The 144,179-nt window shown below is 38.7% G+C and overlaps 3 protein-coding genes, 1 long non-coding RNA gene and 1 pseudogene across 15 annotated transcripts; 2 read left to right on the plus strand and 3 right to left on the minus strand.

Moving 5' to 3' along the window:
- The first annotated feature begins 225 nt into the window (after positions 1-225).
- Positions 226-14,971, plus strand: TRMT61B (tRNA methyltransferase 61B). 2 transcript variants are annotated; one of them, XM_045054747.1, is made up of 8 exons: positions 237-1,300; positions 2,437-2,539; positions 5,424-5,614; positions 10,553-10,644; positions 11,313-11,539; positions 12,245-12,322; positions 12,409-12,490; positions 14,705-14,971. In XM_045054747.1, the coding sequence occupies exons 1-7, from the start codon at positions 302-304 to the stop codon at positions 12,450-12,452; spliced, it is 1,734 nt and encodes a 577-aa protein (XP_044910682.1). In that variant the 5' UTR covers positions 237-301; the 3' UTR covers positions 12,453-12,490; positions 14,705-14,971. The 2 variants fall into 2 exon arrangements, with proteins under 2 accessions (XP_019683284.3, XP_044910682.1); XM_019827725.3 differs by lacking the exon at positions 5,424-5,614 and adding an exon at positions 9,477-9,580 and having other exon boundaries at positions 226-1,300; positions 12,409-14,971.
- SPDYA (speedy/RINGO cell cycle regulator family member A) lies at positions 12,153-50,050 on the minus strand. Of its 9 annotated transcripts, none has more exons than XM_045054751.1 (9): positions 49,921-50,044; positions 48,919-49,181; positions 45,889-45,970; positions 44,555-44,807; positions 41,413-41,471; positions 39,207-39,292; positions 33,465-33,636; positions 19,721-20,009; positions 12,153-12,797 (listed from the first exon to the last, which is right to left on the minus strand). In XM_045054751.1, the coding sequence occupies exons 3-9, from the start codon at positions 45,904-45,906 to the stop codon at positions 12,709-12,711; spliced, it is 966 nt and encodes a 321-aa protein (XP_044910686.1). In that variant the 5' UTR covers positions 45,907-45,970; positions 48,919-49,181; positions 49,921-50,044; the 3' UTR covers positions 12,153-12,708. The 9 variants fall into 9 exon arrangements, with proteins under 9 accessions (XP_044910686.1, XP_044910684.1, XP_023107758.1 ...); XM_045054749.1 differs by lacking the exons at positions 48,919-49,181; positions 49,921-50,044 and adding exons at positions 16,888-16,952; positions 46,683-48,210; XM_023251990.2 differs by lacking the exon at positions 45,889-45,970 and having other exon boundaries at positions 49,075-49,181.
- An 8,943-nt stretch (positions 50,051-58,993) lies between these two features.
- PPP1CB (protein phosphatase 1 catalytic subunit beta) lies at positions 58,994-102,741 on the minus strand. Of its 2 annotated transcripts, XM_006930392.5 has the most exons (9): positions 102,590-102,741; positions 102,235-102,374; positions 78,752-78,883; positions 76,641-76,871; positions 74,425-74,529; positions 72,009-72,080; positions 66,625-66,776; positions 63,635-63,769; positions 58,994-60,855 (listed from the first exon to the last, which is right to left on the minus strand). In XM_006930392.5, the coding sequence occupies exons 2-9, from the start codon at positions 102,284-102,286 to the stop codon at positions 60,751-60,753; spliced, it is 984 nt and encodes a 327-aa protein (XP_006930454.1). In that variant the 5' UTR covers positions 102,287-102,374; positions 102,590-102,741; the 3' UTR covers positions 58,994-60,750. The 2 variants fall into 2 exon arrangements, with proteins under 2 accessions (XP_006930454.1, XP_019683287.1); XM_019827728.3 differs by lacking the exon at positions 102,590-102,741 and having other exon boundaries at positions 102,235-102,433.
- Positions 65,886-78,811, plus strand: LOC109498318. Of its 2 annotated transcripts, XR_002155081.3 has the most exons (3): positions 65,886-66,157; positions 77,867-77,959; positions 78,677-78,811. It is a non-coding gene; the product is annotated as an uncharacterized LOC109498318 (long non-coding RNA). The 2 variants fall into 2 exon arrangements; XR_006595860.1 differs by lacking the exon at positions 78,677-78,811 and having other exon boundaries at positions 77,867-78,588.
- On the minus strand, positions 81,922-86,485 carry LOC102901474 (annotated as a pseudogene).
- Positions 102,742-144,179: the final 41,438 nt, after the last annotated feature.

Below are 144,179 nucleotides of genomic sequence, written 5' to 3' on the forward strand. Positions count from 1 at the left end.
GCCTGGGGCAGGCATGAAGAGGGTCAGAGCCCGGTCCAAGGGACTTGCTAGGGTTGGGGGTGAGGGGGTGGGGAAGGACTTCGCGGTCAGGGAAAGAACGCGGGTCAGCGGATGGCCCGTCCAAACGCCGCCAGCCAAACGCATCTCTGGGCTTTTTCCTCCGACATCTTGGGGGTGACCAGGTGACGTTAGTGTTCCTGAAGGCTAGTGAGCCTACGCTGGTGCAGGACTTCAGTTTACGCAGCGCTTTGACAGCTTTTGTCTCTCGTAAGCCTCCTGTCCCCGGGGTGAGGCTGGCGGAATGGGTCAGCGGTCAACTGTTTACTCGGCCCACATTCCGAGGAGGAAAATGGGCCCCCGCGCGGGAGTGCGACTCGCTCCAGAGACAGTTAACTCAGCGACACCCGGGGGCCCCGACACCCCCAGTTCGGCCTCCTCGGGCCCCTCTGCACGCACGCGCAGTCGCAGAGCTCTTCCTGCGAAGAAGCTGCGGATACTCAGCGGCGGCTGCGTCAGCGCGTGTGGCCGCGAGAGGGCCTCGAACGGCCTCACGTCACTGTGTGCGACGGCGCCTGCGCCGGAGAGCATGCTGCCAGCCGCGCGGCGAGGTCTGGGCCTCGTACGGCCGCGGCTCCTTCGGGGGTGGCCTGGGCTCACGACCTTCTCCTTCCTGCGCGGCCTTGGGCCAGAGCCGTTGGAGACAGCCCGGTCACTGTGTTGCGAATCCTCCCCTAGAGACGCACGGGATGGAGAGGGACGGCGCGAAGCGGCACGGAGGAACGCCCCCGGCACAGAGTCGCCCCCGTCTCTCCCTCCGCGCGTCCGAGGCACTGGGACCAGACGTCTTTCGTCGCTGGAAAGCCTCAGACTGCCGACGCCACGAGAGGAGTCACCCCCTCAAGAGCGCGAGGACTCGAGCGGAGACCAGGGCCAGCCCGGTCCCGCCCACCGGGGAGCCGGGGGTCCCTTGCCGCCCTCCCTGGCCCAGTCCGGGACCGAGGTAGAAGAGCTTCATGGCTCCTCTTCCCGGTCGACTTACAGAGAGGGGCCCTTTCGCGCTGGGGAGCTGATCTTAGCCGAGACGGGGAAGAGAGAGACACAATTTAAAAAATTATTTAGGTTGAGTAACGCCGGACACTTAAATAGTAGCTGGGGGACAGTCCCGTTCAGCGAGATCGTGGGGAAGTTTCCCGGCCAGATACTGAGGAGTTCCTCTGGGAAGCACTTCATGCTGAGGAGGCCGGCGTTGGAAGACTATGTATTACTGATGAAAAGAGGGCCTGCCATAACATATCCGAAGGTAATGCGGTGGGAATTAAGTGTGTACTGGGTCCAGAAAGAACAAAACGGATGCGGAACTGCAGTCCTGATTCATGTACTTAAAGCACATCTCAGGGGCGCCTGGGTGGCCCAGTCGGTTGAAGCCTCCGACTTTGGCTCAGGTCGTGATCTTAGGGGTAGTGGGTTTGAGCCCCGCGTGGGGCTCTGTGCTCATAGCTCAGAGCCTGGAGCCAGCTTTGGATTCTGTGTCTCCCTCTCTTTGCCCCTTCCCTGCTCATGCTCTCTCTCTCTCTCAAAAATAAACATTAAAAAAAAAAAAAAAAAAGCACATCTCAGAACATTTAAATTGTTCTCAGACTTAAAAAAATAATAATAAAATAAAACAATGCATATGAACTTTGCATATCTTATGATTGCTAATTTTAGGAGGAAACCGTCACCTTTAATTTTAATTTCGGAGTGTCAGTTCTCTCATCTGCAAAGTGAAAAGAATATTGACTTACTATACAGAGTAATGTGGACTAACGAGGCACTAATAAGTACTTATATTTGTTTCCCATAACCATTAAGTTTGCAAATTCAGGACTCGAGAATGTTCAACTCTTTTAGTACCATATGGAGATATTTTAATCATCATTTAATAAGCCATGTTACTAGGGGTAATGCTTTTTCTCTTTAGAGAAAAAAATTTTGTATTAAAACATTTGACACTGAACACTAAACATAAAAGATATTCTTTATAAATAAATGAACTTCCTAGGGTTCCTTGTTACAGTTTTATCATAATCGTCCATTGCTAGTGGTTTATTTCAGTTTTTAATCATGGTCATACCGGTTCTACTTCATGATTGTTTCCTTAAATTCTCGACGCCTTTTAAGTGAGGGCCTTCTGCTGATTTCTCTGTTCTTTGAATTCCTATTGTTACTTAATGTCTGTAATTTTGGTATTATGCTAAAGTGCTGCTTTATTTACTAACCAATTCTTGAATCTCTTATTTCATCAAGTAAAATATAAGCTCTTGGTAGACTGGACCAGAGTTTAATCCTTTTTTTTCACACCTTTCTTCTCTGAGTCCAACACAGTGTTTGGTAAGAGTGTGTACTTAGTACATATTTATTGGTCACTGAGTCACCTATACTGTGTTTCAATCATAGGATATGAATATGATACTGTCGATGATGGATATCCACCCAGGTGATACTGTTTTGGAAGCTGGCTCAGGCTCTGGTGGAATGAGCTTATTTTTATCCAAGGCAGGTAAGAGATTGGGATAAATGAGCAGGGTTTAGACGGGCAAAGAAAATGTTCGATTTTTCCTAATAACAGAAAGTAAAGTGAAGATTTTTAGAAAATATTCACATAACTTTGTGATCGAGAGCATTCTCCTTGAAACTAAATGCAGGCAACTATTTTTCTTTCCATATTGTACGTTCATTCTAGTCATTCTCTTTGTAACCCTCTCTCCATTTTCTGTGTTTTCTCTTCCTCCATGTATTTCAGGGCTTCTTCCTTTTTTTTTTTTAAACTAAACTTTTTATTGGGATGTAACGTAGCCATAGTGCACTGATCATAAGTGTGTAGACTTCAAAGAATTTTTAATGTAGTAACCATATCAAGTACTCATCACCCAGATCGAGACAAGGAATGTTGCTGCATCACAGAAACCTCCTCATGTCTCTTGCTCATAATAAACTTTGTTATAGCTGTTGAAGGTGTATATGGGTAGATTTTATAAAGAGTACAGATAGAAATACACTGAATTAAACCTTTTGTTCTTTGACCTAATGCCATCACATACAAACATAATCCAGTTTATACAAGGTCAGGAAATTCATTCTGGCCTCCTCAAATCTTTTGTTTGATTCTTTTCTGTACATAGTTAAAGGTAGTAATTTCTTCACAGTGACTGATTCCTAAAGGCATTTGATAGAGTGAATTTATAAAAAATTTGTGAGAGGAGTGCCCATATTTCTAACATCTATAGTATCAGAGGAGTGTCATGACATGAATAATCCCAAACTATGAGTGATCAAATTATTGCTATTTACTTTTGGGATGGATTTTTTTCTCCATAATTTTCTTTTCTAATTGTTTAGCTTATGCTATTGTTATCACTCACTTTTATCTTTTGAGAACATGATGCATTGCAGCTGGAGTTACATTTCAAAAGACATCCTTGAATTTAAACTTTTCATTAGAGAGGTCCCCCGGGTGGCTCAGTCTGTTGAACATACAGCTTCAGCTCAGGTCATGATCTCACAGTTTGTGGGTTCAAGCCCCACATCAGGCTCTGTGCTGACAGCTCAGAGCCTGGAGCCTGCTTAGGATTCTGTGTCTGCCTCTCTCTCTCTCTGCCCCTCCCCCACTCGCTCACGCGTGCATATGCGCGCGCGCTCTCTCTCTCTCTCTCTCTCTCTCTCTCTCTGTCTCTCACATTCTCTCAAAAATAAATAAACATTAAAAAATTTTTCTTTTTTAAATTTAAAGTTTTCATGGCACCTGGGTGGCTCAGTTGGTTAAGCGTCCAACTTCAGCTCAGGTCATGATCTCACAGCTTGTGAGTTTGAGCCCCACATTGTCTCTGTGCTGACGCTCAGAGCCTGGAGCCTGCCTCGGATTCTGTGTCTCCCTTTCTCGCTGCACCTCCCCCACTCATGCTCTGTCTCTCTCTCAAAAATAAATAAACATTACAAATAAATAAATAAATAAATTTAAACTTTCCATTAGTAAACTACAGACTGATGTGGGACAGCTTCCAAATGATATTCAAATCACCTCAAACAGAGGTGGGTGGAAAATTTTTGCTGTAAATTAAAATACATATTAGTCTTTTGCAGAAACTCCACTATTACCATGGTAAACAGTTTAAAAGTTTTTCAGACACACACAAAAATACAAATCTCTTTTAAATGTATGAACGGCTGGGGTACCTGGGTGGCTCAGTGGGTTAAGCATCCAACTCTTAGTTTTGGTTCAGGGCTTGATCTCAAAGTTTGAGTTCGAGCCCTGTGTTGGGCTCTGTGCTGACAACGTGGTTCCTGCTTGGGATTCTGTCTTGCTCTCTCTTTGCCCCTCCCCTGCTTGCTCTTTAACTCTCGCTCTCTAAAAAATAAACGTTAAAAAAAAAAAAAGCTTGTACTAAAACAAAAATAAAAGGCCTAACTTCATCCATAACTAAAGAAATATAAATTATAACTTCAGTGATAAGTTATTCAGTTTTTACTTATATTTTCTTGTTTTCCTTTTTTAAAATTTTGTCAATGTTTATTTTGAGAGAAAGAGACAGAGCATGAGCAGGGAAGGGGCAGAGAGAGAGGGAGACCAGAATCCAAAGCAGCTTCCAGGCTCTGACCTGTCAGAACAGAGCCCCGTGCAGGACTTGACCTTACAGACTGCGAGATCATGACCTGAGCCAAAGTCAGACACTTAATGCACTGAGCCATCCAGACACCCCTATATTCAGTTCTTAGATTGACACAGATAAAAAGTTTGAAAACTCTTTCTTGAAGAAAGTATGGAGAAATAAGCACTCTACTACATTGTTGGTAGAGTGTAAATTGGTATCATTTTTCTGGAGGATAATTTTGTAATGATTTTCAAAATAAAAAATTCACATACCTCTTGAGCTAGCAATTTCATTTTTAGGACTGTCATTTCATGAATACAAAGATTTAGGGAAAATAATTTTCATTGCAGTATTGTTTGTTATAGCGTAAGACTAGAAACAAGCTAAATGTTCATCAGTAGGTGATTGGTTAAATAAACTATGGAATAGCCATACGATGGAACATAATAGCTCTTAAAAAGAATGTAGTAGATCATTAATCACTGAAATATCACTGGTAAGTAAGAAGGTAAGCATGGGACAGTATATATAATACATGTATGTTTTAATGTGTGTTAAAAACAGGGAGAGACACTTTACATGGTAAAGTAGGTAACCAAAGTAACATGGTTGCCTCTGAAGAAGATTGATTAAGGCTCTGCGATGCGATAGAGAGTTTTGTATTATTTGTATTACACCATGCACTATTTGTATTATTTTTTCACATCCATGTACTACCTTTGCAAAATAATTTTTTATAATCTTTTATGAACTAATAAATACAATGAAATATCATAAGTTGTTTTTTTAATTAAGTGGGATCACAAGGACAAGTCCTCAGTTTTGAAATACGAAAAGACCACCTTGAATTGGCTAAGAAGAATTATAAAAACTGGTGTGATTCATGGAAAATAAGTCATGTAGAAGAGTGGCCAGACAATGTGAATTTTATTCATAAGGATATTTCAGGAGCAACTGAAGATATAAAATCTTTAACATTTGATGCGGTAAGTTTTCTAAAGTGGGTGCTATGATATTATCTAATACTGACTACAAAGAAAACAGGCATCATACTTTATATGGAAGGCTCTTCCTTCATTATTTGCACCATTTCTATCTGTAGGAGGAATATTTTCCTTTAATATCATGATAGGATTTAGAGTAGAAAGACATACTGAATCAGATGTCAAAGTTGTTAATAAATGTGGAGTAATAACCAAACCAAATACGAAGAGGAGTGACTAACTTCAGCATTTCCAGGATAAAGGAATAATAATTTGGAAGCAGCATTGGAAGCATATTGATCCTAGTGCCTGACTTCACGTTGTGAGATTTGGGGGAATAAATAGCCTCCATTTGTGAGAGAATAGCCAAGAGGAATCTTTGAACAGTTAATGTCAGGATGTAGACGAGCGCTCATTAAAGATGTTGAGGACAGAGGCATTTGTTATGAACACAGCTCCAGAAAGTGGAGTGAATGGATTTGTAAGGAGGAGGAGCACTGGGAGGTTCAGTTAGGGGAGAAGGGTAGTTGATGACAGGATGATATTTTAGGCTGTGACCAGTGATGGTGGAGATGTGGGACGTGGAGGTATTAGGTGGCCTCAGAGTTTCAGAATTCTTTATTTATTAAAAAAAATTTTTTTTAATGTTTATTTTTGTGAGAGAGAAAGCTCTGGGGGGAGTAGAGAGAGAGAGGGACACAGAATCCAAAGCAGGCTCCAGGCTCTGAACTGTCAGCAAAGAGCCCGACATGGGGCTCAAACTCATGAACTGTGAGATCATGACCTGAGCCAAAGTCAGATGCTCAACTAGCTGAGCCACCCAGGTGCCCCTTAGAATTTGAATAAGTTACCTTATCCTTGATGATTCCATTATCATTTCATAGCTTGACACTACAGACTGAGGTCTAGGTAAGGAGTCTTCTTTGCTTTTCTTAATTGGCTTTTGGAAAGTTGGATTACTTTAGGACATTTATGAGGGAAACTGGTTGAAAAATGAGATTTTTATCAAGACTGGTTCCTATCTCTAGTGTTCTTAAAGTCTATAGTTTTGGTGACACAGATCCTGGACACAAGGACCACAATTCCGTTTTTTTTTTCTTCCCCTTAATGTTTTTGAGAGAGACAGAGTGCAAATGGGGGAGGGGCAAAGAGAGAAGGAGACAGAATCTGCAGCAGGCTCTAGGCCCTGAGCTATCAGCACAGAGCCCAACGCGGGGCTTGAACTCTGAACTATGAGATCACGACCTGAGTCGTAGTCAGACACTTAATCGACTGAGCCACCCAGGTGTCCCATACAGTTTTTTTCTTTATCCTTGTTTGTTTTGCATATTACAGCTCAGTAAGGGTCCTCCCCCCCCCCCCCAAATTTTTTTTTTTCTCTACCTAGGCTATCCATAAGAATGTCATAGATACCTGGGAGGTTAATTGGTCATCAGAAGTTTGTTTGATGATCATGACACACAAGGATTTTAATGATGTCATTGAAGCTTTTTAGAAACCTGCCGAACCATCCTTGATCTAAAAGAAAGAATATTCCTTACTAGATTTATTCAGCGGACTCTTGAGCATAGTACCAGATGTTTATCAGTATGAGAAATATAGGAGGAGTCATACTCCTGCCATCCGAAATGATGCTCAACTGAACAAAAAAGGTGGAAAACCACAAAGAGAACAAAAGGAGAAAAAATGGCTAATAAAATATTTTTGACAAATTTTAAAAAGCCTAACCACCAGAAGGGGAATGCACACAATGGGATACTGAAAATAGTATTATTTAACATAGTGAAATAGTGTATTATATCTACATCAGTAAATCTCAAAGACATGATGTTTAGTGAAAAAAGCATTATAAAAAATGTGTGTATATGTAAAATTTAAAACTACGTAAAACGGTACCATGTATCGTTTGTAGCAATATACATATGTTGTAAAAGTAGAAAATTATTTGGGAACATTACCAACTTCAGGACAATGATTATCTCTGAGGAGAGAAAGGGAACGGGGAAGAGGGAAATAAGTTTCAGAGTCCACTCAGCCTGGTTCACTCTTGGGCTCCCATAATAGCCAAGATGACGTTGGGTAAGTTACTTCAATCTTTCTGTACCTCAGTCCCTTCACATATTAACAGGAATGATAACAATATTTCCTATTTCATAGAGTTGTTGAGGATTAGATAAGATACTTCATATAAAGTGCATAGAACAGTGCCTCATGTATAGTAAGCATTAAAGAAATATTAGCTATGATTTTCATCTTATTATTTCTCTCCTTTTCCTCACCTGTTTAAATTCTACTTTTCCTTCAAAGTTTAGATCAAAGGTCACCTTCTTCACTGGAATATACCTTACTCATCTAACTGGGGGATTATCATCATTCTCTGAATTATTGAACCACTGTTTCTTGATACAATAAGCATTTATTAAAGATCTGTTTTGTACTGCAATGTACTATGCTAAGACAGAAATGAAGTATACATTTAAAGGAGCTTTCATTCTAGAAAATAGACATACACTTACTGGAAAGACTCACAAGTGTGGAATACCACGACTGTAGAAATTAGGTGTCATGAGATGAAACTGCAAATGTAGTCATCAGGGGCTAGATAATGAAGAACACTTATGTATATTTCAAGCTAGGGCATATGGACATTATCTTATAGGTAATGGGAACAACTGATGAGCTCTTTTCTTTTTTAAATTTACTTATTTTGGAGAGGGTGGGGGAAGCGCCAGAAAGAGAGGGAAAAGGAGAGAGAATCTCAAGCAGGCTCTGAGGTGTCAGCACAGAGCCTGATGCGGGTCTCAAACTCACGAGCCACGAGATCATGACCTGAACCGAAATCAAATCAGACACTTAATCACCTGAGCCACCCAGGCGCCCCACTACTGATGAGTTCCTAATAGAGAAGCAGAATGTCCAAATTCCCATTTTAGAGTAATACTTTTTTTTGTTTGTTTGTTTGATTCCAGTGTAGTTAACATACAGTGATCTGTTTCAGGTGTACAATATAGTGGTTCAGCAGGTCCATGTATTAGTACTCATCAAGATAAGTGTACTCTTCTATTTTAGAGTAATTGTGGTGCAATGACGGAAGCTGTGAGTCTATGTAGAAAGCTATTGTAATGTTTCAACAAGATACAATGAGGTCCTGATCTAAGGCATTAGCAGTAGGATGACTTTGAACAATACTTCAGAGGTATATTTGTGGGGCTGGATAATTTTAATCCAAACAGAAGTGTCAAACTCCACAGATCCTCGAAAGAGAGTTCAAGGTAAAGAAAATGATGACTCCAACAAGTTTCTGGTTTGAGTGACTAGATGGAAATGTTCACTGAGAAGAAAGTATCCAACAGGATTGGCAGTTTTCTTGGTTGTCTGATTTTTGGTCCCGTCAATAACATAGACAAACTACACCCAAAGAAACCCATTAATGTTCATCGTCTTGACCCTTTGATTCAGTCACTGGGATCTTTCCTTGGAATCTAATAGGCATTTTAAACTCATGTCCAAACCTGAATTCTTGATTATTTCTGCCAAGCCTGCTCCTCCCATAGTCTTCATCATTTTCCTCGTTGGAAAAGGACATCTCTCTTCTTTCTGTGGCTTAGGCTGAAAACACTGGATTCATCCTGATTCCTCTTTGTCTCACATCCCACAACCAATCCTAATTGCAACTGGCTCTACCTTTTCAAAATGTATACCGCTCATGGCATACAATGCTGTTTGCTTGTTGCAAGTCCTCATCCTTCCTTTCCCTCTCTCAATCTTCTCTATGTATGGATTTAATAAGTCTGAATGTACTTCATGCCACTGAATTGTGAGTGAATTCATCTCTTACCATTTCCCCCTTTTGTCTCCACTGCAGTGACAGTGGCCTTCTCAGATTCACCAAGTATCCTACAGCCTCAGAACATTTGTATTTGCTGTTCTTTCCATCTGGAGCATACTTACCCCCTAAATTTCCACAGGGTAAGCTTAATGATTTTCTTCAGGTCTCTTTACTGACCAACCTATATATAAAATGGCATTTCCTTTCCTTGTTACTCTGTATCCTTCTTACTTTGCTTTATAATTCTATAGTTCTTCTTGTCACTTATCCTCCTCTGATTTACATATCTATTGGATTTTTGTTTAATGTCTATCCCTTTATTAGGATATATGTTCTCTTGAAACAGAGTTTCTTATTACTACTTAGCAAAATGCTTGGCACATGGAAGGTGCTCAGTAAATATTTGGTGAATGAATAATGATTGATGAACCATTAATGCCATTTAAAAAAGACAAATAATGGAATAATTTCTAATTTAATAAATATGTTGTTGTACCAACTACCCTTAGCTTTCAGAGTTATCCATCAATGAAAGCCACTGTATTTTCTATTTTGACCCTATTTTATTTTAAGTGATTTTTAAAAATTTTGTTTATTCATTGAATTCATTTAACAGCTTTTGTGAGTTATAGCCTTATAGTCTGCAGTTGAATAAAGAATAAACAAGGGACATGATTCTTACATTTTAGAATCTCTGAAATTAATATTCATAACTTTCCTGTTGAGCATAAAAATACATATTTGAGATCATGTGAATTCCTATTGCCAAAAGCTGAATTAAAGTATTGAGTGAAACTTTATAAAGTATGTATTTGTATACATATGTGTATATGAAATACAGCTAAATAAAGATTCCTGTATTATCAGTATTGCCAAGCGTAAGACATCCCATTATGATTTTCATATAGTCAAGTACTATGACAAATTGTGTAACAGTAAATATGCTTTTTGGGGGGGAGCAGCAAAATGATAGTTAATAGTATTATATTTTAAAAAATGAAAACTGTAACTGGGTAATCGCTTTCTAAAGTGTATCATTATACCACAGTAAGGAAAGAAAACTTGTGCTTTGTTTAAAAAAAACTCAGTCTGATTTGCTTTCCTCTCAACAGGTTGCTTTGGATATGTTGAATCCTCAAGTTGCTTTGCCTGTTTTATACCCAAATCTTAAACAGGGTGGTATATGTGCTGTATATCTAGCAAAGTGAGTAGTGTGGCTATTCTTCTTTGTAATGTGATTTTAAAAAATTTTTTTTCATGTTTGAGAGAGAGAGACAGAGCCTGAGTAGGGGAGGGCAGAGAGAGGGAGACACAGAATCTGAAGCAGGCTGCAGACTCCATGCTGTCAGCACAGAGCCCAACATGGGGGTCAAACTTGAGAACCACGAGATCATGACCTGAGCTGAAGTCGGACACTTAACCGACTGAGCCACCCAGGTGCCCCTGTAATGTGATTTTAAATACACTTTTATTTTGTCTTAAGTATTTGGTTAAAGTGTTCATTTTGTAACTGAATTAGAATTAGGTATATAGGTCATCTCATAAAACTTATGAAATGACATATGTCCCAATTAATTTATATTGCTGTTTAAATCATCCTTTACCTAAATGGTAATATAAGATGTGTATTTCTTCTGACAATTTAGAAGAAAATTTTTAAAAGTGTATTGTGAACAATAATGTTAAATTATGGTCTCTGTATTTTTTTACTTTCTATGAAAGTGCTTATTGTGTGCTCTAATTTGCATATTTGTTTTTCCCCCTTCATTTAACTATAGCCTTTGAATTTGGGTCAAGAGATATAGTGAACTTAAGTATAAAGTTACTATTTTTGTAGAAATTTAAAGTACATTTTTTCCACTTTTCTAAAAGCATCACACAGGTTATTGAACTTTTAGATGGAATTCGCATCTGTGAACTTGCTCTCACATGTGAAAAGATAAGTGAAGTTATTGTCAGAGATTGGTTGGTTTGCCTTGCAAAACAGAAAAATGGAACTTTACCTCAAAAAGTAGAACCTAAAATCAATACAGATTTACAATTACATTCTCAAAAGAAAGTTAGCATTGAAGATGAGATGTTTCAAGAGGATGACCATGGTAAGCTTCAATTTTATTTCATATGTGTTTGCAATAATAAATCGAGAATAGGCTCCTGAGTGTATTGACCAGTAATCAGAGCTGTTTCTCAGGGATTTGGGTTTTTTTTCCCCTAGAGAAGATGAAATGTACTATTTCTTTGTTAAATTAAACTCTCTTAAGGGACAGAGTAATGTTTTTTTGCCTTTTATGTAAAACTCTGATACCTTTGAAGAATTGAACTTCTTATAATATTTGTATTTTACTTGTATCAAGGAGGTTGGCTTATGAAATACTTTAAATATACTAAAGGATGTTTTTAATTTAGATCAGTGATTATTACTGAAGGCAAAGAATAGGACCTAATATGCAAATGGCTAATATTCCAAAAAGCAACTTCTGGACACTGCTAGAATTTGTCAAAGAACTAAATTTAGGTCCTTGTTGTATGCACACATTATTTAGGTCTTGAACAAGTTTTCAAATATCCATTGATTTATGATGTATAAGCTTACCCATTTGGTTATAAAACCATATACAAGTTTATCATTTAATCCTTTTCAAATTGTTTTGTAAGATAACTGGCAGAGTAGCTCCAAAACAAATGCTGAAAAAAATGTCTGAGAGAAAAAACTTAAAGAAACAGTAATTTGTATTTTAACAGTTTTGTGAGCAAATTATAACATATTTTATGTAGCTTATAATATATATTTTGTTCTACAACAGAAGAATCACATTCGGATTTTCCATATGGATCATTTCCCTATATTGCTAGACCTATACACTGGCAAACTGGTCATACAGGTGAGTGATGTTTTCAGGTCATATTAAATGGTGTTTTCTTCTAATTATTGTAATGACCTTACTTTTTTTCTCTCTCCTTAAATTAGCATTTCTTGTCAAGCTGAGGAAGTTTAAACCACAACTTAACTGAGTACCTCAGAGGGTAGCAACTGATGTGAAGAAGGAAAGGTATCAAAATAGAACTTTATATTGCAAAACACTACTTTCATAGATTGAAATTTTTTGCTATAGGATTTGTATAACTTTTACATATAATTTCAAAAAATAACAAAAGCTGAAGGAAGATGTGTAACATTTCAAAACAATTTAAATGTCCCATTTTGACACTTGTCTTGTAGTTTGACATTTTGTAGTTAATGATTCCAAGTTGGTTTAGTTGAGCCATTTCATTCTTCACTTCCTGTAAACCACTCCATAGATTTGTCTTTCTTCATAAAATTAGTTTTCTTTTCTTTGTCTGATTGATGGTCGTTGGCTACCAAAATAAAATATGCATTTTAAGATAAATTTTAATGTATTTGTGTATTTTAAGTACATATTTTAATGGCTTGTCTGTATCTTAGAAAGTAGTGAAATCTGGGTTATAGTAAATAATAGGAAAACTGATAAGAATCATATAACCATCTTAAAAACTGTAATAGAAGATGTAACAATTGACTCTTTTATCAGAATCATTTTAACTTGTTTGAAAGAACATCAGAATTAATTAGGGGTTTATTATTCATAGGCATCAGTTAGCATTTACCAGGTACCCTACATTGTTTTAAACTTTATATAATGTTTTTTCATTTAATAGAGGTAGCTTATCTTTAAGGTTATCTATATTCTACAGATAAACAAAAACGTAGAGTGGCTAGGTTATTGTTTAGATATGGGTTTTTATAGTTTTTATGTTTGTTTATTTTTTGAGAGAGCATGAGTTGGGGAGGGGCAGAGAGAGAAGGAGACACAGAATCCGAAGCGGATTCCAGGCTCTGAGCTGTCAGCACAGAGCCTGATGCGGGCTCAAACTCACAAACTGTGAGATCACGACCTGAGCCGAAGTTGGACGCTTAACCAATTGAGCTACCCAGGCGCCCCAATGTTTTATAGTTTTTAAAGGGTAGTACCTGGGAGGATAAATGCTGCTATTCCTAGATTTATCCCTTAGGCTATTTAAAATAATAAATATTCTAAATAACATTTTACATATTTTTCATTTTTTGGAAAATTTTAGCATCTCTGCTTTTTTAGACCATAAAGTTTAACTAGGCATTAAATAATCACACAAATAGAAAATTGCTATATGCTCCAAAGAAGTACAGAGTACTATAATAGAGGTTTTGCTCTGGCCAAGTAATTACCTATGCAAGTGACAAGTGAGCTGAGACCTGAATGGTAAGTACAAGTTAACTATAGCAGGGAAAATGAGAACAAAAAAGGCCAGTGATGCTGGGGTTGAGTGAAAGAGACCCAAAAAATAAGTAGGGGTCAGGTCATGAAGGATCTTCTAGACCTCTTAAGCTTGTCTATCAAATAGGGTCTCATTGAAGGATTTAGTGAAGTGAGGGGTAACATGCTTAGATCTGTGTTTTGGAAAAAAATCACTCTCGTTGTATTTGGGGAACAGACTGAATCATATAAGCAGATTAGTCTTCTGATGTCATATTTCTTTATGGTAACTATCTAAACACTCATACAGTAATAATGGCTTTATAGTTTTCATAACACTTCAGATACATAGAAGCTCTGAAGTATTTTTTTTTTTTTTGGAAGTTTATTTATTACTGAGAGACAGAGAGAGACACAGTGTGAGCAGGGGAGGGGCAGAGAGAGAGGGAGACATAGAATCTGAAGCAGGTCCCAGGCTCTGAGCTGGCAGCACAGAGCCCAACATGGGGCTTGAACTCACAAACCGCGAGATCATGACCTGAGCCGAAGTCACTTAACTGACTGAACCACCCAGGCACCCCTGAAGTACAGTTTTAAGTTCTATCATGGAACATGCCTTTTTCTTCTGTCCTGTGTTTAACCAGTAGTGAAATTCTTCATGTATTATTTTAAATGCAAGTTCTAATTGTACTACATGGAGAAGGGGCTGGCTTAAGAGCAAAGAAAAGTTGTGCCTCTACTCCTATTTCACGTAGAATAATTAGTTTCTGTTCAGTACACTGCGCTCATTTCAACTATTGACGTTGAATTGAACAAGATGTCTTTAACGGTGTCCATTCTAATAAATATTAAGATGAACTGAAAACCAAACTACATAAGCAAATAAGCATTTATTTATATGGTTAAAGTCCAGCTTAAGCCCTTTCTCCATGTCTCCATTGAACATTAAGCATGTTAACAATCTTGCTTATGGGACAGATGTGTTCTTTTTTATTTTTTTTATATTTAAAGTAAACTCTTTACCCATTGTGGGGCTTGAACTCACAACTCCGAGATCAAGAGTCGCATGTTCCACTGACTGACCCAGCCACACGCACTGCCTACAGATGTGTTCTTTTAAAGTTAACCTTTCTTAAATTCGTGTCTGGCTGTCATCTCTCATACTGTAAACTCCTACAGATTTGTGACTGATTCCGTTGTCTTCCTAGTACCTTCCAGAGATCCCACCTTTTCCACCCACTAATGGTCAATAAAAATGTGCTGATGGCTGTAAACCTACATTTGATCATGTATTGTTTTTATCTGTTGACTTGGTTGTTCTGGGGGGAAATTTAGGCATACAGCTCTTGGACTGTGGGGGACTTGGGAGTTTGAACTCTACTTCCTGAGGGTTCTCTGGTCATGTAAAAGGAGATTTTTCTGTTTTAAGTTAGTCTGTTAGTAGTGTCTATGAGTATTTGAAGGAAGGAAAAAACAATTGAATCAGCAATTTCACAGTACCACGTGGTATACATTATGAGGTGATTGGTTGTAGTATATAACCATGAGGTAAGGAAAAGGGGTAGATTTAAAAAATATTGTGAAGGAATAACTAGATAAGCTATTCATTGGCTATAGAGACAGTGAGAGTATATGCTTTAAACTTTTATCTGCTATTCAGAAGCCCTTCCCCTTACTTTGCTGGGCAAAACAGGACTTAGTCGGTGTTCAGTTCACATATTACTTCCTCTAAAAAGCCTTCAACAGCCTCTGAAAAGTCTCTCACCCTAGAGTCTTCTGTACTCTTAAATGTTATATAATTAGCATTGCCCTATTACATCATTAATTTACAAACACTGATTATGCCTTTATTAGGTATTAGGATTTTAAACCAGTATGACTAGAACAGTTGTAGTGACTCAACTAAATAAGGATTTGTTTTTTGAGGAAAAATTACTCGATTTTAGATTATATAACAGTTGTACTGTCCCATGCGTGCCTCTGTGATCCAGGAATAAGGTTTGATATATTGCTTTTTTCCTCTGGCTTCACTCTAAAATCTGAGGAGTCCTCTGCATATTCATGTTTCAGAGGGATTAACTTAGGTGTCACAAGGCTTAAAAATGCCTAAGGTAAACAGTGTCATTTAGTATTAAAATAGGCCATATTCAGATAGAATTGGGTCCCATCTTGCTGCTTTTGTTGTTTTACCTTACAATTGTGACTTTTCTGAGTTTGTTTTTTCATCACTAAAAATCAGCTGCTGAGGCAGTAAGACACTGACCACTGCTCCTGATAACATTGTGTTACCCTTGAATGCCCCCACACCCCTACTGAGCTCACTCCCAGTTAAGCCTATTGAGGGAAAATGAATGTATATGTTTCCTGGTCAAGTGTATGATTAATAATTTTTCTTTACATCGAAAATTTACATTGAAAATGCCATCCTGAAACAAAAGCTTTTACATTTAACTTTAATATTCTGAATAAAACAGTAATGAGTAAATACTTGTTCTTTCCTATATAGGATCTGTATATATCCTAAACCAGGGCTTCAGGACTTTCCTCCAGGGACAGAATGAAAGCACAGTTCCACTTACAACTCCCTTAAGTCAAGTGCTCCACTTTTCACCCACCATCTGTCAAAGTTGTGCTTTTGCTTCAAAGCAAGCCAACTGGCAGAGCCCCTTCCTCCCTGGGTGCACTGTGGTTTCTACTCTTTTTTGTTTAATGTTTATTTATTTTTGAGAGAGACAGACTGCGAGCAGGCGAGGGGCAGAGAGAGGGAGACACAGAATCCAAAGCAGGCTCCGGGCTCTCAGCTATCAACACAGAGCCTAACATGTGGCATGGACCCACAAACTGCGAGATCATGACCTGAGCTGAAGTTGGACGCCCAACCAACTGAGCCACCCAGGCGCCCCAGAGAGTGTTACTACTCTTTGATATCTACAGGGATTAGCTTGAGTAAACCATAACTGCTTGTGTTCTGCTTTCTATAAATATTTGTTCAAATTGTGGTTGGAATTCTCTCCCAATTCACTCCATACAACCTTTCATTAGGGCTGGTTCTTAACGCTTTCACCACTTCCTTAGTCCTTAGTTTGCTAAAAGACTTCTGTGGCAGCTTATTTTCATCACCAAAGGTAAGATTTCATCAAAGGGGGCAGCAGAGCATAATAGTTACAAATTCAGGCTGTAGTCTAGAGTCAGACCTGGGTTCAAATGTCGCTCCACTTTGGGCAAATGATTTAACCTCTCTAAGTCTCAGTTTCCTTATCTGCAAAGTAGAGATAATAGTATTTATCATAGGGTTGGCTGTGAACATTGCAATTATCAATGTACAATGTTTAACATATTGCCTGGAACATTTTAAACATCTAGTAACTCTTACCTATTATAAGAACCAAAAAGTGTAGGTAAAAGTTGCTGGTATAGAAGGGAAAGACGTTAAAAGGCAATTTTTATTTTATACTTTAGCCTATGGTAGATCCAACTTACCTTAAGATACAAGTGAACAAATGAAAATTATGCTTGGAGGTGTTGCAAGGGAAGAGACTATACTGTCAAATTTGTTTAGTGATTTACTATGGCCAGGGAATGAAACAATGATTGAGGTGTGATCCCTACCCTGAAGAGTCTTAAGAGTTTGGTTTCTCTTTTACTAAAACTTCAGTAGCCACTATTAATCTCATAAGGATATAGCAAAAATAAATACGTGATATTCTGAAATAATGGAGGTTCATTATAGAATTTAAGCAGAACTATAAGAAATCTGTCAGTCCTATCTTGGATGAAAATCTAGAAAAAGGCTTTATAAGAAGTAAAAAGGATCACTGCTGGTAGAATATTATTCTGGCTCGGTTTCAAATGTCAGAAATACTCTATAAACATAATTTGAATGAAAATTATGGTGTGGTCGACTAAAAGTATTTCCAGCTCATATGATTATTTTCTAATTAATATATCATTGTGCAAAGCCATTTAAATACCAACAAAAATGAAATGTGCAAATAAATTATGATACTTATACCATGTCATGATTAAAAATCAGGTTTTCAAAGACTAATGACATGGGGAAATGCTTTATGGTAAGTGAAAAAAGCAGGCCTAGATATAGTATGTTTCTAATTTTTTTTTAAATAGTAGAAAAGTGTATGGGGCGCCTGGGTGGCGCAGTCGGTTAAGCATCTGACTTCAGCCAGGTCACGATCTCACGGTCCGTGAGTTCGAGCCCCGCGTCAGGCTCTGGGCTGATGGCTCAGAGGCTGGAGCCTGTTTCCGATTCTGTGTCTCCCTCTCTCTCTGCCCCTCCCCCATTCATGCTCTGTCTCTCTCTGTCCCAAAAATAAATAAACGTTGAAAAAAAAATTAAAAAAAAATAGTAGAAAAGTGTATAATATTACACTATAGTAATCAAAACTATGATTTTCACATAAAACTGACAAATAGAGAAATGGAATGGCATAGAGAGCCCAGAAATAAACCCACACATATATGGTCAATTAATTTATGACAAGACGTGCCAAGAAGTGTAAACAGTCTCTCCAATAAATGGTGTTGGAAAAACTGGACAGTCACATGCAAAAGAAATGAAGACCACTATCTTATGCCATGCACAAAAATCAACTCAAAATAGGTTAAAGACTTGAATGTAAGACCTGAAACCATAAAACTGGAACAAAATGGAAGGATACTCATCTTGCCAATGGTTTTTGGATTTGACACCAAAAGCAAAGGTAACAAAGCAAAAATAAACAGTGGGATTACATCAAATTAAAAAGTTTCTGTGCAGCAAAGAAAGCCAAGAAAATGAAAAGGCAACCTTATGGAATGGGAGAAAATATCTGTAAAATATCTGCAAACCATTCTGTTCTGATAAAGGGTTCATATCCAAAAAAATATAAAGAACTCTTACAACTCAACAGAAAAGTATCCAAATAAAATGGACAGAGGAAATGAATAGACATTTTTCCAAAGAAGTCATACAAATAGCCAACAGGTACGTAAGAAGGTGTTCAGCATCACCAACTGTCAGGGAAATGCAAATCAAAACCACAATGAGATTTGTGATTATTAATAAAGCATTTATGCTGTATGTAAAAAAAATCACAAGGATACACACACTCACATGCACATATACGCAATGGAATATCATTCAGCCATAAAAAGTAAGGAAATCCTACCATCTGTGACAACATGGATGACTTTGAGGGCATTATGCTAAGTGAAATACTTCAGAAAAAGAAAACATGTGATCTCACATGTGAAATCTAAAAACAAAACTAAACCAAAAAATGAACTAGATACAGAGAACAGATTGGTGTTTGCCAGAAGCAGGGATGCAGGGTGGGCAAAATTGGTGAAGGTGGTCAAAAGATACAAACTTCCAGTTATAAGATAAATAAATCCTGGAATGCAATGAACAACAGGGTGACTATAGTTCACAATATGTGTTGTGTATTTGAAAGTTGCTAAGAGAGTATATCTTAAAAGTTCCCATCACACACACACACACACAAAACTATATGTGGTGATGAATGTTAACCTATTGTAATCATTTTGCAATATATCAAATCATTATATTGTACACCTAAAGTTAATACAATATTTTGTGTCAATTATATCTCAATTTTAAAAAGTATATAAAAGAAAACCAGTAGTTAATCACTGATAAAGCTGGTGAGATTTCAAGTAAATTTATTTTCTTCTTGAAACTTCTTTTGAATAAAACATTTCATAGAAAATGCTTCAGGCTCTTCAAATACTTAATACTTTAAAATACTTGAGACCCATGGTGTGTTAGGTTTCAGTGTAACATAAGTCACATTAAAAATCTTTTAGCTTAGGTACACTACCACAAAAACAGATACTGACACAAGACAAATAGTAACTGAAAAGGAGAAAACTTTCAATACTAATTCACTCATAATGTTGTGATATATAAATTACTATGTACCCCTGCCTGTAAGAACTGACTACAGGTCAATAAATGAGGTTTGTTAATAACTTGCATAAATCTAATTCTGACATATTACTAAATCATACCTTGAGAATAGCTATAAGCTTGAAAAGGATTGACTACTATGTCCATTGACTTGTGTGATTCCTGAGAATGTTTCTCCATCACCTCTACTGTATCACTGGATGAAGATGATGAAGACAATCCCAGTCTAACATATCTTCCTTTTTTACCACAGAGTGAACAATCTACTGGGGTGGCACTAGGTCCTCGGGGCAGTTGAACTTCATCTCTGTTGTAGTTTCTAACAGCTCCACTGTGATGCACAGAGCGTTCCCGCTGCCATATATAATGGGTTGGGGCAATAGCCATAACCTACGGTGGAAAACTTCCTTTTAGAATTTTAATAAGATTTGAAAATTTGGTAAAATTAAATACAAAAATTAAAACTCACAGCTAGCTCTATAACTAGATCTAAAAATCTAAGTTACTGATGTTAAGAAAAAAAAAAAAAGGCATCTCCAGATAAGACAGCACTACCTATAAAGTGATTCACTGCTTAGATCCTAAAGACAATAACTGACAAAGTACTTATTTCAAATATGAAATAAGACTGAAGCAACCTTCCAGGTTTTTCAATTCTGAGTATTCTAAGTTTGGGATAGATAATACAGTTAGTCCAAAATGACACATAATTTTTAACTGGAATATACTGGGTCAAAAATAACATTGTTGAGGTTTCTAACTATACCTTAGGCTAATCTTAACATGTTTGCAATTGTGGCAAGGGAAGTGTAAATAACACAGGTAATTTACATAACCTCTCTGTTCCTCAGTTTCCTTATCCATAATATGGAGAGAATAATATTGTCTACGTTAGAGGATTGTTGCAAGGATTAGATGAACAATTAATTATAAAACTCTTATAATTCTTCACTACATGTTGGGCATTGTTCTCTAAGGTTAAATAAAATCCTGCCTTTGGAGTCTGGATAGACCTATTTCCTTATCCTGACTCTGCCAATTGCTAGCTGTATGATACTGAGCAAGTTACTTAAACTTTCTGAGGCTCAGTTTCTATATATTTAAAATGAGGATACTATCTGCCTCATAGGACTTTTCGGCGGGTTAGATATGTGTAAAATCCTTATCACATAGTAAGAAGCTGGCAAATGATAGTCATATATAGGTACTTTCCCAACATATGAAGGGAATTGTGGGGACTCTTGAAAATTTTGCTTGGAAAGAAAGAAAGGCTTCTGCTGATAAAAATGAAAACCTTAGGTTTTGTTTTAGTGGGTCAGTTGGTTAAGTGTTCAACTCTTGACCTTGGCTTGGGTCATGATCTTGTAGTTTGTGAGACTGAGCTCCACGTCAGGCTCTGCACTGATAATTTTGCACTTGGAATTCTTTTTCCCTCTCTCTCTGCCTCTGCCCCACTTGCGCACTCTCTCTCTCTCTCTCTCAAAATAAATAAACTTAGAAATGAAAAGAAAACCTTAAAACCCCCTGATTAAAACCAGTCTGCTTATTAAACAGGGTACCGGTGGCCTCCTCCAAAATAATTGCTAAAGAATGCTAGCTAGGCTAATTTCTTTAGTGAATTATTTTATAATCTACTTAAATCCTTCAAAGAAGTTTTCAACAAACATGTAACAGTTACATATCTTTTATTTTTAAAAATGTTTACCAAGTTCAAAAATTTTTTAAGTTTATTTTGAGAGAAAGAGAGAAAGAGAGAGAGAGAGAGTGAGAGAAGGGGAGAGGCAGAGAGAGAGGGAAAGAGAGAGAATCCCAAGGAGGCTCTGCATCATCAGCATAGAGCCCAATGTGGGGCTCGAACCCATGAACCATGAGATCATGACCTGAGCCAAAGTCAGAAGCTTAACTGACTGAGCCACCCAGGTTCCCCCCCACTCAAGTTTTTATTTAAATTCTAGTTGGCTAACATATAGTGTAATATTGGTATCAGGAGTAGAATTTAGTGATTCATCACTTACATATAACACCCAGTGCTCATCACAAGTGCCCTCCTTAATATCCATCACCCATTTAGCCCATGCCCTACCTACTTCCCCTACATCAACCCTCAATTTGTTCTCTATAAAGAGTCTCTTATGGTTTGCCTTCCTCTCTTTTTTTTTCCCATCCCCTATGTTACATTTGTTTTGTTTCTTATATTCCACATATAAGTGAAATAATATGGTATTTGTCTTTTCCTGACTGACTTATTTCACTTAGCATAATACACTGTAGCTCCATCCATATCATTGCAAATGGTAAGATTTCATTCTTTTTAATAGCTGAATAATATTCCACTGTATATCTTTATCCATTCATCACTTGATGGACTGATTTGGGCTCTTTCCATAATTTGGCTATTGTTGATAATGTTGCTATTAACATTGGGGTGCATGTGCCCCTTCAAATCAATATTTTTGTATCCTCTGGGTAAATACCTCGTAGTGCAACTGCTAGATCTTAAGGTAGTTCTATTTCTAGCTTTTTTAAGCACCTCCATACTGTTTTCCAGAGTGGCTGCCCCAATTTGCATTCCTACAAACAGTGTAATAGGGTTCCTTTTTCTCTGCATCCTCGCCAACATCTCTTGTTTCCTGTGTTGTTGATTTTAGCCATTCTGACAGGTGTGAGGTGGTATCTCATTGTGTGTGTGTGTGCGCACATGCGCACTTTACTTCCCTTATGAGTGACGTTGAACATCTTTTCATGTGTCTATTAGCCATCTGGATGTCTTCTTTGGAAAAATGTCTATTCATGTCTTCTGCCCATTTCTTAACTGGATTATTTGTTTTTGGGGCATTGGGTTTGATAAGTATAGATTTTGGATGCCAACCCTTTATCTGCTACGTCATTTGCAAATATCTTCTCCCATTCCATAGGTTGCCTTTTAGTTTTGATGATTGTTTCCTTTGCTTTGTAGAAGATCTTTATCTTATGAAGTCCAAACAGTTCATTTTTGTTTTTGTTTTCCTAGCCTCCAGAGACATGTCTAGTAAGAAGTGGCTACAACTGATGTCAGAGGTCGCTGCCCGTGTTCTCTTCTAGGATTTTGATAGTTTCCTGTCTCACATCCATTTCGTATTTTTATGTATGGTGAAAGAAAGTGGTCCAGTTTCATTCTTCTGCATGTCACCATCCAGTTTTTCCAACACCATTTGTTGAAGAGACTTTTTTCAATGGATATTCTTTTCTACTTTGTCTAAGATCAGTTGACTATATAGTTGTGGGTCCATTTCTGAGTTTTCTATTCTGTTCCACTGATCTATATCTATTTTTGTGCCAGTACCATATTGTCTTAATGACTAAAGCTTTGTAACATAACTTGAAGTTGGGAATCATGATGCTTCCAGTTTTGCTTTTCAAGATTGCTTTGGCTATTCATGGTCTTTTGTGGTTCCATACAAATTTTAGGATCGTTTGTTCTAGCTCTGTGAAACATACTCATAGTATTTTTTTTTTTTTTTGAGAGAGAGAGAGAGAGAGATAGGGGGAGAGATAAAATGAGCCAGGGAGAGGCAGAGAGAGCAGGACACAGGATCTGAAGCAGGCTCTATGCTAACAGCAGAGAGTGTAATGTGGGGCTCAAACTCATGAACTGCAAAATCATGACCTGAGCTTAAGTCAAACATTTAACCGATTGAGCCACCCAGGTGCTCCTGTTGGCAGTATTTTGATAAGAATTGCATTAAATGTGTAGACTGCTTTGGGTAGTATAGACATTTTAACAATATCTGTTCTTCCAATCCATGAGCATGGAATGTTTTTCCATTTTGTTGTGTTATCTTCAATTTCTTTCATCAGTGTTGTATAGTTTTCAAAGTACAGATATTTTACCTCTATGGTTAGGTTTATTCCTAGGTATCTTATGGTTTTTGGTGCAATTGTAAATGGGATTGACTCCTTGATTTCTCTTTCTGCTGCTTCATTATTAGCATATAGAAATGCAACAGATTTCTGTACATTGATTTTTGTATCTTGCAATTTTGCTGAATTTGTGTATCAGCTCTAACAATTTTTTTTGGTGGAGTCTTTCAGGTTTTCTATATAGAGTATCATGTTGTTTGCAAATAGTGAAAGTTTGACTTCTGCCAATTTGGATGCCTTTTATTTCTTTTTGTTGTCTGATTGCTTAGGCTAAGATTTCTAGTACTATGTTAAATAACAATGGTGAGAGTGGACATCCCATCTTGTTCCTGACCGTATAGGAAAAGCTCTCGTTTTCCCCATTGAGGATATTAGCTGTGGGTCTTTCATATTTGGCCTTTATGATGTTGAGGTATGATCCTTCTATCCCTAATTTGTTGAGGGTTTTCATCAAGAATGGATGCTATACTTTATCAAATGCTTTTCTGCATCTATTGAGAAGATCAAATGGTTTTTATCTTTTCTTCTATAAATGTGGTGTATCACATTGACTGCTTTATGAATATTGAACCACCCTTGCAGCCCAAGAATAAATCCCACTTGATCACAGTGAATAATTCTTTTAATATACTGTTGGATTCAACTCGCTAGAATCTTAAGAACTTTTGCATTATGTTCATCAGGGATATTGGCCTGTAATTCTCCTTTTTGGTGGGGTCTTTGTCTGGTTTTGTCTGGTTTTGGAATCAAAGTAATGCTGGCCTTATAGAATGGGAAGTATTCCTTTTCTTTCTTTCTTTCTTTCTTTCTTTCTTTCTTTCTTTCTTTCAATACTTTGAGAAGAATAGGAATTAACTCTTTTTAAATGTTTGGTAGAATTCCCCTGGGAAGCCATCTGGTCCTGGACTTTTATTAGAAGATTTTGCTTACTGACTCAATTTCTTTGCTGGTTATAGGTCTGCTCAAATTTCTTCCTGTTGAAGTTTTGGTAGTTTATATGTTTCTAGGAATTTATCCATTTCTTCCAAATTGCCCAATTTATTGGCATATAATTTTTCATAATATTCTTTCATAATTGTATTTCTGTGGTGTTGGTGGTGATCTCTCCTCTTTCATTCATGATTTTATCTATTTGGGTCCTTTCTTTTTTCTTTTTGATAAGTCTGGCTAGGAAGTTAGCCAGCTCCTAGTTTTATTGATCTGTTCTGGGTTTTTGTTTCTATATCATTTATTTCTGCTCTAATGTTTATTATTTACCTCCTCCTGATGGCTTTAGGCTTTATTTGCAGTTCCTTTTCTAGTTCCTTTAGGTGTAGGTTAGGTTGTGTATTTGAGACTTTTCTTGCTTCTTGAGGTAGACCTGTATTTCTACATACCTCCCTCTTATCACTGTTTTTGCTGCATCTCAAAGGTTTTGGACTGTCATGTTTTCATTTTCATTACATTAGCTTTTAAAAAGTAGAGGTAAATAGGGCTGCCTGGGTGGCTTAGTCGCTTAAGCATCTGACTTCAGCATAGATCGTGACCTCATGGTTCATGGGGTCAAGCCCTACCTCTGAGCTGTCAGCACAGAGCCTGGAGGCTGCTTTGGATTCTCTGTCTCCCTCTTTTTATGCCCCTACCCTGCTCTGTCTCTCTGTCTCTCTGTCTCTCTGTCTCAAATAACCATTAAAAAAGTTTTTTAAAGTAGAAGTAAATAAAGATGTTGATTCTAATTATAAACGTTTCCATAACAATGTAAAATTAGGTTCAGAGCTACCTAAAGCAAGGAAGTAGAATATCAGAATTTCTTATTCCTTCCATATTTAGTATTTCTTCCTTAACACTTGTACATCTTTATTTCCTATTTCTGGAATGTCCTCTCCCTTTATTTGTCTTAGTATCGCTTTTCCTTCAATGCTGAGCATAAGTCCCACATTTTAAATACTCCAGCTTTTAGATTGTATTGTTTCATTGTTAATCTGACATTAGGACTTTTAATGTGTCTAGTACTCAGATATCTATCTGTCTGTCTATCTATCTATCTATCTATCTATCTTTTTATGAATGTAACCAATCTACGGAAGAACTCTGGGCAGGAAGAGTCTCTCATACGCCTATCAAAGGCCCTCCACACAATATTATTTAGTCATATATTTTTTATTGATAGATGAAAATAGGAATTAGAGGCCACTGACATTATAAACTTTCAACAGCATGATTTTTATAAGAATTCTGTCACAAACTCTAGTGAGAAGAGCAGAGAAACATAGGAAGCAAAGGGCACACAGTAAGTTTGGTAAACCATTCTTTCTACAACAAGCTAGGCATCAGTCTCTCCACATGCTAAACCAGCTAGAAAAATGCATGCACACATATTTGTGTGCTTTTCTAAATACATTTTTTTTTAATTTTTTTTTAATGTTTATTTATTTCTGAGACAGAGAGAGACAGAGCACGAGTGGCGGAGGGGCAGAGAGAGAGGGAGACACAGAATCAGAAGCAGGCTCCAGGCTCTGAGCCGTCAGCACAGAGCCTGACACGGGGCTTGAACTCACAAACCATGAGATCATGACCTGAGCCAAAATCGGTCACTCAACTGACCGAGCCACCCAGGTGCCCCACATTTTTTAATATCTATTTTATTTTTGAGAGAGAGAGAGAGAGAGAGAGAGAGAGGCAGAGAGAGAGAGAGGAAGACATAGAATCTGAAGCAGGCTCCAGGCTCTGAGCTGTCCACACGGAGCTCGACACGGGGCTCAAACTCACCAACCATGGGATCGTGACCTGAGCCGAAGTCAGTTGCTTAACTGAGCACCCAGGTGCCCCATTTGTGTGCTTTTAAATATGTTTGCACATATTTTATACACACAAATATAATTAGAATATTATTGTGATAACAGTTAATTAAAAAGAAAATTGTAAGAGGGTCAGGAAAGCAGGATTTAGTTCTATGACCTTAGGCAAATTACATAATTTTCTGGGCTACAGGGTGACTTTTGTATATGAGCAAACAGGTCACTTACAGGCCTCAAATTCTATGATTTATGAAAGTAACTTCTTTAAAGCATTGGTAGCACTTGATCTACTGGGAATGTTATCCTAGTTTTTACTTTATCTTACTCTTCTGTCATTTTTAGTGATTTTGTTGTTGTTGTTCCTTTGGTGGGTGTTACAAAATTTAATACCTGGATTAAATCTCTGGATCTCTGTTTTTCTCTATATATTTTACTGGTTATGATATCAAGAGATAGTATAGGATAGGTGTTAAAAAAAAAACAACAACCCAACTCTGCGTGTGCCTGGGTGGCTCAATAGGTCAAGTGTCTGGCTCTCGATTTCAGCGCAGGTCATGATCTCATGGTTTGTGGGATCAAGCCCCGCCTTGGGCTCCATGCTGACAGCACAGAGCCTACATGGGATTCTCTCTCTCTCTCTCTCTCTCTCTCTCTCTCCTCCTCTTTTTCTGCCTCTCCTCTGCTCTTTCTCAAAATAAACAAACAAACACCAACTCTGGAATCAGACTGCCTAGGTTTGAATACTGGTATGCTGCTTGACTAACTGTGTGACCTTAGAGAAATCATTTATTCTCTCTGTGCCTCAATTTCCTCTTCTGGGATTATCTAGCTAGCTGTAAGAACAGTTATGAGAGTTAACACATATGCAGTACTTAGAACAGTGCCTGACAAGTACCCAAAAAGTACTAACATCACTTTCACCATGGATCTCTTATCTACTCTACCAAGCTTTCAACATCACTTATATGTGTTGACTCATACCTTATTCATACCTGTTGACCATGCACTTAATTATCCAAGTATCACCTTAAATTCATATGTGTGATATAAAATTCCTTATTTTCTCAATAAACCAGTTTGTTTCTTTAGCATTCCCTATTTTCATTATGGAACCCATTACTCCTTCTGTTCTACAGATTTGAAACCCTGAAAGTGGACTTTCCCATATAATCTATATCCAACTGGTCAGCAAGTTATGACAATTATAATTTCATAACATTGATTTTTCTTTGGCATCATTATATTCAGCACTAGGTTGATACCTTCCTTTCTGACCTATACCAAGTTTAGCAGTTTTCAGTACCCTCCCTATATTGGGTCTCTGCTGCATATGGTCATTGGATCATTTTGTTTAAAACTCTGTTTATATCACATCTCTGATTTTTAAATTCTAATCTGGAATCAAGTAGTAGCTGATAGACAAATCAGCTATGATGATACTGTGCCATCTAGGCCAGAGTACATAACAAGATCAGAGAAAAGATTCCTTTAGATAAAATTGCTACCCTCCATGATGCATAAAGGGACTGGAATTGGAGTCTAACTCTCATCAGATCGGCATATTCCATAATTTGTGAGCCAATCTAGAAATCAAGCTATCATCAACCTAAATAAGTTCCACCTCAGAGGAGCTGCTATCCAAAAAAGTAAACTAACTGTAACTAAGAAGATAATAATATCAGAATGAGTAGGGAAATAGTCTTTACTCTTTTCTGGAAAGGCCTACATATATTTTTCAATTAAATCATACCTCATCTCTTTCCAAAAAAGGATTATTGGCAGCTGACAAAAACAGCAAATAAATTTTTCATTAAACTAGCACCCAAAAGGGAAAAATTTGGTTACAGGAAGAAAATAGAGGGGCGCCTGGGTGACTTAGTCGGTTAGGCATCTGGCTTCAGCTCAGGTCACAATCTCGTGGTCTGTGAGTTCGAGCCCTGCGTCGGGCTCTGGGCTGATGGCTCAGAGCCTGGAGCCTGCTTCCGATTCTGTGTCTCCCTCTCTCCCTGCCCCTCCCCCGCTCACGCTCTCTCTGTCTCAAAAATAAATAAACGTTAAAAAAAATTAAAAAAAAAAGAAGAAGAAAATAGATTTGCCAGTAGTAATAAGTAATAGAATTGAGGTAGGTAGAGAGAAAACTTGGCTCTTAGCTTCTTTGCAGCAACTAAGGTTAAAAAAAGAGACAAATTACAAAATTCATATAACCTGGAAGGAGAGAATTAAGTTGACAGTGGTATATATATATATAAAGAGTGCCAAGTTTAAGTACTAGCTGGCCCTACCACTTATTAAATAAATGACCATGGACAAGTTACAAACTTTCTAAGCCCCAGTTTCTTCATCAGAAAAATGGACAGAATATACTATTTAGTTCCTGAGATAAAATAACATAATATATATGTGTGTGCCTTTCAAATTAACCAGTATGAGCAGTAGAAGCTAGATGTCAGAGAAAACAGAGCACTAAGAAGTCATTAGATATGAAATCACATCCTGAGTTTACCATTTAATTGATGTATGATCTTGAGTAAACCTCAAACTCCTTGGTCCTCAATTTCATCAGATGTAAAATAAGAATGCTGCAACTCTCACAGGCATTTTTGTGAGGATAAGAAGATAATCTACATATGAAAATATTTATGAATTTATGAAGCACAATGCAAATGTAAAGTATTATCATTGTAAGCCAGTTTATAAGTAGTATCATAACTTGGGTTTACTTTAGGGTGAGACTCAAGAAATGAGTTGGCAGTATGTCAATACCAGGCTCTCAATAACAAATGTATAGAATACTTAGCTAAATTTCTAACACCATGTTTTGCACTTTAATGCATCAAACTTCAGGGCAAAGATGATGTAACACTTTTTTACAACAAACCCCCATAATACTGAACTTAAGTGTCTTACTCATTAGGTAGCTATTGAATGAATAGTTAAGAGAACAGGATAAAGTCTACGTAATTTCTTTTCCTATGTACTACAATGATTCAAATGTACGTGGTCGGAACAGCCATAAAAAAGCTTATCTATGTGCCCCTGTTGTAAGAGGCAGTGTTAAGTCAGCAAGTTTTATAGTTTATTGTTTTTCTACTACATGGATAAGAAGGTATGAAAAAGAATCAGAAGCTTTAAATCCCATTCACTCTGTCAGCCAGCACTATTTACTGAGTACCTACTATATGACATGCACTGTTCTAGGCACTGGAGGTACAATAAGAAAATAAAGACCATACCCTCTTGGAATTTATATTCTAGTAGGGGGAAATCGTATTTGTAAGATAATTAAAACAGAGTATGTTATATGATGGTTAAGTGCTATGGAGGAAACTATGAAAAGAAATACAGAGGGACAGTGGGAAGTAGTACTTGTTATTTCAGCAGCTTTATTGAGCTATATCTCAAAATACCATACAATTTGCCCACTTGAAGTGTAGAATGGCTTTCAGTATGTTCAGAGTTGCACAACCATTATTATAGTCAATTTTAGAACATTTTCATCACTCCATAAAAAAAGTAATCACACCCCATTTCTCCTTCCCCTTGGCCTCTGGCAACGACTAAGCTACTTTCTATCTCTTTGGATTTGTCTATTTTGGACAGTTCACTTAATGGAATCATACAATATGTGGTCCTTTGTGACTGGCTTCTTTCGCTTAGCATAATGTTTTCAGGGTTCATCCATGTTGCAGCCTGTATCAGTACTTGATTCCTCTTAATTGCCAAGTAATATATCACTGTATAAATATACTATATGGTTTATCCATCCATTCACTGAAGGACATTTGCGTTTTCATTTTATGCCTATTACAAATAATGCTGCTATGAATACTCATGTACAAGTTATTGTGTGGACATACCTTTCCTTTCTTTTGTATATACAACTAGAACTGGAACTGCTGGGTTGTATGGTAACCCTGTTTAGTCCTTTGAGGAACCGCTACAGTTTTCCAAAACAACTACACTATTTTACATTCCCAACCAAAGTGTATGAGGGTTCCATTTTCTCCATATCTTTATCAACACTTGTTATATTTGTCTTTTTCACAATAGCTATCCTCGTGGGTGTGAAGTAATATCTACTTGTGGTTTTGATTTTTCATGTCTCTGATGGCTAATGATGTCGAGCATCTTTCCATGTGGTTTTTGCCCATTTGTAGATCTTCTTTGGAAAAGCCTTTTCAGATCTTTGCCCTTTTAAAAGTTGTCTTTTTATTGTTGAGTTGTAAGAATTCTTTATATATTCTAGACACAACTCCCTTATTGGACAGAAAATTGGCCAAAATTTTCATCCACTTTGTGGGCTTCTCACTTTCTTCATGGTGTCTTTTGAAGGACAAAAGTTTTCAATGTCAATGATAATCTCTATTTTCTTTTGTTGCTTGTGCTTTTGAGTTCAAGCTTGTGCTCGTATGATATCTGAGAATCCTAATCCAAGGTAATGAAGATTTACACCTGTGTTTCCTTTTAAGAATTTTGTAGTTCTTAGCTCTTACATTTCAGTCTTTGATCCATTTTGAATTAGTTTTTATATCTGATATGAAAATTGGGGTCCAAATGCATTCATTTGCATGTAGATATCCACTTGTCCCAGCATCATTTGTTGAAAAGACTATTCTTTCCCCATTGAATTTTCTTGGTACTTTTGTCAAAATTCAATTGAACATAAATATGAAGGTTTATTTCTGGACTCTTCAATTTTATTCCATTCAGGGAGATACTACTTGATGCAGTGCTAAGGAAAGGTTTCTCTGAGGTGCTATTTAAGTAGAATCCTAAATGAAGTGAGGAAGTGAAGCACACGGATATCTGGGGGAAAAACATTCCAGGCCAAAAAAAAAAAAAATCCTGAGGTGGGAATGTCCTTGGTGTGTTTGAAGACGAGCAAGGAGGCCAGTGTAGTTGGAGGGAAGAGAGATGAAGAGATGAGAAGAGAGTTGGCAGACCAGGTAGAGCCATGATAAGGGTTTTGCCTTTTACTCTATGTAAAATGGGAAGCCTCTGGAGGCTTTTGAGTAGAGGACCAATGATTTGACTTACTTTCTAAAAGATTTACTCTGGCTGGTGTATGAAAATATACTACAGGAGAGAAAGATTATAAGAGAGACTACTTGGAAGATTAGGGCAATGACTGAGACATGAGGAGACAATCACAGTACGATTTAGTGGTAGAGGTCATGAGAAACGGTAGAATGCTGGACATTTTTTTAAGGTATGGATGTGAGAAAAGTGTAGGGCAACAGTTTTTTGGTCTGAACAACTAGAATGATGAAGTTACCATTTATTAAGATGTGGAAGACTATATATAGAAGGAGAAGTTTTGGAGGTCTGTGTAGGGGAATCAGAAACTGGATTGTCAGCATGTTAAGTATGAGGTATTTACTAGATAATGAAATATGAATAGGAAATTTAATATGCACATCTAGAATTAGGGGAGAGATCTATTGTCAATGTCGAAGCCTTGAGATACTAAACTTTTCTGTAAATCCCATTACACAACTGAGTTTACAGTTATCTAAAATTTTTTAGTCTTTTACACATACACCATTAAGGTACATCATACTCTGGCTCTTTAATAGTCTTATGCCAGCAACTGAAGTAATTCCATCTCCAATTGTGTAAATTAAGTTGTTGCAGTTATAATGCTAGCTGTTCTATCTTAGGAGTGGGTGGGCAATCTGCCATGAGGTGAGCATTGCCTATCCCAGCCTCTTGCCTCTGGTGCCCATTCCATGCTCTTAGCTGAGTGTACCATGGGCCTTAAAGTGTTTACTTTGAAAAAAATCAGAGTGTTCAAGTAAGATCTACTATCATGTCCAAGGATGGCACAGGGGCACCAATTATCCACTCCTGACCTGGGGACATAGAGATAAAACATAGCAATACATGACTCTTTCAATGTCCTCTAATTGGAATGAGTTGTTTAAATCCTTTAATGAGGATCTATTAATTTGGGGGAGGGGAGATATACACTCAATTTTCCATATTTTTCTGTTGAATTTCATCTTTTTTTTTTTTTTTTGAGAAAGCGTGAGCGAGTGAGCAAGAGGCAGAGAGAGAGGAGAGAGAGAGAGAATCCCATGAAATGCAGAGAAAGAGGGAGAGAGAGTGTGGAGCCCAGAGTAGGGCTCGAGTTCACAAACTGTGAGATCATCACCTGAGCTGAAGTTGGATGCTTAACCAACTGAGCCACCCAGGCACCCCCACTGAATTTAACCTTGAAAAAACTTGGCCTTGCTATTTCAATCTTCTAAGTTATTTCTGAATCCTTTAATTTCCCTCAACATTCAACAATCCTCTTAATTTAATACACAATTATCCATACTTGCTAATACTTTCATCTCATTCATAAATATAATTAACAAGGTTAATTCCAGGCAGAGTTCTGTGACACACCTCCAAAGTCTTGCCTGAAGTTTGACACTAATCCATTAATTGGTTCTTTTGCCTATCATCATTTAACTGGATATAACTTCATTTCGTTACAGCATTAACTAATTCACATTTACCAAACTTTACTAGTACTGGCCTACAATGATCACTGCCCTCCATTAATTTTCTATTTTAGAATATTTCTTTAGTTTGAAACATTAACTTTTTTCTTTATTGAAAACCTAGAACATTAGGTAAAATAACCCATTTTCTAATTTTTAGTGTTTTTCTGTTTGACTTAATAGAATCTGGCATCAAGGAAACTTACTTTATGTATTATTCTATGTGAAAAGAGGTATGATTTTTAACATATTTAAATTTATTTAAATTTTACACCATATAGTTTGCATTTTAATCTTGGGAACTTGAAATTTCACATACTTTATTTGATGGAAATTATCATTCACCTCCAAATGTTACTAACATATTTTGCAATCTGCACACTGTCCTTTCCCAATATACTGGTCATCTTTTAGACTAAAGAAACACACTAAAACAAAAATACTTACTACAGAAGTAGGCTGTTCTGAAAAACAGAAATGACAATTTTTAATTATTGTGGTAAAAAATTAAAATATCAACATTGTAATATACAAGATGTATTCATGGTAACCATCAAGGTTAATAGCCTACCCTTACATATACAAAAAATGTATTAGAAGCACATTTAAAAACAAGACAAGGGAAATTACATAAAGAGAAAACAGATTACATATATAAAGTTTTTTAAAAACCTTACCTCCTCACAGCATCGCCTGCTTACAATAGCCCTATAGTCAATTCTATCCCAGAGTTGATCCCTTAATTTTAAGAAATTAGGGAACAATTTTCTCCAGTTTTTCCCTAAAGCCCATGGAAAAATTTCATATTTGGATTCTTCTTCATCTTCTTCAACTGTATTAGCCAGATACCTAACAAAAAAGACCAACAACTCAAAAAAGAAATGGGAAAAGGACAAGAACAGGCAGTTCACAAAAAAATATATAAATTACTTACAAACACATAAAGATGTTCAACCTCACTCATAATTAAAAAATGTAGACCAAAAATAGAAATACAGTGAATTTTACCTTGTTGAGTTCTGTATATTTTGTTTGTTTTTTAATGTTTATTTATTTTGAGAGACGGAAGGGGCAGAGAGAGAGGGAGAGAGAGAATCCCAATCAGGCTCAACACTTAGCATGGAGCCCAACATGGGGCTTGATTCCACAACCATGAGATCATGACCTGAGCTGAAATAAGAGTCAGAGCTTAACCAACTGAACCACTCAGGCGACCCAAGTTCTGGATATTTTTGTATTCCTATAAAATTTGAACTTTGTTCCAGGATGCAGTTAAGTTACTTAGAAACAGTCTGATCCTTTCAGGCCTTGATTTAATGATTTGTTAGGTGGATCTAGAGCAATGTTCAGTCTGGGGTAATTGTTCCCCAATACTGAAGCAAGACATTCTTGAGTACTCTACTCAATATTCTGTTAATTATGAGTTTTTTCAGTCTGGCTGGTGGGAACAGGCAAAATTCCCAGCTCTGGGTAAATGTTAGGCACTGTTCCCTCTAATCTTTCCCCACACCCAAGTAGTTTCCTTATATACATATGGAAATCAGTATCCTCCTAAATACATGAGGGGGATCAGGCATGCACAGAAACAGGTACACATGACTCATAATAAAAAGAATCATCAACCAAAATTGACACGTTAGAAGTAACAGACATTAAACAGACAAGGACATTAAAACTGTTATATTTACTCCAGATGTTCAAAAAGAACAGGAGACACAAAGTGTACTTCTAGAGATGAAAACTATCTGTACAATGAAAAATACATGGAGTAGGATTAATAGACTAAATACTGCAGAAGAAAAGGTTTGTGCACTGAAGACAGCAATATAAACTATCTAAACTGAAACATATAGAAAAAAAGAAACAAAAATAATAGAGCCATCAATGAGCTGTGAGACAACTTCAAGTGGTCTAATGAAGGCGAAACTGGAGTCCCTAACAAGAGTTGGGTGGACAGAAAAAATATTTGAAGAAATAATCGCTGAAAGTTTTTGAAATTTTATGAAAACTATAAACATACAAAGAAGCTGGATGAACTCCAAAGCACAAAATATGAAGAAAATTACATCAACACACAACATAATCAAATTATTCAGAACAGGTGATAAAGAGAAAATCGTAAAGGCAGTCCAGACAAAAAACGAGACGTTAGATAACACAGAAACAGAGGTAATGACAGAGATTTCCCACTGGAAACAATGAAAGCACCATAGATGATTTTCTAAGAAAAACAAGCAACTTCCAATAAAAAAAGTGTAAAACATGTAAGGGAGCAGTGTACCATAAACATAAACAGACCCTGAGGTCTGAAGATACTGAAATTAATAGTCCAACACGAAATAAATAAATCCTAAAAGCAATAAGAAAGGAAGGCAAATGATCCCAAGTGGAAGGTTTGAGATGCAAGAAGGAATAGTAAGCAAAGATATAAATATGTGAGTAAGTCCTTAAACAAATGTTCAGTGTAAAAACAACAATAATAATGTCTCAAAGTTTTTGGAGGGCTTCATGTAGAACCACAGAATTGCAAAACAAGAGAATATAAGTTGAGAAAGGGGTGACTGGAGTTAAAATGTTTACGGCTCTTGATTAAAAATAACTGGGATAGAGCTTCCTGGTTGGTGAACATGCAGAGATTAAGGGGTGCTGAGGGGTTATGGAAGCTCCATGCCTTTTCCTCATACCTTGCCCTATGCAAATCTTCCATCTGGCTGTTCCTGAGTTATATCCTTTTATAAGAAACCAGTAATCTAGTAAGTTAAAAAAATAGGTAACTAGGATAACTGCTGAAAGGATATAGACTGCATAATTTCCTAAAAAGCAGAGGAATAAAAGGTATCAAAAAATAAAAATTAAAAAGATCTCACAGAAAAAGTGGGATGCAAAGACAAGATAGTAAAAAATTCAAATATATAAGCAATAATATAGAATATTATTATTCTGCAGTGAAAATGAATGAACTAGAGCTACACATATCAATATAAATGAATCTCAAATCATATTATAAAGAAACAGAAGGAAGTTACAGAAGAACAGTGCACATTATTCTTTTACATATAGCTTAAAAACAGGAAAAACCAAACGATATATTATTTAGAGGGTTACATACAGAATAAATAAAATCAAGAAAATTACTATCTGTGGAAGGGAGGGGGCTCTAACTGGGAAATTGTGCACTGTGAGCCTCTAAGATTCTGGCAATGTTCTATTCTAAAGTTGAGTCATGGGTATATGAGTATTTGTTTTGCTTTTTCTTTAACATAAACATATACACATTCCATATACTCCTTTTATAGATACGTCACATTAGAAAAATTCAAAAGGCACAGAAATGTATAGTATACTTCTATGCATATAATATATACACTGGTTCATGTATAGAAAATTATTTCTAGACAGATACACATGAAATGGTCATTGTTCTTGAGGAAGGATGCCAACGTCTTGAGACACGAATACTTACTTTTAATTGTATACCTACTTATGTCCTTTTAAAAAACTACATGCATATTCAATTTAGTTACATTAATATAAAAATAGCACCTACCTATTACTTTACCTTCCCTTAAAATAACTGTACATATTTTTAAATTGCCATAATATAAAAGCACCTTATTATGAAACCCATTCAGTTATATGAATCCAATCATGTCCTCTGTGAAATTACATAATTTCTTACTTTAGTATCCTTGATAGTTCTTAGTAAAGGGTAGACAGAAGCCAGAGGTTGGCTCCTTTCACGCTTGTTAACCAAATAAAACAAAATCTATAACATACTGTGGTACTATGCTATCAGAACTACATTGTAATTCTACTCTAGATTAACAATTTTTCAGGCTCAATGTTATAAAAATATTGTATGCATGTAAGTTGTCTTCTAATTTGAAATAGATTTTCTTGGAGCAGAGTTCATTTCTTTTGTATAATAGCTAATTATGCTTATCCAAATAAAGAATTAAGAACAACCACACATTAAAGGATGCAAAAAAAAAACAATTTAGATACATGTTCCTTCCCTTTAAGCAGCCTATAGTCAAGAAGAAGAAGTAACTAAGTATGAAACAAATAACTGTACAAGAGAATATGGAATAATGACAATAAAAGTCCTGAGTGTTGTAAGAACATATAGGAAGGAAAAGAACTTGAGTTAGAACTGTGGCTAATTGGGACATTTGGGTGACTCAGTCAGTTACACATCTGACTCTTGATTTCAGCTCAGGTCAAGATCTCAGGAACTGTGAGACCGAGCCCTGCGTCAGGCCCTGTGCTGCACTTCATGCTGTAAGTGTGGAGCCTGCTTGGGATTCTCCCTCTACCTCTCAAAATAAATAAATAAACTTAAAAAAAAAAAAAAGAACTGTCGCTAAGAAAATACTGAGAATTATTGAGTCAGGATATATAAAAAAGTATGATTAGATATAAAATGGAAATTATAATCCATGTTATACAGACTACTACACGGTAAACTCGTGCTGCTTTACTTTACTGGTAATAACATTACCAAAATGTCAAACAAATCCAATTTCAGGCATTTGTAAGAATTAAAAAGAAAGCTCTTTTGGTTTGTTTTTAATTTGCAGGTAGAAAAAACTACAAAATAGATATTGTATCAACATAGAGGTATAATATAATACTAAGGAGACATGTTAACAGCAATGTAGCTTAGTGGTTAATCACTAAATTTGGCCACGGGCAAGTCACACCTGACTGTGCACCCCAGCCCTGCCACTTACTAACTTTTGTGAGACTTGGAAGTACTTCCCTTCCTAAGTCTCAATTTCCCCATATGTAGAATGAAGAGAATTTAATAATGTATCTCACAGAGAAGATTCAAGGAGCTTATAAAAAAACAATTTTTGTGGTGTCCTGCACATAACACTCAGTATTAGTTAGTACTATTATATTCCCACAGTTTATCAATCATCACTAAATTTTATAAGGTTCATTATCCCTTATGCATGGGGAAATATGTCTTCTAAATACAAGAAGAGATCAGTTTCTTCTAGTCCTATTTCTTGAATCACACTTTGAGTCTGAATTAAATAGACTTTGAGTAAAAACTCACTCATCAGTGCAAACAGTTGTTGAGGTATTCAACTTAAGTATTTTTTATATGTAGTTCCCTAGTTAAGTACTTAAAATTATATTCATACATTCCCAACTGCAGTATTATATCCAGGTACTGGGTATAAAAAGTTTCCAGATTGAGATACATTTTCTTAAACATTGCTTCTAGTATAATTCTGACCTGTAGGCTGGAAAGCCATGTTATTAAAACCATTTAACAGAAATGGTTAGTATCAAAGCTAGTATGAATGATCCAATATAAAGTCAATAGAAGAATAGAAGAATTGGAAAAAACAGCTATATTCCTTGGTCAAAGTTCAGTGTGTTAAGGAAAAGAGTCAGTGGTTACTAAAGAAAGGTGTCAGATATGAATAACTTCTTTTTTTTAAATGTTTTTTGATGTTTACTTTTGAAAGAGAGAGAGAGGCAGACAGAGCACCAGTGGGGGAGGGGCAGAGAGAAAGGGAGACAAAGAATCCGAAGCAGGCTTCAGGCTCCAAGCTGTCAACACAGAGGCACCCAGGCACCCCAGATATGAATAACTTCTAGGTTACAGACAAAAATCTATAATTAGTATGTCTGTAGCATTTTCCACAAGTTGTTTCATGTAAAAGGAAAATGATGATGACTTTAAGTTTATTTTGAGAGAGAGAGCATGTGCATGTGCATGAGTGGGGTAGCGGCAGAGAGAGAGAGGAAGAGAGAATCCCAAGCAGGCTCCACACTGTGTGGTGGAGCCCAACAGGGCGCTCGATCCCACAAACCATAAGATCATCTGCAAGATCATGATCTGAACCGAAAACAAGAGTCAGACGCTTAACTGACTGAACCACACAGGTGCCCCAATGATGATGATTTTGCTATAAATTTACTGGAAATTTCAAACCGAATATTCTGGATTTTAAAACATATCTGAGTCCAAAAGAGGAGAATTTGGGATAATTTATATGGAGCACTCTGAAATATGTAAAAGATACAATACAAACCCAAGTGGAATACTGAAAAATAAATCTTACGCATATGGCAGGATAAGATCAGTGAAAAGAACATAAAAATATTCTATTAAAGTAAAAAAATATATAGCTTCTATATATAAAGCCTATTCAAGGATATACATCAGGTTTTTAAAAGCTTCTGTTTTATTTTTTTATGGGTTGCAATGTTAACTTCATTTACTTATTTTTTTAAGTAAGCTCATACCCAATGTGAGGCCAGAACTTACAACACAGAGATCAAGAGTCGCAAGTTCTACCTAATGAGCCAGCCAAGTGTCCCAAAACAGACTGTTTTAAATAAGTTATCATATATATTATAAATAAGGACAAAAATCACTTAGTAGAAAGCATACTTACAGAGCAATAAAGAAATTTATCCTGGTATGCTCATTTATGGTAAATTTAGCTCTCTTGAAATAAACAAAGGTCATAGCCAAAAGATACTATAGGGAAAAAAGTAAAAGTTAATATTAATGTTTTACGTTCATACGTAAAACTGCTTTAAGATAGTTATCTTTAAGATGAATAATAAGCTAAAAACAATAAAGCATTACCTATCTTTATTACAGAATTACCTATTTGTTTGGGTCCTTATTTTCTGGCTTCCTGTAATCCATGTGAATGGTAAGAAATAGTTCTGAACCATTTATCATGATTAAGATTAGGAAGAACTACTAAATTTTATTATTGCCAATATTTTTTGAACCAAAACCCTAATTTTTTTCTATCTTAAATTTCAAATACATAGAGAAGTTGAAATAATAATAAAACAAATAACCATACATCCTTCACCTAGATTCATCAATTGTTAGTGTGTTGCCACATTGGCTTGACATATGTATCTATACAAAAATTTTTTCCTGACTCCTTCCACTTAATTGCAGACACCTATACTCATTTTTCATTCATTCATTCATTCATTCATTCATTCATTCATTCATTGTGGGGGGGATTTTTAAATTGAGGTATAATTGATACAGATGTATATATTTAAAGTTTACAATGTGATAATTTGTTATATACATTGTGAAGTGAATAGCAAAAACAGGTTAATCAACATATCCTTCACCTCACATAATTATCTTTTTTCCCTTTTTGTTAAGAACACCTAGGGTCTACTCTCTTAGCAATTTCACATACTCACTTTTAAAAATAACTTCAAATCAGAAATTAGAATAATTTATTCTAATGGCTCTATTTTCTTCAGAAAAAAAGTGTTTTAAATGTGTTATTAGAAAGACATATCTTTCCTGGTATTAGGGCACTGTCCAGGTTCTATATGTTAAAACTAAAAACAATTAAAGTACTGATGTATTAGATTCTCTCTCATAAAATGCCTTTTTATCCTACCTTCACAGGATTCACTACAAAGGTGACTCCAAGTTTTCAAGATAACTTTCAGTAGAGAACTCTTAAATACGGTATGCATGGTTAGTTACTTTAAAAGCACTGCCCCCTGCTGTCCAGCAACTTTAATTACTGTAATGCATTTAAAACTGTAAAGTAGGAAATTTACAACTCCACATGCACATTATTACACAGCTATTTTATATGAAGGCATTCATATTAATTTTTAGAAGTGTTAGAAAAATTGTTATGTTTAAAAAGATCTCATATTTTAGAAATACATCTTGAAATATTCATGGATAAAATAGTCTAGTTTTGGGAAGAAGGATTAGAAGAAACAAGCAGAGCCATGAGCTGATGATTACTGTAGCTCCATGATAGGCACATAGAGGTTTTTTAATTCTATTTTCTCTACCTCAAGGTATACATGTTTGAAATTTTCCAAAATTAAATTTCCAAAATTAGAGATTAAAAAGACCAAACTTCGATTTTATCTGTGTTATCTTAAGCTTGAAATAAAAAAGTTCACATCAATATTAACTTAATGTATATTTAATCATAAGCCAGGCTTCCATTCATACCTTTCCCACATTAAATGGGACATTAAATTTAAGTGTGAAATGAAGTCATGCCGAATTTTCTGATATGACTACCTGGTCTAAGATACCATTTATAAAGCTGAGATCATAACTGTTCTGCTAAATCTAAAAAGTACAGAAATATGGTCCCTAGTATGTAAGTCAGCATCATGACGATCTTTTAGAAACACAGATTCTGAAATAAAAAACACAAGTACCTAATTTTATCTATAAAATTATTAGGATTTGTTTTACCTATAAAATATTAACTGTATCACAGACCGCCTTAGTGAAATTAATCTCAGAATATTCAGTAATTCAGAATTACTCCATAGCCTGATAAGAGGTGATAATTCTGATCAAAACATGTTAAGTCTATACTGATTCTTGTTTTCAATCAGATAACAGACTTAAGGTCACTTAAATATAATTAATAATATTCTGCAATTCCTCAAGTATAAAATGAGTCTATGATGTATGCTAATTTCAAAAATTAATGCATAAGGATTACCCTTAGAAGGAGCAATGTAGGCTAGTCCTTTTCCTAACAATAATTAATAGGATAGAAAATTCTTATAAGGTTTTGTTAAAGTTCTGACGGTTTAGTAACATAATAATTACATCTTTACCAAATTTACCTTGTCTGCAATTTTACAGCAGCAGTCCATCCACAAGAAATCTTGAATTAAATCGTCATCTAGAACAAAAGATAGCTATGACTTGTCTTTTAAAAACAGAATGTTTCCTTTTGAAGAATTAATTTCAAGATAGGGGATTATAAATGATGCTTAGAAATCAAACAAAAATGCCTGGACAAGTACTGTCTAAAATGTAATTTTCACTTCTTTGGTGCATTTACCATTGCAAGCACTGTACAAAAAGTTACGGCTTTTACTCTTGGGTTTCCCATCTGATTTGCTCGGGCCAGAGAGGGTATGGTAGAACTGTTTGGTTTCCTGACTATCCCAATAGCTCTTTGAGAAAGATGTCTTGGGTAACTGTAGATTAGCTCTTTATTACTTTCAAAAATCAATCTTTACTGGTAGAAATGGAGTCTGATAAAAGATAACTCAGTCTTTAAGAAATAATGACTAAATGAATATTACTGATTTTCAAACTGTTTTTACTCTTTCTACTACTTTCCCCTGTTAGGTCTCAGGGTATTTTCAGTTTTGAATTCTTCTTTTCACCTATTTATCTCTGTCCAATTATCTATTATCCAAATAATAATGAAAATGTCTATATAAAGATTCATAATTTATTAGCTATTTACAATTAATACTTTAATACTTAATTCTGGAAAAACTGAGTATTATGACAAAAGATTAACAAAAATACTTTTAAAATATGCAAAAAGTAGGTCAAAAGTACTTACTTCAATTTTAAAAGGTCAAAATATATAATCCCCAAATATATGAGTAGTTGTCTGAATACAATCTGAGAAAATCTGCTTTTTCCATTCCCCCCTTCATTTTAAGTTAAATAACAAACAAAACATACTTCTTTATACTAATTTTTACATCCTAGAAATATCAATATGGTCAAATACATGGAAAATTCCAAGAATAAGTACACATTTTCTTAGAATTAATTTCTGCCTTATTAATTCCATTTTTTAAAAAGTAAACTCTACACCCAACATGGGGTTCTAACACACAACCCCAAGATCAAGAGTCTCATGCTCTACTGAGCCATCCAGGCATCCAGCTATTTCTTAAATTACTTATGGTAGAACCAGGTATTTTCTATTTCTCAGGATCAGCTATGAATAATAGAAAAGTTTGTTGGTAATAGTTTTGCACTAGTCTTAATAAAGAGAAGGGGGAACTTATATTAAGAGTATTATACTTACACTACTTACATTTTTTCTTTTTAGCTCATCTTCTGATTTTACTTTACTTTAAATCTTAACCAGCTTGCCCTTTCTTTTTTTTCTTTCTTCTTTCTTTCTTTCTTTCTTTCTTTCTTTCTTTCTTTCTTTCTTTCTTTCTTTCTTTCTTTCTTTCTTTCGGTTTATTTATTTTGAGAGAGAGAGAAAGTGCGAGTGGGAGAGGAGCAGAGAGAGGGAGAGAGAATCCTAAGCAGGCTCTACACTGTCAGTGCAGAACCTGATATGGGGCTCAAACTCAAAAACCATGAGATCTTGACCTGAGCTGAAGTTGGACCCTTACCAACTTAGCCACCCAGGCACCTGCCTGCCTCTCTTTCTCTTCCTTCCTTCCTTTTCTCCTCCTTCTCCTCCTCCCTTCCTTCCTTTCCTCCTCTTCCGCCTCCTTCTTCTCTTTCTCCTCCTCCTTCTTCTCTTTCTCCTCCTCCTTCTTCTCATTCTCCTCCTCCTTCTTCTTCTCCTTCTCCTCCTCCTCCTTTTTTCATATATATTTTTTAAGATTTTTGTCTTCTGAGCAGGGCGAACACTCTTGTCCCCAACTGACTTCTGCGTGTTACCTGGATCTAAGAGACTGTGGTACCTACATGACTTGATTCACTCCTACAGATATTTACCAGAATCCATCTATCCTACCCTTTAGTCTAATCTGTCTACCTTACTACCTTACCTTAAAAAAAAATCCCTCCCTTCCTTGGCTACTAGAATATAAAAAAGTTTCTTGTTTTAAGAAATTTGTCAGCAAAGTAGCATTGTCTCATGATCTGAACAGATAAATTTAAACTCATTTCATGAGCATGATGATAAAGCATAATTTTTAAAAATATTCCCCTGGGACCCCTGGGTGGCTCAGTTGGTTAAGTGTCCAACTCAATTTTGGCTCAGGTCATGATCTCATGGTTCCTGAGTTTGAGCCCTGCATCAGGCTCTGTGCTGACAGTGCAGAACCTGCTTGGGATTCTCTCTCTCCCTCTCTCTGCCCCTTCCCCACTCACACTGTCTCTCTCTTTCTCAAAATAAATAAATAAGCTTTAAAAAACAAACAAGCAAACAAACAAAAAACCCCACAATATTCCCCATATGTGGGGCATCTGGCTGGCTCAGTAGGAAGAGCCTGGGACTCTTGATCTGGGGGTCATGAGATGGAGCCCCACACTGGGTGTAGAGATTACTTAAATAAAAATAAAATATTAAAAAATAATTCCTGGGGCACCTGGGTAGCTCAGTCAGTTAAGCATCCAACTCTTGATTTTGCCTCAGGTCATGATCTCAGAGTCATGGAATCAAGCTCCACTAAGCAAGGAGCACGGAGCCTGCTTAAGATTCTCTCTCTCCCTCTCCCTCTGCCACTTCCCCATGTGCACATATGCACATGTGCTCTTTCTCTCTCTCTCTCTCTCTCTCTCTCTCTCTCTCTCTCAAAGAAAAAAAAATCCCTACATATAATACTGAAACTTCTCAAGGTTGGCCAACCTTCCCAGTTTGCTCAGTTTCAGCACTGAAAATCCTGGGAAACACCTCAGGCCCAGTCAAACTGGGCTGGTTGGCTCACCTGAGACTTTATGTAGTATTTTACTTAGGTCACACAAAACTCATGCTATGAACGTGAATTGCTCAGAATTCACATTTGACACTTGGATTTAAGTAGTCTAGAAGCAAGATGAATCTGAACTTCAAATCCAAAAGCAATCCAAAACAACAAAAATCCAACATAAAAAAAAAAAAAGAGAGACAAACCCTAAGTAAAACAAAAACAAATTGATTGGAGACAGAAAATCTGACATAGAAAATAACAAAATCTTCTTTGATTATTATGAAAATAATAAGGTAGATCTTTAGATTCTCTCATTTTTAAGTACCTTACAATTACTGCTATTACAACATTTTAAACGTACCAAATAATTTAAAGAAAGCAGTCATTTCCTGTCGCTGTATAACTAGACAGGGTCCTTTGGGGCGTTTAGACTTGTTGCTATTATGTGCATTTTTTTCAGATGCTGGCCAACTATCTTTAAAAATAGGACGCTTCAGATTAATGGGTTTTTTAGGCTGATGTGATCTATTTGACCCTGATTTTACATGAACAGTGACAGTAGGCGGTGTCTCACAACACAGCTGATTATGTCTCATTTTGGTTTCCCAAGATTCCTGTAAAAATAAAACATAATAATTTACCACACTCTTGTTCATTTCTATATAAAAACAACTAATCAGATGACATTACCAGATGCAGTCATATAAAATGTTATTGAACTTGCTACTAAAATATTATTTGTGATAGTAATTCACATAAGGAATTGTTTTTATCATTCATTGCTAAGAAATGCTGTTTCCTTTGGGTAACTGATAACACCTTCTCTTCTCAGTAAGATCCTGTATACCATTTTGCTTTGACTACTAGGGAACCCAAAACCAAATTTGAAAGTTAATTAGAGAAACTATGTTGCACTTATAATCTATTTGTGGTATTCTTTTTTCCTAAAGTTTTAAATTTTGCTTCTACTGACATGCTTTTATCATATAGTTGTTATATGACACTTCAAACTTTTTATAGAACAAGGCAAGCTATTTCCAGAAATAAATTATTATCATATCAAATCTTACATTGAAAGTAATCCACCTCCCCACACAAAATATTTTCTTACTGGTAATTCTTTGATATGCTACAAAAATCACTTATTCAACAAGCATTTACTGGTATTTATTGAAAAGTTAAAAACAATTCTAGCAAAGAAATGTAGGGTATACATGAGGGATTCTCATAAATTGATAACTCTAATTTTTAAATTTGTGAGTGTATGACTTAGTGGTTAAATGAGCCATTGCTTTAGGGAAGAAAGATGGGCTTACCACTGTTTCGCTAAAATAAAATAACTCTTAAAAAACAGTATCCTTACTGAAATGACTACAGCATTTTTCTCTATCATAACCACAAACTGTTAACTTGAGTGATTGATTTTAAGTGTATATGAATGTACAGTGTTATAATAAAATTAGAAACAAAGTTAATTCATCAATATTTAACAATATGCATAATCACTACCATGTTTGGTGGTAATTAGTTCACATAATTATTACTACAGTTTGTATTACTTTTGTAATACCTTTTTTATACGGTGGTAGGAAATGGACATATGCATAGGCAAAGCAGGAAACTACTCTGAGATCCTAATGAGAACTTCTGAACCCATAACTCACAGTGACCCAAGCATGGCAATCCATAACTCACAGTGACCCAGGCAGCCATGCCTCCCTTGGTGTTCAAGGAGTTAGGTACAGATTCTCCTTCCTGACCCTCAGAAACTTCCCTGCTGAAGGAAGGAATGGAAAATAAGATTGGATATAGTAGGGCTAGATCAGCAATGTCCACTGTAATGTGAGCCACATTTGTAATTTCATATTTTTAAAGCCACATTAAAGAAGTACTAACAAGCAAATGAATCTTCGTAATATGTTTTATGTAATCTGGTATACCCAAAATATCATTTTAGTGTATAATCAACATAAAAATTAATGAGATATTTTACATACTTTATTTTTCATACTGAGTCTTTGAAATCTGGTGTGTATTTTACACTTATAGTAGGTCTCAATTCAGATGCTAAATTTCCAATAGTGAGAGTGAAAAGTAGTCCTACCAATACAGTAAAGTAGTGTGTAAGGGACAAATATTTTACACTCCTTCAGTACTTAATTTTAAATTAAAATAAAAAATTTTCAGTTGCACCATCCACATTTCAGGTGCCCAACAGCCACATGTAGCTAGCAGCTATCATATTAGACAGCAGAGGGCTAGATTATGAAAAACTAAGCAGAGGAAATTATATTCAATTGATTCTATAATTGCTCTCCTCCCTCTGTTTCACTTCCCTCCCATCCGCTCATCTTTCTTCTTATATCTAAGGTCCAACCAAATTAAGGCAATTATGGAGTTGGGGATGGGTGCTACAAACTCCATAGAAAAAGGAATGGGTGATAAATTGAACCTTGAGACTTCAGAACTTTCTGCTCTTTCCTACCCACCTCGTCTGGGAGACAGCTGGAGGTCTCATCTGCATCTTTTTTTTTTTTTCCCCCCCGAAGTAAGAGCAGCCTTACAATCTAGATGGAAAAAATTAAAGTCAGGCTTCCCAAACTGGGAGCTAGGCTTGGGGGTGGAATGTGCCAGAATATAGAATAACTATGGCATATCTCCCAGAAGGTAAGTTTTACTCAATGTTAGGTAACTTTAAAAGTGTTGTTATACTAAGATAACCACGGACATATCATGAACCCAGAAGGCAAATTTTGTCAATCAAATAGATAAATATGTTCATAGTATAGCTTTACACTATTCCGTTAAATTCTATATATGTGTTGGCATACTTCATATGAAATTTGAGGAAATAGAGAAAGAACTGTGAAATTCCCCAAACAGAGATTCATTGAAGTTAATCAGCAAACACTGGCAGAAAAGTTATGGAGACACTAAGGAGAGAAGCGATCAATGCTACATTCTTACTCGTATTCCACCTTGAGGTAGTTTTAAATTATGCTCTTCATTTAGATGTACTGAAAATAGAGTTCTCATGGAAGCAAGAGGAAAAGAATGCAAGGCAACTAAAAATATGAGAAAGGGTAAGAGACAGGGAAGAAGGAAGGAACCAGAAGAAACTACACTCAAATGGCAAAACCCTGTAGTGGGTTTTTATGTGGACTCCACCAATCTGAAAAAAAATTGTACCAGAATTCACACTTGAATAGGATGTCTGGGGTTTCCCCCCCCCTCTTTGGTAAATATATCACAGCTAATTTATAGGTATCTAAAATAAGTTGTTTTCTCTGGGGGTAACATAAAGAGTGTTAGGGTGTGGTGCACAGAATCATACGACAGAATCAGTATTGGGAGACTCAGCTGCCTGTATGAAAAATCTAATAGCAACATCTGATGGCGATTCAGGGCAAGCAGGGAAACCTTAACTTCCTCATAATTGCAGCCTTACACTGAACACTTAATATGTGCCAGGCACTGTGCGAAAAGTTTCACATGCATTATCTCATTTAATCCTCAGAACATTTCTACAAAATGGGTATTATTTTATCCTTATTTTCTAGAGGAGAAATTTGAGGCTTGGGGAAGAAGAAATTTGCCCATGGTCACATAATTAACGAGTGATAAACCTAGGATTTAAATCCAGGAATGTCTGACACCAAAGGCCCATATCCTTTAACCACCAAAGAAGTGTTTTCAAAATTAAATGAAATCATGTGTAAAACATCATGGTATGCAGCCCGATATTACTTACTGTCACCCTGCCAGGAAAACAAACCCAGCTTATAAGCTTACACTTTATAAAAATTTAAGTCTAAACGTTGAAAAAAGAATTAAAAAAAAAATTTAAGTCACGCATTTGCATTGTCAATACGCAAAATAAATTGTGACTTAGTGGTTAAATATTAGCCATTGCTTTAGGGAAGAAAGATGGGCTTACCACCGTTTTGCTAAAATAAAATAATTCTTGGGGCGCCTGGGTGGCGCAGTCGGTTAAGCGTCCGACTTCAGCCAGGTCACGATCTCGCGGTCCGTGAGTTCGAGCCCCGCGTCGGGCTCTGGGCTGATGGCTCAGAGCCTGGAGCCTGTTTCTGATTCTGTGTCTCCCTCTCTCTCTGCCCCTCCCCCGTTCATGCTCTGTCTCTCTCTGTCCCAAAAATAAATAAACGTTGAAAAAAAAAATTTTTTAAATAAAATAAAATAACTCTTAAAAAACAGAATCCTTATGGAAATGACCACAGCATTTTTTCTCCATCATAACCACACACTGTAAACTGTTAAAAAAAAAAAAAACAGCAAATTTAGGAAAAAATATTCTTGGCAAAACTGTTGGAAGCTTTGCTGGGGCTATTATCACAACTCCATAATTTTGATTTTTAAATATTTTTTTTTTTTCTAATTTAACATCTAAATGGCTATTGAATACTTTTGGCCTCAGCCAAGTGCTAGGTGCTACAGCACTTGTAAAATTGCAGGCAGAGCTGTTTCAATAAGAAGTTCAAGTCTGATTAGAAATCCACGCAATTAGGTGGAGAAAAGCAGACACTTTGATGATGAGGTGGTCGGAATAAATGGAAGCTGGGCTGGACAGAACCGTAGGAGTGAGTTGTGACCGCCCTCCTGGGAGCACCCCTCCTGGGAGCACCACTCCTGGGAGCACCCCTCCTGGGAGCACCCCTCCTGGGAGCACCCATTCCCTCATTCCGGATGTTAAGACACGAGACACACCTAGGTGCTCTTAGATCCTGGTACACAGAAGCATTCAGTAAAAATTACGTATTCTACTCTTAGACGTTGTTCATAACACATATTTAGGACGGTTCATGAGCGAAGGAAGTATACGGATCTGCCGAGCGTAGTGCTGAATCCGTGGCCCAAACTCACTACATGGCAGCAGCGTTACTGTGTCTTTTTTGCAGGGAGGCGTGTCTTTCGAGGGAAGAAGAGTCAGACGGTGCCCGGAGAGCCACGTTTCACCTCCGGCGATATAACTGAAATGTTAAGATGGTACTGGTAACAGAGACCAGAGGTATTTTTAAACGTGCTTGTGTTCGAGAACAAAATTTGTTAAACAAGCGGGACCTCGATTTTCACATAGCATGGGGTTTATCCGTGTCGAAGTGTTCAATTCCTTCAAAAGGTTCTTTAAAAAAAAAAAAAAAAAAAAATCGAAGCCCGCTGGCCCCCAGCCGCGCCGACGGGTAAGAAACCGGCGGCTGGAAACTGTGGGAGGTGGCTCGGGGCCAGGGCACGGACGGACAGCGGCTGCGACCCCACGGCTCCTGGAAGAGGACGCGCTGACGGGGACCCAAGCGGACCGGGGCGGGCTCCTCCCCAGAGGATCACGACCGGCGGCGCGCGGCGTCCCCCGGGGCCTCTCCTCCCCGCGAGCGCGCCAGGGAAGGGCCCGCCGGCGACACGGGGGAGCGCGACGCCGCTCCGCGGTCCCCACAGAGCGACCGAGGAAGGGGCAGCCTCGCGGACTCCGACCTCGTACGCCCCCCGCCCGAGCCCAGGCCCGAGGCGCCGGGAGGGTGCGCTCCCGTCGCGGCGAGGACACCTGAGGAGACTCGCGGGCCGAAGCGTGTGGGGGAAGGGGGCCGGGACGCCGTCCCATCCTCACACCCGGTGGGCGGCGGGGCCGGGGGCGAGAGGGATGGAAGGACCGGGCGCAGCCGAAACTGGAGGGTGGCCGGCGAGGCCCGAAGCCGGAGCGCGAGCGGAAGATACCTGCCAAAACCTGGGGCCGGGGCGCCGGACAGCCTCCCTCGGCACGCTTCGAGGCCTCAGGCGGTTGCTCGCCACTCGCTCCGCAGCGGCACTACTCGCTCAGAGACCTCCCGCCAACCGCGAGCGAGGCCGGCGCGGGCCAATCAGCGCACAGAGCCGCCGCCGGGGGCGGGGCCAGGCTGCGCGCGCCGCGTCCCCAACTCTAGCTGGAGCGTTCCAGCTCGAGCTCCCGCTGCACCTGCCCGCCGCCCCGCCAGCCTTCTACCAGGCCTTGCTAACCCTCGGGGCCGGACTCTGGCACAAGCCACCACCCTCCCAGATCTCTTCTGGCCTCCGAATTGATCGCCTCTCCTTTGGACGCTCACTGAAGTCTGGCTTGTATCCGAGCCCTGTACCTCGTCTCCAGTTAGATGGAGAAGCCCTGGGGGGCTGGGACTACAGGCCTTCCTTAACTCACTTCCACTTCACAGCACCAAGCGCGATGCCTGCACACAAACACCAGCAGGTACTCGACAAAGAGAGATGTCAATAGTAGGAAGAAAAAGAATCAGAGGTGAACTTTGCGGCAGCAGTTATTATGCCCATACAGTGACTGCTAGGCTAAAATAACTAAACAGAGGGACACCCCTTAAACTAAAAAAGGTGTGAATACCGTGTGGCTCTTTGGGACAAGGGGTCATATTGCACTCTTCCGTTTAATCTACTGTTTTAAGCTGTAAATTCTACAGGAACCTTTTGATTTTGGCCTCCTCCTAGCCCTTGGCCATGTGCCTGAGATGTAGTAGGTGATTAGTAAATGTTTAACTGAGTAAATAAAAGTATTCGTCATAGCTTTAAAATGTTTTCCCTGATATCCTTTCCTCTTCACTTCCCTTCTACCTACTGTATAACCTGCTTTCTTCCCCCGTTAACATCTCATGGCCTTTTTTTTTTCATGTTGCTACAATCTTTCTAAATTTTTATTGAATGCATAATACTCCAGGGTGGATGGACCCTTCTTTCCTGACGGTTCCCTTCTTTCCTCCTTCATTTGACCTGGCACTCTGATATTTGGGTTGCTTCCAGATTTTTCAGCAACCACAATTACTACACTTAAAAAGAATGTGGCCTTGCCTATTTGTGGAACTTCCCAGCAATTAGTTACTCAGCAACCCTGAAGAATGAGTAAGCTAGTTTCCTTCTTTCTTGGGCTCTCACCACAGCAAGATGAGGGCAAAATCACCTTCAGGTAGGAAGACGGTGCAGTCTGGGAAGTCGTTTTTCCTTACAAATGCCTTCACCTTTCCCCCTTGGCCTTTAAATGGGGGAATGGACCAAGAAGCATCAACTAGTTGTGAAAACCTGTAATATTTACTCTCCTAGGAAAATGACTGCTTTAAACCTCCTTCCTCTGGTTTCCCTGGTTGTTCTTTTTTTCCCCAAAATAGCAGAGTTTACTGTGATAACTAGTTTCCAGCCTTGCATAAAGAATGTTTACAAAGCCCACGTATGTCCACTATATGGAAATCACTGTTACAAATGTGAAGCAAGGAAAGTAGCACAATAATGAATAGCAGCGCTATCCTTCTAGAACCTTCTAGACAGATACAGACACGAATAACTAAAACAACGAGTTGTGGCACCAGAGATGCATATATAACGCAAAGGCAGAGTACAGTTAGGAGAGGGTACTCCTTAGGATCCCCAAGTCTCCACACAGGAATTTGTTTTCACCCAAGTAAAATTTGTACACAAAAGTCAGCAAATATACATAGATGTTAACAAAGCAAGCTGTTGGGGAAGAAGCTTACCACTTAAGTTTTGGCTTCAAGTTAAGGGTGATGACCAGCAAGGTCTTCATGAGCCTTCTCATTCTTGGGTTTTTGACTATGTTGGGCCCATGACACAGAGGAAAGAGAATGTACTTTAGAGCCACAGGCCTGGTTTGAATTGAAGCTCTTTCACTTTACTGGCTATATGAACGTGGGCAAATTATTTAACTCTGTATGCCTCAGGTAAGTGTAAAGGTGGGATGATACCCTCTGCTTTGTAAGCGTATGGGACAAATTTGATATTGTGGTAAGTTGTTCAGCAGTGGACTGGCACACAGGAGGTGTGTTACCTTCTTGCCTCCTTCATTTGATCTGGCAACTGGCTGATAAGAACTGAATACACATTTATCCAAAGAGCCTTTGCATTATTGCCTACAGTCCTTCTCCTCTTTTCATCCATCCTAATGCATGGCTTTGCTATCTCCTCACTAAAATATTACTGATTGCCCACAGCCTGACCATTCCCTGTACCGCGTGCATCGCCTCTAGTTTGTCCGCATTCTACCTTGTATCTCCCCACTATTATCCAGTGATTCTTTACTCCATTCTTAGTGACATACTTTTTTTCTGAGTATGTCTTAAACTTTCTTTTTTGAGGGGCACCTGTGTGGCTCAGTCGGTTAAGCGTCGACTTTGGCTCAGGTCATGATCTTGTGGTTCGGGAGTTCAAGCCCCACGTCAGGCTCTGTGCTGACAGCTTAGAGCCTGGAGCCCGATTTGGATTCTGTCTCTCTCTGTCCCTCACACACACTCTCTCAAAATAAATAAATATTTTAAAAAAGTAAAAATAAATAAAAGACCCTTTTTAAAAAAACAAAAACTTTCTTCTTTGAGCTGGCATATAACGTGCTCTTTTTTAAACTTCATTTAAATTTTCTACATGATATTCATCCTTTAAGACCCAGCTCAAGGCATCCGTCCATCATCTGAGTACTTAATAAGTGCAGGACTCTGCCATTCTTGAATTCCTGCAGCATTTTCTTTTTTAAAGGTTTAAAAAAAAAATGTTTACTTTGGAGAGAGAGAGAGAGCAAGCAAGCAGGGGAGGGGCAGAGAGAGAGAGAGAGAGAGAGAGAGAGAGAGAGAGAGAGAGAGAATCCGAAGTGAAGCAGGCTCCAGGCTCTGAGCTGTCAGCACAGAGTCCAACTTGGGGCTCGCTCACGAACCCTGAAATCATGACCTGAGCCGAAGTAGGACACTTAACCGACTGAGCCACCCAGGTGCCCCCTGCAGCACTTTCTGAAGTTCTGATTTTTGCAATCTTATTAACCAGCTATTTTTTTATACAAAATTTTTTATTATGTGTACATAGATACAATTTTACATAAATGGGGTTGCATACATGGTTTAAAAAATGGAATATTTGATATGTACAAAAGAATATATCGTAACATATATGCAGGCAGAGCATAATAAAGCAAAAATTTCAAGAAGCCACTACTAACCAAAAAGGCATGAACCTACCATCCAAGAAGTAGAACATAAACAATACTGTTGAGATCCTGTATGCTCTTCGGTGGAAGAGCATACTTTCCTGAAGAGGTGACTTTTGTTTTTCCCATTCCCTTAAGATTCACTGTATCCTTAAATACAGATTGTTTGTAAACTTCATACTTTGTATTCTTTATAGTTTAAGATTTTAACATGCAAATGCAGGACACTGTAAAGCATTTTCATTGTTGTATGGAATTCTGTTCTATGAATATACTGTAACGGATCACCATGCTCCTCTCACTGGTCATTTTTCACTATGAATGCCATGAGTCTTCTTGTACACAGACTTGGTTGGTTATCAGCTGCTGTGCCTCTGTAAAACCGTTAGTTATAGTGAGCATAGGTTCTGATTAGTTGGTGTTGGATTGGTCAGTGCCCATGTTTCAAATATTCAAATACTACTTCTGCTTGTATATGCCCCATGGTGCACACTTTTTTATATGTACTTTTCTTCTAAAGGCTTTAAAGTGGGGCGCCTGGGTGGCGCAGTCGGTTAAGCGTCCGACTTCAGCCAGGTCACGATCTCGCGGTCCGTGAGTTCAAGCCCCGCGTCGGGCTCTGGGCTGATGGCTCAGAGCCTGGAGCCTGTTTCCGATTCTGTGTCTCCCTCTCTCTCTGCCCCTCCCCCGTTCATGCTCTGTCTCTCTCTGTCCCAAAAATAAATAAACGTTGAAAAAAAAATTAAAAAACAAAAAAAACCCCAAAAAACTAAAGGCTTTAAAGTGAAAATGATGGATTTTAGGAATGCTAAATTTATTTCCCAAGTACTTGTACCAAATTAATTACCTATATGCCCAAAGTGGAGCTCAAACTCATGACCCTGTGGTCAAAAGTTGAATGTTCCTCCGACTGAGCTAGCAAAGTGCCCCTAGTTGTACCAATTTTAAGTAAGAGTCCCATTAGTCTACATCTTGCCAAGTTTGTATTTTCGGACTTTTTGTGACTAGATTATCTTTTAAAGTATGTCATAGAGAATACCTTTGGATTTTCTTTTTAGCATCCCTTTTCTGGTAAATTTTCTACTCAACCTCCCAAACCACTTGGGTGCAGGGATAGCAGCTATATTCATACACTATCATCTCTCTTCTTCACCTGCTGGGAGTCCTAAGGGCACTTGACCCAAGTTGAGCCAAATTCTCTTCCTGGAATGTTGCACTAAGACCCAGAATTCAGTGTGGCTGACGGCTCTTTTATATGGAGGCAATAAAAACTGAGAAGTATGAGGATAGAACAATAATCAATCTAACAAGGTATAAGCACTGTATTAGTTTTCTTCACTGTACTTTTTTGTTCCTTACTGAAAATAACCTAAACAAAATTTTTTTAGTGTTTATTTTTGAGAGTGAGACAGAGCGTGAGCGGGGGAGGGGAGGAGAGAGAGGGAGACAGAATCCAAAGCAGGCTCCAGGCTCCAAGCCATCAGCATACAGCTGGATGTGGGGCTCGAACCCACGAACCATGAAATCATGACCTGAAGCTGAAGTTGGATGCTTAACCAACTGAGCCACCCAGGCGCCCCTGAAAATAACTTTCTTGATCTTTCCCCACACTTGCTTCTGCCTATGACATAATCCTTATTTGTTAAATTGAGGCAACAGCCTCACCACTTTCAACTTTTGATTCCTAGTTTTAAGTATTCACAAATACTAGGTGACTTTTGCAAGACAAAATGTTACACTACACCACTTTTCTAAAAATGTTTGAAGTGGCTCACAACAAAGGTGACTTGAAGGTCAATTACACAGAGAACCTAGAGGATAGAAAGGGGGAGGGGCAAGAAAATAACCATAAAGATCTTGGAAAGTTTGATTCCGAACAAGAGGCAACTTTCTCTACGTGCCTGTCAGGTGCTAGCTGCGTTTCAAGTAACTAGACACAACTTCTAGCACTTACCAATATTTACCAAATGAAGATTAGTTTTGACCATAAACTATTTATTTTGGTCCCACAGACCCAGATCAATTTTCTCCTGAAATTACTCCAGCATTCTTGTGAAAGACAAAAAGCAGTTCGAGGAGGATAAATGAAAACTGGAACTTTTTTTTTTTTTTTTTTTTTGCTAATTTCTCCAAAAGGTCAAGGTGTTTAAACAGTAAGTTTTGAAACTCACTTGCATTCATTAAAAAAAAACATTTGAGTGCTTACTACGTGCCAGGCTCCACTCTAGAAGCTGGAGACACATCCACAGAAAAAAAAAGAGAAAACAATTTCTGCCTGTATGAGCTTACATTCTAGTCACATACAATCAAACTGATTGAAACCCAAAGGCTTCTAAGGGCCAAATACAACAGTCTTGAAGGAATGCCCACTGTACTAAATGGATCTGTACAATTACAGAAGAATTGATTTTCTTCAAAAAATAGAATAGACCACAATTCGTTTCAATCTGTCAGTGAGCATACGGAGTTTAGGGAACTCAGCTGATTAAAGATTAAGGTACCACACTCAAAACAGGTGTTACTGGGGGCGCCTGGGTGGCGCAGTCGGTTAAGCGTCCGACTTCAGCCAGGTCACGATCTCGCGGTCCGTGAGTTCGAGCCCCGCGTCGGGCTCTGGGCTGATGGCTCAGAGCCTGGAGCCTGTTTCCGATTCTGTGTCTCCCTCTCTCTCTGCCCCTCCCCCGTTCATGCTCTGTCTCTCTCTGTCCCAAAAATAAATAAATGTTGAAAAAAAAAATTAAAAAAAAAAAAAAGAAAGAAAAACAGGTGTTACTGTACAAATTCTCTTCAGTGGAGTTACCAGTCTCCACCCAGGCATGAGCTACAAAACCTGAGGCCATTATCCTGGAAGGTATCCTGATAAGTTTTTAAAACTTCTCACTTTAGTTGTACACTACATAACAGTTCCATGTTAAGAGCTGGGTCTTGGGCTTCTCACGTTTTTCTAAGGTAAGAAAGTAGGTTATTAATTTTCAATTTCATAAATTTCAGTAGTTTTACAAGATCTACCAGAAAATGATTTCTCAAGTGATTCTACCCCTCACCCCTGCCTTCTTAGGAATCCTTACCACACTTGAGAGAGCTAAAGCAACAAAGCTCACAGTTACCCCACAACAGTAGACAGAACAGGTGTGTCTGTCAATAACCTGTCGGGAAGTGGCAGCATTTTCAGAAACTGTGCCAACACCAGCTTGAAAATGATATAGGTGAGGTAGCCGGATATAAAAAGTCGCAACACTTTGCTTTTGTTTCCGAGCTCTTTTGTCCGATAAACATAGTAGAAGGCTTAAGACTTACTTTGAAGTTAGTTGAAAGTAAACACATACAGGATTCCTCTGGACTACTCCTTTCCTGTTGTACTGTATTTTGTCTTTGTGACTCTGTCAATATTCAGTGTTTATATATGAATAATCTATGGTAGTTTCACATGTTGAGTTGTGGTGTCACTGCTTTCTGAGGAAGAATTTTGGCCTGTAAATCTGCTGCATTGCTCAAATTAGGCAGCTGCAAACTGAGCACACCCTCTTACTTGGTGATCCCAGGCCTGTCTCCAGAAATAGACCAAGGCTCCCAACTTTTTGCATGTCGTATCAAAGAAATGCTGAATCTGTAAGCCTCAGGCAGTTAGCTTATTCTCCTCCCCCATTCCACTTATTATCTTCCACCCTACTGACATTCAAAACATGGGTAACAAGATTTTATAACCGCATTAGCTGGCAAAGTCCCTAAGAGGAGAAAAGCAAAGATTTATGGCCACTTTTATAAAAATACGGTTTAATAAAACTTGCAACCTGAACAGGAAAGTAAATTACAGTGAGAAATTAAAGAAGTTTATAAGTCAACCAATATAGGAGGTGGTGGCTGAGTAAGTTTTGACTTTTATAATTTCCTGATTAGGGAATTTATTTAGAAATTCTGGAATTCGGGGCCGCTGGGTGGCTCAGTCAGTTGAGCATCTGGTTTCAGCTCAGGTCATGATCTCACGGTTCGTGGGTTCAAGCCCCACATTGGGCTCTGTGCTGACAGCTCAGAGCCTGGAGCCTGCTTTGGATTCTGTGTCTCTCTTTGGCTCTGTCCCTCCCTGACTCAACGCTCTCTCTCTCTCCCCCTCTCAAAAATAAACATTAAAAAAAAAAATTCTGGAATTCAAATATACAGGTAAAATCCAATCTCAACAAATCAAAATTGTTACACTATATCTAAACTTCACTTTTGTTGAAGTAAATTTTAAAGAGACTATAGATAAAACTCTACATGTATACTTGCATGGAATCAGTTTATGTCTTATTTAACTACTGTTCATTTTGCAAGGTATGCTGTCACTTTAAAATATTTTTAACTGCTTTTTAGCTGTTTAAGGAAATTATGAAACACTGAAAACTACCAGCAAAGAAATACAGTATTTCTAAGTGGATGCCCCTGGTCTAGTCAGGTAGGGTCTTCTCAGGCACAGTTCTGATTCAGGGCTGGATTCATAAGGAAATGAGGTTAATGAGGTTAATGCAACCAGGAGCAGAGTAAACTTGACCATTTCCTTCTCTGAACACATTTTCAGCGTAAAGATGTGACAGAAAATAATTGGTTCTTTTGGTTCAAGAGTTATGGTTGCCAAGGAGACAAAGGAATAGAACTGCACTTATAAATGAAGATGTTACTTCAGTTCCTTGGCTCAATATAATGCACTTTTTATATTCCTTAGGGACACATCTCAAGATGTTCCTGGCTTTCCCTCATATGAGTTTTCTTTTTGAATGACATATATATCCTCTGAACACTGTTAACACTTCCAATTACCAACCACCTTTTAAGCTTTAAAATTCTTCTTGCTGGCATTTTGACTCAACACTTTGTACAAACCAGTCTGGATGATCATGATTAAAATTTGTCCACAAACAAAATTAAAACAATGAATTTGTTAAAACTTCAAACACAAGGGGTAGTACATTGCAAATGATTCTTTCCATTCAAGAACTAGCAAAAATTTAACCTAATCCATGTGATCCATCACATTAGCATGTTTGATTTTAAATGTCATGACATTTGGATTCAAGATAAATTTGAATATGGAAATTAAAAATCAGAGAGAAAGAATGCTATAAATCAGTGACACTAGAATCCGGGTATTTTTCTCCTAAGAAATGAAGTTTTATTTATTTGAAGTGGCACTGTTACCAAGTAAGTAATCTTTGTAACACATTATATGACAGAAACTTGTAATGTGGTTTTAAGACTCCTCAAATAATCTGAATTTATTTTTTTGAGTAATCTCTACACTCAATGTGGGGCTTGAATGCATGACCCTGAGATCAAGAGTCATATGCTCCTCTGACTGAGCCAGCCAGGCATCCTACTGCTCGAGTAATTTTTAAAACATGATAAATTTCCATCCTTTCATTCAGTGACCAATATTACTTTCCTTAATTTACTATTTTTTCATATTCAATACTGACCAGGATGAACTATTATTTTAAAAACATAGTAAGTCAAATTCAAATTTATGTGTTTTGACTAATACAGAGATTAAGAAAAGACTGCCTTGTCTCCTGCCAAAGGTTTATTTTTCTAGACTTCCTTCACTATGATTACTTTAAAATTCTATTAGAAACTGCTCACCTTACGTTTCAATTAGGATGTTTAAATCACATTACATAAAAGCCTATGTGATCTAACCTAATAGAACACATGCAATACAAGAACACTTTCAGAAAAGAAATCAAATAAGTATATGCGAAAGATACTGAAATCTGTTTGAATAGAATGTGTGTTTAAATGTCTCATTGTAAAGGAAAAAAAAAAAAAAAGGAATAAAATGACCAGCCAGGCTTCATATCAATTAGACAACTTTTACTAAATGAGAAAACTACATTTAAAATGTGCTTTAAAACAAAATGGAATTAGAAAAAAAGACATATGCATTTGAAAGAACTTTGCACTGTGCTGAAAATCAAATCTCTTGCAGAAATACAATACGCCAATTCATAAAATGTAAGTTAACAGAATTCTCAATTTAACATTTTCAAAGACAATATTAAGGTCAAGAATTTCACATCAATGGTAGCACATATAGAAGAAGGGCATTATAAATATGATGTCCATCCCTATGAAGCTTACAAATTTGACAATACTCAATAAAAGCTTTTAGAATCACATCCAAAAGGGTCGCATCCAAAGTATCTCAAATCTGTGTCCTGTAAGTTCTCCTTCTAAAATCCTTATGTTGACTTTTCTACTCCTTGTTAATACTAACCCTTTAAAAAAAGAGAACAGGAAAAGAAATGCTGCAATAAACCCTTGATCATGTACAGAAATTATTGCTACTATAGCTCACTACAAAGCATGTCTATACAATATTGGATGAACTTTGATCATGAAAAATCAGAATAAAAATCTTTAGTGACATAAGCCTTACAATCGTATACAACATTCACATGGCAATATTAGACAGTTAAGCACCCAATAACCATCGTTGACAAAATGTCCCACTGACCAGCATTCATTTAAATACATCCTTCGTACAGAGGGAGGAAAAAAGAGATAGTGTCAGCTTTCCAAGGCTTGTCAAAAAAGGATTCTCATGTTCTGTGGATCTAAAAACAAATAGCAACAACAACAACAACAACAACAACAACAACAACAATAGCAACAACAAAAAACCCCAAAAAAAAAAAACAAAACCAATGCAGGTGAGGGTGTTACCAGAAAGTTAAGCATGCCAAAAGGTGTTTCGTGCGAATTAAAACCTAAAACCAAGGTACCACATAATCACATTACCAACTAGTTGGGTAATACTATATGAGCCTTATCTTAAAGTTAAATGAAATGCTACTGCACAATAGAGCATCAATAAGTTAAAAATTAGAGTGCACAAATCCAAATCAGTGGCAATTTCTGTATAAAGCAAAATATTCACTATCAGCTGTGAAGTTTGCCCAGTCAAACTGTTTGATTCAATCACTGGATTGGATAGTTGGTCTATTTTTTTTTAAAAATATCATTCTTTAAAATTCCTTTTTACTGTAATGAGGCATAAGTTTTCTTAGTAAGATTAAACAGGTACATAAGTAAATAAGCAAGGGAAAATAATAGTTGGTGAATGTCTTTAAAGCTCTTCCCACATTTCACTTGTAAAAATGTTCAGGGAAAAAAAAATTAATATTTGCCATTATTCTAGCAAAAACAAAACAAAACAAACAAAACAAGCCCAAAATAATTAAACGACCAAGCAACACTAAAACCACATTACACAGATGGATCATCATGCTTTCATCTGGTTTAACTATCACATCTAGTTTAACTGGGATGCTTTTCAACTTTAAAAACTGTGATACGTGAAGATGTAACTTTAATGGGTAATTTTGAATTTGAATTTAACTTTGCTGAATATTATAACAGAGTATACTTATTACAATACAGTGTAGCACATCTTTCTATTAGAAAAAAATTTAAGATCCTTTACCCGTCTCCTTAAGTTAAAGGTGTGACATCATAAAGGGTGTCAAATGGCTGGATGGTTTTACAGTGCACACTTATATATTATGAAGTATGTCCTTAACAAATCTGATGGTTTCTTTAGAGAGTTCCTTTCTTCACCTTTTCTTCGGTGGATTAGCTGTTCGAGGTGGAGTGACAGGACGTCCTGAATTCAGTCCACCATACTGGTACTTAGCTTTCTTTTCAGATGGTTTCAATATCTTAAAATAAATAATTTATTAACAGTGTTACTCTTTCAAGTGCAATAAGTTTAAGAAAGTTATTGTTATAATAGCGGGTTTTTCAAAAAAATGACATAAATTTTAAAGGTTCAATAAAAGTATGGAAAACAGGAAAGTTCCATGGACAGCTCTCACATTTAAAGTGTGCAGATGACTAAATATTTGAATATTCTTATCATCTGTCAAGCCACTGGTAATTCAAAACCTTAAACACACAAATCCTATCAACTACCCAATCCTTAGATTTAAGTAAAAAAATTTTTTTTAATTAATATATCTCTGTGGTGAGGAAAGAACATTTAGTTTATGAGTCAAAAGACCAAGGTTGACTAACAGACACAAGAAAATATACTCAATGTCACTCACTGGGGAAATACAAATCAAAACTATGATGAGATACCACCTCACACCTGTCAGAATGGCTAAATTTAACAACACAGGAAACAACAGGTGTTGGCGAAGATGTGGAGAAAGGGGATCCCTCTTACACTGTGGATGGGAATGCAAACTGATGCAGTCACTCTGGAAAACAGTACGAAGGTTCCTCACAAAGGTAAAAATAGAACTACCCTATGATCCAGCAATTGCACTACTAGGTATTTACCCAAAGGAACAAATGGAGTACACGTGCACCCTAATGTTTATAGCAGTGCTATCAATAATAGCCAATTTATGCAAAGAGCCCAAATGTCCACTGACTGATGAATGGAACATGCAATGGAATATGACTCAGCCAATCCAAAGAATGAAATCCTGCCATTTGCAATGATGTGGATGGAGCTATAGTGTATTATGCTAAGCGAAATACGTCAGAGGAAGACAAATACCACGTGATTTCACTTGTGTGGAATTTAAGAAACAAAACAGATGAACACAGGGGAAAGAAAAAAAAAAGGGAGGCAAACCATAAAACAGACTCTTAACTATGAACAAATTGAGGGTTGCCGGAGAGGAGGTGGGCAGGGGGATGAGTTAAACGGGTGATGGATCAGTCACAATGTTTATTCCATAGTATATTTGCTCATCTAGTATCAGTTGTAAACAGAATTGTATTTTCCATTATATCTTCTAACTGCTTGTGGTTTTCATATTTTAAAGCTACTGACATTTGGTTATTAGTATTAAATGCTAATATTTTATTACATTATAAAATATTAGGAGCAAAAAAATAAATGGGTGATGGGTATTAAGGAGGACACTTGTACAAGCACTGGGTGTTATATGTAAGTGATGGATCACTAAATTCTACTCCTGAAACTAAGAATACATTATATGTTAACTAACTAGAATTTAAATAAAAACTTGAAACAATAAAATAATAATAATAATTCTGCCACTATTTACAGGATAGTCACAAACCCTTTAATTTTTATGTGTAGATCTTAAAAAAATTATTTACATATTTTATGTATCATATCAGTAAAATGTACATGTCGATGATTTAAAAGTATTTACAGTTGTGCAACCATTGCTGTAATCTAATTTTAGAGTTTTTGTCAGTCCAAAAAGAAATCTTGCTCCCATAAGCAATCATTCTCCACTACTCTAACTCCCTTCAATTCTGAGGAAAAACTAATTCTTCTCTATTGATCTGTCTTTTCTGGCTATTTCACATAAATGAAATCATACAATATGTGGTCTTCTGTGACTGGCTCCTTTCACTGAAATCATGTTTTTGAGGTTCATTTATGCTGTAGCATGTATCAGTACTTCATTACTTTTAATTGTCAAACAATATGCCATTTTATGGATAGTCCACATTTTGTTTTCGTTCTTTACTTGATGGACATCTGGGTTGTTTCCATTTTTTGGCAATTATAAAGAATGCTCCTATGAATATGCATATACCTGTATTTGAGTACCTGCCTTCAGTTCTTTTCGGTATACCTATGAGTGGAATTGCTGGGCCACAAAGAAACTCTTATGTTTCACTTTTTAGGGAGATGCCACACTGTTTCCAAAAGCAGCTGCATCATTTTCCATTCCCACCATCACTATATGAAGTTTCCAACTTTTCTGCATCCTCATTAATTCTTGTTATTATCTGATTTTTTAATTGTATTTATTCTGGTGGATGTAAACAGAGCTTTAACTTACATTATAGATAGAAATTTCAGTATTTACATACAAGTGTGTAGAAATGATTTAAGAAGCATTTCTTAGAACTATTCAGAGCATCACAGTGTCTCACTGAAGAAGAAATCCAATTCCACTACGGCAAATGCTGAAAGATAAGGTCTAGTTCCTATCCTTAAATTATAAATAAGAAGTCACGTGTTTATATTCAGGTGTACTAGCTGACAGAAATAGTAATAAAATAAAGGGAAAGAGGGATAGAAAAGCCCGTCCACATTTAAAGAAAGAGACATATAGTATATGCAGGAGAGGCACATAAAATACCCTTTGCAAAAATAAAGCACTGAAGTTGTTTTAGTCTGTGAACAAGAATGATTTATAAGTAGCACACTATGAAGCCAGAGTTGGCCTATTTCTAGCAAAAGGAAACAAAATCTAAGTTATTAATTGAATTCACATTCTTTTAGTAGGTTAAGCCCCTATTCAAGAAGTCATACAGGAATTTAACAACTTAAACATTTGCATCAAGAATGACTGACATAACTTAGGCTCTCTAAAACTCTAATACTTGATATACACCAAAAAGTCCGGAGCATTTGCGAATGAAAACAGAAATCTCTAACAAGTCTATGAGTGATAATCACTTCTGAATAAAACTGATTTATATGTATTTATACTATACCTGAAATGAACACATCAAAGTTTCATCCACACTCATCATTCCACCAGCATTATCAAACTCGCCACAGTAATTTGGGGCTGAAAATAGGGTTACCAATTGTCGTTTAGCAAAAAATTCATATCCATCTTCCACCACCTGTGAAAGGAAAGGTCAAAAGAAAAAACACATTTATTTATAGCTGATTCTCAACTGTCTATATTACTGAGATTAATGTGACAAAGACCTAAAAATAAACACTGTTTTGTTTTGGAAGCTGGATTTTTATTTCTAAACTTGTCTTAGAATATTAAAGTATTTAGTATGCCTTTTCTATAATGGCAAGGATTTAGCTAAAATGAAATAGTACACTTATGATAAATAAAATGTTTAAAAATCATACCATTTCTAAGGCTCTCCGTATGCTGATAGGTATAGTGTCTACAGGAACCTTACATACCTAGTACTTCTTTGTTGATGACATTATATCACAACTACAGAATCCTTAATTCTTTAATGATTTAACATGATTTCTAGAATCTGTTGTCAATTTGAATGATTTAAACAATTTATATTTCTCAGCTCTACAATTCTGAGAAGTCAATAACACATAAATATTTTATATTTATTTACAGTAGGCAAGAATAATTTTTGAAGTCTTTTAAGCATCCTTTGATTAAGCAAAATTATCCTACAATACTTGCTCATAAGAAGTACCTCCAAAACAATTTACATTTTAAAAGAATTCCTACTATAGTATCAGGTACATGCTCCTATTGTAATTATCTCATGGTAGAATTTAGATATTAACCTTTTCTGTTAAGATCTTGGTCACCTTATCTATTCCAGCTCGGCCACAGTGTTTGGAACTCAGTGTATACTTTTAGTTCCTAGTCTTATTCATTTGTTCATTCATACATTTACTAAATAATCAGGTTTATTGTAAAAGGACATATGTGTAGTTTGTGGTGTTTCCCATCAGAAGTCTCTTAATTTTAGAGATAGGTTTGAAAATAAGCAGAACAGGATTTTGGAAGTGTCTGGAAAAAGATGTCCAAACCAAGGTAGTTCAATAATCTGACTTCTTTAAAAAATCATTTAAAAGTTTTATTCATTTATTGAGAGAGAGAGAGAGAGAGAGAGAGAGAGAGAGAGAGAATGAATATCCCATGTAGGCTCTCCACCACCAAGCACAGAGCCTGATATGAGGCTTGGACTCATGAACCGTGAGATCATGAGCTGAGCTGAAGTTGGGTGCTTAACTGACTGAGCCACCCAGGTGCCCCCATCATCTATTTTTGAAAAGATCTATGAAGGGAAATATATTGCTAAAAAAATTGATTATTAGTGGGTATCTTATTAGGAAACTTAGCAACTCTGCACTGTTATCTAGTAGAAAACTTCTATTAATTAGCTAAATCATAAACACAGTATTTACCAAACCTTTGCAAAAGCAAAGGATTTGGGGACTTGACTTCATTTCAACTGAGTTAGGAAATTCTGGTAGGAAGAAGACCTGTGATATATACCATATGCAGAAAATGAGAAACCAATCATCTTTGTTTATCCATAGATCACATAGAAAAGTAGTCAAGTGTCATAGGGAGCAAAGCCCTCCCAAAAAGGGAAGTACTGTGGCACAGCATCTACTTAACAACCTTTCTTTTAACAGACAAAAGAAAAAACAAGGAACCTTTAAAAGTATTACACTTAGAAATTTCAAATACTTTTAGTACTTTCAAAAGTAAACAGAAAAGATTTATAAAAATGTCTTTCACTGAATGTATTTACCAGTCATATTTTAAAGAGCATGAGGACTTGACATATCAAATCATCAAAATAAGCTTTTCCTAATTAATTCATTTATTCAAACACTAAGTGCACGCTGCAGTATGTAAGTTTACAAGGCAATGGATATTTGGGGCTCCTGGGTGGCTTAATCAATTAAGGGTCTCACTCTAGACTTTGGCTCAGGTCATGATCTCATGGTTCGTGAGCCCTGTGTCAGGCTCTGTGCTTGGGATATTCTTTCTCCCCCCCCACCCCCCCACCATGCCTCCCCTGCATGCATGCGCACTCACTTTCAAAATAAACAAACATTAAAACAACAACAACAACAAAGCAATGGATATTTAAAAGTCAACAAATCACAATCCCCTCCTTGAAGAGTACAGAATATAGTAGTGGTGGTGGACATTAAAAAAAAAAAAAAAAAAAAAGTAAACCTAAATAAACTTTATTTTAAAAATATGTATTTTTATAATGAAAGCTCAAAGACACACAAAAGGAGATAGAGTTCAATAAACTCTCATTCTCACCATCCTGATTCAATAATTACCAGGATTCTGCCACATTTGTTTCATTTACTCTCCCTTTTTTCTCTGATGTATTTTACTTTTTTTTTAGTAATCTCTACACCCAACGTGGGGCTTGAACTCACAACCAAGATGGAGGTGCACGCTCCTTTGACCGAGCCAGCCAGGTGCCCCAATGCTGATGTATTTTCAACCCAATCCTAGACATGTCATCTTGCTTCCATATACTTGGGTATGTATTTCTAAAAAATGGACATCCTTCTTACATAGTAACATTATTATCCTAAGATTTAAACAATGAACAATGACTCCTTGATATCTAACACCCAGTCTATAACTGAATTTTTCCAAGTGTCTCAAAAGTATCCTTTAATACTATGGTCATTTGATTGTTATCTAAAATACATATAAACAGATTAAAATGGGATCAAGTATTTCTAGAAAGCTTCAGACAAGTGCCAAAAATTCTGCCAGCATTGTAGTATACTGCAAAATATAAATTAGTTTGAAACACCCTCCTAGAGGGTGAGAAATGGTTAACAAATCATCAGATTGTTAACTGTGAGATCAAGGTATATAGGCTTCATCTCTCCTACTACTTTGCTTATATAATTAGTTTTAGATCTTTGTTTCCTCAAAAACAAAAAAAAGATCTGTGTAAATAAATATTAAAATGTTCAAAAGTTTTAGATTTCATACCTGATGAGCTCGACAAATCAAATCTAAATCATGACGATTCAGAAATTTACTGACTACATCAGCTCCAAAAGTGAAGGAAACACCACGATCATTTTCTCCCCAGCCTTGCACATCCTTATCTGGGTCAGACCACAGCAAATCACAGAGCAAACCTTTAAAGAATAAAAACACAACAGTGAAAAAAATAAAACAAAGTTTATAAAGTATATCTGTATCACATTTCTTCTCATGCCCTCTTACCCTCTAATAAAGAGTAACAATCACTTGCTTCCTAGTACCCCAGCCTATTGAATTTAGCCACTCTTTGCTAGCCCACCCATATAATTTTGCCTGGCTGAACGTAGCACTTCCCAACTCTTCCCACATACAAGAAATATGTGCATGGCACACTCTAAGCACACAATATATGGAAAAGGCTGTTCCTTCTATACATAGTTACTCCATATGAACAAGCAATTGACCCAGCAGCATTTCCTGAATAGAGAGGCTACTTACACTATTTCTGGGGGCCAATCTATTAAATTAATCCATTTTATTTATCCCTAAGCCAGTAACACACTAAAGCTTTTAAAAAAATCTTTATATTTGGTAGGGGTAGTATCCCCACTTAATGCTTTTCTCCAGGATTAACTTGGTTACTTTCACATATATATTTCTGAATCAGTTAGTATAATTCTATGAACCCAACTGAGATTTCACTGGAATTGTATCTGATCTAATGATCAATTTGAGGGAAGAAAACATTTTCTATAAAAGCCTGGAGGATTTAAATGAAATATGGATGAACAAAATGAGAACGGATCCTTGGCTTCAGTGTCAGGCATAAGAAAAGAAGTCAGAGCTAAAAATATTTGAGTATCTTCATCATACTCATAGTAGTATAAATCTTAGGAGGGACTCAAACCACCTTGGGAATGTCAAGTGAGAAGACCAGTAAATGAACTCTGAGGAAGCAAACATTTAATACGCAGTCAGAGAAAGGAGAAAGGGGAATGAGCAAAAAGTACTGAGAAGGAATAGTCAAAACAAAAGGAAGAGATCAGAACAGTAGAGATCTCCTGAAAGGGGTAAGAATTATCTAGAAGTAGGAAATGGTTAAGATTCAAGTACAATGAACAAGTAGAGCAGGATAAAAACCAAAAAATGCCTACCTTTTTATAGACTCTTTGGATCTTAAGAGTAGGAAATGTACTTAGTAACCATCTTGTCCAACCCTACTTGATGAATAAACAACTCCCCTTTACAAAATTACCAATATGGAAAAAGACAGTCTTCAACAAACAGTGTTCGGAAAACTGGAAAACAGTATGCAGAAGAATGAAACTGGACCACTTTCTTTTACCATACACAAAAATAAATTCAAAATGGATGAAAGACCTAAATGTGAGACAGAAAACCACCAAAATCCTAGAGAACACAGGCAAGCAACCTCTCTGACCTCAGCTGCAGCAACTTCTTACTAAACACGTCACCAGAGGCAAAGGAAACAAAAGCAAAAATGAACCACTGGACTTCATCAACATAAAAAGCACAGCAAATAAACAATCAATGAAACTAAAAGGCAACCTTCAGAATGGGAGAAGATACATGAAAATGACATATCAGATAAAGGGCCAGTAATCCAAAACCTATAAAGAACTTATCAAACACCAAAACAACAATCCAGTTAAGAAATGGGCAGAAGACATGAATCGACATTTTTCCAAAGACCTACAGATGGCTGACACACGAAAAGATGTTCAACATCACTTATCATCAGGGAAATACAAATTAAAACCACAGTGAGATACCACCTCACACCTGTCAGAATGGCTAACATTAACAATACTGGAAACAACAGGTGTTGGCGAAGATGTGGAGAAAGAGGATCTCTTTTGCACTGCTGGTGGGAATGCAAACTGGTGGAGCCACTCTGGAAAACAGTATGAAGGTTCCTCAGAAAGTCAGAAATAGAACTACCCTAAGATCCAGCAGTTGCACTACGATTTACCCAAAGGACACAAAAATACAGATTCGAAAGGATACATGCATCCCAGTGTTTAAAGCAGCATTATCAATAATAGCCAAAGTATGGAAAGAGCCCAAATATCCATCAATTGATGAATGGATAAAGATGTGGTGTGTATACACATACACACACACACACACACACGAATATTACTCAACCACAGAAAAAACCAGAACCTTGCCATTTGCAATGACATGGATTGAGTTAGAGTATACATGCTAAGTGAAGTAAGTCAGAGAAAGACAAATACCATATGATTCCACTCATGTGTGGAATTCAGAGACAAGTGGATAGGTGATGGGCTAGATGGGTGATGGGTATTAAGGAGGGCACTTGCTGTGATGAGCACTGGATGCTGTATGTAAGTGATGAATCACTGAATTCTAATTCTGAAACCAATACTGTACTGTAACTGGGATTTAAATAAAAATTTGAGAAGAAAAAAATTACCAATAAACAATCCTCTCATCAGTAAGCTAAAACATCTTTTTTTATTTACATGACATACTTAATATATCAAGATTTTCTAGACCCCTGCGGCACTCTAGGCAATCCTCATTTTGAAAATATTCAAGTTGTTGAGAACTGATGAATACAACATATAAAGGGTGGGTCTGATTACACAAATGATGGGACAACGAATCCAACAACATAAATTCATTAAAAAAAAAAAAAGTCTGGTAGAAACCGAGAAAGGACAGTTTTGCTTATGTTAATACTTTTAATGGTAAGACAGTGTGATATCATAAAAATACATTTAGTTTTTGTTCCTATTCCCGGCATACAGCTCCTAAAACCTTTGGAATTTCCTGAGTGACAGAGGTATCTTTTTATTTTTTAATGTTTGGTTATTTTTGAGAGAGAGAGACCACAGGCATGCACGCGTGGAGAAGAGGCAGAGAGAGGGAGACAGAATGTGAAGCAGGTTCTGAGTTGTCAGCGCACAGCCTGAAGCAGGACTTGAACTCACAAACCATGAGATCGTGACCTGAGCCAAAGTCAGATGCTTAACCAACAGAGCCACCCAGATGACCAGACAGGAGTATCTTTTATTATTCATAAGGAGCCCTTTTCCATCACACCTGAGTGTATGCTAATGAAGTGATCCAGATCCCCTAAAGCACTTCACAATGAGGCAAGTTAACAGCAAGACTAAACATATGATTAGACGACTGGAACTTTCAGCTGTCCCCTCTCTCTGGAGAGGTGGGCTGGAAATTGAGCTCTATAAAAACTCTTGAACAACTGGACTTGGGAAGCTTACAGTTGTTGAACACACTGATGACAAAGGGTGTGGAAGTTGTTCCCCAACCGATTATCTCCTAGTTCCTGAGTTGTATCCCTTTATGATAAGCTGATAAATACAAGTAAAGCATCTGAGGAAGTGGTTGTGGAAATCCCAGAATTGTGGCTGGGCAGTAGTGTGGGGGCAGTCTTGTGAAATGAAGTCCTTAACCTGTGGAGTCATGGCTAACTTCAGGAATTAGTGTAATTAAATGTTAGACACGTAAGTGTTGGAGCATGGGTTGTGATGTGGAAAAACCATAAACACTGTGTCAGAAAATGCCACCAAAAAAGGTACTGATGTCTTAAGCAAACGGTGAACAGAAAAGGAGAATTTTACTGCATTCAATTCACAGGTTATCACAGCATTTAATTTTTTTGTTAAAAAAATTTTTTTAATGTTTATTTATTTTTGACAGAGAGGGAGGGAGAGAGACAGAGTGTGAGTGGGGGGAGTGGCAAAGACAGGGGGAGACACAGAATCTGAAGCAGGTTCCAGGCTCTGAGCTGTCAGCACAGAGCCTGACATGGAGCTCAAAGTCACAAACTGCAAGATCATGACCCGAGCTGAAGTCGGACACTTAACCGAGTGAGGCACCCAGGTGCCCCATCATAGCATTTTAAGAATATAAATGCCATGATTAGTACACATCTTAGTACATACACTGGCTTGGTGTACATATGAATAATTACCACCAAAAGCCAACAGAAAAGTTAGGCCACTGTGTCCAGAATTTATTTATAAAATTACGTGAGGCTCATTTGTTAATCAACAGAGCAATTTATCCTCAAGTGGAACTTAATTTGCTTTTGTTTTGACTTGCTTCACTTACCTAAGAGTTATTTTGAACATCTGAACAGTTAACTTTCATTATTCTTTCACAAATTTTTCACAAACTCACCATGTATCTCTACAGCTTTCTAAGCTCTACAAATGTGAAATATAGAAGATGCAAAAAAATACCAGAAAACTAAATGGTAATTTTTAAAAGGCAACTGTATCCTTAGCTAAGAAAAATTATTATTTTTTAAAGATTTTATTTAAGCAATCTCTACGCCCAAAGTGGGGTTCAAACTCACAACCCAAGATCAAGCGTCACATACTCCATGGACTGAGCCAGCTAGGCACCCCAAGAAAAACTATTTTAATTAAAAAACTTTTGGGGCACCTGGGTGGCTCAGTCAGTTTAAGCTTCTGACTTCGGCTCAGATCATGATCTCACAGTTTGTGAGTTCGAGCTCCACATCAAGCTCTATGCTGACAGCCCTGAACCTGGAGCCTGCATTGGATTCTGTGTCTCCCTCTCTCTCTGCCCCTCCCCAGCTTGTGTTGTTTCTTTCAAAAAATAAATATTAAAAAAATTTTTAAAACTTTTGATTAATTTTTTAAAAATCCTTAAAAAAACTTTATTATTATTTTTTTTTAACAAAAATAAATGTTTATTCATTCTTGAGAGAGGGAACAAGACTGGGGGAGGAGCAGAGAGAGAGGGAGACAGAGGATCTGAAATGGGCTCTGCGCTGACAGCAGGGTGCATGATGTGGAGCTTGAACTCACGAACCATGAGATCATGACCTCAGCAGAAGTCAGACACTCAACGAATGAGCTACTCAGGCATGCCCCCCGCCCCCACCAATTTATTTATTTATTTTTAACTAGGCTCCACTCCCAACATTGGACTTGAACTCATGACTCTAACATCAAGAGTCGCATGCCCTAACAACTGAGCCAGCTAGACACCTCTGTTTGACTAATTTTTAACAAGTCCTTGAAGGACATAATCAATGTTGATATGAATGAAGGAATTTAGAATGACAGGAAGAGAAAGGGAATCAGTTAACAAGATCTTCTGTGATAAATAAGTTTGAAAGAACCATACTACAGTTAAATATGAAACTTAAAAGTATTGCACCTTGGGAAGTAAGTAGTGGGAAATAAAATACATTACTGCAAGTAATCTGTAGTTAGCTTACTATTGAAAAAGCTCTATTATTTATTACATAAACCAATCTTCAACTAAATATATAGTTAAGTTCAAATATGTCAATATTTTACATGAAACAACTAATTAAACTTCTCTATATACTCAACCTGTATCAGGGACATCAGTGGGTCTCATAATTCTCCGAATCTGCTCCATAGACTGCAGGTCTGGTGACAGTCCTATAAATAAAAGACGGTCAGAGTAATGACATCTAAACAATTTTCACTTAAATAAAGCAACATTTAATCAAAGTAGATTCACTATCTGAAATTAAAAATATGTAATGTGTTCCTTTTAATGTTATCTTCAATATACAGAGTTAGAAATCTTACCATTCTTCTTTCTTTCCAACCATTCTCTGCCTTTCTCCAGGAATATACCCAATTCCAATCCTTCCGACCACTTTTATCACTTCTCACCACCTAATCTTAAAGATGTTTACTTCCAAGTTTAAGTGTCTCATTGTCCTGTAAGACCTTCCTACATCTCTCTGCAACATGCTCATTATCTTCGTAAAGTGTAATTGTTGATCACAAGGATAAGAAAAAGCACATGAAAACACTTCACAATCTTTAGTACATAAACTATTATTTCTCTTTTATGGATAATCCAAGTACCAACACATAACTTCTTAATTTCTACTTTTAAGTATACTAATGTGCAAGAACTACAATTTCCTAAATGTTTAGGATCTACTATAAAATACTTCAATTAATATAGTAACATGTTCTATCAGAGAATAAATCCTTTTTTAATGTTTATTTATTTTGAGAGAGAGAGAGGGAGCCCATGTGTTCCCACATGTTGGGGAGGGACAGAGAGAGAGAATTCCAAGCAAGCTTCACACTGTCGTCATGGAGCCTGATGCAGGGCTCAAACTCACAGACCATGAGATCATTACCTGAGCCGAAATCAAGAATCGGGATGCTTAACTGACTGAGCCACCCAGGCGCTCCAAGAATAAATCGCTTTTTACCTCAGGCCTAGACAAGTACATCTATCTTTTCAGCATTTTTCACTTTAATTCTTCCTGCATATTAATAAATAATAATTATAAGTAATATTTATATAACTATATAAAACACTAATTTTCTTACAGTATTTTTACTATATTATTTCCATGTACAAAAACCCAATATGGTTATTAAACCATTCAACAAACTACTTTGCTCAGTATTCAAATCTCTATAATCTGATACTCATTATTCCCTATGTGCTTGACATTCTAGTTAGGCTAGTGCTCACACATTCCTTTAACTAGACAAATAAAAAAGACCATCTCAAATTCTTTACACCTCTTCAAAGTCTACTCCATCCTTCTAACTCAGGCTTCCATAAACATGTGTCCAACAATTCTCTCCCTTTCCAGACTGCATAAAAACTATTGCTTCTACAAGTGCTTTGACATAATTAAATCCTTTTCATTAGTCAGTATCTGTTTTGAAATATACTTTATTTTATCTTAACTTTTTGGAAACATGTATTTTATCAGTAGGTTTTTAATTTCTTAAGACAGCCACATAATATACAATCTATATATTTTCATGGCACCTATTCCTGCTTATTTTAAAAGTTATACAGAATAAATTATTCTATCAAAAATCATCTTTTTTTTTTTAATGTTTATTTATTTTTGAGACAGAGAGAGAGAGACAGAGCATGAACGGGGGAGGGGCAGAGAGAGAGGGAGACACAGAATCTGAAGCAGGCTCCAGGCTCTGAGCCATCAGCCCAGAGCCTGACGCGGGGCTCGAACTCACGGACCGCGAGATCGTGACCTGGCTGAAGTCGGACGCTTAACTGACTGCGCCACCCAGGCGCCCCCTCCTCCTTTGCTTCTTTTTAATTTTTTTTTTTCAACGTTTATTTATTTTTGGGACAGAGAGAGACAGAGCATGAACGGGGGAGGGGCAGAGAGAGAGGGAGACACAGAATCGGAAACAGGCTCCAGGCTCTGAGCCATCAGCCCAGAGCCCGATGCGGGGCTTGAACTCACGGACCACGAGATCGTGACCTAAGCTGAAGTCGGACGCTTAACCGACTGAGCCACACAGCTGCCCCTCAAAAATTATCTTTAGGATGAAAATGGACATATTACATACAGCCTAGAACTCCTGATATGTGGGACTAATAAACCCAATTTCATTTGGATTCTAATGAAAGGCATTTAATATTGGCAGGAAAGTAATCATGATCCTCTCATTTTGACTGACAGTAGTGGTATCTTTCTATCAAAAATGAAGCAAACGGAATACGTTATTTCAAATAAAAATCTGGTTATCCTCCTCACATGTGAAATTCTTTAAAGATAAGTACTCAACTAAACATTCATTTTGTATAAACCTTCATAAATTTCTAGTTATTAAAAGAGATTTTAGCCATGTTCAGAATAGTTTTAATAATTTGACCTTTTACACAAGCACAGCTATATTTTTCCACAGTGTGCATCCTAGTTACTGTACGTCTTTTCCAAACAATGGAATGACAGTGAGAAAAACCCATAAAGCAAATTTACTAGTCTACCTCCATGACAACAGAAGATCTTCTCATCCACAATGGCAGCTATAGGCAGACAGTTAAAACAATCGGTGAAGGTCTTCCACAATTTAATATTAAACCTTCGTTTGCCTATAAAAAGAACAAGCAAATAGAAGAAATAAATCTAAAACTGTTTTCATTTGTTATCTCATAGCCACAGGATTATAATTTCAACTTTATTCTTTATACCGCACTTTGTTTTTTCTGTAATGAGTGCTTCTTGTGTATTTTTAGAAAGGTAATAAATTTAATGAACATTCAACACCTTCCATAAAGTTAAAAAAACTTGAAAGATTGTGCTAGGTATTTTACGGAACACATATATCAAATCCTTTTGTCTTTTAAGATCACTATAACATAGTCACTTTGAAATAGTCTAACAGACTACTAGTTTATCTGTTCCATTCAATGTGTACATTAGTTGAATACCTAGCCAAATAAGTAAGCAAAAGTGAAAGGGGTACCTCTGGAGATTGTCCATTTTAACTCTAATGCATTGAGTAACACAGCATAAATTTACTGACAAGAAAGGACAATTTCCAAATGCTTCAATGGTATTCACTTTTGAGTGAATTACAACTTGGCACTACATAAAGTATAAATAGAGACACGAAGGCTATAATTTTCCTATAGTCTAGCATAAAGAGCTACGACAAGAGAAATCTCAAGTGTATGTTCACCTTTTTAGAGTTACTTGATCTTCCTGAATTTGGCAAGAAGTTGCAACAACTAACGCTGGGGAGCGATGAAAGACACAGCACTAATTTCCTATGCTTTTATGCCATAACCTGCCTCTCTGTGAAAAAGTATAACTCAAAGCAGTTTTTACAAGCTGCTCTCATGTACATTAGCTCAACTGATGTCATTTCTATAAACCTTGAGGATACTCAAGCCCATATTTTATTCTTTAAAAACACACCTCTATTCCTCATATAGCTTTAGAAAAGTGGTTATAGTTAGACATACTACAATCTGCTTCCTGTCTACTGGTCTGATTTGAACAGTTGAAACCATACATTACACCTTAGAAGTAAAAATGCCACGTAAAATCAGATGTAGAATCATTCCTAGTAGAACGCAGCTCCACGAGACTAGAGATGATCTGTCTTGTGCGCTGCTGCATTCCTAGTGTGTAGAGTAGTGCCTGGTATACACACTTCCTCTTGTCAAATTATACAAACCAAGAAGATAGGAGTTTGAATAGGAGTCTACCATATTTAAGGAAGGAAAAAAACAAAAATAGATTCCAATGGAGAATTCACCACCAAAAAACAATAAATTCAATTTGAAAATCGTTGTATTTGGTTCTAAATTGTAATTAACCAAACATGTGTTCTTTCCCATACTCTAACAAAAGCAAAAGACCAATTCAAATGTAGTAATTTAGTAATTACACTTGGAAACATTACTACAAAACAGGAAATCAGTGATTTCTTACCAAAGGAAAAGAGTACCTGAGTAAAATATATCTGAGTAGTTGCTATCCTCATCTCTCTTGTTTTATAGGCACAAATTAAAATTCTAATAATAAACTTAAACTTTGAAAAAATTTCATAGAACTTCTCAGTATTTTTCCTTCTTTATCTCAAAGTTTATTTATTTTGAGGAAGAGAGAGAGGGAGAAAGAGAGCACTGCATGTGTGCCGGGGAGGGACAGAATCCCAAGTGGGTTCTGCACTAACAGAATGGATGTGGGGCTCAAATTCCCGAAAGGTGAGATCATGACCTGAGCAGACACTGAGTTGGCAGCTTAACCAACTGAGCCACCCAGGCGCCCTACAACTTGTGAATATTTCTTGTGACACAGGGCCAATGAAAATTTCCATCTTATCGCAAGAATGCTGAGAGCTAAAATCTTAGTAGATACTAGAAAAACAGAGGCTATTATCTATAGTGACCTCTGTTTCACGTGGATATTTTGCCAAATGAACGGATTAATTACAAGAGGCCCTTTCAGCTGAGTAAGGTGCAGTCAACCTGAAATACCATGATCTTAAGAGATCCCAAAGAACTAGTTTAATTGGTAACATGTTTCCTGGTTTCAGGTTTTTCTTCCATGAAAGATTATTCTTGGTCCTATGCCTGATAAATTATATTAAAAAAAAAATGAATCAAAAGAAATCTTTTGAACTGGAAAATTATATTAGGGAGTATTAGGGAATTTTCCCATTAATAAAAGATAAATTTTTATTTTTACTTACATTCATCATAGAATCCATAAATGCGATTGATGCTAGCACACTCATGGTTTCCTCTTAAGAGAAAGAAGTTCTCTGGATATTTTATTTTATAAGCCAATAGCAAACAAATGGTTTCCAAAGACTGCTTTCCTCTATCCACATAATCTCCTAAGAAAAGATAGTTGGCTTCTGGTGGGAAACCTCCATATTCAAATAATCGCAGTAAATCTGTATACTGTCCATGAATATCTCCTGAAAATAGAAAAAGACAATTTTAGAGCATTTGGTTACTGTGGGAAGCAGCTTCAAATGATTCCCAATGTTTACACCCGTGTGTAATCCTCTCCCCTTGAATGTGGGCTGGAGCTGGTGACTCGCTTCTAACAAACAGGAGACAGGAAAAAGTGGGATGGGCTGTCACTTCTGAAATTAGGTTACAAAAGATCACGAGTTCCAATCTGCTTGTACTCTCTTGCCATCTCTCATTCTTGATGCCGAAGCCAGCTGCCTTATGGAGAAGCACACATGGCAAAGAACTGAAGGAGGCCTCTGGCCAAACACTTATTAGGAACCGAGCTCTCAGTCCATCGGCCCTTAAGGAACTGAATCCTTTCATCATTGAGCCTTGAGATGAATGTAGTCCCAGATCACACCTAGATCGCAACCTTGTGAGAGACCCAAAACCAGAGGATCCAGCTAAGCTGTGCCTGGATTCCTGACTCATAGAAACAGTGCGGTGATAAATTCATGCTGTTTTAAGCCATAAAGTTTTGGAGTAATCTGTTATATAACAGTTAACTACTACAGTCACTCTTATCATCTGGTAGTTTAACATTACTTTGTTATACCCAAGAGTGAGACAGCCAGAATTTAGAAATATTTAGTATAACTAATTTCTATTACCCTCCAATTATTTCTGTATCAAAGCATTTTAAAGAGTATCTTGCAGAGAACTGGAATCATTTTAAAATGTTACAAGTAACTACATTTGCTTCATTTAAATTCATAGAAGAGACTGATCATTTCCACAAAATTCTTCTTTTTCAGATTTTATTTTTAAGTCCTCTCTACACCCAACTTGGGACTCGAACTCACAACTCTGAGATTAAGAGTTGCATGCTCTACCAACTGAGCCAGCCAGGCTCTACTCCACAAAATATCATATTACCTCTTACTTAAAGGTGATATTCTAAGCAAATTAATTTATTCAACAAACATTTACTTAGCTAATATCTTTTATTTGCTAGATACTGTACCAAGAAGCACCAAGCACAGGACTTAATAAACACAAGAAAGAGGAAAAAAAGTAAAGAACACACTAAGCATCTGCAGATTACAAGGTATGAATGAATGTGGATCACTAAGAAACATGCAGGACAGTGAAAATTTTTACATATAAAAAGTCCTTGACTGAGCAAAAGATGATGATTAAGTCCATCATCAAAGTCCATGTAAAGCTATGTCATAGACACAAACAGCCACTACCAGTTATCAAACCAAAAGCCAATGATAATTATACCACTTCCCACTGTTACGTGAACTATAAAAAACGCTTTTTGTACAACAATTTTTCTGGCTAAAACAATGTGATCACTCAACCTAAGGTTGTAAATTTTTGTTTTTGGCCAGAAGCCACTATAACACCATGGATATTGCCATATTGCCACCCAAACTTTAGTTTGTAACTGGTACACCAAAATGCCCATTTCTCTACATCCTTGACAACACTGGATTATCAGTTTTTGACTTTTTTTCCGACATGTCTAGAGTTTAGGATTTGTTTTTAAATTGTATTTCACTGATTACTAGTGAGGCTGAGGATCTTACATTTATTGACCCTTTGAATTTCTTCTAAAATCTGCCTTAAAAAAAAGATCTTTCTATTGTATTGTCTGTCTTGTTTCTAAGAACTAAAAACTGTGAATAGCAATCTTATCTGATGTATATTAAAAATATTGTCTGCAACTTATTATTTTATGAAAGTTTTAATTTTTATATTTTATGTTATCAAACCTATCAATCTCTCTTATACAAAAATTTTTAAATGTTTTCTCTAGATCACCTTCAATTTAATTAGGGGAGGAAAACTGGTATTCAAAATAGACTGTTTCCAACTTTACCCGATTACATACCACAAATTTTCAGCGGTGCTTCCAATTCCAAAAGAATAGGCTGGCTGAGAAAGATCTCCCGAGACTTAATACATAAGCCTCGAACTTCTGCTTCAGTCATCTGCACAATCTTTCCTGGACGACATCCTCGTACTGTTAGACAATGAATAAAATGGTCAGTTTTTAAAAATGTATCTATAAAACAAATAATCCTTAAAAAAAAAAAAAAAGTCATGCCCATATTTTGAAGGTCCAGAAAGTCACACAGACAGCAAACTACCAGATACCCTGTAGTGTTCTATGGCTAACAGTAAGGTTATTCCAGTGATCTTTGCCTTTCTATCTTATTGTTGCTGGTTTCTAATGATGCTCCTCAAGGCTGCTGCCACAGAAATGCAGTCCCTTGTGCTTTCCAGTGGCCAACCTTGCAGCCCAAGAGACCTAAACAATTTTAGGAACAGCACCTTTGAGGATAGCCTACTCTCTCAGTAAAGTCTTGCATTTAGGAAAAGGCCAAAATAGCATCATTAAGAACCAGTGGCTATGAAGAAAGGGAAATGAAACAAAAAGTGGCTGTCAGTAGGTGATTTAGTTTCACACACGTCCTTGGAAAATTATGAACAGTCTTAAGAATTTTAACAATCCCCACCCTCCAACTTCTAATCAAAACAAAATTTAAAAGGTTCCAGATAGCTATTAAATTTTAATGCATTATTATGTCACACAAGGGCACTACATGAAAAACTCTAAAAGCTATTTAGATGGAGGAAAGCATTTTTCCTATGAATGAACAATAAAATCTATCAACTAATAAGTAACTTCTGGAACAGAGTAGGGAGGAATGGTACATGAGGAGTTCTTATTTGCCCTATTGAACTGAACTTGAAATCATTTCCTCTCATTACCTTCTCCATTGGCTCTTTCTCTCTAAATATACTGCTTGCTCCCATTTAATCTTAACTGAAAAAACATTTATTTTTTATTTTTTAAAAAATATTATTTATTGTCAAGTTAGCTAACATACAGCGTATATAGTATACTCTTGGTTTCGGGGGGTAGATTCCTGTGATTCATCACTTACATACAGCACCCAGTGCTCATCCCAACAAGTGCCCTCCTCAATGCCTGTCACCCATTTTCTCCTCTCTCCTGCCCCCTCCCCTATCAACCCTCAGTTTGTTCTCTGTATTTAAGAGTCTCTTATGGGTTTGCCTCCCTCTCTGCTTAAAACTAATTTTCCTCCTCCCTTCCCCTTATGGTCTTCTATTAAGTTTCTCAAATTCCACCTATGAGTGAAAACATCGTATGTGTCTTTCTCTGACTGACTTATTTCACTTAGCAGAATACCCTCCAATTCCATCCACGTTGTTGCAAATGGCAGGATTTCATTCCTTTTTTTTTTTTTTTTTTTTTTTTTTTTGCCAAGTATTCATTCTGTATATACAAACCACATCTTCTTTATCCATTCATCAGTTGATGTACATTTGGGCTCTTTCCATGATTTGTCTACTGTTGAAAGAGCTGCTATAAAAATTGGGGTACAAGTGCCCTTATGAATCAGCACTCCTCTGGCCTTCGGATAAATTGCTAGTAGTGTTATTGCTGGGTTGTAGGGAAGTTCTATTTTTAATTTTTTGAGGCATCTCCACACTGTTTTCCAGAGTGGCTGCACCAGTTTGCATTCCCATCAACAGAGCAAAGGCTGAGAAGGTATTTAAAAAAAGAAAGCAGACTGTATCTCTACATATCCCTACTATTTCCCATTTACAATTAAGTCCACACATTTCTTGTTAAAGACTATGTTTCTTTTGTCAGGTTCAGAGGTTAAAAAAAAAAAAAAAAGGCCCCACATGCAAAAGTCAATCCATGTATACATAACATTAATATAGTAATATCTAAGTAACAGAAAAGACAGACTCTGTTGAAATGTGCTTTAGTAAATATGACTGTTAATAAGATCACCCCTGAAATTCAAAACATCATCAGAACTGCTTTTATTATAGGAACTTTATCATAGCTTCTACATTAGTACTAGCTCATAATCATCAATTGCCTACTTCCCATGGATATGCGGATTTTCCTAAGACCAAAAAGGGCATCTTACTTGTACTTTCCAGTAAGTATCTACAATACTAGCTTAGACGCAATTCTCTGTAAAATTCTTAATCTTGGCATTGTCTTAACTGTATGGGAAATGATATTTGCAAAATACAGTTTTACCATCAGTGCATCAAGTACCTGTCTACTTTCTTGAAGGGAAAAAGTTATTTTTCTTGAAGGATTAAAGATCTCTTGTTGCTTTCAGATGAGAAATACTCACCTAAAAATAATTATTTAAAGATAACAGCAATGGACAACACAAACAAAAGTTGGCTCTTAGAAAAGTTCCTACAATTTTTGTTATGATTCTGTAGTAATAAAACACTTTAAGTTACCAACACTTGGCTGTAACTTGATGACAATCATTAAAACTAGTGTGTGTCACTCTGACATGTCAATTTAAAGCGCCTAAATTACAGTGGTGAATATTTTATCTCATATTTGTTTTATTTTCTCTGTAAATTATGTTTAATTTCGACCTCCCTCTCTCTGTCCCAAAAAATAAATGTTGAAAAAAAAAATTAAAAAAAAAAAAATATGGGGCGCCTGGGTGGCGCAGTCGGTTAAGCGTCTGACTTCAGCCAGGTCACGATCTCGCGGTCCGTGAGTTCAAGCCCCGCGTCGGGCTCTGGGCTGATAGCTCAGAGCCTGGAGCCTGTTTCTGATTCTGTGTCTCCCTCTCTCTCTGCCCCTCCCCCGTTCATGCTCTGTCTCTCTCTGTCCCAAAAAATAAATGTTGAAAAAAAAATTAAAAAAAAAAAAAATTTCAACCTCCCAAGTAATTTAGGTTACACTACGGTGTACTTTGACTAATATTTTTACAAAGCTAAAAACGCTTCAATTTAGAAGTCATGCTAATCCATAAAACTAAAAATTTACCACAACAAAAACACACATGAAATTTCGTTGATTTTTAAGGTGCATAGTTTTCCCCAATTAATTTTTAAGTTCAGAAATACTTTGCAATCGGGGCGCCTGGGTGGCTCAGTCGGTTGAGCGTCCGACTTCGGCTCAGGTCACGATCTCATGGTTCGTGAGTTTGAGCCCCGCGTCAGGCTCTGGGCTGATGGCTCAGAGCCTGGAGCCTGCTTCCAATTCTGTGTATCCCTCTCTCTCTGCCCCTCCCCCATTCATGTTCTGTCTCTCTCTGTCTCAAAAATAAATAAACATTAAAAAAAATTAAAAAAAAAAAGAAATACTTTGCAATCAATAATTTCTTACAATTTTAATTGGCAGTTGCTTTTTGCCTCTTACTGGCATATAAAACAATGGAGCATTGCGTAATCAAATCACTTCTAAAAGTTGATGAAATGCAGTTAGAGAAACTAAACGTTCTTCTAAAGGTTAAGCATTTGACACATGACCAAATCTTAGGAATAAATTATCCAAATATTTGGAAAAAATGATAGATGGCTCAGGGCAATTCCAGCTGTCTTGTCAATTCAAAAGTCCTGCTCCCTCATGTACTCCCGCCAGTATGTACACCCAAATATCCAAGAGCATTTCAAACTTCTCAGTCATCTGAAAACAGGGAGTAAAACAAGGCAACCTGTTAACAAAGAGGAACTAGTTCACTGCCACAATATCCATGAGGGGTTCCAGAATTTGGGTATATGAGCTTAGATACAAGCACCTAGCTAGATTATGAAGATCCTAAAAATCTGCACAATTTATAACTCATTAGGTGCAAAGCAATTTCACATCAATCATCTCATTTAATCCTTTTGATGTCCCAAGAATTAGAAAGGGAAGCTATTATCCACACTATACAACAACAGAAAATTTTAAAAACTTGAAAATCAGGGAGCCCAGGTTTATAAAACTAGAATGAGTAAAAAGCAGCAGAGAAGAATTTAGAACCAGTCTTCTAACTCAACACACTCCCCCCTCTACTACCACAAAAAAATTCTTAGTCAAAAGTTTCCCAGAAAAAAATTTAGCAGCCAATAATTGTAAACCAGGTAAATATGCCATTATAGGAAATATCTACCATGCTGTTGCTGTTTAGAAAATATTTTGAGGTATCACACATATACAGTAAAGTACACTAACATTATGGGCATTTACTCAATACATTTAAAAATTTTAATGTTTATTTCTTATTGAGGTGGGGGGGAGGGGCAGAGAGAGGGAGTCACAGAATCCAAAGCAGACTCTAGGCTCTGAGGTGTCAGCACAGAGACCAGATGCAGGGCTTGAACTCACCAGCTGTGAGATCATGACCTGAGCCGAAGTGTGAGGCTTAACCGACTGAGCCACCCAGGTGCCCCAAATTTTAACTATGTATACACCTAAGTAATCACATTCACATCAAGATACAGAATACTTCCAGCAACCCTGAAGGCTCCCTTATACCCTTAACCATTCAATAATAATGCCGAAGGTTACTATTTTTATTTCTTTCAGTATGATTAATCTGACTCGTTACTGAATTCTGGATAAATAGAAATATACAGTATACATACTCTTTTGCTCATTCTTCTGTGAAATCTATCCATGTTACTGTGTTCAGCAATGTTTATCTCCTCTAAACATATTTCCTTATGTTTCCTTCTAGATGCTTTACTATTTTAGCCTATCTCATTCAATAATCCATTGATTGCTATTTATTGTAAAGACCATCCTTTCTCCACAGAACTGCAGGGGGAGATGTGTAGAAAAATCAGGTTGACCATATATGAGTGGATCCATTTATGGACACTCCATATAGTCCATTAATCTGTTTATTTTTACAGCAGTACTACATTGTCTTAATTACTGTAGCTTTTTAAAAGAAACTTTATTTTGAGAGAGACAGAGCGTGCGCGCACCATATGTGTGCATGTGAACAACTGGGAGAGGGTGAAGAGAGAGAGAATCCCAAGCAGGCTCCATGCTCAGCATGGTGATGGTGGTGGGGGGGGCTCAACTTCATCACCATGAGATCACCTGAGTTGACCTGAACCCATATCAAGACTTGGATGTTTAACAGACTGAGTCACCCAGACGCCCCTACTGTTGTTTTTTTATAAAATTATCTCATAATATAAGCATTCCAACTTTGTTAAGATTGCCTTTGTTAATCTAGGTCCTTTTGCATTTTCAAATATGTTTTAAAATTGGCTTGTCTATTTCTCCTCACCCTCAGCTTGTGGGAGTTTTAACTGGGAATTAGTATATCCAGGGAGAATTTACCTTAGTAATTTTGAGTCTTCCATAAACATGGTATCTCTTTCAGTTGTCATGTGTTTCTCTCACCAATGTTTTGTAGTGTTTAAGGGGCAGTCCTGCACATTTTCATTAAATTGAATTGAAGGGGTGCTGCTTTGTAAATGTGTTTTATTTCATTTTCTAATTATTTGATGTTAAGTGTAATTGATTTATGAATAGTGACTTTGTTTCCTAGTCTAACAGTTTGAAGATCCCTTTGGATTTACCAAGTATACAACCATATCATCTGTGAAGACTTTTACTACTTCTTTCCCAATCTTTGTATCTTTTATTTTTCTTCTTCATTGAATTGACTAGGATCTCCAAGACAATGCTGAAGAAAAGTGTGCTAAAGGTTTTCCTTGTCCTGTTCCTGAACTAAGAGAAAAAAAAGCATTCAATATTTCTCACCATTATGATAGCTATAGTTTTGTACATACTCAGTTTGCTAAGAATTTTTATCATGAAGGATGTTAAAATTTATCAAATACTGTATCTCATCCATTGAGATAATAATCCCCCTCCACCTTATTCTGTTAATATGATTTATATCGATTGAGTGTTCCTTGGATTCCTAGAATAAACCCCACCACATTATGACATTTATCTTTCTTATTCAATATGCTCATAATTTGCTCATGATTTCTGTGGCTATATTCATGAGCGATACTGGCCGGTAATTGCCTTTCTTTGATAGTTGTCAGATTTAAGTATTAGGGTTGTGCTGGCTTCAAAGAACAAGTTGGGAAGTGTTCTCTCTTTTTCTGCTTTCAACAAAATTGGCCTAATTTCTTCTTTTTTAAATATTTAAGTCACCAGCAAAACCAAATGGGCTTGGAATTTTTTTTGAGAAGTATTCCAACTACAAATTCATTTTCTTTAACATATATAAAACTATTCAGATTTTCTATTCCTTTTTATCAGTATTGTCAAGATTAGTTTTTCATCTAAATTATAAAAGTTATTAGCACTAAGTTATTTATAAAATCTTAACTTCCTTTAAAATACATATACATAACTTTTCTCTGACCCATTTAAGAACAGACTGTATTCTGGGTGGCTTAGTTGGTTAAGTGTTCAACTCTTCATTTCAGCTCAGGTCATGATTTCGTAGTTGTGAGACAGAGCTCCGCATCGGGTTCTGTGTTGACAGCACGGAGCCTGCTTGGGATTCTCTCTCTCTCTTTCTCTCTGCCCTTCCCCACCCTCAAAATAAATAAACTTAAAAAAAAAAAAAAGATAGCACAGTGTAAATTATCAGATCCAGGGAATTTAACAGATATAAATCTTTAATGTGAAGAATATACTACAATTTTAATAATTGTCTCAATCATGTCCTTTATAGCACATTCTTCTCCTCTAGTACAGAATCCCAGCCAGGATTACATTATTGCTTTTGTTTGTTCCATCTCGTTAGTCTCCATTACTAGTCACATCTCCTGTATCTTTTTTGATAATTTGTTTTCTATTTCTTACATTATCAGTCTTTCTGGGGATTATCAATTTTATTAATCTTACCAACAATTTCTTTTTTAAACAATTTTAATTCACTTTATTTTTCTTGTATAAAACTATATTGTGGCCGTAGCTGGAGCCTGAGCCCTCTGCATGGAAACTGTGGTGTGGGTCTTTACGAAATGGTCAGTGAATTCTTGATAGGAGATTTGGTGAACACAGTCTCTTTCCAAAGGTCAGGGATGAGATAACTGTTAAATCTTGGAAATGGCATCAGAAGTGGCCTTGGCGAAGTTGCCCAGGGTGGCAGTGCAGCCCCTGGCCAAGGTGTAGCAATCATCAATACCAGCCATCACCAGTAGCTTCTTGGGCACGGGCTGAGACAATGCCAGTGCCTCTGGAAGCAGGGATGAGGAGAACCAGCACAAAGCCACAACAGCCAGTCACCTTGCATGGGACAGTATGGGCTTGCCAATCTTGTTTCCCCAGTAGCCTCACTGCCTGGGGACAACGAGAAACTTGGCCAGAATGATGGCTCCACGGATGGCAGTGGCTACCTCCTTGGAGCACTTAACACCCAGACCGATGTGCCCACTGTAATCTCTGATGGCAACAAATGCTTTGAACCTGGTCCACTGGCCAGCATGAATCTGCTTCTTGCACAGATATAATCTTCAAAACCTCATTCTTGAAGGATGACCCCAGGAAGAAGTCAATGATCTCAGATTCTTTTTATGGGCAGGGAGGAGACAGGTGTCCTCTAGACTTGATCTTCATGTCGTTGACCACCAGGCGGCCCAGCCTAGTGGCAGCCTTGTCCTTGGCTTTGCCTCCGTGAGCTCCACAGCTCCTGTCCTGACCCCGGCTATGGCCCTGGCCCCAGATGCTGCTGCTGAAACCTCTGTGAAGGCCGCCATGGCCTCCCATTCCAGGGCCCCTGGGCCCTCCCACAGCACTGGTGTCATCTGTTATTTGGAGTCTTCCCAGAGAAGAAGCTACAACATTTTCATTTTAAAAAATCATACATTTGATTTCTATTTGATTTCGGTTCTCATCTTTATTATATCTTTCCTTTTTCTTCTACTGTCCTGAAATAAAAATTTAATGTTCAGCCTTCCCCCCTCCCCACCAATATATATTATTATATGTATTTTTAAAGCTATACATATCCCTGTAAGCATTGCTTCTTGCTGCAATTGCACAAGTTTGACATGTATTTTTATTATTATTCAGGTCAACACATTTTATAATTTTCACTGCTATTTCTTCAGTAGCAGTAAAATATGTAAAAGTACACTGCTTATTTCTAAGTATTTGAGAATTTTCTAGTTACATGCTATTGATTTCTAGTTTATCATTACTGAAATCAGAGAACCTGAGATCTCATTTCTTTTAAATTTACTGAGAATTGCTTTTTGGTACTGCATATTGCATACTTTAGTAAATGTTCCATACATGTTTGAAAAGTGTGTATACCCTGTAGTTGTTGAGTAAAGTGTTGTGTGTGTCACTTAGGTCAAATTTACTGTGTTGTTTAAATCTTCTAGATCCTTTATTTTTTCTTTGTTCTATTAGTTACTGAGAAAGGTACGTTAATCTATATAGTGTGGTTTTGTCTATTTTAACCCTTTGGTTCTATCAAGTTTTCCTTTTTGTGTTTTAGACCTATAATATTAGATACCTAAAAATTTTAAGATTATTGTCTCTTCCTGTGGCATTCATCCTTTTAACATCATGCAATGCCCTTCTTTACCTCTAGTGATACTTCCTGCCTTATATACTATTTCTGATGTATACAGCCAACCAGGTTTCTTCTGGTTAATGTGTGCATGATGCAGTTCTCCCATTCTGGTGCTTACTCCTCTATCTTTGCCCTTAAATTTAAAATATGTTCCCTGTATACAGTATAGTTAGGTCTCCTGAACTTTGTCTTGTGTTTACTCCTTTCACATTTACTATAATTATGGACAAATCCTGTCATTTGCTTTGTATCACATGTTCCTCATTCCTTTATTTCTCTTTCCTTGCGTTTCTTTGGAACAATTATCTTTTATTACTCCATTTTCTCCTCTGTTATCTTTTTAGTTATATATTCTTTTTCTTTTGGTAGTTACTCTAGAAATAACAAATGCACTTTTTAGCCTTTTGTTCTACAGTTGTCATATACTGCTTCCACATAGTTTAAACCCTACAAACCATAACTGTTTTAAAAAGCATTAATTTATAATTACACACATTTATCCTTATTGTTGTTCATTTACTTCTGCAGTTCTGTGCTTTTATCTGGAATCATTTTCTTTCAATACGAACTTTACTAGAAAATTCCAGTACCAGTCTGTATCAGTAAATTTTCTCAGCTTGTTTGTGTTTTTATTTTGTTTCACTTAAATTTTTTTTTAATGTTTATTTTTGAGAGAGAGAGAGAGAGAGAGAGAGAGAGAGAAAGAGAGACACGGACAAGAGCGTGAGTGGGGGAGGGGCAGAGAGAGAGAGAGAGAGAGAGAGACAGAGACAGACAGAGACAAGTTAGGGGGACTGTATTATAGTCTAAATTGGAGCCTGGAGCCTCAGGCACGCTCCAGGCTCCAAGCTGTCAGCACTGAGCCCGACATGTGGCTCGAACTCAGGAACCGCAAGATCATGAAGGCATCCGTTGCCTTCTCTTCTGAAGGATATGCTCACTGGATTTAGAATTCTAGATTAGCATTCTTCCTTTTCTTTCAGCACCTTAAAAGGACAGTCTATTGTTTTCTGGCATCTGTAGTTTCAGGTGATATATCAACCATCAATGTTCTCTTGAAGGTCATGTAATGACTTGTTTCCTCTGGTAGCTTTTAAGATTTTCTCTTTTGGGGTGCCTGGTTGGCTAAGTCAGTTAGGAGGCCAACTTCAACTCAGGTCATCATCTCATGGTTCATGAGTTTGAGCCCTACATCGGGCTCTGCGCTGACAGCTCAATTCCATGCCCCCTCCCTTCTCTGTCCCTCCCCAACTCGCGTGCTCTCTCTCTCTCAAAAATAAACAAACATTAAAAAGATTAAAACATAAAGTTTTTCTTCATTTTTAGCAGTTAAGTCTACGATGGGTTTCAATATAGTTTTATTTGTATTTTTCCTTCCTGGAATCCATGGAGCTTCTTTAATCTTTTGGTATCTTTCTCCCTTTGGAGAAGTCTTGGTCAGTATTTCCTCTATCCTGTATCTCCTCTCTTTCCGGGACTCCCATTATGTATGTTAAACCTTTCCACTGTCTCCTGCTTTCTTTATTTCCCCTCTGTTTTTTTCTCAGCACTGCGTAATTTCCACACAACACTTTTTTCCTAGCTTTTACTACGCCGCTGTTTCTACTGCGCTAGTAAGCCCAACTCTCAAATTCTCATTGTTAGTTAATGTACTTTTTTAGTTGTAAAGTTTCCAGGACTCTGATAAAATTTCCCATCACTTCTTATTTATCCTGCGCACACTAAATCAGTTATTTTAAAGTCTCTCAGTGATAACTCTAATATCTGAATAATCTGGGGATCTGTTCCCTTTTTTCCTCTGATTTCTGGTCAGTTAAGTCTATTAGCATGTCCTGTGGTCATTTCACTGAATGAAATATCTGATTATGGATGGAAATTGTATGAGCTCTAGACGACATCTTCCAGACAGCATTGTTTCCTTTCAGTGGTAAGAGTAATAATGACTTACATTTTCTTGAGGGCTGGTCTACTTCAGTTTTGCCTTCAATCTTAGGGAGTGGTCATGATGGAGTATCAATGGAAAATTTAGACTATAATACAGTCCCCCTAATTTGGCAGTCTGAACTTCAACTTTTGCCTCTCTGGCACTAGGGTGATACTGGAATCTCTGCTCAGATCTTTAGCTTTCCAGATACTGTTTTCTTCTGAGTTTCTTAGAATCTTCTCTTGTATATGTATACCTTAGAAGTCAATGACTTAAGGGGGACCTGACTGCAGATTTTGGGGTTAGAATCTATGTGGTTCTCTCCTCTTTTGGATTTAAGTTTCAACACTTTAATGGCCTCAGGCTTCCATCTCTCCTCTTGAGTCCAGGAAGACTGCCACTTTTTGTTTGGGATCTATTCCCCTATACCTCCAGGAAAAAAGCCAGAGTGATTGGTGAGCTCACTGCTGCTTCCTTTTCCTCAAGGATCAAAACCCTCAAAAATTTCCTGTGTTCATTGCTCAAGTACATACAGAAAAGGACACAAAATATGATTATTGGTCACAGAGGAGAAATTTGGATGATTACATACAGAAACTAGAGGAATACATTGCAAGGACTAAACACTATGGGCCCTCACCCCATATTTTTTTTTACCAGTCCTGACTGGTAAAGGTCTTCTACTCCTGATAAGAGAATCTTTCTGTGCAAGCATGTCCACATCAGAAAAGGGGGAAAACATGAATCAAATTTGGCCCAATGCCTGGTTTTGTGAGTTTTTACTTTTTAAAAAATGATGGGGGGGGGGGGAGGAAGAGACACATAAAAATTATATAAATTTTCAGCATCCATAAATAAAATGTTTTACGGAAACACAACTACTCTTACTTGTTATGTTTTTCTTTTCTTCTCCCACCCTCAACCCCCATTAAGTATCATCTATGGGTACTTTCACCATACAATGGCAGAGCAGATTCATTGTGACAGAGACACAGGGCACTCTATCATTTCACACTGCTTCTCATGGTACTACGAATTACAGAAATACAGTTATAACTCAACAGTGTCTTGAGTTCCTGCTTGTTGCTGTTCTGCAACATTTAAAAACTTTTTTTTACTTTTATTACAGTGCATACTCATCACGCAGGAAAAATGGAATGCAAATGTTGCACTTTTATAGCACAGTGGAGTGTGGATTATTCTGTTACTGAACTAGACAGCTAAGCATTGTATTTATAACATTATAGCTATGCTTAAAAAAATACAATATATGTTCACATTACCAGGCTAAGCACTATCATCACAACATTCCTATTTCACTCAAAATCAAAGACAATTTAAACATTTTAAATGGAATCTCATCACAGCAGAATTTCTTCACAAAAATAAAAATGAGACTGCAACCAAAATTAAATTTCCAACTGGCTACTGTGTTAGCAAGCAAGGAAAACCATGTACTAATGGTGAGTTCCTGAAATCATGTTTGATTGGAAAAGCCAAAGAAATAGGTCCTGAAACAATATTCTTGTTTAAGACTATTACCCTTTCTGTAAAAACAGTTCTTGAAGCATCGAAGACAACAGGAGCAGTATTAACCAATCATCAGTTAAAAAACCAAATGAGGAACACCTAGGTGGCTCAGCTGTTTAAGTATCCAACTTCTGCTCAGGTCATGATCTCACTCAGTTTGCGAGTGAGAGCCCCACACTGGGCTCTGTGAACTGACAGTGTGGAGCCCGCCTGAGATTCTCTCCCTCCCTCTCTCTGCCCCTCCTGGCTTGCACTCGTGCACGAGTGCTCTCGCTCTCTCAAAATAAATAAATAAACATTAAAACAACAACAACAATAAAAAAAAAACAATAAAAAATGAGGGATCTGGATGGCTCTGTCAGTTAAGCTTCCGACTTCAGCTCAGGTCATTATCTAGTGGACTGTGAGTTTGAGCCCTGTATCAGGGCTCTGTGCAGACAGCTCACAGCCTGGAGCCTGCTTCAGATTCTATGTCTCCCTCTCGCTCAGCCCCTCCCCCATTCATGCTATCTCTTTCAAAAATGAATAAATGTTTTTTTTTAATTTTTTTTAATGTTTATTTATTTTTGAGACAGAGAGAGACAGAGCATGAATGGGGGAGGGTCAGAGACAGAGGGAGACACAGGATCAGAAACAGGCTCCAGGCTCCGAGCCATCAGCCCAGAGCCCAACGCGGGGCTCGAACTCACGAACCGTGAGATCGTGACCTGAGCTGAAGTCGGACACTCAACCGACTGAGCCACCCAGGTGCCCCTGAATAAATGTTTTAAAAAATAAAAACAAAAACAAATGATTTCAAGTGGTTTTCCTTGGCTCTTCGTGACTTCACAGATACTACCAATACCTAACTGTTGCCTTATTTAAGGAGCCAATACTAAATTGAGTGACTGAAGAGTGAGCCTTGAATTAGCTATCAAAAATATTTTCAAGAAGCTGAGAAAAACAAAAGAAAAAATGGTGGTAAAAATATACATGGAGCACAAAAAAACCCTAGTTGGACAATTTTACAAACTTGTGAACATTTAAGGTGTTTATAGTGTATGGTGCAATTACTCAGTAGAAAGATACTTTACCATGTATTGTTGGCTCAGCGGTAATCAATAGTGCACATCATTAGCACTCATGAGCTATTGTCAGTTCCGTGAGTATTTGTCAGAAATAAAAGCTGAATATCTCAAATTGCTCTACTACACAGCAGTTCAATGGCCTAGTAGTGATAGTTTTATTGTGATTTTTTTGAGCTCAGGGCCAATACTGAAATTTTTCTGAATGACAACAATCACTATCACTATTATGGGTAGTTTAATAAACTAGATTTTGTTGCAAACCTGATAATGTTTCTTAATGATTGAATCTAAAATTGTAAGGCAAAAAAACATTTATATGTGAAACGTATACTGTGGTAAGTCATTATGACAACTAATGATGCTTGAATTCACAAGCAAATGTCAAAGCTGCTTTATACACTCCCAGTGCTGTCAAAGTTAAAACAAGATCTTCATTTCCTCACAGATTTGCATTAAATATATTTTCTAAGCTCAAATCACAGTTCCAACAGAACTCTTCAGACGTCAGTGCTAGTGCACACTATACCAAAATCTACTTAACTGTGTAGGTGAAGAGCTTCCACTTTGCCCTTGATTGGAATTGATTTGTGTGCTGTGATAACATAATAAAAGGCAAATATTAGGAGAGGACTAGAAGTCGTCTATAAATACCTTCCAAATGATAACTAAAATCATTAACTAAAATCACATTCTTGTGGACTGATATCAGTATTTGGCAATACCTATCCATGTTAAAAGATACCTTCCAAGATGAAATACAGATCTCATTACAGATCAGCATTAACAGATGAACACTTGCAATCAATTTTGATGACACAGAACACTAACTCTGAATCTCAATTAAACAAAATGTTATCTGATGCCAAAAGAAGATACACAAATTGCACTTAATCATTATATTTCAAATTTCATATTCATGTAAAAAACCTTTCAATGCAGGTTTATCTTTTAAATCACAAACGGTGTTGGGCGCCAGGGTGCCTCAGTCAGTGAAGCAGCCAACTCTTGACTTTGGCGCGGATCATGATCTCATGGTTCGTGGGTTCAAGCCCCATGTTGGGCTCTGCACTGACAGTGCGGAGCCTGCTTGGGATTCTCTCTCTCCCTCTCTCTGCCCCTCCTCTGCTTGTGCTCTCTCTCAAAATAAATACACTTAAAAAAAATACAAATGGTGTGTGATATATGTGTTTTTATGTGTATTGTGTGTATATTAAATTTTATCTTTCAATAACCATCTGCTATTTTCTCCGGCAAGTTCTCACAATAACTGCCTTCTCTAAAACAGAAAGGATGTCAAGAAAAAAGAACCAACCCCATTACTATCTATCATATCTGCCCCATGAAATCTTAGGAATCTTCCATAACCTTTAATATCTTAATTCACTCTACACCCCCCCAAAATTCACTCATGGTTACACATTAATCAATAGCAAAGTTAACTTCAATCCAGACTTGCTAAATTTCCTGTTTTTTTCTGTAGGATGAAGTGGCTATTTCTCCCTATTTAGCATGTAAGTCTCCCTTTAAGCCACAAAAAGTAAAAACGGTAAAATTTTTACAAGTGGTTAAAATGTGGAATTTTGGTTTCAAGTGAAAGAATTAGGCAGCTGTCACAATTTCAATTTATCTTAAGTCTGCCTGATAGGAATGATTAATGTGGCCTTCAGAAGCTCTGTATAATACCTCAAACTGTAATACTGTGTATATATATGAACATACATATTTTTCTGAAAAGGCCTATGGCTTTCATGAATTCTCAAAGAGGCCTGTGAAGAGTCATAAATTAAAAAGTGATTCCAGATATACCAGTAAACAAATGATAAGCAAAGAATAAAGAAGTAGCAGATATAGCTGAGAGCCAGATGTTTCAGAACAGAGGAAGAGTGCCCTAGCTCTATGGTTCTCCAAGCGGGATCCCCTTTTTCACTATGTTGACATCTGCATGACACAGAAGCCAATGGTGGGCAAAACTGCTAGCACCTTAGCACAAAACAAAATCAGTGGTGCCAAAATGTACTGGTGGTATTCACTGCCATGCATTTATAGTGAAACACAAAGAAGTCCAGTTTCACTTAAGAATGCCCTCAAGTAGTAAAAATTATCAATTTTATTACATCTCCACCATTGAATATACATCTTTTTAATATTCTGTATAATGAAATGAAAAGTATCCATTAGGCATTTCTGCTACATACCAAAGCACAATGGCTGTGTTCAAGAAAAGCACTCGTGTGACAGTTTTAGCTCCAAGCGGATCTAGCCACATTTTTCACAGAACATCTTTTTTACTGGAAAGCGTAGCTGACAAACTATAGCTATCTACACTTAGATTTAACAGATACTCTTGAAAATGAACAAAGTGAGGCTGTGTCGTTTCAAAGAAAACAACTGACAGCATTTGTTGCTAATGATAAAAATCAACCTTTCAAGTGAAAATTAAAATTTTGGAAACTTTGTATCCAGCACCACGAATCTGACAGCTTCTTCCATACTTAAAGACTCTTCTGATACCTTGTTATATCAACAAATATTATTTTTTGATATTGTGTAAGATGTATCAACATTAGAACATCTGCATAACTCGATGTAACTGATATTTTCCATATGACCAATGCATGTTATAAAGAACGTATAAGAACCATTTAAGTGTAAGACAGGGGCGCCTGGGTGGCTCAGTCAGTTAAGCGTCCGACTTTGGCTCAGGTCATGATCTCACGGCTCGTGAGTTCAAGCCCCCCATCGGGCTCTGTGCTGACAGCTCAGAGCCGGGAGACTGCTGCAGATTCTGTCTCTCTCTCTCTCTCTCTGTTCTCCCCTGCTTGCACTCTGTCTCTGTCTCTCAAAAATGAGTAAGTGTTAAAATAAATTTTTTTTTTAAGTGTAAGACGGATCAATGGATTTTAATGTAAAGGAACAAAAAAACTCAGATATTTCTGATTCCACATTACAACTAACCTTTAAGAAATCACCACTTGTTGATTAGTACAACATTAAAGAATATCATTAAAGAATAAACACAACATTAAAGAATATCCACAATTATCTAAAAAGACTAATAAAATACTCCTTCATTTTCCAACTGTATGTTATATGGTTAACTTCTACAAAACCAGACATTAAAGAGGTTTACTTATCACTATATTTCTTGTTTTAGAAAACATTATTTATGCTGGCATGCAATGGACCATTATTTTAAATGAATTAAAAAAGATATTTTAAAATTCTGTTTTAATCTCTAACACAGTACTAATAAATCACATAAATAAAAGCTCTTGTCCTCTATTCTTTTTAGGAGTATATAAAGTGGTCCCAAGAGTCAAAAAGTTTGAAATCCACTGCTCTAGTCCCCAGCCAAAAGAAGGCATACAACAAATTTCTTTAACTTACTTTTCACCATCTTATTCTGCCTAAAATTGCCTCTGCCCTTCAGCACCAACACTATTTCAAACCAGATTACAAACTCCGGATGATGGAAATAGGAACAAAATGTTTTACACATATATACACATATATGAAAAGAGTGGTTACATGCAATAACACAATGTGGAGGACACAATACATGTTAGATCCTCATAAGGAATGGCCTTCTCAATAATTACTACAGGAAGGGTTCAGGACTCAGCAGCATAAAAAGTCTTCTATTGCCTATTTCTCAGTTCAGGTTTATACCAAACAGAAAGAGTAACAACAGCTAACATTTTCTGAGCTTTTATTATGTATCAAAGGGTTTTATCTGTTTAATCTTTACAGATACATAATGAAATAGACACTATCATCCCCAATATGCAGAACAGAGGCAGAGCTGAAATTAAAATACATGCAGAACCTGTATCCTAAACCAGCATAAACATGGCCTCCCACTGTAACAATACTTACAGATATATCTTGAGTAAATACACAACTGAGTAAACATCTGATTAGCATAACTACTGCAGTTAAGTTCAAAAAACACATTCCTTTCTATCACTGTGTAAACTTAGATCTCCTCAGAAGGCTGGTCATTTTCTCTCACTACTTTGGTTCAATTATTTGACAAATATTCAAACAACAGAGATAACCTACGAACAAACACCTATGAAGATTCCTTCCCAATTTATAGAAGTCATTATAACCGTGAATTATAATATTAAAGAAAGCTACATAATAAATGTCCTTATTAAATTCCTTCTATTATGAAAAGTAACTTTTGATTTCTCTAAATCTTAAAAATAGAGGAGGTAAAATTAGAGGAAAAGTTAAAATGGTGTTATTAAACAAATACTCAAAGCAAGAAAATGCTTCTGTGAATCTGTAATTGACTAGACTGGAACTTAGCGATATTCTGATGAAGATTCTGGGGATAAAATTCTTTTATGGTGAAATAAACTGTGTCACCTCCAAATTACACAGTGTGGGCACATTATCAGGACCCAAAGGCCATGTTTCCACTATTACATAAGTAACTCTTACTTGTTCTTGCAGGTAAATTTGGGAAGGGAGAGAGAGGCCAGGAATTTTCAGGAAAGTTATGTATATACACCCTCATAAATCACTCTGCTACATGAGTAGAGCAGAAGCAGGATAAAGGACAACTGCCACTGTCCTTCTACTACTTTTTCTACTGTATTACAAGAACCCACCTAGACCAGGGACTGAATTCCTCCAACACTAGGAAAAGACTGGCTAGTGGTTTTTTATACTTGCTAAACTTCAGAATGAGTTTCTGCATTTTTAGTCCTTTACCTCTAACTATGTAATGAAGACTATTTCCATTAAGGCATTTTCAATTTTATCTAACAGATGTCGTATGGTGTATTTCAGAGAATAGAGTGTAAAAAACTGCATTTCCCCTACCAGTAACCAAGACTTCGAAGGTAATCCAATTCAATCTTGGGGAGACATAGAGGGTGTACAAGAGAGAGATGTGTCCCTGATCACTTTCGCCTTCCTATATTCACTGACCCTCTATCTTTCCAGGAAAAATAAGCCTTGGAATGGCTATATACAGCTGCTAGAAGGGCAGGGATTGCTGCTTGAGGGTATAAATGTGTATCCACTAAAAATTAAATCCTAGAAAACTCAACTGGGAATTCCCATCCTCCACTACATCACTCCTAAACCTACCTCATTTACAAACCATTTCTTCTCTTTGCATCCCCATATCCCAACTCTTCCAGAATAACTTTTGTTTCAGAAATACTTAATGAGATTTCAATTATTATTTCTAAATATTTTGACATTCTTATATACTTATATTATTTTACCTCTGTTAGAACTGAGAATACGTGCCATTGGAAGGAATACTGTTAAAATAGTAAATATGGAAAGCAATAGAGAAAAAAGCCTGCTAGATATAATTTGTTATCTTCCTGTTAACCCTAAATCTTAAAATATAATCCTGTCTCTAGACTCAAATGTAAATAGATTTCTAAATCCCAATGAATTTTAATCTTGGATTTAGATATTTACCAGAAAAGCTTCAGCTTTGCATTTAAATAACAAAATAAAAACACTTCTGCACTACTTTAAACTTTCAATGTTTCCCTCACTTGTTGGAACAACGAATTAACAGGAAAACAAACCTAATCTCTGAATCAGTTAAAAAATGTACCACCTTTATGCATCCTCTAGCTTCTCATCTAGGAAGCAGCAAGGGAAGAGCGAAAGTATCCCTCAGATGATCTTTCCTACTCCTCAACCTGCTCATTTCTAACAAACCTGGCCTTGGATCTATATATAAACAACATTTTCCTGCAGAAGTTGGGGTTGCCAGGAACAAGCAGACTAGCACTTCCTTCAAACTGCCTAACCTTTAGACTTCTGGATCACAACTAAACAATTTATTTATTTATTTTTTATTTTTTTTAAAAGACAGGTAATTAGAACAACTTAAGCTGTCTTCCATGTTTCTTTTTTTTTTATTTTTTTTTTCAACGTTTATTTTATTTTTGGGACAGAGAGAGACAGAGCATGAACGGGGGAGGGGCAGAGAGAGAGGGAGACACAGAATCAGAAACAGGCTCCAAGCCATCAGCGCAGAGCCTGACGCGGGGCTCGAACTCACGGACCGAGAGATCGTGACCTGGCTGAAGTCGGACGCTTAACCGACTGCGCCACCCAGGCACCCCACAACTAAACAATTTAAATCGGAGAAAAAAAGGCTTTAAACAGTCTGGCAGTTCCTCAAAAGGTCAAACGTATATAGACTTACCATATGACCCAACAATTCCATTCCTAGCTGTAGACTCAAGAGAAGTAAAAACATGCCCACACAAAAACTTGTACACCAATGTTTATAGCAGTATTATTCTCAACAGCCAAAAAGGGGAAACAACTCTAATGCCCAACAAGTAATGAATAATAAAATGTGGTCTACTCATACAATGGAATATTATTCACCTATAAAAGGAATGAAATACTAAGACATGACACAATATAGATGAATTTTTAAACATTAGAAGAAGCCAATCACAAGAGGCCATATATTACGTTTCCATTTACATGAAATGTCCAGCACAGGCAAAATCCATAGAGATACAAAGATTAGTCGTTGCCTAATGCTGGGGGAGGGTTGAAAGGAAAAAGGGAGTGTGTTGGCTAATGGGAACAGGGCTGTGTTGGTGAAAATGTTCTAAAATTGTGGTGATGCGTGGGCAACTCTGTAAATATACTAAAAATCATCGAATTATACACTTGAAGTAAGTGAAATACATAGTATGTGAATTATATCTCAATAAAACTTTTATTTAAAGAGGATTTTAATGTGCTTTTATTAATCTATTTAATTTTTCAAGTCCATTCCATTTTTTTAACTTTCAAAAGGACACAAACAAAGCTTCCTATTTGCTTAGTCTGTCTCAGCCTACTAAATCTTTAGAATACATAACCCACAAGAACGGAAATGATCACAGAAGTTTCACAAATTCAGAGATATATACATACACACAGATATATATGATAAACATAACAAAATATAGGATCTACATAATAGGCATGTGTTAATTATCATCCAGTACAGCCCAGTTTTTAGACACTTGGATAAAGTCTGGTTGGGAACAGCTAGTGGGAAGCAGTTTTTCACCCTATCCTCTTTCCAAACAGATCCATCTACTCAGTCTATTTCACTTCCTCCCAAAATAAACTCAACATTTATAATTTGAACAACGTTTGCAAGGTGATTATGCTATATTCCTACGGCCACCCTAACTCCTTTTGGAACTAATGATCAAAGTAAAAAGCTTTCACTGGGTTTTCCAGGACACCCACAGGAACTAGATTTAAACAATCAGTCAAGAGCGTTATTATAAGCCACGAGAATGTGGTAACAGGGTTCACTACAGGGGATAGAATCACAGGCGTCCTTGGCTTTTAGTTCTAAGTAAAACTTAACCCAATATACTGGAGGAATACGCACTATTCAAATAAGAAATTAGTATATGGTTTGCATTAAATAACAGAAAATTTTAAATTGTTCTGAAGGCACTTTGAAAATATTACATCAATGATATGCCCACTCAAAAAAGAAAAAAAAACACAAAAGCAACTTATAAAATATGGTTACCAAACGTGTTACAGCCCACTGGCAATTTGATATAATAAAAAAGAAATCAAGAGCATGCCTTGGAATTACAATCAACGTTTTATTTTTTTTTTAATTTTTTTTTTTTAACGTTTATTTATTTTTGAGACAGAGACAGACAGAGCATGAACAGGGGAGGGGCAGAGAGAGAGAGAGACACAGAATCTGAAACAGGCTCCAGGCTCTGAGCGGTCAGCACAGAGCCCGACGCCGGGCTCGAATTCACAGACCGTGAGATCATGACCTGAGCTGAAGTCGGACACCCAACCGACCAAGCCACCCGGGCGCCCCAACAATCAACGTCTTAAAATAAGATGAAGTTCTGCTGATTTTTCCCATGTGGAGACATTCTAAGTTTTATCTTATATATTCATTTATTTTTTTTTTAATTTTTTTAAATGTTTATTTATTTTTGAGAGAGAGAGACAGAGTACAAGCGGGGGAGGGGCAGAGAGAGAGGTAGACACAGAATCTCAAACAGACTCCAGGCTCCAAGCTGTCAGCACAGAGCCTGATGTGGGGCTCGAACTCACCAACCGCAAGATCATGACCTGAGCCAAAGTTGGACACCCAAGTGACTGAGCCACCCAGGCGTCCCACTTATATGTTCTTTTAATACTAAAAAAAACCAAAAACACCTACTGCAGCTATTTTGCTAGGCAGCTTTACAAAACACCATCACTTGAATCTAAATGAACTTTAATGAGCAAGTAACATCACTGAAAACAAAGGCAGACAAAAAAAAAAATACGTCTGTTCTGGATGTCTTTGAACAGGTATAGATTTTGGAAGAGGAAAAGAGAAGGAGCTTGCAGAATTTAAGAATTCCAAGGAGGGACTGTCAAACTAAATATACTTCCCAGGATTGAGAAGCAAGTAATGAAACTCTTTTACTGATGGTAGTGTGTTGAATATAGACAGAGGTCGCAAAAGCCCAGAAATCACGTTAGCCTGGAAGCTCCCTGGGTGAAGAGATTGTGTTTTATCTTTGGATTCCTGGTGATTGGCATAAAGGAGATCAATATAAAAAGGGGAAACTGTCTAGATTTCTCTCTCTCTCTCTCTCTCTCTCACACACACACACACACACACACACACACACACACAGGCGGGGGGAGGGGGAGGTTGTTCAAAGCCAGCACCAAATATTAAATCTGAATTCACAAAACTAATGGAATCCCTCAGCCTATTTTTCCCTCCGTATCTTTTTTCCAATAAACTCGAACAGTCCACTAGTGAAGTTTCTTAAGTATCCTAAAAAAGTGCATCTGATTTAAAAGGTCCCAGATCAAACATTTTAAAACACAAAATCTACTGTTTTATGCCTACAAAGTATACAAGTATGTAAGTACATGAAAAATAAAAGTGAAGAAGTTGAAATACAAACATCAGATTTTTAAAATACTTAAATGTACAAACTCAAGTTTAAAATGTGTAAGAAAGCGGGGCCCAGATTCCCCCAAAAGTTATCAAGACATTGAAATGTTTAAGTAGCTATACTTCCCTCTTAGAACAATGCACAATCACAAAACAAAATTTTTTCCAAAGCAAGTATCTCGTAGACCCAGCAAGATGTCCACATCTGTTAAAAGTCCACCAAGACTTAAGCAGCGAACACGGACTACAGGCACCAGGGGGCCTCCCAAGAATAACTCGATAGTAAAAGAAAAGGTAAGTAAGAGTTCCTGGTAAAACTTTCCTATCCAGTCTTAAGACTGCTGGAAGGCTTTCACATCTGGAGCAAATAAACTGTAGTTTGTTACACAACCGGCACATACAGAACCGACGAGAAACCAACACACAGACTGAAAAAAGGAACTAGCCGGCCCCTCACCCCCAGGAATACAATTTTCTTTGATGATTTTCCAAATATAAGAATATACTGCGCTTCGCTGTTGTCAAGTTACCTTCAGGTAACCTGAAAGCAAGTAAGTTAGTGCATAGGCACTCTAACGATTTCCAACAGAAAAGGCTAAATTTTTTTTGAAGGCTTAGTATCTTTTCTACACACTCACAAAGCAATTAGTGGTGAGGCAAATTTTAGGGTAAAGGGATTCACTGGCACAAGACTGCGATTAAGTGTGAATAATACCTTGGTCTCTCCATCTCTTCCCATTCCCTCTATCCCCCACCCCAACATAAAACTGTTCAATAAAAACAGAAGGAGCAGGAAACTTCAAAAGCAGCGAAGACTTGTAAATACCTTTCACACACGAGAGGCTTTTACAATAAAGTAGACCTTTCTAAGTTTGTGCAGAAATTAAATCCTGCTCAAGCCTGTTAAATTCTCAAACCCGAAAGCCGATCCCGTCAGCAAACGTGTCTACATATTCTTGAGTGCATCTTCAGCTCGAGTCAAAGACTTCTGTTTTACTATTTTTTTTTAACCTAAATAATAAATAGGAGGTACTCAACTCCCGCTAATGTTATCCCCTCCTTAAACAGAGTTCGTCCTACAGCATCATGCAAAAATGCAGAAGAGGTCCAACAATTGTCTCAATGAGAAGATTTTTATAAAATTCACTCCCGGAACAAGAATCGGAGGCAGCCAAGGGCAATGCACAAAGAGAACAGAGAAGAAATACACGTTCCACGGACATACAATGCACAGAAACTCGCATCCTCGCACCCTCCTTGGGAAGGGTCACCCAGCACCCTTGGGCTCCTCGTAGCCCCCGGCCAGCGCGATGCCATGACGGTCCCCGAGGGTTCGCGGGGACATTGCCCGCCGGGCCGCCCGCGGGGACAGCCCCTCTCGAATTGCCTCCTGCCGACCGTGTTCCTGGAGGCCGCTCCCCCCCGGCCAAGGCAGCCTCTTCGCCCCCCTCCTCCGCAGCCGCCGCGGGGCGGAAACGGGGGTCCCCTCGGGTTCGGCGGCGAGGGGGAACGAGGGCTGAAGGGGGCGCCCCCTCCTTGCGGCAGGCCGGGCCCCGCACTCACCCTCCAGCAGTCGGGTGATGAGACTGTCCACGTTCAGCTCCCCGTCCGCCATCTTGTCGGCACCAGACGCTCCTTCCCAGCAGCGGGAACAAGGGCTTCACGGCGGCGGAGGCTGCGGCGACGGCTCGGCGCTCCCTCACCTACAAGTCACGCGGCGTGTCGACCCCGGTTCCAACTCCCTCTTTTCCCCGGGCCCTCCCCCACCCCCTCCCCACCAAGTAGTGGAGCGCGCGTACACTCGGAGGCCCACACGATAAATAAATAAATAAACAAGTGGAGCCCCCAAGAACCGGGCCGCGTCAGACCCAGCCGCCACCTCCTCCTCCTCGGCACCGCCCAACTCCGCAAAGCTCACCAGCGCCGCCGACGGCCCCACCCGCAGCTCCACTTACAGCACACCACCCTTCCCCGCCACCGCGCCACGCAACCCTCCGCGCAGGCGCACGGCGCACGCCTCCGCGGCCCCCACCACAGCCCTGGCTTTTGCGCAATCGCACTGGACTCCGTTCTCCCGCCGCTGCCGCCGCTGCTGCTTTCGCGCAGGTGCGTCGCCCTCACTCGCCACTTCCACTGCGCCGAATCGCCACGGCGGCGCAGGCGCCCCGAGGCTCGCGGGGCTCGCCGCGCTGGGGAAGCTCCCATTAGGCAGAACGAGCGTGGGCAGCGGCTGACCTTCCCGCTGTTCAGCTGCCCTGGCAGGGGCCCTGTGCACACCGCGTTGTTGTGCCCTTCCCGCCTCTTTTTTCTTTCCTTGTCTTCCTTCCCTAGTTTTGCAAGCAATTCCTCATGTTTCCGTTAATCGGGAAACGTGGACTACATTATCCACGTTTGAAACCCAGGTTTGCGCGTTTGGGAAGCAAGAAGGGGTTGAGTTACTTTGATGGAAAAGTTTGACATTGCAAACGAGGGATTTTCTACCCCATCATTCCACAAGGCTAGTTGCCCAAGTGTCCCTGGATGAAATACGTTAAAGTGGGCTCTGGAAAGGTCAGCAATAATATTTCAACGTGGGTACCGCTCTCTGCCTTCTGTGTAGTACATCCACACATCTTACATCTTTATTCACTCTGTGCATACTATTTTATCCCAGTGCTTTTTTTTTTGTCCAGACCTCCGTTATATTAATCATCCTGCCTTGTGATTGTTTATGCATTTGTCTCCTACACTCGACTGTAAGCTTCTACAGGGTAGACCCACCCAGTGTCTGGCACGTAGAAGAGACAGAGAAAGACGAAAGTTCAGAAAGGTTGGTTTCCCAGCTGTTCTTTCCACATAATTTCACCTCTAGAAAGGCAGGAGGGAGAGTAGCCACGAAAAAGATACTCTGGCAAGCCAGAGTTTTTGGCCTGTTCTAAGAAAGTGGCCAGATCAAAGGACTCTACTCATTCCTCAGGTGTTAGTCCAGAAACCCAGGCGAGGTGCTGTCCTGAGGTCAAAGCAGTGCTTCTTCCACTCACCTATCACTAATACTAGCCAACATTGAGATTTCTGTATGTACTCTGGCACTGTTGTAAGAGTTCTACATTATCTTATTTAATCCTTAAACCAGCCCTATGAGGTAAGAACTATTATTATCTCTTCTTTGCAGATGGCATTAATTGAGGTACAGAATGATTAATTATGTTGGCCCAAATCACACAAGTAACTAGCATATCTGGGATTCAAACCCAGGAATCTAGTGCCAGTGTCTGCATTCTTAGCAATTGTGGAATGTTATCACAGTACATGTTAAGCTGAGACTTAAATATGCATGTGCTATCTCACAAACTTGGAAAGTAGAAACCAATCGAGTAGAAACTCGATTGTCCAATCGAGTGCTTTATAATGGCCCAGATGACTGACAGAGCTAGGATTTCCTAGTGCCTTTTTCCCCCCTAGCTTTTTCTCCATTTCAGGATTTAGCTTGTATATCGACAGTGGGCATAGAACAGGTGACAAGCAATAATGGTGATCCTGAATAGTTTTCACAGGCTCATTGCCAGTTCATGTTGGGGATTTTAGGGTGAAGAAATGGCTCTTCATCACACTCTTGTTCTGTTAAAGAACATTTATTTATACCCCGTTTTATTCCAAAAGAAGGGATTTAAGGTAGCTTATGAAAATACATGCAGTAGGATAAATTAAAAGTAATGAGAAAAATAGGACCAAAAAAAAAAAAAAGTGGGAAAGATAAGATAAAGCCAGCAGTTTTGTATGCAAAATGCATGGTGCTAGATACTATTGGTTTGCTAGGGATAGGCCACAAATATGATTCTCAGCTTTTTAGCAACCAGGGAAAAGATCAGTTGCAAGTGGAGTAGGTGTTCTAGCTGAGCTGGAACTAGGACTCAAATACACCAGCTGTGGTTTGGGATACCACTTCCCCACATCTCTACCATGAAACTCTTTGAGAATAACAGAATGCTTGGGAACAATTAAGTGACTGCTTATCTTCCAACTTTCATGGGACCCGTGAATCCCATGAAGCTTTGAACCCTGTCCACAATTAGGGTTTAAATACATGCAGACATGTTTAATAGACAAGGGACACCCAAAGGAAACTGTATTGCACGGGGAGAAAGTAAGCTTCTATAGAGAAATCACCACAAGTGGGGCAGCGAGAGGCCAGTCTCAACAGAGTTGTGGGAGTCAGAAGGGATTGGAAAGTGATCCTGAGTACTGCCTGCAGATATCCCCTTCTCTAGGTTTTCTAGTGCTTTGGAATCCTGGGAAAGAAAAGGCCATTATAAAAATGAAAGAGCTATATATCACTAGGGGCCCAGTCAACTTTTCTGTGGGATCGCCTTCCAAAAAAATTACATAAGAATTCAGATTCAGAATTCCTCAGATTTTGAAGTTTAACTGGTACATATACTACATATTATTTAGCACCCCAGAAGCTCACTCACAGGCAGCTCACTATAATCTGAAACATTGTATTTTTTTAAAAGAAAATCATATGAATATTCACATCACATAAGATAAATAAGATGACATTATGCTTCATATCAGTACAGGTTAGATTTGCCATTAAAGTAGTCCCCTCTTTTGTCCCCGGAATAAAATGTATTTATTGAAGGAAATTTTGAAAACAAAGATAAAATATAAAAATCATCTATGATTTCACCAGCTATAGATAACATCTTTCCTATCATATACCTGACTATATCCTATTTTATGAAATTGGGATCATGCTTCACTTCCATTATATCCTACTTTGTTAAATGAGTTTCATATTTACATGAAACTCAGCTTGCAAAGTTTATTTGAACTTCAAAATGTGTATAAGAGATTGAGGACAGAAGAAGAGGTAGGAGGGGGAGACCTGGAGGCTGCTGGAGACAATCCTACAGGCAGTAACAGCAGAGGCAGTTGGAACCACCATGAGGTTCAGAGGTAGGTGAGGACCAAATAGAGAGAAGCCCCACTTGGCAGATATGGGCACTGAGGAGACTCGAGGTCTGTCCTGTTGGTGGAGTAGGGGTCATCAGTTAGGGAAGTCAGCAGCTCAGAAGCAAGACACGAGGACGCTGCCAAGGGTGTAATAGACGTTCGTTGGGCCAGGCACTGTGGGGGGATAGCAGCCCTGTAGAGAACCCACACCTGGAGACCAGAAAACTTCAGAGCAGAGGACTGGCCGATAGTGGTCCTGGCTGCCTATGAGGAATTGCCTCTCAGTCTTTCTGAACATGTGGCAAGACTCAGGAAAGGGACCGTGGTGAGGTCCTGCTTCTTGTTAGACCAGGATTGTTAATCTCACAGACCAAAGGGCAAACTATTAGCTGGGATTCCCAACCCAGTGGGGGCTTTAGATAATGGTGTGCTGTAGCCATCTTACGCTGGCTCATGAGAGTCAGTTGTTAAACTTTCAGGAATTCCGCAAGCCAGTTGTTAAACAGAGCCATGATTTAAAAATTAAATTATATAGACTTACAAATGAATAAATGATACTAGAAACAAAGGTAACGATTACTCAAAACTCATCATGTCCTGTTTATTTCGCTGCATTTTACTATTATGTATATTCTAGAGGTTGTTTACATCTACTGTATCTATATGATGGAAACACCATACAACGATAAGCTACTATGCATCTCTTTTCCAACTCCATGTTCAGTGACATCACACTGGCCGTTACAGAAATATTTACAGCAAGGAAATTAGCAAATGCTATGGATCTGTAGGGTTTTTTCTCCCCCTGCCATATTGCTGGTTGTTAAACCTTTACCAGTACACCACTGGGCTTAGGGAGACGTTTGGGTTACACGTGCCAATATCCTTGGGTAATTCCAGAAATGTCTGTGGAGGGGACTTGGACTTCCTGATATCAAGGGACGTGGGGAATCATAGTTTGGGGTATTAATAACATCATGATACATGTATTATCTGTTTCTTCCAAACAGAAAATGCCTGGTGTCCATCAGTGCCCATTAGATAAAGACAGACCAGTGCTCAGAGGACCCCAACCATCACTATGCTGAGATGTCCCTGTGGCTTGTTCTCAAACAAGGCACTTTGGAACATAGTGAACAGAAGCCTCATTACTCCTTTTAGTAAACACAGCATAGACTTTAAAAAAAAGATGTTTTATATACTATTCAATATTGGCCAATAGCCAATAAGATGTGAAATTAAGCAGGTTTAGGTGGCAAAATGTGGAGGCTATGGTAGTGATGTACAACTCTTTGTGCCCTGACTAATCCAAAATAGCTTCTACATGAATGAATCGGCATTCATTGGTCTGTCCTTCCATAAATGTAATTCCTCTTAATCAAGTCTTTAATAAGTCTACAGTGGCAGCAAGTTCTAAATTTTACTAGATACAGCTTGAGGGCAGCCATCTGTATATCAAATGCTATAGGCTTTTGTGGTCAGCTCAATTCAAGGATATTGAGAAACCACACAAGGACACAGAAGCTGCCCCTTGCAATCCACGGCCAGGCTGAGGTGGTACACCAAGTCAGAGCCAAGATTGTTTTTTGAGATTTAGTTTTGGTTTCATTTCAATACACATATGAGAGAATAACGAAGTGCCAAAGTTACCAGCTAAGTCATAAGGCATGTCCTCAGGAATTTTAGCCCCCCAAATTATAAAGCCAGATATAACCAAATGCCTCTTCCCCTGCCCTTGGCCAGTAACTGCCCCACCTCCCAATTCTGACCACCTAACACACACATACAAACTCTCAGTGGAGCATTGTCTTTTAGGAGAAATTTCTGGTAGAATCTTCATGGTATAATGATTAAAAATAAATGCCTAGTAATTTATTACTATTATTATTAGTAGTATTAGTATTAATAATAATAAAGGCTATATAGAACTGTTAACTATAAGGCAGTGACAGTTGGATGGGCAGATACCACAAAGGATGATGATTTAATTTTTTAAGGGTTGATCCTGTGGTCCTTATTTTTCTCGTAATTAGATTACAGGGCCAGCTGTCTATTTAGGTCACTCCTAGTTTGTTACAATAAAACCATGTCATCTGCATATATGAAATTGTTTCTCTTTAGGTGCTCTCCCGTCCTGCTCATTGAAACAATATATGAGGAAATAACTAAATGTGTCTGTCGGTGAAGGAGAGTATACAACATGTGAAAATTTGTTTCCAAATAAAACAATTTAAATGTTTTATTTCTAATGATGGCTGCTCTCCTCATACAGCAAATCCAAATTATGTATGAGTCACCTTTTCAGTTGGAGAAGGTTTACTTCTGAATGATTTCACAAGTCTGTGTCAGTTGGTTTTGGTAAATAAAACAAAGCATTATTAAGCTTTCTACTGTAGTTACAAAATGAGTAGTTCTCTCCTAAGACTGTTAAAATTAATGGCATGTGTCTCCTAAAACTAAACCCAAATGTGTCTCTGAGCTGTGAAAAATATTTATTGATGCAGCACTGATAGGTCCTTTTATGCAGGAAACACTGGTTAAATAGAATATTTATGAATTCTTATTCAAATCTTGATTGAAACCAAATCCAGTCTATTACAAATACTGTAAATACTTAATTAAAATGCCATAATGGTACTTGTTATTTAAGGAAATCTTACAGTGAATGGACCCCGAAAGCAAAGTGAATAATGAACGAATTAAGTATTTATGAAACATTTAGTATATTTGATTTTGTGCTGAAGACGTGATCTTCCCAACTTTGAAACGGTTTACTGACAAGTGGGGGGAATGACCACCAAATGATTTGGACGTTGGCTTGGAGGTGGAGACCAAAGTAGCTGAATAACCTGGGACAAATCTCTCTCGTGCTGAACCGTGGCTTTATTACCTACAAAATTAGTTCATTAATAAATGATCTGCAAAACTTTCTTCCAGCTCTAACAAGTCTTTGATTCTAGGACACAAAAACGAAACCCCAAATGTAACACAATATTGTACAGGCCGTCCCCAACGTAGGAACTGGATCAACTCCAAAAGGTCAATTGTTTGGAACACAGAATATATTTTCCCACAGAGACTGTGGTACAAATGGTGGTTAAATTCCCAGATCAGTCTGCAAAATCAATTTAATCCTTAATGTAACCGTAGGAAAGTATCCATGGTAATACGGACTCTAACCACCAATTATAACAAAGTTTACGGGGAAGAGCCATTGAGGATTCTAATTTGGCATGGCAGAAAACATCTATCTGTGTTTTCCACTCCCCTATGCAATAGGCATGAAGACAGTTTGAGTTGTAATTCACAGGCAGACCTGGGCCCTAAATGTGGGACTGGCAGCATGGAGAGTGAAGGAGGCTGGGACACCTCTGATCCCATAAGCAGGGGGGACACTGAGGACTGTTCATGGAGTCTGGGGGTTTGGTTGCCAGGAAGGAGTTGGCTCCAAACAAAAGGATAGGGAATGAAAGGGCAGAAGGGAAAAAGGGAGTGAACATACGTGCTGGGAACTTTTAAAAAAAGATACTATTACTTTTGATCTCGCTCACTTTGTGGTTGAGGAAGTTGAGATCTGGGAAGGTTAGATTGCATTGTCTTAATAACAAAACTAAAACTTGAATCTGGAACTTAGAGTTCTTAGCCTGGTGAGCTACCTATCTCTCCCTGCCTCCCTTCCTTTCTTTCTTTCCCTCCCTCCTTTCTCTCTCGCTCTTATTTTCACTTGGAAGCAGTTGCATTGTGCAGGGACCTACTCTTTTCATCCCTGCTTTCCTGTGCATGGATCACCTAGAACCCTGTACCTCCACACCAATTCTCATTTTAGTTTTCATTCCCTCATCTTCCAGGGCAGCCTGGTCAAGAATAAGTACAGCAGTTTTCTGTTTTCTGCCCCAATGTGTTTTAAACAGCGCCACCAGCTCAAAGAATGACTTTCTAGTTGTTAAAAAGAAAAAGGGCTGCTCTGACCCCTTATATTCCAGTCCAGAGAATGTGACTGAGTAAGCCTAAATCCTAAATTCTGGTAACATTAGGATACTTCTAATAGTGATGCTTCTGTTAAGACAGAACCCATACTGGCTGGGAGAGCCAGGGTCCCAATGCCCAGGAGACAGGCATGGCTCCTTTGTCAGAAAGAAGGCTTTTGGATGCAGTGTCTAAGTGTACCTAGTGCTGGGAATTTTTACTGGCATTATATTTGAGCCCCCTGAAAATCCTGTGAAGTAAGTATTTTCTGTGACAGATGTGGGGATGAAGATTCAGAGGCTTGGAATACCCAGCTGGTGAGATGTAAAGGTCAGAGCTAGTTACCAACCAGCTCTGGGACACTGTTGTGGCAGAAGTAGGAAGACGTGAATGAAGGGATGGGCTGGGTCGGTGACCTAGATCCGTTGTGATGGCAGGGCCCATTAGCTCGCAGCAGGCTAGGAGTGAACAGAAGGTGGGTGATTTCACTGTGGGTGGGAGTCTTCAGGGACGAAAAGGAAGGAGGGGTCATTCTCAGCCAGAGCCAGGGGAAGGTTGGAACGCCTGCCTCACACACCTGAGAGGGCTCCCATGAGCAACACTGACATGTCCATATTCTTCTGCCAGGCCTGCAGGCTAGGGCTCAGGAGTGTGGTCCAGATCCCAAGCCTTTTAGAATTCCAAAGAGGGAGAGGGCAATGAGGTCAGGGAAGGCCTTTACAGAGGCGATGCAATTGAGGGACGTTAACAGACGGGAAGCATTACGGGGTTTGGTTCAGCCCCCTTCCAATAAAGTGGGTGTGTTCTTGGTGTCAGGATCATCTGGGCAGCTTTTTCAAAACACCACTGTGTGATTCCTCTCCTCCGACCAAGGAAGTCCAATTTAATCCTCAGGATTGGGAGTGGAGGGGTACATATTTTGAAACAATGCCCTGGGGAATTCTGATAGGGTCCCATGCATCCCTCATCCACTTTTCATTGGTATGGAGTCAAAAAATAAAACATAACCCAAGAGACTGACTCAGGCAGAAGAGCCAGTGGAGGGCTCATTTCTGGTGAAGTTTGCAAAAGTGTGGGGAGACTGGTGGCAAGGGTTGCAGCAAGGTGGCAGTCGGAAACAGCATGGGGTAATTAAAATGGGCCATCAAGAAGGAGCTGGAATGCTGGGCTGGAGACTTTAAACCTGAAGCTGTTTGAAAAAGGAAACTATTAATGTATTCACCTGTTCAATAAATATCTATTGAGCACCTACTGTGTGCCAGGCACTGTGTTATGTGCTGGCTGTAGAGCAGAGAACAAAAAGTCCTTTCCTTATCAAGCTTAGATTCTGGTAGGGGTAGTATGGAGTGATCAGTCAATCCTAGTTTGCCTGGGACTTTCTGGATTTCAGCACCGAAAGTCCCTCGGCCCAGGAATCCCCTAGGCAAACCAAGATAGTTGGTTCCTTAGGAGATGGAGTGTGTGTGTGTTGGGGCGGGGGGTGGGGGTGGGCGTTGCTAAGGGTCATGATGAAAAATAAAGCAGGGTAAGAGGGATAAAGAAGAATGTTACTTTAGAGAGGGCAGTCAGGGAGGATTTCTCTGCAGCGATCTGAATAAAATGAGAGAGAGAACCGTGTACATATCTCATGGTGGGTTGCAGAGGGGTGACTATTTCTAGCTGATAGAAGCACCACCTAAGGGCCCTGTGGTGGAAACATGATGGGCATAGATGGGGAACAGCAAGTTGGTGGAGAGGTTGAGAAGAAGGGACAGAAGCAGAGAAGGGCCAGATAGAGCGAGCCACATTGAGGACCCAGGATCATATTCCAAATGTGATGGGAGCCACTGGAGGGTTGAGAACAGAGGCATGACCTAATTAGTCAGAAGGTGGGGGAATAAGAGTGGAAGCAGGAGGAGCATTTAGGAAGCAATTTCATTCAGAAGTCTTGAAGAGTTTCCTCTCAAAATGTTTGGCCAGAGAAAGAGCAGGATACAGTGCCATTCAAGTAAATTAGCCTGCTATCAGACCGGGCTGGGCAGGATTGGGCTGACCCAGGCTACCCTGCAGTGATGACACCAGGTATGAAGAGGAGGAAGCATCTAGAGTTGTTTTGGAGATGGACTTGGCAGAAGTTGGTGGGGCAAGATTTACAAGGGAGATTAAGGAGATTCCTTTGAAGGAATCAAGGATGATTCCTAGCTAATCTTTCCCAGGCTAGTGTTCCAGGTTTGAATTTCTCCCTCGGGTTGTCCAGATCTAAACATGGAAAAGAATGTGGTATACTCTTTTCTACTAGAATGAGGAAGGTTCCGTGATACTGTAGCAAGAGCAGGAACTTGGGATCATACAGACCAAGGCTCACACCCCAGCTCCACCACAGACAAGCCACATCTAAGGCAGCTCATCGAAGTTCTGGGGACCTCAGTGTACCTGCTGGTAAAATGGGAATAATGATGCCTGCTGGCAGGGTTGGAAGCACTGAATGAGGTCACACCCATGAAGAACCTAGTTCAGGACATGGCGAGCCCTCAATCTGGGTTCATCCTCTCCCCCTGGTTGCACCCTTGGAGTTCAGTATGTATGCCTACACACTTTCAGAAGAGATCAGTATCTTATATGCCATTCCATGCTCTTTGCTCCCTTCCCTCTCCCCAGCCCACTTATTCCATAAACACATTTCTGTGTAGTGGCAGGGCCCGGCCGGTCATCACTTGGTCCCTCTTCTTCATCCTCACTGATACTGCCTCTGTGCAAATCCGCCTTTCCTTTCCCTTGGGCGGCTGCAGAAACCTCCCTGGTCTCACCCTCCCACTCCCACTCTCTCATCCTTCAGGCCCTGCACATCATCTGCAGGGTAAAATCTAAACAGCGAGCAGCCCCTTGCAGAGTCCACTTGCCTCTGCCCACTTTCCCATATTCTGACCTCCCTGATCTCCCCCCCCCCACCACCTTTGGTCTGCCCTCCATCCTCCACCCCCGCCAAGTGCACAGCTTCATTCTTAGTGCTCTTGTGGTACTTTGCACCTACTGCCACTTATCTCTCCATTATTTCTGTACAAAAGGGCTATGGTATTTTGTGCAGGGGTTCAGAGTTCTTGCTCTGCAGCTACCCACTCTCCATTTCAACCCCAGCCCTGTTACTTACCAGCTGAGCCTCATGAGTAGGGATTAGTTTAAAAGACAATGATATTTCTCTATACTGGAATAGTCGAGCAAGTTATTTCATCATTGTGCTTCAAGGATAATAACAATACCCACCTCACAGGTTGTTGTGAATAGTAAGAGTTAATACAGCTAAAGCACTTAAATAGTACCTCCTACATTGTAAGCCCTTAAGACACATTGCCTGTAATTATTACATCTATCTTCCTGAGCTTGAGTTCCATGAAGGATGACACTAGATGTAATTCTCTTCTTAAAAATTCTTCTATCTCCTCCTAATAGTCACTCAGATGTTTGTTGAACAAAGACATAAGCAAATCTTCTTTGAAAGACTTTGTTCCCCCTCTTTACTGAGCTCTTTTTTGACTGCAACATTTGGGCTATGTCCAAACCTTTGTTAACAAAAAATGCTGTTATTAATATTTTTGTAAACCTTTTATCTTCATTTCTGTTACTTCCTTGTAATATAGTTCCCAAAGTGGAATTATCTGTTAACGAAAGGAACAATTCCATAGCTTGTATACATATTTACAGAATGTTCTTCAGGAAGACTTGTGCATTAACAACTTAAACAGGCAACTGGTGAGATTATGGTTTTATTTTTGTGTAGCAGAACATTATGCAGTCACTAAATACCATATTTCTCCACAACAGCCTTGCTGGGCTTTTATCGTATCCATTTGGTTTTGCTAGTTGAATAGGTGGGTAGTGATACATTAATGTCATTTTAATTTGCATTTTTAATGAGCCTCGCCACTTTTGCAGATGGTGATTTACTACATTTATTATAAAATGTGCAAACGTTTGATTCATTCCCCTAGATTGCTTATGGAATATAATTAGATACTGGTCATACATATTTGAATCTATATATTTGTATCAATTACTATCAATATATTTTGGACGGGAAGATCCTATTGTTTATATTTAGCATAGGTATTAAATATATATTTTATGGGGCGCCTGGGTGGCTCAGTCGGTTAGACATCTGACTTTGGCTCAGGTCATGATCTCCCAGTTTCAGGTCATGATCTTCCGGTTTGTGAGTTCAAGCCCCGAGCTGGGCTCTGTGCTGACAGCTCAGAGCCTGGAGCCTCCTTCGGATTCTGTGTCTCCCTCTCTTTCTTTGTCCCTCCCCACTCTCTCTCTCTCTCTCTCAAAAGTAAATAAATAACCTTAAAAAATAACTATATATTTTATGTTCTGCTGTATTTTGTTTGTTTAACTTCATCTATTTTGTCGCTATCAATGGCATCCATTAAGTAAAACAGTAGAATGTTAGGGCTTGGAGGAACTTTACTGTCATGATTCTTTTGATGTCATGAATCTTTTGATGGATGAGGATTTGGAGGGTCCCAGAATCTGACTTAATTAATGCCACAAAACTGTCATTTTTTAGTAGCTGAAACCAAATTTTCTCCTGTAGTTGGGGTGAATAGAATGTTTTCTGTTGTTGTTGTTTTTTGTTTTTTGTTTTTTTTTTTAAATCCCAGATACTCCTGTATAGGATGGGATTTGCTTGGGCCATGAGACATGTATATGTAATGTTAAACTGCTCAGAGCATGAGCACTGTTTGTTTAACACCTTCTGTCATCTATGTATTATACTCTGAATGTGTGTGTACGTCTGTGTTGATGGATGACTGGTAAGAAGAAAAGCAAAAGACAGACAGAAAAAGAGAGAGAAGCTTTCACTCCTCTCCTCAAAAGTCCTTTTTTTTTTTTTTTTTTTAAATGTTGATTTATCTATTTTGAGAGAGAAAGAGAGAGAGGGAGAGCATGAGCAGGGGAGGGGTAGAGAGAGAGAGAAGGAGAGACAGAATCCCAAGCAGGCTTCACACTGTCAGCACAGAGCCAGATGCAGGGTTCCAACACATGAACCATGAGATCATGACCTGCGCCGAAACCAAGAGTCGGATACTTAACCAATTGAGCCACCCAGGCGCCCCTCAAAAGTCCTTCTAAATAGCAGCCCATTTGCTCTGCTATGTATCTACAATGATAATTATCACAAGGCTTCTCATACAGTGAAAAATTAGAAATAACTTAAATGCCTAATGATTAGGAGTTAGTTTTATGGTGCTTCCATAGAGTGGAACACTACAAAGCATTATAAATCACACTGTAAAAGAATATTTAATGACATACTTAGATATACATAATCTGTTGGTAAAATTTTGAAAAGTGAACAATAATTTTAAAAGGTCTAAATAGAGTTTTATAGCATGCTCATGAATTGGAAAACTCAGTATTAAAATATCAGTCTTTTCCAAATTAACCTATAGATCTAATGGATTCCTAATGAAAATCTCAACTACTTTTTTCTTGTGAGTGGGGAGGTGGTGGTCAAAGTTGACAAGCTGTCCCTAAAATGTATATGGAAATGAAAAGAATTTAAAATAGATAAGAAAATCTTGAAGAGAAAGAACAAATTTGGTGGGTTTTACTATCAGATTGAATGATGCAATATAAAATTACAGTCATTAAGATAATGTGGTATTGGTGTGAGAATAGACAAACTAGTAGAAGAGAGTACAGAGCCCAGGAACAGACTTACATGTATATGGTGGGGGGAGAATGGTCTTTTCAATAAATGATTCTGGAGCAATTGGATATTTTAATTGGAAAAAAATGAGCTTTGACTTCTACTTCACACTATACACAAAGAGTTAACTGGAGATGGATCAGAGACCTAAATGCTAAAACAACAAAGCTTCTGAAGAAAGCATAGGGGACTTTCTTCAAGACCTTGGGGCAGTCAAAGACTTCTTAAACAGGATACAGAAAACATTAACCATAAAATGAAAGATTGATTAAGTAGGACATCATTAAAATTAAAAACTTTTGTGAAAGGACAAGTCATAGACTGAGAGAAGATATATATATATATCTTATGTGTATATGTGTATATATGTATACATGTATATACGTATATATATATATATATATATATAGAGAGAGAGAGAGAGAGAGAGAGAGAGAGAGAATATACATATATAGAGAGAATATATAAAGAGAAATGATAAATTATATATACATATGAACATATATAGTATACATAAATCCAACAAAGAACTTGAATTCTATAAACCAATAAGAAAAAGGCAAACAAGGGGCACCTTGGTGGCTCAGTCAGTTGAGCAGCTGACTCTTGATTTCAGCTCAGGTCATGATCCCAGGGTTGTTGGATCAAGTCCTGTGTTGGACTCTGTACTGAACATGGAGACTGCTTAAGATTCTCTCTCCCGCTGCCTCTCTTTGCCACTTGCACTCTCTCTCTCTAAATAAAAGGAGAAGAAGAAGAAGAAGAAGAAGAAGAAGAAGAAGAAGGGGAGGAGGAGGAGGAGGAAAAGAAGAAAAAGGCAAAAAACCCAACTTAAAAAGTGGGCAAAAGATTTGAAAAGAAAAAAAAGAAAAGAAAAAGGCAAACAACCCAATTTAAAAATGGGCAAAAGATTTGAACAAGCATTTCACAAAAGAGGATGTCACATAACTTTCTGAGAAAGTGCTCAACTTCATCAGTCATTAGAGAAATGCAAATGAAAACCATAATAAGGTATCAAGTCACACTCTTCAGAATGGCTAAAATTAAAAAAACCAAGACTATCAAGTGCTGGTGAGGGTATATATTGGAACTCTCACACGTTGCTGATGGGACCATAAAATGGTACAATCAGTTTAGAAAACTGGCACATCTACAAAAGCCAGATCTGACTATCCAATGACTTAGTAATTCCATTCCTGGATTATACCCAACAGAAGTGAGTACGTGTGATTTCTAAAATATATAGACAAAATGTCCACGGCAGTTTTATTTTTAATAATACAAATTTGGAAACAAGCTAAATATCCTTCAACAAGGGAACTGATAACTTATAGTATACTAACATGGTGGAATTTTATACAGTAAAAACAAACAAAAAGTCAATCCACTGCTACATGTAGTAATACAGATGCACCTCAAAGATATTATAATGAATGAAAAAAGGAAGACAAAAAGTATTTACTGTATGATTCCATTTATATGGAATTCAAAAACAGGTAAAGCTAATCAAAAGTAATACAAGTCAACATAGTTTACCTATGGGGTTCAGGGACACTGACTGGTAAGTGGCAAGTTAAGAATTTTCTGGAGTGCTGGAGTGTCCTTTATGATGCCGAGGTGGTGTTGAAACAAGTATGAACTTACGTAAAAACGTACCAGGGCACCTGGGTGGCTCAGTCGGTTAAGCGGTTAAGCAACCGATTCTTGTTTTCTGCTCAGGTCATGATCTCTCAGTTGGTGAGTTGGAGCTCCGAGTTGGGCTCTGCTCTGGCAGCTTGGAGCCTGCTTGGGATCCTCTCTCTCCCTCTCTCTCTGCCCTTTCCCTGCTTGCGTGCTTTCTCTCTCTCAAAATAAATAAACTTTAAAAAAGAGAGAAAAATGTATCAGTATGCATATGAAAGATCAGTATGCCTTACTCTTTATGTATATATTACACTTCAATAAAGAGTATTACAGGACATTTTAATTTTCTTCTCTTTGCTATGTGTTCTAAATGTTCTCACCTTTTTCTCAGCTATATTTTCCAAAAAGTCTAAAGTGAGGTCATGATACATTGTAAGGAGAGGAAAAATAGAAGTTATTTTTAAAAAGCTAGAGCTGAATCTCAGCTACCTATCCAGATTTAGTGCCTTGAGCCCTGGACCCAGCTAAAAATAGCTCAGGGTCTTGCCAGCCTGTGACCCGGGAGCTGGACAATGTTTAGCAGACCCAGCACGCGAGTGAAATGGGGTGGAGTCAAGTGGAGCCTCCAGGGTGTGGTAGGCGTGGCTCTCCTAGCAGGCTGTTTAGGCCTTATTTGTCATCAGCAACTGGCTGTTTCTTCCGCTGCAGACCAACAGCAGAGTGTAGGCTCAGTTTACTGCGGAGTGGAAATGAAAGGGAGGAACAAGAACCCATCCTGATTAGAAGGGGGAGAGGTCCAGCGCTGTAAGCAGATTGCACATAAAGGAAGTCAGAGTAGCTACACCAGGGTATGCCTTCCTTTGCTCTTCACCAGGTTAGACTTTTAATTTTTGTTTTGGAAAAGATGTATTCATCTGTCTACAACTCAGTTTTTTAAAACAATTTTTTTAATGTTTATTTATTTTTGAGAGAGAGAGAGAGAGAGAGAAAGCGAGCGAGCTAGGGAGGGGCAGAGAAAGAGAGAGACACAATCCAAAGCAGGCTCCAGGCTCTGAGCTGTCAGCACAGAACCCAACACAGGGCTCGAACCCATGAACCCACCAACCCACGAACGGAACCGTGAGATCATGACCTGAGCAGAAGTAGGACGCATAACCAACTGAGTCACCCACGCGCCCTGTGTACAGCTCAGTGTTAAATGTTAGGCTTAAGTTTGAGGAAATCAGTTGCAGAGCTATTGAGATTGTAATGATGAGAAGCTCCCTGAATGGTTTTGCTGCTGAATCAGCTTAACCTGAAGAATTGACTTCGTTTAACCTCTTCCTTTAATGTGCCCATCTCAAATGCAGGAACGACTAGTAATTATCCGTGTCACAGGGATGTTTTGCAGCTTAATTAATGTTTATAACCGGCTCTGAAGTATTCAGATGAAGAGAGAGTTGATAGGAATGGTGCCATGCTAGGTTTCATTTACAAACTATGACAAGTTGCAAAAGTAGTACGTGGTACTGGGCTTCCAAGGTGCCAGCGTGGTGTCTCCAAGATTCCACCTCGCCTGATCGCAATCGCTGTCACTCAGCCCATATGACTCAGGAGGAATCTCTTTCTACGTTTTGTTGATTTGTTAAAGGACAGTGTAACTATGACAGTAATTCATAACAAGTGACCCCATTTAGGGAGATGACTTGAAACAAGTTGGGATGTTGCTGTTACCAGTCGACAGAAATGTTAGCCTCAAAGGAAGATGGAATTGAACTTTTAAGACAGGGCTAGGGTATGCCAAACTCTGAGATCAAATACAAGCTTTAAGTCAAACACTGTGGATGCCATAAGAAACCTTCCCCCCAAAGACTCCATCCTGCTGCATGATTTGAAATGGCTTAGGATACTATCTTTTCCATCCTTAAGGAGCAGAAACCCTGAAATCTCATCTATGAAAAACAATCTGGGAGATACTACTAAGACTCTGTCAAGAGCACACTCGTCCTTAAACACCATAGCCAGTAAACTTGGCTTTGCTTGATTAAAAAACTTAAGTCTGTGATCAAACAGGAATGTAGTGGGCTGAATAATGACAGTGAAGTTGGTAACTGATGGTGGTAATAATAACAGCAAGCATGTATTGAGGGCTTACTAGGTGCCAGACACTGTTCTAAGAGCTTTGCCTGTCTTGACTCACTTGATCTGGGCAAGAGTCCTAGAAGATAAGACCTGTTATCACCCCTATTTTACAGACAAATAAACTGAGGCTTGGTGAAGTTAAGTAACTAACTTGCCTAAGGTTATATAGCTTTGCAGCTAGCAGTGTTTCCAAAACATCAGTGTGCTAAAAAACAAAAACAAAAACAAAAACAAAAAATCAGCGTGCTTACAGTTCCCTGGAAAGCTAGTTAAAATGAATATTCCCAACCCAAGACCAGAGATTTTGATTCAGAAGTGTGGGATGGGGCCTGGAAAAATACATTTCTAATAAACTCCCAACGCAAATTTACTGTAGGTGGCCTTTTGAGCATCCTTTGAAATAGTGGCCCAGGCTTAGAAAAATGAGAGGCTGGGAGTCAGCCTTTTCCAGTGTTTCTCCAGTCCTGGCCTTCCCCGTCTAGCTGAATAGTAGATCATTTGCCCAGCTGGGACTATATGTCCTTATAGAGAAAAAAGACTGTATCAGGCTGCCATTGCTTAATGAAAATAGCCTTTCAAAACATCCAACTTGATTCGTTCATTTTCCATATTTGACATTTAACCTTTCTGACTTTAATTTGATTTCTTAACAGATTTTCCTACCAGGAAGAGTATGTGTTGACCAACAGACATGGATTTCTTTTTTTTTTTGCAATTTTTTTTTTCAACATTTATTTATTTTGGGGACAGAGAGAGACAGAGCATGAACGGGGGAGGGGCAGAGAGAGAGGGAGACACAGAATTGGAAACAGGCTCCAGGCTCCGAGCCATCAGCCCAGAGCCTGACGCGGGGCTTGAACCCACGGACCGCGAGATCGTGACCTGGCTGAAGTCGGACGCTTAACCGACTGCGCCACCCAGGCGCCCCAATGGATTTCTAACTCTCACAGTTAATAAATAAATGGTGTTGTAATTTATTTTTTAATTTTACTTTCAAATTTTTATTTAAATTCCAGTTAGTTAACATACAGTGTAATATTAGTTTCAGGAGTAGAGTTCATCACTTACATATAATATCCAGTGCTCATCACAAGTGCCCTCCTTAATACTCATCACCCATCTAGCCCATCCCCCACCCACCTCCCTTCCATCAACCTTCTGTTTGTTCTCTATCATCTCATGGTTTGCTTCTCTCTCTCTCTCTCCCTCTCTCTTTCTTTGGTTGTACTTTTTTAATCGACCTATTATAACTCTAATTAATGTGAATCAATTCTCTCCTGAATGAACTGAGAATAATAGTTTATGAATCTGTAAACCTCAGGGCCAACATACCTTTTGAAGCCTTATTTATCCTTTCCTTAACACACACACATCACTGAGCTGGAAGATTCATTTTGAGACTGAGAATGTTGATACATCCAACTCTTCAAAAGGGTAAGTTTATCAAGTTTAACAAAACAATTCACAAAAAGTCATTCATATGGCTTTCATCTTGCAATTCCTCAGAAATAATTCATATACTCTTCTCTCCTTGGCTTTTAAACACACATGACCTCTGAGATACTGAAGGGCATGATGATGAATTTTCTACATCCTTGTCCTTTCGCTCTGCTCAAATGTCATTTTTCAGATTTGGAACACGTATCACCTGGTAAATCTGGAAAAGACACACAAATGAGCTTGGCCAGAGACAATGCTGTGGAGACTGAACCAACCCATATTATACACCCACTTTTCCTTATGATATATTTTTAAAATAGAGCAAAAACATGAGGCAGTGTAAAGCAGTTATAGTTTCCATGGTCCCTCTCCATGAGGAAATCATCAAGGTATTTGCTCCTGCATACTTTCCACATCCTATGCTCTGGATAAGACTTATTGCCACCCGCCTCCTTGCTGGCCACACTCCAGCTCTACTACCTTTCTCTTCCCACACTCACCAGACTTATTCCACCCCCTTTGTCCCTTACCTGTGATGTTCTTTACCCACTTCTTGCTATGATTGGCTCCTCTGTCTCTCAGGTCTCAGCTTTAACATGGCCCTTCAGAGAGGCCTTCACTGCTAACCCGTCTAAAGCAGTCACTATTACATTATTTGGTCTTATTCTCTGTACAGCACTTATCGGTTGTTGATATTTTTCTTGTTTATTTGTTTTTTTATAGTCTGTCTCCCTCAACTAGATGTAAGCCCCATTGGGTCAAGAATCTTCTGTTAGATCATATTTTCACTTTTATATCCACAGTGCTCAAAACTATGCCTAACACAGGAGAGATGTTTTGGGAGGAAAAAAAGGAAGACAGTGGGGAGAGCCATGTCTGATCTGAGGCTGATTCTGATTGTCAGGGGTGTCCACTTGGCTATTTCTTTGCTTAAGAGTGAAATATTTTTATCTACTTCCTTTGGAAATAAATTAGAGATCTTAAAGATGTGTTGACTTTATTGTATAAGACTATTTAACAGATTTAAAAAAAACAGATGAATTACCCTGAGAGTCTTTGCTAGATATTTGTCATCATTAGCTCAGTCTCAGTAGTTATTACAATATGAAATCAGAAAAAACTGCTTCAGTGCCTGAATTCAGGAGGTTAAGTTTCAAAGTATAATAAAAAGTTATACTAAAAGGCTTTCTTTCCAAAGAGCTCAAAGATACCTTGTTGGCAATCAATTGGGGAATAGTAAAGTATCTTCCCATATAAATAGGAAATGAGGGTGCCTTCTAAAAGTTAAATCAGTAAAACACATGGGGCGCCTGGGTGGCTCAGGTGGTTAAGCATTTGGTTTCAGCTCAGGTCATGATCTCTCTATTTGTGGGCTCGAGCCCTGCGTTGGGCTCTGTGCTGACACCTCAGAGCCTTGAGCCTGCTTCGGATTCTGTGTCTCCCTCTCTCTCTGCCCCTCCCCCATGCATGCTCTGTCTGTCTCTTTCTCAAAAATAAACATTAATTTTTTTTTAATTTAAATCAGTAATACACACACACACACACACACACACAGATTATAAATTGACTGAAGGAGTAAATGATAGGTAACCAGTGTGTAACTGGAGACTTTGGAAACACCTATAACTACAGCCAAGGTGACATGGGAATAATCTCAAGGATGGCAAGCACCAGAATGTAACTGTTAATTTAAAAAGTATAAAGCTAATCACCTGTTTGGAGAAAGCCTGGATGAACAGAGATGGTGAGCAGAGATGCCATCAGCCTATCATGGAAAATCTAAGCCTAAGAAGCCAGAAGTTGAGAGTACCTTCCCAAATTCTGTTCAGGGGATAGGGGAAAAGAAGCCTTGGCCCAAGGACTTGAGGCTCTCAGGTGTCTGTGGCAAATGATAAATCATCTACCTACCTCTCCTTATTCAGAGTTCACGCTCTAAGTACAAAATTTAAATGAGTTTTCTCCCTGTCCACAGGGATCTGCTGATATGAGGGTCCATCTGATAGCTGGTTGCATTTATCATTAAAATGGAATACACTTTCTTTATTATTATTATTTTTTAAAGTAAGCTCCAGGCCCAATGTGTGTCTTGAACTCACAACCTTGAGATCAAGGGTCCTACGCTCTACCGACTGAGCCTGCCAGGCACCCCCAAAATGGAATACACTTTAATTCTGGCTATACAGCAGTCTCTGTGAACTTGGATTAGTGTGAGTCTACCCCTCAGATAAAGTTTGAGTGCAGAGTGACTTATGTTGGCTCCCTACCACATGGCAGAGAATGGACCAGAGTTTATACTGCCCGTGACAGGCTGGCTCTGAGAAGACAAGGGCTGACCTAAGCTCAGTTCTTTCTCTCAAATTCACCGGTGCTATAACTCATGTTCCGAGGAGATATTGAGTGACAGAAAGATGAGAGGCCAGGAGTGTATTCCAGCTGGACACATCCTCAAGAACTGCAAGGCTTTAGCAGAGGAGCCACAAGTGCCACATTCTGGTTCCTGGGGTGACAAACTTTTCCCGTAAAGGACCAGATAATGAACACATTAGACTTTGCTCATTGAGGAGACAAGTGAGCCCAGAAAGGGAATGTGGACTGGAGGGGCCAGACAAGAACTGTTGCCTCCTAGAACACTTGGGAGAACGAGGGTGACCAGAACTAAAGGCGGGGGTGGGTAAGAGCAAGATGAGGTTTTCTAGAGAAAACTAAGGAGAAAGTGCCCTTGGCCAGGAATGTGATGAGCTCAGGTAATTAATTGGTGGAAAATACCAAATCCAAGGGATCTCTGAGACATCTTATAAAGGTCTCAAAGCTACACACACACCCTTTTGTGGATCTGTAACTGATTGGTTCTGCTGGGTTCTGTCAGTTCTCTACTATTTATCTGGGTAAAGGGATCTGCCCCCCCCCCCCAAGCTTGGATAACACACCTCAATTGCCCCCCAGTGAATGAATGGACATCATGTTGAAACACAATCCTCCAGCTACAATTGAATATCTATACTGCGTGCCTGGGTGGCTCAGTCGGTTAACCGTCCAACTCTTGATTTCAGCTTGGGTCATGAGATCGAACTCTATGTCAAGCTCTGCACTGGTGGCAATGAGCTTGCTTGGGATTCTTTCTCACCCTCTCTCTCTCTGCCCCTCCTCTGCTCATGCACACACTTTCTCCCTCTCTCTCAAACATAAGATAAACATTAAAAAAAAAATACGATAGAATATCTGTTTCCTTGATGGGGAGGGGGGGACAAGATTTAATTAACCAACTTTTCTGTTTGGGGTTAAGTATAGGGACAGTCTAAATATATTTTTTTCCATGATAGCTTTTTCATTGTATATTTTATTCTTGGGAACTTAAATCACTTTATTTTTTTTTTTAATTCTCTATGCTGTACTTTTTATCCCTGTGACTTATTCATTCCATAACTGGAAGCCTGTACCTCCTACTTCCTTTCACCCTTTTGCCCATTTCCCTACCCACCTCCCCTCTGGGATCTATAAATAAATTCTGCATTTAGAGCATGAAATCTGAGTAAGAAGAGGTAGGTAGGTGATTTATCAAATTCAAAATATGCAGATGAACATATAAGTGTAATTGACCAGAGGGCAAACCAGGATCACAGAGCATTTGGGGAGTTGGTGGCAGAAACGTAAATGGAACCTGGGTTCCGGGTTCTAATCTGTTGTCGCTCTACTGCCGTGATTCTCAAATGCTGCAATGGATAGGATGAGTGGAAGCAGATTTTCAAGCTATGTAGTTTGAAAAAACTCTTACCCCTCCTTACCCCCAGTTGACATCCAATGATCTACAATTCATCTTCTGTTGCTTTGGATCTTCTTGACACCTCTTCAAATAAAATTTAAAAAGCCGAACCAAACCAAAACAAACATGAGTTTTATAACTCAAGCTGGAGAATGGTTCTCCTTATTTAGAAGCAGCCAACAGAAGAGCTATAAAGAACAGAATGATTCCTGAATCAGCAAACCCCACAAGTTTGGATGATGCAAAACCAAGAGACTGTGGCTGGGATCAGTCTCATTCACTGGCAAGAAGCCGCCCGATAAATCACAAGATAGAACCATTTTAAGGCCTCTCTCTTCTAAAATAGGAGAGGGGAGTGTGTCAGACTTGTATTTATTCCGAAAGGAATGAAGACAAGTAAATTCGTTTAGAATTTCAATCTGTGGCAAGTAAGTAACTTGAATAAGATGACAAAACTATTCTCCACCAAATGAGGGTGAATTGAAGGTGCATTGCACCTGCAAAACATGCTCGTATCAACACCCCTCCTGCCAGGAGCAAAAGGTAACTGTGGAGCTTTAGGTAGGGTAATAACACCAGGAAAACTTTAAGAGGAACCTGGAAAACACTAGGGCTGATCCTGGCATCAGCATTCTAGAAGTACTGTGGCTGTATCAGTATAGCTATTAAACACCTTATCTGAAATAATATGAAACCCGGAGTCATCAAGCAGAATCATGTACATTTTAGAGTTTGAATGGACCCTAGAGAAGATATCCGGATGGAGAAACTGAATCCCTCTTCTGATCTCAAAGTATTCCCACTGAGTATCCCCAGTATCCCCACTGAATCCTCTAAACTGGGCTCCTTGACCACAGGGACTGTATTTTTTTTTTTTTTTCATCTTTGAATTCCTAATGCTTAGTACAGTGTGTAGCACTTCATAAGTATTCAATAATGTTTGCTAAACCAATCAGAAGGAGCAAAAGTGTAATTCCTAGGGTGATAGGAAACACAAATAGAGAGGGAAAATCCTTCTCTGATCTCTTAGGCAACGGTGGGGCAAAATCACCCAAAAAAGAAACGGTGATCTTGACCTCAGTGTGTGTCTTTTTTTAGGTGAACACCCCAAGTCACATTAGCATTTGCTAGACTGCCCAGAGCTATCACTTCTATCGTTGCTACTAACAATGTGGCTTGCTTATTTTGTCTTATTCGAGTATTAGAATGAGTTCATTCACAATTAAGTCTCCTGCTTTAATTATGGCAAAGATAAAAATTGGGCAGACAAGTGATTTTCATTCAAGGATCTCAGCCATGTTTCACTTTTGAAACCTGAGGTATTAAGGGAACATCAAAACAGCATTGTTGGAAGTTAAAGGTACAGGTTATCTCCTCGTGGAAAAAGATTAAATGTAATTCTATCTACTTTATGATTACAATGGTTCATCAGATTTGGTAACTGCTGGGAAACAATCATATCTTTTCTATATCTAAATTATTTGGTTCTTTTCTCTGAAAAGACTGAAAATACTATGAACCCTTAATTTCAATGACACAAAGAATTGTGCATTGCATATTTATAAGTCAGCCACAGGACAAAGGGAAGCAATAAAGAATTAAATATTACATTCTCTTAAGAAGTATTTTTTATCAGTATTATGTAAATATCTTTGTGCTTTTCCATTTTCTCTTTGAAACCAAGTAACCCTATGACATTTCAAGCTGAAATAACTACACATGCAATTTTTATGTACAGGCTACGATGACTTTTTTTAGAACCAAGTGTAATTAACCACACATAGCATATTATTCATTGTCCTATGACCTTTGTTATTTAATTTCATACTCCGAAAATGTTTGTTTCTAAATTTAGTCAGGAAAATGAGGGACTGTCATGATTGCTGTGTTGGCTGTATATTACTGTGGATTATACCTAGAAGGGTTTTCAAATGTGGAAGTTTAAAAAATACATATTGTTGGGGTGCCTGGGTGGCTCAGTTGGTTGATCGTCCCACTTCAGCTCAGGTCATGATCTCATGGTTAGTGGGTTCGAGCCCCACGTTGCACTCTGTGCTGACAGCTCAGAGCCTAGAGACTGCCTTGGGTTCTGTGTCTCCCTGTCTCTTTACCCCTCCCCTCCTCACACAGTCTCTTTCTCTCTCAAAAATAAATAAACATTAAAATATATATATATATATATGTATAAAATTTGCCTATTTTGGCATGAGAAAGGTTTAACAAAGTGGTAATTTGGATTTACAGAGAGACTCCCCATCCAAGGTCCAAAAAAAATTCTAAGCTGCAGACACTGCAAAGGACAGTGCCTGGTGGGGTCAAAGAGAGGAGCCCGTCTATTGCTATAGGGGCCCAAAACCAGTGACTGTTGATGTCCCTGAAACACACCACTGCACTCTCTCACTGTCCCTCCTCTCACATTGCCTCCAGAGACCATGATGTGGCTGGTCTAGATCTGGAGTAAAGAAAAAAAATTTTTTTAAGTTGTACAATCCCTTCTTTCAAACAAAAACAAAGCCAAAGCCAAGAACACAACCTACACTAGATATCAGGCGAAAACGAGCTGCTGTGGCTGATGTGTGTTTTGGGGAGTGGGGGTCAGACCCAGCTCAATGGAACCAAGGGATGCATGGAATGGAATTTCGGAATCAGTGCTCCAGTGTGCTGCCACCAGAAGTCAGGTCACCTTCTCCACTCTATGTGGCCACCACTGCCCAGGCCAGAGCCACATGTGTGGTGGGACAAGTTGTGCCTGTGCTTGGTGCCCAGACAAGGGAGCTGCGGAGGGCTAAAATCCAGGCCTGGTTCCCCTTGCCAAATTCAGCTCCCTGGCTCAGGGCTGCTTCTGCAAGGAGGAAAGGGCTCTTTTCATGTTTCATTTGCCTGAAGGGGATTCGGTTTTCTTCCTAGCACAAAAGTCTTAGGAGCTGGCAAGGCCCAGGCCCAAGGCTGAGCATGTTCTAGAAAGAGCTTCTGATCCCTCTCCTGTCTTGATCTTTCTGGCCTGTGTGTCCTTGGGATTGTAGTACCCCCACTAGGGTGAGGAGCCCCCAGATCAGCACCAAAGAGGGGTATCTCCCTGGGAATCAAGTCCTGAGCAGGAGGCTATCTATTAGTCCTGATCCCCGCCAGCCACCCCCCCCCCCCACCTCCACTGTGAAGTGGGGTGGGAGGCTCCTAATGGCCCCTGCCACCAGCACTGGGAAGTGTGAGTGAGTTCCTGCTTTTCCTCTCCCTCTTCCTCCCTTCTCGACACTCCTTCACCCCAAAGGAAGAGTCATAAACCTTCCCCATCTCCAAGGTTGTGGGGGCATGTTTCATTTTCCCTCTCTGGTGAATTTTAAATGTGCTCAAAGAATTATGATCACCCAATGGAATTCCTGAAATTTTTATTTTTATTTTCAGAGAGAAAGGCATAGATTCTTTGCCTTTGAAGTCCCCAATGCATCCTTTATATTTGCCTGGGTAACTTGGACCACTCAAGAAGCAGGCCAGGTCAGGGCACAGACAGAGATCCACATACCCTATGTCCATACATTTAAAAGTTGTAAAGAAAGCTAAAAGATGTTAAGTAAAATGTGTCGTAGCTTTCTGTCTTGACAAATCAATGATGAAATCTGAAAATGTTTACAAAGCTCTGGTCTTTAAAACAAACAAACAAACAAACAAAGAACAAAAAAACAAAGCTTTGGTCTTTGTATGATGAAAATTGGCAATATACCAAAGATGAGTACATTCAGTTATTTTGCACATGTTTGGATGAGCTAGCGACATTTTGTATGAGTAACAAAAGACATAAATAATTCACAAATCATTCACTTATTCTACAACATCTGTTTTATTTTCTTCATTTCAGCAAAACCATTAATTGTGCTGTTACATAAAGATTTTCATGTCATTTGTGTTCCATTGACAGTCATAACAGATGAAAAACAAAGTGCAATTGTTCTCAAAATGTTTAAAAATTTGAGTATACTTTTACCAAAATGTAAATTAAAGTGAATTTTGAAGTTGTAATTCCTTTGTATATTTTCAAAAGTTATTATTTTAAAATATTCATATTATCTATTAAAATTAAAAGGCAAAATAAAAATACATGAAAACAGCAACATTTTAAGTAAAAATTGTTTAAATAGAGTTGAACTTTAAAAAAAATTTTTAACGTTTATTTATTTTTGAGACAGAGAGAGACAGAGCATGAATGGGGGAGGGGCAGAGAGGGGAGACACAAAATCTGAAACAGGCTCCAGGCTCTGAGCAGTCAGCACAGAGCCCGACGCGGGGCTCGAACTCACATACCACGAGATCGTGACCTGAGCTGAAGTAGGACGCTTAACCCACTGAGCCACCCAGGCGCCCCTAGAGTTGAACTTTTATTTTATTTTATTTTATTTTATTTTATTTTATTTTATTTTATTTTATTTTATTTTATTTCAATGTTTATTTATTTTTGAGACAGAGACAGAGCATGAATGGGGGAGGGGCAGAGAGCGAGGGAGACACAGAACCGGAAGCAGGCTCCAGGCTCCGAGCCATCAGCCCAGAGCCGGACACGGGGCTCAAACTCACTGTCGGTGAGATCGTGACCTATAGCTGAAGTCGGACGCTTAACCGACTGAGCCACCCAGGCACCCCTAGAGTTGAACTTTTCAATTTAACTCTGAAGAGTTGTTAAATCTTACTAAATACATTTACATACATATTAAATTATTGCTATCCTAGTGTTTAATACCCAGTTGTCACTATAAAGAATCAGCATTCTGTTTCATGCGTGCTACAGCTACATTTATATATTTATATTTGAGGAGTAATACGAACTGTTTGCTGTTGCAAAATGTCCTCAGTCCCTGTGTACAACTGTTGCGAGTACGATGTAATTCTCAAAGTACCACCAGGACTGTGAGATAAAGGGAAGCAAGAATAGGGATGCTCAGCATTGCTGGGTAATGATACTTCGTTATGCAAGAGTCTATTGCATTCATACTCTTTGAGAGAAAGGATTTGACAACTTAATTAATTTGTCTTTTCTTACCTAGGAGCTTCCACTGCTCAAATCTTTCCAAAGCAATTTTTATTTCTAAGATCACGAGCAACACAGCCCATGAACCTTCTTTTGTTTTGAAGACAGAGGGCAAGAGAGGTCCAGCAGTGTTTCTGGGAGTCCTGGATGGTGTTATCTCAAGAACAAATGTTTAGGGTCAGGGAGCTCCCTGGGCCAGTGTGGCGTGCTGGATCTTAAGGGCCAGAGGCACCCCTATTCCCCTATTCCTTCTGATCAATCTGGTGTGTGGGGGGTAGACATGCGGTACAAGTGAGGGCGCTCTGTTGTCTGGGTATCAGGATGGTGCTGTCTGGAGGGTTGGGAGAAATCATCTTAAAAAATACTTCCAGCGTCAGAATTCAGAAGCAGATGAATTTATATGGTAGAGATCCTGCTATAACAAGCAAATTACAAATAACAGTTGTGCTCAAACTTTACTTCCCATTTTGGGGAGAGTAGTTCTTTTTTTTTCTTTTTCCTTATCTTTTCTCCTTCTTTTTTACCTTCTCTTCTCTTCCTTTCCCCTTTCCTTTTCATTCTCTCCTTTTCTTTTCTCTCTCCACTCAACTCCCCTCCCCCTCCCTCCACAACGCATTGCCAGCCTGAATCTAAACAGGTCTGGGATCTACCAGTCGATTTGCATTCTGATCTGAGCTTTGTATCAGATTCCTTCCTTCCTTCCTTCCTTCCTTCCTTCCTTCCTTCCTTCCTCCCTCCCTCCCTCTCTCCCTCCTTCCTTTCTTCTTTTTAGTTACCAGTCTTATTGAGATATAATTCACATACTGTACACTTTATCCATTTCAAGTATACACATCAATTATTTCTGTACGTTCACAGAGTTGTGCAACCATCATCGCAATCAACTTTAGGACATTTTCATTATCCCAAAAGAAAACTCCATTGCCACTTGTAGACACTCCTTATTTCCCCCCTCTTTTGCCTTCACTCCTTGACCCCAGACAATCACTAATCTACTTTTGTCTTTATAGATTTGCCTGTTATAGCCATTTCGTATAATTGGCATCTTACCATATATGATCTTTGTGACTAGCTTCTTTCACTTATAATGTTTTCAAGGTCCACCCATGTTATAGCAGCTGTCAGTCAGGATTTCATTCCTTTTTGCTGTTGAATAATATTCCATTGTGTGGATAGACCATATTTTATTTGTCCATTCATCAGTTGATGGACATTTGAATTGTTTCCACTTTTTGGCTATGATGGGTCAGACTGCTATGAACATTTGCATACAAGTTTTTTGTGTGGACATAAATTTTCATTTCTCTTTGGTGTGTACCTAGGAGTGGAATTGCTGGGTCATATGGTGACTCTATGTTTAACTTTTGAGGAATTGCCAGACTGTTTTCCAAAGAGGCTGCACCATTTTACATTCCCACTGGCCATGCATGAAGGTTCCAAGTTCTCCATGTCCTTGCTAACATTTTTTACTGTCTGTCTTTTTTAGGATTTTGACCATCCTAGTTGGTGGAAAGTGGTATCTCAATGTGACTTTGATTTATATTTCTCTAATGGCTAATGACATTGATAGTTCTTTTTAAGTGGCTTTTCCTGATTAGAAAGAACAGAAGTCTTTGTGAACGCCATCACTCAGTGCCTTGCTCATGGTAGTTAGATAGAAATCAGCTCATAGGACAGATGTGTTAGAAGGGACCTTCGACCCAGGGCAGGCTCCTGCTTTACAACACAGCTCACCTGCTGTGCTGAATGTTTACTACTTCCACTGTCAGAAAGTCCTGATCTTTAATGAGAACTGCTTTTTTTAAATCTGAAACTGAGTCACTGAGAACTATTTTTCTTAAATCTGAAACTGAATCACTGAGACTTAGTCACTGAGTCTAGCTTTGCTCTCTGAAGCAAGGCAAGCTTTTGTCTTCATCCCAGCACCCTTCTCCTTCACTGGACTAAATCCCTCTACGTATTTGTAAGGACAAGTGTCTGCAGTCCACTAAGTTGTTACCTTGTTTCCTTTCCCTTTTGAGTTAATGAATGCAGCCCGAGGCTGGGATGCAGACTAGGCCACACTGCCAGGCTGTAGCAACTCAGCAAGGGTTCTCCAGGAAAGTCCCACAGGTCAGAGGGTACAGACCACGTGGGAAGAGGATGTATAAGAGACCTGAAGAGACCTGAGAAATCACCTTGCTTTGTTTTTAGTTGCTGTATTGGTTTTGAAATTCCAAATTATTTCAAAAGAGGGTATGTGGATTTTATGTTTACTGAAAGAGAACAAATGTTAAGAAGGTATTCGAACGCAGTCTATAAAAACAGAGGCTTGGCCATCCTCTAAGGCTAAGAAAGACACGGTTAGCTCATTTCCCTCAACCTGGCACACTTTGAAAAGGCACCTGCCGTTGCCGTGTGTGTGTGTGTGTGTGTGTGTGTGTGTGTGTGTCAGGCTGGGCTAGGGCCTGTGCCTGTGTGCATGTGAGTGGCGGTCCACCCGTCTCCTCCACCCCTCCGTGAACCTGAAGCTCCCACTCCACTTCCTGTCCAGTTCTATGTTCTCCCTTGTCAGACCTCTTGCGAGGGTTCTCTGTCCTCCTTCTCCTCAAACTCTGGAACTCTGTGGACAAAATGTTTTCATTTCTCCCATCTCATACTTCCAAACCCCCACACATCCTCATCCACACTGATCACCTCCTCCTGAAGACACTTGTCCCCTACCCTCCCCACCCCATTCCCTCTCTCTTAGGGAGACCCCATCTTTCTCTTGCTCTCTGCCACCACCTTTGGAGTCTGCAGGCCTCTCCTCTCCTCTCTTCAGGTTCTAGTCTCTTACTACTCTATGCCATGGCTGCCACACTGATTTTCTGGAATCACAGACCCTCCCTCCCCACCCCTCCAGCTTGGAACGGAATTAGAGGCTTTTTATAATCTGACCTTACCTTTGGCAGGGGCATTCCTTGACATGGTTCCAGCCCAGCGACCTAGCAGCTACAAGTGGCCTTCATGTGTGGGTGACTAGACCCTAGGAATGGCTCAGCAAATTCCTTCCTTTTCCTGGAATGCACAGAGCTAATGCTCTGCTCATAGCCTTTGCATTGGGCTGTTCCCTGTGGCTGGAGAACACCTTTCCAGGTATTTTCTCCTGGGCTCACTCCTTCCATTGCTCAGATCTCAGCCCACGGCACAATTCCTCTGAGCCCCTTCCCTGACAGCCCTCCAATGCAGCTCAGTGGCAGAGGATTTCTGTTCTCTTTGTTATCTGCTTTGTTCACTGCTGTCTTCCTAGCACCTATAACAGTGCTGGCATGTGGCAGGCAGCAGATACATACCTGCTCAATTACTGGAACAAAGCAGCTTCTACAAAAAGTACTGGGTTGCGTAAGTTCTGCCATTCTGTGGGCTAGAAAAGAATGGAGGAATGAACAAAGAAAGGAGGAGCAGACAAGAGGAGAGGGGATACCAGCTCTTGCGGGGCAAGGGACAAATATAGATAGCTAGAGACAAAATAGGGCACAGGGTTTGAGACCTGTTTTCCACTCTCCCTGATGTGGAAAATAATCTCCGTTGTGATTAAAGCCAAATCCAGGTTTCACTTGCAGAAAAGGACATTTCTGAAAACACCAGAAAAGGAGACAATCTCTCCCCCATCCCTCCAGCCACTCCTCCTCAGTTTCCAGGTTTCACCATCAAAATAAAAAATGGGCAGGTGGGTGTCAATTCCCACTACCTATTTGGTGATTCCCTAGTTAAAAATATCAACAAAAATGGGATCCAGATTCAAAGGACACAAATTGTCTAACTTGTCTGAAAATTTTAAAAGCAGTTTCTTCTGAAGTGCACATTACTTCCTAAGACTTTTGGCCACTCACTGAAGTACTTTTGTTCACGACTGAGCGAAGTACCTGTCATTGTAGAAACTGACAATGTGTAAAGGATGTTCCCAACTCAGAACCCCATTGTGCAACTTTTCTTGATCTTTTTTTTTTGTCAAACTGGATCTTCTGCTTCCTTTGCCAACTGAAATCAAATGGATGTGTTAGGTCATGGCATTAATATGAAATAGTTTCCACACTTGTTTGTCTTTCTCCTTTCTTACCGCCTTTGTATTACATGTAACAAGTCAGATTGTAATTATGAAAGTGAGGAACTCAAGCAGCTTGCTAGCACACAGGCTGAGCAATGCTGCCTGTCTTGTTTAGGACTCTCGGTGAGAGCCAAAGGGTGTTGGTCACATGATTGTTTAGGATGTGCAACCAACCAAGGCTAAAATGACATCACCGGAGTGAATTACTCTGGGGCTTTGCAAATCTGCAATGGAGGATTTGCCCCGGGGAAAATGAAACCATCAGCTCTTTTTACTCCTCCCATCCCCCCTCATGGATGTAGTATTCTTTTTCTAGTGGCTTTCATTTTATGCTGAAGAGGAACTTGGTCCGGTTTTTCTTTCTGGTACCTAAAAGTGTCACAGAAACTAAGGCTTTGTGGATGTGCAATCATTGCCACTTCAAATGTTTTAGTTTTTCTTTCTTAATGTAATTATCCAATGCTTTAGACCTCTGTACGTGCTACGTTTTCCCACATCTCTGGATTTTGGTGTGGGATGTTTCCTCTGTCTCGCATGCCCCTCTCCCTGGCTTTGTCTCCTTGTCTATCTAGTGAACTCCTACTCAACCTTTAAGACCATTTCAAGTGACTCCTCCTATGTGAATTTTCTTTATTTGTTTTTATTTTTATTTTATTTTATTTTATTTTATTTTATTTTATTTTATTTTATTTTATTAAAAAAATTTTTTTTCAACGTTTATTTATTTTTGGGACAGAGAGAGACAGAGCATGAACGGGGGAGGGGCAGAGAGAGAGGGAGACACAGAATCGGAAACAGGCTCCAGGCTCTGAGCCATCAGCCCCGAGCCCGACGCGGGGCTCGAACTCACGGACCGCGAGATCGTGACCTGGCTGAAGTCGGACGCTTAACCGACTGCGCCACCCAGGTGCCCCTATTTTATTTTATTTTAAAGTAATCTCTACATCCAACGTGGGGCTTGAACTCACAACCCCGAGATTAAGAGTCACCTGCTCCACTGACTGAGCCAGCCAGGCACCCTTCCTTCTATGTGAATTTTAAAAATATATATTTAGAGTTGTTACATATCCCTGATGTGTAACATCCCTGATGTGTAAAATCCCTGATTTTATCAAAATTTAGTGACTCGCTTTATCTCTAATCCTTTTTTGCCTTAAGCTCATTTGTCTGATATTACTAATAGCCACATTGGCTTTTTTTGGTTAGTATTTGCCAGCTCTGTCTTTTTACATTACTTCTATTTTCTGTCCTTCTGCATCCTTAGAACTCAGCAAGTCTCTTATGAAAAGTATATCAGGATTTATAATATTTTTCAATCTAATATTTTCTGTATTTTTAATAGGACAGTTTTATCCATTTACATTTATTGTGATTACTGATAATTGATTACTTGGATTTATTGCTATAATCTCATATTTTGTGCTTTCTATTTGTACTGCTTTTTCTCTGCTTCCTGCTCTCCCACTTTTTCTGACGTTGTAATAAACTTCAACTTTGTGATTCTTTCCTTTTTGTAAACAGGCTGGATGTGCTCCTCGTATGGGAGGATTGAACTAGCAGGTTTCTGCCTTCCTGTTTCTTAGAACTTCTTCTTTTAACTAGGTAAATGAGAAAATTCTAAAGGATATTTATGACTACTCATTGTATTATCAAAAAAGAAGAATAGCTAAGAGAAGACTTGGAGACAAACTTTATTTGTTAACGATTCTCAGTGAGGACTAAAACACTTTAACAGCCAAGTAGCTGGTTCTCAAAATGATGAGTCAGCATAGAGTGTAACGCTGGATACAGAAAGATGGAATTTGTGTAATGTCTCTGCTCCCACTGTGAGGATGGTAGCTAAGGGGAGGTCCTTGAGAGTGTCACATGTCTGTGCTATATGCTGCTTGACTGCATGGAGAAACAGTTTTCCCATGATTTGTCTCTGTTGAATCTACTGCAACCCCCCCCCCCCCCCCCGCCATTCATTCAGTGTGCCAGAATAGTATTTGGCCTCCCCTTGACTTGAAATCCATCATAAACAAAAAGAAAAGGGAGTCATTAAATTGTGTGACAGGACTCAGTTATAACTGGGTTGCTTAGTGATGCAGCATATGTTTATATCACTTTTAAGATTATCATTTAAATATAAATATGTATTTTTAATATACTTACAGCAAGTTTTGCTTTGTGGTATCTTTCTTTGGATTTTTTTTTTCTGGAAAAACAAGTACAGCATAGCAGTGAATAGCCTGAAATCTAGGGTCTGAATCCTGATTCTTCTTCCACGAACTAGCCATGTGATCTAAGGCAAGTTACTTGATCATGCTAACCCTCAGTTTCCTCATATTCCCTGTGAGGCCAATATTAAATCTACACAAAGGGTTGTTGTGAGAATTCGATAAATTAAAACATAGTAAATTATAAGGCCTTTGGCATAAAGTGAATACTAAAATATGATAGCTGTTATTATTATTACTTTTTTTACATAAATGAGGACTTTTTGGAGTCATTCCTTCTTCAACCCCTTGTCCCTTAACATGAAATAATGGAATAATATGTTGGGTTATTGGGTTGGAGCTGGAACTAGGGATGATTGATTTTTTTACTTCAGGGACTTAATAGGTTGCGTGTGGTAGAAATCCTTTTGAAGTTTAAGACACTCTAAAGGAGATCAAGAGTGTGACTTCTATCCTCATATGTACTATCCTGAGCCAACAGATATCAGGGATGTTGGTAAACTCTGTTTCAACAGATGTGTCCTCCTTGATGACACTATGGCATGACTTTATGCCCTCAAATCTTGATTTCCTCTCCAAACCCACTTAGAAAACCATCAGATACCACATTGCCACCAAACTTCTCATTCTCAGGAATCCCTGTTTCAAGGGTGAGAGGGAGTCCTGTCCTAGCATGCTGAGTTAGAATTGGGAATTCATTTTCCTATGACACGTGATCATTTGTAGGTGACGTGTACTATCAGACTCATGCTATTAATAATGGGTAAAAGAAAAAAAAAAAAGATCTTCAGGACCTACCTGAGATTCTAACCTCTTTAAATAACATGCTTCCCTATGGCAAATGTATTTTCAGTTCCAAATCACTGATTTACAAATAAAATATAGAAACATCCACTGTTAGGAAAATGGGGCTGCAATCTTGCATATCTTTAGTACAGGAAAAGGAAGGAAAATTCTGTAGGCCACCCAAAATGTAGGAACAATTGAACATTGTGCCTTTTTCTAAACTGGAATTTAGACAGGACAGTAGATGAGCAATTTCTTGCAAAGAACAACTGTGGCTCCTTAGTGACCACCAGTGATGGGGACATTGAATTAGGTTTGATCTCATAGCCACCCATTGTGCCCTCCTGTATCTGGATGACTCATTATTCTTTCAAGAGTCTTCCTCAGAGAGGACCACCTTCCTTTCCAAGGCTTTCTGGAAGTTTCTGAGATTTCCTGGGGTGGGGTGGTGTCTCTATGTCTATACTTCTTCCCCCAAAAGTCGCCTGACTCTAAGTGGTTCCCTAAACAATCCTTGTAAGATCATTCTGTGTCCTCCTGTGACTCTTATCTCTGGTGTTTGACTGCGCTGGGCGTGGATCTCTCAACAGTCAGTCAGTTAACACGTAGATGCCAAAAGTCTACTATTGCCCAGGATTCCTCTACTCTCTGTGAGAGTACAGAAAAGAAAAAGACAGGATCTCTGCTCTTAAGAAACTCACAAACTAATTCAGGAAGCAGAATATCCTAGATCTTAAAACACAGGATTCAAATCAGCCAGCCCCGATCTGAGTCTCAGGTCTACCATTTCATAGCTGTGTATTTAGGGTCTCCGCTTTTTCATCTGCAAAATGATGATAAAAGTGGTTATCCCATAGTATTGTCATGAGAGTTGTGTTGCAAGATAAAGCACTTAGCAATGCCTGCACATAGTAAGTACTCAATAAATGTTATCATTATTCAGAAAGTCCAAGATGGGGTACAGACTGGTCTGAGCAATGTAGGAACCTAATAGCACTTTCCTCAGTGCCCTCCTTACTCTTCCCAGACCTGGGAGAGGAGGTACTGCCTTGTCGGTCACAGAAATGGATGGGGCTGGACTGGTGGGAAAGGGGGCTTGGGGGCACAGTGAGGAGCTGTTGTTGACTTCCTGGAGAAGGCGATCTGCCTGTCTTGGCTCAGTTCTGTGCTGGGCATCTTGTTGGGCTTGGAAACCAAACAGGTGGAACTTCCTCTACCTTTGAAGAATTTGCCAGTCCGGTGTGGATCTAGGACATACATACAAGATGCAGATTTAACACAATAATGAAGCAGCATCTTAACTAACAAGAACAAAATGATATGGTACCTACAATAAATGTTTCAGGCAAGAAATGCTTACTGATGAATCTAAATTCTGGACTTACAGGTAAAATTTTCTGAGCATGTTAATATCACCCAAAGCTCTGTGGAAAGCACAGCAGAGACACCCTTTTCTTCCTGCCCTCCACCCCCAGAATCTTGCTTCTTTGTTCCCTGTGTCTGTTTCTGCCCCCAAACTATGGTCTGGACCAGCCGTGAAATACAATTCTGAATCTTGCCCACGGTTTTTGGTGATTTGGGATAAAAGGCCACAGTGATCTGCTAGGGGACCCGAGTGTATGTTTACACTTTGAAAGCAGGGACTGGTGGAGTGATGAATGGTGAACACTCCCTTTCAAGGAGCACCGTTGACTTTCGTGACTGCTAACTCCAGTCTTTGCAGAGGATAATGTTTACTTTGCAGGCTTAAGGACAGGGCTGGCTTGCTGGGAGTGTTGAAACAAAGAGACTCAGACAGAGGCGCCCATGGACCTCCTTGTTAGTAAATCTGCTCCAACCAGCACCGCAAAGGTAGTTCCACTGAGTTTAGGATTTGGTTGTGAGACAGAACTCTTTTCTGAAGATTTTTAGCCAAATACCTGCATGATTTTGCCTCCCGGAGAAATGGGTGTGTTCAGCAGCAACCATATCTCCTGGATTCATTCTCTTAGTTGTTTATGAGACTATGAGAAGAAAGTCAAAACAAAATATAAAACATGGTTGTGGGGTGTCTGGATGGCTCAGGCGGTTAGGTGTCTGACTCTTGGTTTTAGTTCAGGTCATGATCTCATGGTTCGTGGGTTTGAGCCCAAGGTTGGGCTCTGAGCTGATAGTGTGGAGCCTGCCTGGGATTTTCTCTCTCCCTCTCTCTCTCTGCCCCTCCCCTGCTCATGTTCTTCCTCTCTCTCTCTGTCTCAAAACAAAAACAAAAACAAAAACAAAAACAAAAACAAAAACAACCAACCACCATGGTCATGACTCTATAGTAGTTAAAAATATCCTTATGGAATTTGAAGGCATCACAGAAGTCATCTGTAGATGGGAAAAGCCAAAGCCCAGAGAAGGGAAGTGTCTTCTTCAAGGTCACACAGCAAAGGAGTCAAGAGCAAAGCCTGAAACCCAGGTTCTCAGCCGATGGTTCTCTTCTCTTTTCATTATTCTCCTTCTGTTGACAACCAGGGAGAGTTCTTTTCTCCTTTTGTCAGACTGTTCTTCCTTCCTAAGCCCCCCAAAAAACCAAGATGATCCAGGAAATCCTAACTCACTTCCAAAGACACTTTGTTGTCTCTTGGCCATGCTGTGCAGCTTGCTGTTTCAATTAAGTTTTTCAACATTTCACATGAAATTATGCAAATTACCACTGACTTTAAATAAATCAGAGTTTATTCAGGGTTTATAAATATGGACAATCTCGCTTTCCTCTTATTTCTCTTTTCCCTGGATTTATTCCCTACACTCGCCTCCGTTAAGATGCTTTCTTTTTTTAAGGCTTTACTTGGGATACATATTTTAACAGCTTTCTTCTATCCCAATCTTTATATTACCATCGTTAATAATGACCAATGTTATAATGATTTATATTTTGTAGAATTTTTTAGTATATTAATTTGCAGTATAACTCTTAACTTTTCTAATGAGGAGGAGGGTGCAGATAGGACTAGGTAGAGAGACTTTGAAAATGTGGGCAGGGTGTTTGTGAATGTCTGGGCAGTGGAATATTTTTGCGGCCTGGTGGGTGTTTTGAACTCTCTGGAAACTAACAAGCTAGCTCCACACATACACTTGATGGAAGTCCTCCAGGCTTCGGATAACACAAGAGCCTTTCAGAAGTCTGACCCAAGTCCAAGTCAAATTACAGCCCAGTGTACTTGGGCAAATGGGAGGCAGAGCAGATCAGAGGAAATGACACTGGTCCGGGACCCCACCCCCTCCCCCACAGAGCCAGGTGCTGGTTCTACCACTAGCACTAGTTTCCTGGTCTATGAAAAGGGATAATAATAGTTCTCACCTCATGAAGTTCCTTTGACAATAAAAATATAATAATGTCTGCAAAATGCTGAGCCCAACGCCTGGCACATAAGAAACATTTATTTGTATGACGTGTCAATAGGTTTCTGGGCAACTAACAGTCAACTAGAGAAGGCCTCCACTTGGGCAGTGAGGCACCAGGCCTACGGCTAAAGGCTTTGAAGTTAGCTGGGTTTAGACTTCAGCTCCAGAATTTTCCAGCTGTGCTGTCCTGGATAAGTTACCTCACTTCTTTGGGCCTCACGACCCATCTCATGACATTCCTGCCTGGATTAGTGATGAGCCCATGTGAAGCTGCTGCCTTAGTGCCTTGCCCATGGTAGATGCTCAGTAAATGGCAGTTATTGTTCTAGGTGCTGAGAGAAAGGGGCCATAAGAAACAGGAAGGTGTGAGGCAGATAAGAGAGTTGTTAAACTGAGAGTGGGGGAGGAGTTAGAAGAAACTAGGAGAGCAAGATTAACCTCTTTGGAGCTTATATTAGTCTCCTGGGCTGCTGTAACAAATTACCATGAAGTTGGTGGCTTCGAACAGTTGAAGTTTATTCTTCCACGGTTCTGGAAGCCAGAAGTCCGAAATCAGTGTCCCTGGGCTGAAAGCATGGTGTAGGCTACAGAGGCTCTAGGGGACAATCCTTCCTTGCCTCTTCCAGCTTCTGTGCCCCTGACATTCCTTGCTTTGTGGCTGCATCACTCCAATCTTTGCCTCTGCCTTCACATGGCCGATCTCTCTTTCTCTCTCTCTCTCTCTCTCTCTCTCTCTCTCTCTCTGTGTGTGTGTGTGTGTGTAATCTCCCTCTGCTTCTCTCTCACAGGGACACTGCAGGGGCACTTGGGGCCCACCTGGAGAATCCAGGGTCATCTCCCCATCTCTAGAGCCTTAATTTAAGCACACCTGCAAAGACCCTTCTTTTTCTTAGAAGGTAACCTTACGCTCTAGGGATTATTCTGCCTCCACGGAACCTAACACACCAGTGGCTGGGCGAAGATCCCAGCTTGCCTTTCTTTGGAATGAGGTGGCAGGGACAGGAGTGTGATGAGGAGGGGAGGAGAGCTGCCACCAGGGCAGAGGCAAGACAAAGCAGGGCAGAGCAGGGGTGTGGGAGAGGCTGGTGGGGATCACATGGCCACGGGCAGGCTGACATCAGCGAAGCCATGGGGCAAAGTGGAGCTCCGCACCAGCATCTGGGCAGGGGCATGTTAATGGCCTCCAGGAAAAGGCATGAGTCACTTGGACACCCGGCCAGGAGAAGGAGGAGGCCAAGGCTTGCCTGATTGCACTGGTGGGTTCAGAGCCATGGTGGACTGCATTGGGAGCCTCAGACCGAGGGCCCTTGCCCAACCTCCCTCTACTGAGTCCAGCTGGGCCACACTGACTAGGACACAGTCCCTGTCCTTAATGAGCTCACATCCTGTGCAGGAGGCAGGCATATTTAAAGTGCTCTATTAGTAAAGCATACCTATCTATATGGATCTGAGGGAATGTGTATAAAAAGAACACTGGGGCATCTGGGTGGCTCAGCTGGTTAAGCGTCCGACTCTTGGTTTGGGCTCAGGTCATGATATCACAGTTCATATGATTGACCCCGCATCAGGCTCTGGGCCGACAGTGTTGAGCCTGCTTGGGATTCTTTCTCTCTCCCTTTCTCAAAATAAATAAATAAAAATTAAAAAAAAAAAAAAAAAAGAACGCTATTCTACTTGGGGCCAAAGAGTGGTGGATCTAGAAAGTTTCAAAGAGGTGAGACATTTCAGATGGATCTTAAAGTTCAAGAAGGAGTCTTCTAGGCAGAGGTGGACAAAGTCCAGCAGGGTGATAAGGAGGCACAGGGCAGTTGTGGAAACCAGTCGTGACTTGGCGTGTCTCCAGATTTCACCTTGCTATAAGACAAGTGGCTTCTTCTTTACATCTAAACAGGCCATTGAACATTGCCAGGGTTTTATAATCACTGTGGAGCTGAAACATAAAAAAAAAAAGCCCTGAAATTACAGTGAGAAGACACGAGCTCAAATCGTGGCTTTGCCATTGACTCGTTGACTGACGTTGGGCAAACCACAAACACTCTCTGAGCCCCATCGTCCTCTCTATAAAACGAGGGCGGTAATATCTTCCTCAGGGGATCATTTCGGGAGTAAGTACAATAATGTAAGGGAAATAGTCTGAAAATCAAATACATGTCAGTTTCCTTCCCTCCTGAGAAGTAAGGCAGTTAAGTCTGACAGATCATCACTGGGGCAAATGTTCTTCCTGGTTGGGCTGTGACAATGAGGTTACTTAATACCTTTATGGGCATCGCAGGCATCCTACCTTAACCATAAACTCAGGCTGGTTTTCTCAATGGTAATTTTTCCCTCATTCTTGCCTTTACCCATGCTCACAGGAAAACACTGGGAGGGATTCTGCTTCACATTCATCCCTCTCAGTGTTGTTGATTTGAGACTGTTCACTCCTTTTTCTTTTTAAACCTTTATTCATTTTTCAGAGACAGAGAGAGACAGAGTGTGAGTCGGGGAGGGGTAGGAGAGAGGGAGACAGAATCTGAAGCAGGCTCCAGGCTCTGAGCTGTCAGCACAGAGCTCAACTTGGGGCTCAAACCCATGGACTGCAAGATCGTGACCTGAGCTGAAATTGGACACTTAACTGACTGAGCCACCCAGATGCCCTGAGACTGTTCACTCCTAAAAAGAAGGGGGTCTCTCAGTCATAGTGGCATTAATAAAAAAACACACATACACTCTTGACCTCAAGGATCAACTATCACACTCTGTCATCCTGACTTTCTGGAAGCAGGGCCAGTGCCCTTCACCATGGCTCCCTTGACCACTCCCATCATGCTTCTGACAGCCCAGTTCCAAGAGCAACACCATTATAAGGTCTGTAGGAGTTTCCTCAGGAGAGTAGCTAAGAGCATGGGATTTGGGACAGGAGATAGTCTGGGTTTAAGTCTTCACTCTGCCCTTGAACCTGGAAGCCTCAGTGTCTTCTTCCACAAAGTGCGATACTGATACTCATAGAAACACTGACAGGAATGTCCTAAAGATTAAATAAGATATTGTAAATTACTCAGCACAGTGTAGGGCTACTATTAACTGGGCTGGAAGGGAAGGGTTAGGAACAGAAAGAAGGAAAAGTTGTATAGAAACCCAGGCCTAGGGGCGCCTGGGTGGCTCAGTCAGTTAAGCGGCCGACTTCAGCTCAGGTCACGATCTTGCGGTCCGTGAGTTCGAGCCCCGCATCGAGCTCTGTGCTGACAGCTCAGAGCCTGGAGCCTGTTTCAGATTCTGTGTCTCCCTCTCTCTCTGACCGTCCCCCGTTCATGCTCTGTCTCTCTCTGTCTCAAAAATAAATAAACGTTAAAAAAAAAAATTAAAAAAAAAAAAAAAAAAAAAGAAACCCAGGCCTAAAATGTCCAGCAACTGAAGAATGGATGGAGAAGATGTGGTTTATATACACAATGGACTACTACTTGGCAATGAGAAATAATGAAATCTGGCCATTTGCAGCAACATGGATGGAACTGGAGGGTATTATGCTAAGTGAAATAAGCCAGGCAGAGAAAGACAGATACCATATGTTTTCACTCATGTGGATCTAGAGAAACTTAACAGAAGACCATGGGGGAGGGGAAGCGGGGAAAAAAGTTACAGAGAGGGAGGGTGGCAAACCATAAGAGACCCTTAAGGACTGAGACCAAACTAAGAGTAGATGGGGGGTGGGGAAGACGGGAAAGTGGGTGGTGGGTAGGGAGGAGGGCACTTGTTGGGATGAGCACTGGTTGTTGTACGGAAACCAATTTGACAATAAATTATATTTAAAAAAACATAGTTTGTTCATCTGAAAAAATAGACATCACATCATTAATATTATTTACTTTGTTGTAATTTTTATTTGACCCCATTTTTATTACATCAAATTAATCAGTAAACCTATGCTGTATAAAGTCTTAGAAAAACAAAAAATCAAAAAAGAAACCCAGGAAGAGCCGGGATGGTTAAACAGTGCTTCCCGTTGTCCCATGATTTCCTGTGATTGGGGCAGAGGGGCAGCAAATCCAGTGAGCTGTGATCTTCTGGGAAGGCAGTGCACAAGAGCCTCCTCCCAGAGCCATTTTTTCCAGTGGCCCAAGTGGAGCCTGATATTCTAGCTCCCAGAAAGTCATTCTCTTGACAAAGGGCTTAAATCTCTAGGCATCATCTGCTACATCAGAGAAGTAACAAATGAAGTCATTAACATTGTAGCTCAAAATATTTAACATCTTCCTGGAACCTGAAGGAAGGAAGCAGAGGGCAGGTAAACTTTGACAGGGGAGGTATAGTGGGTGGAAAGATGACCTCCAAAAGGTAGGCCACATCCAGAACCTGTGAATACGACTGACTTCATTTTGAAAAGGAGTCCCTGCAAATGTAATCAAGTCAAGGATCTAGAGATGAGACCACCCTGGATTATTTGAGGGGGCTCTGAGTCCAAGAAGTGTCCTTTAAGAGATATGCACAGAAGAAGAAAGAGGGAACACCCCGTGAAAATGAAGATATGCCTG

The sequence above is a fragment of the Felis catus genome, chromosome A3 (assembly GCF_018350175.1).
Source record: "Felis catus isolate Fca126 chromosome A3, F.catus_Fca126_mat1.0, whole genome shotgun sequence".
NCBI lineage: Eukaryota > Metazoa > Chordata > Mammalia > Carnivora > Felidae > Felis > Felis catus.

Coding starts and splice junctions, on each gene's coding strand:
- TRMT61B (XM_045054747.1), top strand. CDS start 302: ATGGGTCAGCGGTCAACTGTTTACTCGGCCCACATTCCGAGGAGGAAA. Junction 1,301..2,436: donor CTGCCATAACATATCCGAAG/GTAATGCGGTGG, acceptor TTTCAATCATAG/GATATGAATATGATACTGTC. Junction 10,645..11,312: donor TGTGCTGTATATCTAGCAAA/GTGAGTAGTGTG, acceptor CTTTTCTAAAAG/CATCACACAGGTTATTGAAC.
- SPDYA (XM_045054748.1), bottom strand. CDS start 46,717: ATGCAGATGAGACCTCCAGCTGTCTCCCAGACGAG. Junction 33,637..39,206: donor ATAAATTTCTTTATTGCTCT/GTAAGTATGCTT, acceptor CTTTTTTGTTAG/GTATCTGGCTAATACAGTTG. Junction 12,798..19,720: donor AGCTTATAGCTATTCTCAAG/GTATGATTTAGT, acceptor TTATTTTGGTAG/CCAACGACCATCAATCAGAC.
- PPP1CB (XM_006930392.5), bottom strand. CDS start 102,286: ATGGCGGACGGGGAGCTGAACGTGGACAGTCTCATCACCCGACTGCTG. Junction 72,081..74,424: donor GATCTTCTGTTGTCATGGAG/GTAGACTAGTAA, acceptor TTTTATTTATAG/GACTGTCACCAGACCTGCAG. Junction 66,777..72,008: donor CACTGATGTCCCTGATACAG/GTTGAGTATATA, acceptor TATTCTTTAAAG/GTTTGCTCTGTGATTTGCTG.